Raw genomic sequence first — 139592 nt, forward strand, 5'->3', positions numbered from 1 at the left:
AGGAGCTGCTTTAGCCATACAATCTGCAACACTATTTGCATTCCTATGAATTAAAAGAATAGAGACTCTTCAATTCCAATTCATAACCTCCTGTATATGCTTTGCCAAATCATATTCCGGAATATCCTTACCAAGCAATCTTTGGTTTACCAAGAAAAGAGCTTCTAAGCAGTGTGTTTCACAAATAACCTCACGAAATCCACTCTCCCAAGCAAGAAGTAAACCTCTCCAAATTGCATACAATTCAGCAAAAAAAATACTGCACATTTCGACTTTTCCAGTGCAACCTTTCAACCAACATCCATCAGGATTGCGAATGATACAACCAAAACTAGCATAGCCAAAAGGAGCAAAACAACTAGCATCACAATTCAATTTAACAGAATGAACTAGAGGTGGAACCCAATGCAAACAAAGCGAAGGAGGAGATAAAGATTGATGCATAGCAAAAATAGTGTGAAACTCCCTTACTGAACTACGAATCAAACTCACCACTTTACTAGCACTCCAAGAATCATCTATATTAAATAAGTCATGATTCCTGCTTCTCCAAATCCACCAGATGGTCGAAAAGAAAAGAAAAACATCTCCACTCCTTGCACCTTTGTAGAGCCAATCACGTAAATCCGAGTTATCTGAATACAGGCCTAAAAGGTTCTAGACCTCCTTGGCACTAGGGCACTCCCGAAGACAATGAAGAATGGATTCAAAACCATTCTGACACCGATGACAGGTGCTAGATAAAGTTAAGACACGACCTAAACGAAACTCTACCGTAGGAATAGCATTATGAAAATTGAGCCAAATCAATAACTTGTACTTCTCAGGAATATGCAGTCGCCATACCCACAACCAATTATCATGCTCATTCCAATCAAACTTTCTTTTGGCTAGCCAACTGTACCCACTTCTAGCTGAGTAGAGTCTAGAAGATGCCATATCCCACGACCAACCCGAACTCTCTCCAGCATTCAAATCCGGATTATAAGCATTCAAACGCTGTTTGACATCTTCTGAAATGATAGAGAAAATATCATGGAGATTTCATTGACCATCTTTCCAAACGTCTCTAATAGTTAAATCAGAGTCAAATATATGTACAAAAGGGACATCTTGAGCAATTGGGCCCTCAATACTCCAATTGTCAAACCAAAAAGATTGATCAAGTGACCCAACACACCAAGAGAAGGCATCTTTAAGAGCACCAAAAGCCTTGGAGATATTCTTCCAAACATGAGAAGCGTTGCAAGGGACAGGGCCAGCAACACAAGACTTATCCTGACAATAAAAAAGTTGCCAAACTAATTTACCAAGTAAAGATATATTAACACACGCATGATCTCTAACACTCAGGCCACCAAATTTCTTTGGAGTGATCACGGTCCTCCAATTAACAAGAGAAAGACCTCTACCATCAACTTAACCCTTCTAAAGGAACTCTCTCATCATAGAAGACAATTTATCGCAAACCCAATTTAGAAAAAAAGATACCTGCATATGATAGACAGGAATGGATGCTGCAACAGAATTGATCAAGCAAAGTCTCCCTGCTTTATTTAGAAGCCTTCCTTTCCAGTTAGCTAATCTTTTCCTCACTTTTTCAATCACCGAATAAAAAAAAGCCCTATTGGTACGAAAATGATTAAGGTTAACTCCAAGATATCTTCCTAAATCTAAAGCAAAATGTATTGAAGAAACACTAGTAAAAATATGTAACTTATGTTCTAGTAGTAATATATAAACACGATGCTAAATTGGCTTATTTAAACCAAAAATATATTATTGCGTTAAATTTATTCTTGACGAGTTTTTATTAATAATGGTTGGCTTATGTATCTTTTACAAAATAGAATGAAGTTTAAGTGCGAAATTTTTGTAAGTTCATGAAGTAGTTGCATGATCTACTTTAGGTTTTAGATATATTACCATGTATTATATGATAAATAAGATAATAGTATATGATTTATTGTTATTTGAGTCTATATATATATATATATATATATATCAAAAATATTTGATAATTAAAGAAAATCAGCCAAAAACAGCCATAATTTACTTTATTTAGCATTCATTAATTATTGCGACAATTAATGAAGGTTAAATAAATCAAGTTCTGACCGTTTTTTATTTAGTATTCTAGATCTTTAGTAATAAATTTGTAATTTTAAACATGGAGCTTTTTATAGTGCCTAAATTTTAGACATAAAATTTAAAAATAAAAGAATGAATTCTATCTTTTTTATTTTTATTTTTAGGCAAATTTAAGAACAAAATTATAGACACCAAAAAATTCTTCTTCAAATATATTGAACAGAAATGAAATATTTCTTACATGAGTTAGGGTATAGGAAGGAATTTTCTACCTAGATCAACATTTTTTCCAATTTTGATAAGATCAAATGAAATTTAATTAGGACAAATCAAACCATGACACTTGATAAAAATAAAATAAATACTAAGTAATAAAAAAAGTAGTCTAACTGTAATAACATTTAATTTAGCCACAATAACAATGAATCCTACAAATAAACATTATTGGAAAATTAAATATAATGATGAACTCCTAAAATGTTCTCAAAGAAATGCATGAGGGTAGTTTGGGAATAGGACTCTTAAATTAGTTGCCCTTTATAAGAGGGTGATTGAAGCACATGATGATGGGGCATAGCGTTTTAATTTATTGCAAGTTGTTGAGTTGAGTTGAAGTGTGGTCTACTCTACTTTCTAGCTACTATCCCCATCTCTTTTCCTTTCTCATCTCTCTTCACTGAACAAAGAAAACACCCTCTTAACTTCATTCATTCTCAAAGGTACTATTTCTTCTTTGCTTTTTCCTCCCTCAACATACCACTTTTGGCTAAAAAACGATAATCTTTAATTCAATTCAGTAATCATCTTCCTTCTTGTACTATATTACTCTAATTATAATAATTATATTATATGTTTTTACTTATATCTTATTTTACTTGAGTTTTTATTTATAATAATTTTATTTTATTAATTTCCTCTTTCATAATTTTTCATCAATAACTACTATTCTTCTTCTTCTTCTTCTTCACTTTTTCTACTCCCAAACTAATTTGGATTACATTCTCATAATTAACTACTATAAATAAAAATGGAAAAAGAAATAAAGGAGAAAAAAGAAAAAGAAAACGAAAAAACAATACCCATTTTCTATGTATTTAATTATATGTTAATATGTATATACATACAATATTTTATCAATGAATTCTCCCCATTGATATATATAAAGTATAGAATTAATTAGTTTTGGGTGTTTATAATTAACTCATTTATTTTGTTAATTATTAATAATAATTGGTCTAGTTTTGGTTTATTATTTAATTTATTATTATTGTTATAGAGTGCTATATATGGAGAAACCAAATTCAACAACCCTAGCAAGAACAAAATCAGACCAATTAATAGAATCTATGGCGGCGGCTTTAAAATCGCCGCAATCAAGTGACCACTCATCCGGAATGCCAGATAGTGGTGGTGGTGGTGGTGGCAGTGGTACGCTATCAAGGAAGTCGAGCCGGCGGATGATGGTGGCGGCTTCCCCGGGGCGCGGGGGAGGAAAGAACACACACATAAGGAAATCAAGGAGTGCTCAAATAAGCCAAATGAAGTTTGAATTGGATGATTTGAGCAGTGGTGCTGCACTTAGTAGAGCTTCAAGTGCAAGCTTAGGTTTCTCATTCTCTTTCACTGGATTCACTATGCCACCTGATGAAATTGCTGATTCTAAACCCTTCAGTGATGATGATATTCGTAAGTTTCCATCTTCTAATTATTTGTTAATTATTTGTTGAATTCACTTTTTGTTATGTTAGCCACATGTTATTAGGGTTTTTCATATTTAGAATAAATAAAGGTTTAATCTAAACCCTCACATGAGAAATTAATTATGTATTATTAAAAATAAAAATTTACATATAGTTATTTTCGTATAAAATTTATAATAAAAAAGTATTAAATTATAATTCAGTTAAATCTATTAAATTATTTAATAATATTTAATTATTAATTTGTTATAAAGATAATTATATGTGAATCATTATTTATTTTAAAATATAAAAAATTAAATTAAATTATTTCTAATTTCAAGGGAAAAAATAAACTTTTATTCTATTGAAACAAAGACTAAGAGATGAAAAGACTGATACTGAGAGACAGAGACTAAGAGACAGAGATTGAAATAAATGTTAGTATTTTGTTTGGTGTAAAGTAGGAGATAGAAATTAAAACAAGAATAAAATTCTAATTTAATTTGTATAAAGGGTAAAATTAGAATTAATTAATTGAAATAAAGGTATTTTAGATATAAAATATTATTAAAGTTTTCGTCTCCATCTCTAAAAATTTTAGTCCCCTATGTTCTCTCTTATTGAAAGTACTGAAATACTGAAATTTTAGAGATAGAAATAGAAATTTTAGTATCAATTTCTGAACTAACAAACATAATATTAATCTCAGTCTCTCAATCTCTATCTCAATACCTCAAAATAAATGATAGCTTATATCAATCAAATATTTGATGGGAATATTAAATATTAAATATCTATCTCCAATTGAGAATTAGCGAATATATTTATTATTGGTATAAAGGAAAGAAGTAATGCTACTTTTTAAGTTGAGACATAAAAAAATGAATATGAGAATGATACAAAACATTATATATAGCATAGTATGGGTAGGGTCAAGACTTTGTATTTATTTATTTATTTTGTCTCTCTCTTATATCTGAATAGTAATATATGGTCATAACAATAATAACTATATCGTCAATTCATTTTCTTTTATGGTATCCATATATATTATATTTTAATTATTCCCACCTCTTTTTCCTTAATAGAAATAAGAGAAATACACTTTCAATAATATAATTATTACACACAACTGATTTTGCCTCATTAAGCATAGACCTTTGCGAGTTAAAAGTTTTCACACTTTCTCTAAAATCATTTAATATTGAACAAAAAGATGATAAAAAAATATCAATAATCGTCGTGCCTTTATGGTAACCACACACATACATATGATGGTGAATTGGTGATGAGTATTATTATGTCTTTGCTCTATTATCTTCTTTATCTGTCAGATTTTGATAGATATATTATTTGAGAAATATTTGTCGTATTTAATTATTTATTTTGTAAAAAAGAACAATTTTATACATTGACTCAGTTATTATATGCTACGTACTAAATAATATTTATTGTAATTTAAACCATATTTCATAAAAAGGGAAAATTCATATGCAGTCGAACGTAAAGTTGATAACTAAGAATCATTAGATGATTTAACTGATTTAACTAAATTTTTATTTAACGATTCTCAACTATCAACTTCACGTATGTTTGCGTCTATTGTAACTTATTTGTTTGTTCCTGTTTGACTACTCCGCTATACTGTGTTGAGCTCTTTGTTTTTCAAAAAAAAAAAAAATTATCAACTTTACGTAAAGTTGACTGTATTGAGTTTTCCACCTTCATAAAAACATAAATATATTTAATATTTTTTATAATATTTTTTAGGGTAAATTAACCTTTCTTGTAAGACTAGAATATATTAAGTACACATAATATTTTTTATTTATAAAATAAACATTAATCTCTTTAAAATTTAGGTTATATATACAATAATAGCATTCGATGTTATATTCTTTATATTTTGTAAAACGCACTATAACACAAACTGTAAGAAACTGTCATAATTTTTTACCTTTTTTCCTCTATGAAACTAATAAAGACATATCAATAATTAAAAAATAAAAATATTATTCTATATATACTAATAATAAACTACTAAATCAACTACTATATATTTATATATTCATATATATTTTTAATTAAATAATCAATTATCCGAATAATTAAATATATATATATACATATTAATTAGAATAATTAAAACTATAATAAATGAAAATTAAATTTATTTAAAATAGTATAATAATTTTTTTATAAAATATTAAATACATGATTAATTAGTAGTTGATTTTTAGTGCATAGACAGGCATAATTATTAAAAAATATATTATGTAATAATATTGTTTAACCTAAAAAAAACAAGCACATACCTTATCCACATCTAGTAGGATGAAAATGACAAACATGTGGACGTTAGAAAATAGCTTTTGGAACAATATATAGTACACATATATATATAGATGGGACTGAAGAAGATTAAAATACAAATGGTCCTTCATTTTCATAATGCAGCTAGCACTCAAGTACAAATATACAGTGCCTCTTTGGTACGTTGCCGTGACTCTCATAAATTTTGATGCCTAGTGCCCACCGCCAACAATGAAAATTATGGACTCAGTAACTTCTTAATTAATGATTCAGTGTAATCTAAAACTTCCTTTGAATAAATATCCAGATTAATTAACTATGACTTTAATATAATTTAGAGTAATATCTCAAATCAAATTAAAAAATTTTTTAATCGTACACTTTAATTTTTGACAAATTTTAATTACTAAATTAGTTTTCATATTTTTATTTCATTAAATTGATATGAGAATTTTAAAAAAATTCAAAGGTTGTTTATTTTGTTTTTATTAAATAAGAAATTGTTTAATTTTCTTAACTAAAATTTGACTTAAAAATTAATGTCTACTAAAATAAAAAATATGGAACTGATTTAGTGATTAAAATTTATTAAGGATTAAATTATTCGACTGAAAATTCTTTGATTTGGGATATTACTCTATAATTTAAAGAATCCTTTGTTTTTATCTATTTTTAAAAAATTTTTAAAGAAATATCGAGTTATACTTTGCAGTTTGCTCCCAAATATATTTAATTAGATCTACCAATTTATTTATAGTAAAAACTCAAATATTAGATATTTATGTAATTGGGATGCAAGAAATTGCCACAGCACAAGATATTATTATTGTTAACAATATAAATGATTTTACATTATCAATATACTTTGAGACTATTAATTAATATATAAATCAAAATTAAACTCTTCTTTAAATAAACAACTCAATTCAAAGTGTTGTGTAAAATGTGAATATCATAGTTGATATAAACAGCACATAGCTAGGGTTACCACTTAGCAAGAAAACAACAAATAAAGTGACTCACTCATATATTGGTTCACTTCACATAATAATTATACTTCGTCTTTTTCTTCTTAGTATTATGATACTAATATTTATATTTTATACATCACTTTTTTTCAAACACTAACAATATAGGATATAAACAGTAAATGTTATTATATACATTACCCATCTAATAACTTTCGAGAGTTTTAAGTACAAAAACTTGGATATTTAACAATCAATATAATTATATAATAATGACACATATTTAAAAAAACAAAAACTAAAGTCGCACATCAAATCTTTAAAGGCACACATCAAAATTATCATCCTTTTTTATAAAAAAATTTAAGATAATTCTAATAATAAAAAATATAAATTTATTTGACATTTATATTTATAATTTTGTGGAATTAACCTAATTTTTTAATAGATATCAAATTAGTTTATATATTTTGTGGTTAAAATTATAAGCATTCGAGTCTTTTTATTTCAAAACTTAAAAAAAACTTATTTAATTATTTTTCCGTGCCATAAAATCATCCTTTCTAAAAATTTAAATTGATAAAAAAAATAATATAAATAATTATATCTCTAATACTCTCTTAGAGTTCGAGCTGATCTCTTTAATTAATTAAGAACAAGCAAGTGGCAGTTCTACTTGGAATAGAATTGCTACTGTTAAGGGGGCATGAACACCTTGGTTGAATGATATTGAAAGACATTTAGCTTCTAACTACCTCAAAATTATGGGGCCATACACTTACAACTACAACTCTACAACAAGTGGATCTGTCCCTATCTTTCTTCCTCCCTTTTTGTTGGAGAGCTCAATTTTCATTTTGGCCTCTTCCAATTTTGGTCCCCAAATTAAATTTCCCACTAGACTTTTTCTATTTGGAATTAATTAATTAGCTAGGTTACTGTTTAGACAGCTAAAAAAAAAATATAACTTTCTCAAACAATTCCTCACATGTTTTGTGTGAATCTAATAATTATTTTACACAAAATATGTGTACCCAGATTTATCTAAAAATATAAAAAAATTTCGGACTAATAATTTTTAATATTTTTTGTCATCATTTAGCTAGTACAAATATTAAATTATTTTTAATAAATAAATTTTATTAATTTATATATGTAAATTTTAAAAAAATATAAATACAAATTGTATTGATTCATATGTAAAATTCTGATAAATATATATAAAAGTTATATGTTTCTGCATCTAAAATATATGTAAATATGGATACAAATTATTACTAGACTAAATACATACTGACCAAAAATAATAATATTTATTGGTCATATAATATTATTCTAAAAATATTATGCGGTCATATAAGTTATGTGACATTATTTGAAAAAAGATTTTTTGTTTGAGTTGTTTAAATAGTTTTTTCTTAATTAATTAGCTTCAATTATTTATAAATGCTGTTTTTACCTTTATATATATCAAACTCTGACACAAAGCATCTTAACATGACTACTGTTTTCGTTCAAACCTAGTATCTTTTATCAACAAATTTATTTTATTATTTTGTACTACTGTCTTGAAGAATGTCTAAATTAAATTCAATAAGTTAAAGAATGATGTTTATATGCTTAATTGTTCTTATTTTGTTGCCTAAGTCATCAATTTTTGAAAGATAAAGTTGTTAGACAAACATATATAATTGTGAAAGAATTTTAAATGTACTAGGTATATTGGTGTTTTAATAATTTTAATCATTGATTTTTAATTATAAAAAATATATATTAATTAAAATTAATATTAAGATTATTAGAATATTAGTGTTGTTTCACTTTTTTATATAGTATATCATTTTTTATTTATAATACTGAAAGGTAATAAATTACAAAAGGTAAATTTTGAGTGAAAACTTCATAATTGAAATTTAGATTAATAATACTTTTTTAATTTTTTATTTCATTAATCACTATAAAATAATAATTAAATCACATAATTTTTTTCTTAAAAGCTAATTAAATATCCTTACTACTAATTAATTATTGATGGCTTTTGTCTTGGTCAATGCTGAATTCTGACAACTATGGTCCACCATATGACTTCACTTCACCCACTTGACTTTTAGTGACTAATAATAAATATGACACTATCATTTATCTCATCATACCATGCAGCTGTCAAATGATTTAAGAAGCATCCATGCATAGTTTATTTCTTCAGAAATCATTGTGGATATTATTGCATCTTTTTTGCTTTCTAGCTAGCATGACAACCCTATTATTATTATACCCACACACATATTTTCAGAACCATATACTCACAAGAACATGCATTATTATTTTTATTTCTATAGTACACAAACTATTACACTAAGAGCTTCTTCTTCTTCTTCTTCTTCTTTCTTTTTTTTTTCTTATTAAAAAAAAAAAGAATTTTCTACCTTGGATCATATCATGAAGAAAAGTTCAACTATGTGTGTTGCAGCTGAAGATATTGAAGCTGGAACTAAGACAATAAAGTTTCAAACTGAGCCTACTATTCCCATCTATCTTAAGGTAATTAATTATATAATATAATATAATCTAATCTATACATGCATGTCATCATCTCAAAAAAGGTGAGAGAGTGATTTTTTTAGAGAAAAGATTAATTGAAAAAGTTTTACCTTGATTCTATTATAAAATTATAAAGAATAGACAACAGTTTGAAAAATAATGTAACATTCTTCTAATTAACATTTGAGAAATTTTTTCTTTTTAAAATCTTCAATAGAGTGTGATATTGTTGATGCATGTGGTCCTGTGTATTTGTTCTTCAATCTTGTATATGAAGTTTAATTTCATTTCATGTGATGCATCAATGTACAAGACTACCCTTTAATTTATTTCTTCCCACTTAGCCACAGATTTTATGATGAGATTTTGTATTTCAAAATAAGAGTTTATTCTTTGTAATATTTTCTTTATCCTTTTGAAAAATCTCACTTTTGTATTATTTACATGCATGGTACTCAATGCAATAACCGAAAAATAAAAAATGTAAAAATTCATGGTATTTGTTCAATACAATGTGAGTACAACATTAATTCACTAATTTAGAAAGGTTAACTATATATGAACAAATTAAGTATTTTATTTGTCAAACAAATAAATTAAATATCATTATTCATGATACATCTCTTCTTCTGTTTTTTTTTTTTTTTGTTTTTTTTCACATGTTTCTCTCTCTATTAATCCATTAGTTATATCTTAAATGACATAATCTTCTCATACTCACTTAAGAGTTTGTAAATTCAAATATTCCTATCTTTGATAAAAAAAAGAAACATGACGTATATATGAGGAGCTGGAACCAATGTTGAAATAAATTAAAGCTGATTAATTTAATTTGAATATGTATATTAAATGACTAATTATGATATGTATTGTTTTGTGGGGAAGAAAAACAAAAGTTCTTATATATAATTATATATGGGATCTTGAAGCTAAGTCACAACTTTATGGTTTCATAAAATGAAACAAAGTTTTAAAATTAATCTCCAATTTAAAAACAGCAATATATAACATGATCATATTCTACTTATTATAAAGTTATTATTATGAAGAAATTAACATTTATTACACAATTTTAAACTCATTCAATAATCATACCAAACATTTAAACAATACCATATTACGTGTACAAAAAAAAGCCACTAAATCAGTCATTTGTATAAAATATACATTAAAAGCCGGCGAAACATTACATGTAATTGTTAACTCTTGTTTGATAATGTGAATGTATATGTTTGTATGTATGGTGCAGTTCAAAGATGTGAGCTACAAGGTAGTAATGAAAGGCATGACAACAAGTCATGAAAAGGATATATTGAATGGGATAAGTGGATGTGTGAATCCAGGTGAAGTCTTGGCTTTGATGGGTCCCTCAGGGAGTGGAAAAACCACTCTTTTGAATCTATTAGGTGCTAGAATATGCCACTCCACTATCTCTGGTTCCATCACTTACAATGATCAATCATATTCCAAGTTCTTGAAGAGCAGGATAGGATTTGTGACACAAGATGATGTTCTGTTTCCTCACTTAACTGTCAAAGAAACATTGACATATGCAGCCAGGCTTAGACTTCCAAAGACATACACAAAGGAGCAAAAGGAAAAAAGAGCTCTTGATGTTATCTATGAGCTTGGTTTGGAGAGGTAAATGCTTCAATCCTTGACATTCAAACATTTAAAGTAGGGTAAATGATTAGAATTTAGTTTTGATGCGTGTAAAGTAGTTTTACAGGTGCATTCAATTATGTAGCGCCACATCAGTATAAATAATTACCTTTCATATTGACTACATGAATGGTGATCCAAAAAAACGGATGTGATCGTACGTTACAATGTCAGTGTATCAAAATTAAACTCAAATTATTATGATATTTTTATGAGTTTTACACGGTCATCTAATCACATCTGTTCTTTTAGATGATCATCTACTAGTCAACATAAAATATAGTTATTTTTGGTCAACATAAAACTACTTTACACCAACCGTCCATCAAAATATTTTTGCTGATACTAACACTTCTCTTTATGTTGTAAAATGTGTGTAACATCAATTAACTAATGGGGTAATTACTATAATTTACCCTTCAAATTATTAGGAGTAGAATTCATAGGTGTCATTGTATGATTATAGAAGCAAAATTTTCATATTACATTTATGAATGAAATCAAAACAGGTGCCAAGACACAATGATTGGAGGTTCCTTTGTTCGTGGAGTATCAGGTGGAGAAAGGAAGAGAGTTTGTATTGGAAATGAGATCATAATCAACCCTTCTCTTCTTTTTCTTGATGAACCAACTTCTGGTTTGGATTCAACAACAGCATTGAGAATAGTTCAGATGCTTCAAGACATAGCAGAGGTACTTGCTTTTCTCATTCTTCCTTCAATAATATTGATCAACAAAACAGTTAGATTTATTTTACATCACATAGCCTTTGATCATGAACATGTTTGATTAATATGGCAGGCTGGTAAAACAGTAGTGACAACAATTCACCAACCATCAAGTAGACTCTTTCACAAGTTTGACAAGTTGATCCTTCTTGGCAAAGGGAGCTTGCTTTACTTTGGAAAAGCATCTGAAGCAATGAATTACTTCCAATCTATAGGGTGTTCGCCTCTTATTTCGATGAATCCGGCCGAGTTCTTGCTAGACCTTGCCAATGGAAACATAAATGATGTTTCTCTTCCATCAGAGTTGGAGGACAGAGTTCAAATGGGAACTGTAGAATCTGAAAGACATAGTGGCAAGCCATCTCCAGCAGTAGTACATGAGGTACTAACTTTTTTCTTGGTAACAATTTTCCATGTATGCACAAATCTCTATTCTATGATAAAAATTTAAACACAGACATTGAAATCATTGAACTAATGACTAAATTTTTGAACCAATTAGACATTGACAACATTTTTTGGAGTTAGTCTCTAGTTTTCTTAACAAGATTATGAACAAAATTTGACAGTATTTGGTGGAGGCATATGAGTCTCGTGTCGCGGAAACAGAGAAGAAAAAGATAATGGCTCCTTCCCCTCTTGATGAAGAAGTTAAGTCCAAAGTTCGTAGTTCTAAGAGGGAATGGGGAGCAAGTTGGTATGAGCAATTCTCTATATTGTTCTGGAGAGGAATCAAAGAAAGGAAGCATGATTATTTCAGTTGGTTGAGAATCACACAAGTTCTGTCCACTGCAATCATATTGGGATTACTTTGGTGGCAATCAGATACTAAGAACATAAAAGATCTGCAAGATCAGGTAAAATTTTTTTCCTGCAAGAACAAAATTCCTAGTCTTTGAAAAAAGTTATAGCAATAACTAAACCTTGTCGAACTAGATGGATTCGGCTATATAGATCAAACAATGCCAATTGTCATAGTGTTAAGTTACTATCAAATGACATCATAGTACTATGTTACTAAATGTGTGCCTATGCACTAACCTACAAGTATTACTTAGATATTGTTTTCTTTCTCAAGCTTTGACTGACATTTTCGCTATCGAATTTCAGGCTGGACTGCTCTTCTTTATAGCTGTCTTCTGGGGATTCTTCCCTGTTTTCACTGCAATATTCACATTTCCTCAAGAGAGAGCAATGCTGAGTAAGGAGCGAGCGGCCGATATGTACAGACTAAGTGCATATTTCTTGGCCAGAACCACAAGTGACCTTCCACTAGACTTGATATTACCAGTACTATTTCTCCTTGTTGTTTACTTCATGGCTAGTTTGAGACTCAGTGCTACTCCCTTTGTCCTCACCATCCTCACTGTTTTCCTCTGCATCGTGGCGGCTCAGGTATGTATCTGCATTAGAAAAGGAAAAACTTTATTTTTATCACTAACATTTTTTACAGTGATTTCAATTTAGCCCTAAAAGCTTTTCTTAGCAGTTCTGTTTATGTGCTTAACATAGAAACCAATATTAGCCTTCATTTCTAAATATAGTTTGTTATGAATTTAGGGACTTGGACTTGCTATTGGAGCAACACTCATGGATTTGAAAAGGGCAACAACTTTGGCTTCAGTAACTGTCATGACTTTCATGCTGGCTGGAGGGTTCTTTGTGCAGGTAAACATATATATAATTGTTTTTCGAGAAAAGAACAAATAGGTCCTGACCTTTTGTCCCGCAGACATTTTTATCCTTGACCATTGAAAAATACTTTTAAGTCCCTGACCTTCACAAAATTTGGATGGATCAGTCCCTCCGTCCAAATGCCTCCGTCAGGGACTGATCCGTTCAAATGCCTCCATCAGGGATTGATCCGTCCAAGTTTTATGAAGGTCAAGGACTTAAAAGTATTTTTCAATGGTCAGGGACAAAAATGTCCGCGGTGTAAAAGGTCAGGGACCTATTTGTCATTTTCTCTTGTTTTTCTCTTTGAATGTAAGCTTTTCATTATTGCCTTACACTTTTGTGGTGTCACGTTAACAAGTTGATCATACGGATTTACTTCAATCAAAACATTTGGTTTTAGCCTCTGCTGTTAGTTTGTCTTTGTTAAAATCAAAACATTTGATTTATGTCTGCTACATTAGTAATTAACAAAGACAGACTAATGGTATAGTCTAAAACCAAACGTTTTGGATTTTTTTAGACTCAAAATTCTAATTTCTATGTATAAATTGAGCAATCTACTAGCAGAAGAAGCTAACACTTGATACTAAATTTTGGCAGAGAGTTCCCATATTCATTTCTTGGATCCGGTACATGTCTTTCAATTACCACACCTACAAACTGCTGCTAAAGGTGCAATATGAACACCTAACTCCAGTTGTAAATGGGATCAAAATTGACAGTGGTTTGACAGAGGTTGCTGCTCTGATAGCCATGGTTTTCGGCTACCGGTTCTTGGCTTATCTTTCCTTGCGGCGGATGAAGCTTCAATCCGGAGCATGAGATCATTGATCCAAGCATAACAAGAAGTAGCCTGGATTGGAAGAAAGTGCTTCCATTTTGCATGAAGAGTGATATTGGATGAATGCTCAAATTGTAAAGAGGACTACATTGATGTGTTACTGTCCAAAGTTGTATATATTGATTCTAATTTAGCATGTTCACAACACCACAAATGCATGCTATATTTTATCATAGGCACATCAATGTCTGTAGAATTCAGGTTTTTTTTTTTTTTTTTGGAAACTGTTTTAAGTCTGAAAATGTTAAATAGACTGAAGCTTGTGACTAATGTAGTGAAATTAGAGGAGTGTTAACTGTTTGTTGCTACACTTAGTCAAAGTTTCAAACCAAAAGCATAGCTATAATTTGGTCATAAGTTTAGGTCCTTCCACAATAAATTTGGATAGAATTTATGTACATGAACTATTTTTGTAGAATTTAACTTGGTAGGTTAACTAATTGAGTCTTTTCTCTTTCTTTCTTCGTTCCTTTTTCTTTGATGGGTGAAAAACAAGAAACAAATTATATAAAACTCATTGATATCATCTCCCTAATATTTAGTTGACTTTCATTACATAATCAAGTCACATCATGTTCACTTATATGTACAATGAAGCATCATGGTGGTGCCTTGAGGACCAAACTATCCCATAATTATTTACTACTAGTGTTCCAGTGCATAAAAGAGAACAGAGAACATGGCAAAATATGCTGCAATTAAACCACCATAAGAAGTGATTGCTCATTCTTGTTAACCATATACAAGAACAACTTAAGTTGAAAATATACAACATTTTTCCATCTTATGTTTTTTTCCAGCAAAGTAACCCCTCAACCAAGGACTCTCCGGCATAGCCATCAAGGCCTTGGTCAAGGGTCAGCCTCTATTCCCCTTCGGCATTGCCATCAAGGAATAGGACTGTGGACAAAAACATCTATTATTGAATATTCTGTTCATCAAGTACAAATAAGTTAGCCCTTTCCATCTTACACTTAATGACACATTACTTACTGACACATGTATTATTCAAAGGAAAGCATAGAGCACAAATTATACACCAGAATCAGTGAGTGAAGAACATTTGTAATTCAAACTCAGACCAAACGGAAATCTTGATGACCATGAAATCAGGTTTCTTTTTGGCATGCTAACCACTTCCTTGGAAGCAGTTGCAGTAAGACTCCCATTCTCCAGTCTCCAGGAGAGTTTCCATTTGGCATTCTCAATGACCTTGAACTTCCCATTATACCGTACACTTCCCCATGGTAAATTTTATCATCTTATCAACAGAACAAGAGAAAAAGCTGCAGTATCGTAATATCAGCATTCAGCAGAAAAAATTGGAAAAAATATAGCAGAAAGAAGTGAGGCAATGCGGGTGCTTACTTGTTGGCTCGATGGATATGCTGTATGAGAATGTATAAAGCATTAACTGTGTTGGTAAGGAATGAAATAAGACATTAATAAGAATGAAGAGTAAGAATACTGTAATGCAGAAGAAGAATGAAAAACTAGTGAGGCACTTTATATGCAGAGTATTAATCTTAGTGCAAAAAACAAATGTATTTGGGGAAAAACAGAATATGTTGTGTGAGAGAGAAGCAGTTACCTGTGAAGTTGTTGGATTACCAAATCCATCTGCTATCAACTTGAATGGCGCGGATGTGGGAGATTTTGGGCCAAAGCTGTGGATCCTTCTTCTGACATCGATTGCCCAGCAAAGGGCTTTTATAGATGCTGAGTTGTTTTAGAGAGGCAGGCAGCTTTTCACCCTCCATATTCTCCAACTTGGGACATTCATTAATAGATAATTGATGGAGGGAGGTGAGGTGGGCAAGTCCCTTGCATTCCAACGTCTCCACACTTTTAATGCCTTCCAGTGTGAGAGACTGAAGGGAGGCAGGCAACCAACCTTCCTTTGGGAGGGACTTCACACTCTCGCCGTATTCACCATGAATGGAAAGACGAATAAGCCCTTGAAATTGTGAATTCATGAATGCTGCACTGCTCACTAGTTTCTCGCAGTAGCTGATTCCAAGATATCTGAGGCTACGGTGTGGAACCCCGGGAGCACACAAATCGATCTCTGGGCAACCCACTAATGAGAGACGCTCTAGCTGAGGTGCTGCCATCCATATCGTCGACACGGATTTCATACTCCCACAATGCTTGATCCATAAATATCGGAGAGAAACAAGGGAGCGTGACACCACAATTGACTCCATCTTTTCACATTTCTCGATTTCAACACGCACGAGATTCGGAAAGGCATCCAACAACGAGAAGGATGTAAGTGAATCACAGCTGTTCTGTATTGATAGTTTCTGCAGCGAGTGATGTTGCCCATCCATTTCGAATTCTAATTCTCCACAACTCTCGATCGTCAACTCTTGTAGTGATAGAGGAATAGCACTCACTGGAAACCATATGTGGGAGGAACAATCTGAGATGGATAAAGAAGTGAGGCAAGTCAGTTGCGTGTTGGTAATGGCCTCCACCACGGACCCCACTAGATGCTTTCCTGAAATTGAAAGACTGGTAATCGCAGGTGCCCTTGGAACACAACAACTCAGCTCATCGCACTTGTCAATCTGAAGTGATTGCAAAGATGGTAGATGAATGGGCAAATCTCCTCTCAACATCGGACACTCACTTATGGTGAGATGCCAAAGTCGAGGAAATGCATTCAACACCATTGAACGCCACTCCTTCCAGCAAGGCATTGACTTAAACAAAAGAGTTTCAAGCTTTTGAAATGGTGGTGTCTTCACACAAGATTCATCGTTCTGGTAAAAGTAAAACTCAGCACCCACAATCCCCACACTTTCAAATTTTGAAATTTCAAGGTGCTTCAAAGAGGGCAATTGTCCAAGTGAAGGAAGCATACAACAATTCCTGCAACCATCCAGCATTATTTTGGTGATGTTGCGGTAGGAAGAATGTCCCAACCAATCTGGAAAGGTTGTACCCCTGTAACCAGAGATATATAACCCTTTCAAATTAGTGTGAGGTCGTAACTTGTCAAGTATATCTCTTTCCATCTGGGAATCAACTGTATTCTCCTCTTCATTCGATGACCAAATTAACGTTATAGAATCAATGCCATCCTTATCGGACATTCTTGCCTCCAAAGCTTCACTGCTGTTCACCACATTCTCCAATTTGCCAATGGAAATTGATCCGTGTAGATCTGCTAGTGCTCCCCATTCTGTGATCTTGTTCTCTTCATGTTTCCCAACAACATAGTCGCTTAAAAACTGCAAATTTTTCAACTTGCTCATGCCTTTTGGCATCTCATGCAACTGAGTCCCTCTAATATCAAGATGGCGCAAATTTACAAGACCTTTCATGCCAACAGGTAGCATTTTCAGATTATAGCAGGAATACAACTTCAAGGTCTGCAAATTATAGAGGTTACCCAATGACTCCGGCAATGTCACAATGTTGGTCTTGGACAGATCCAAGTAACGCAAATGAATCAACTCACCTATTGAATCAGGTACTGACTCAAGAGGAAAGCCGTGGAACGACAACGCTCTCAGGTACTTCAACTGTGACAACAAGATACAAGGTGCGTTTTCCATGTTAAATGGGATCCATAACTCCAAATTGATTTCAAGAAATGTCCTTATATGTTTTATTCCGTCACAAACTCCCAACAGTTTTGAGATTGGATAATTGCCTTTAGCATTGTGGGACAAATGACGAGTTTTAATATCAATCTCAACTGTATTCTCAATCTCTTCTGCTCTAAAATAGAAATCTCCAGCAAACATCATTGCCAAATCATGCACGAGATCATGCATCACAAATTTATTTTTCCAGGTAATACTATGAGGTTGCAAAAATGATCTCGCAATTAATTCATCAAAATATTTATCACCAACTTCTTCTGGAGTCTTTTTCCCAACTGGTTGTAAAAAATTCTGAGCCATCCATAACAAGATCAATTCATCTTTATCAAATTCATAATCCTTTGGATACAACGAACAATAAACAAAACAATCTTTCAGACATGAAGGAAGATAGTAGTAACTGATTCTTAATGCTGGAATGAGTTCGCTCTCATCTTCGGACAATTCCCAAATCTCACTCTTCAATATACGATTCCAATGCTCGACATCAGAATTTCCATGCAATAAGCCTCCTAGTGCTTGAGCTGCCAAGGGCAAGCCATGACACTTCTTTACAATATCTCTGCCGAGCTTTTCCAAAGTTTGATTCTCCATAGAGTAAGTGGAAAGACATGCATGTTTTGAAAATATTAACCAACAATCTTCATCCGACAATAAACTTAGTTCATAAGATGAAATAGTCTGTGCCGCAGAAGCCACCTTTGTACTTCTAGTAGTTATGAGAATTTTGCTCCCCTTAACCCCATTCTGAAAAGGTTTTAGAAGCCTATTCCAACTACCATAATTCTCATTCCATGCATCGTCCAAAACCACAAAGAATTTCCCTTCGGATAATCTCTTCTTTAACTCATGCTGAAGTAAATTCAAATCATTCAAGTTACAAGGACTCTTTGTTATTGCCTCAATTATAGTCTTGGTGACCTTAATAACATCAAACTCTTCGGACACACAAACCCAACCTCGAAAATTAAAGTAGTTCTCCACTTTATCGTCATCGTAAATCAATTGGGCCAAAGTAGTCTTTCCAATTCCGCCCATACCCACAATGGAAATCACAGGTATATCACCATCACCAGTGTCATCATCATTCAACAACATTTTCACTATGGCCTCCTTGTCTTTTTCCCTACCATATATATTAGAACTTCCAACGAGAGATGTTGTGATCCTCCATGACATGTCCTCCTTAGGAATTTTTGTGAGACCAAGAGTGTCTTTTTGCTTCACAATAGACTCTATCCTATCAATGATTTCCTCCATCCTGTTTGCTATCTCCCTATCTTGCGAATTGAGAAAACGAGAGAAGAAGGTACCTGAATCCTTCTGAGTGGCAGCTTTGGTGAAGACATCATCCAGCAAGTCATCAGCAACATACATAGCAGCTTTGAGACTATCCAGCCAGTCCTTGACAGCTCTCTCCTTGATCTGCTTCTGCTCAGCATCAATGAGAAAGGCTTGAACAGCATAAAGATTGGTCTTCAACCTTTCAAGCAGCTTCTGGGTAAGCTTCTTCCCTTTGATCCAGTTGGCAACTTCAGGTGAGGACATCCTGTTAAAAATAACACTAAAAGTGGAAGACAGAACAGCTCCACCAACAAGTGCTGCAGCCATGTTTCTCAAGATCAAGTGATAAGATGAGAAAAAAACTGAGAAAGGCAAAAGGAAACAGATTTAGTTTGCAATAAACTCGGTCAATGTCAACAAGAGTAAGGAAACATTTGCAGGTAGTTAGTGAAGTATATTGTGGTATGCTGATATGAACCTAAAGATCATTGGTCTTCAAGGCAAGTGGTTATAAAATAATACATAGAAATTTCCCTCTTGTTGGACAAAGGATGTTGCCGATTATTATTTTTTAATATAAGAGCTTGACTTCACCTACTCCAAAGACACAATGTTCCAAGTCCACTACTAAACAGTGCAATGCAAGTTTAATTGCTTGAATTTTATACTAAACTTGATGTTAGATAAAAGAGATATATCTGTGTTAGTAACAAGTTGAGACAGTTAATAGTGTGTTGCAATTTATGTTATTTAATACCAGTAAATTAGCAGCAAAATTTATATGCATTTTTTTATCATTAGGAAAACTTTCACTCTTCAATCTTCATTCTTTCAATTTCCTTAGTTTCTCATATTCTTTAGTTCTACTTCTTGCTAATTTATCTCAAAATTGCTTGTTATTATTAAATTTAACCCTTTCTTTAATAGTAGATAACAAACACCGATGACAAGAAGGTCAAGCTAGGACAAAAGGTACGAAACAATGCAAGTACTGTTAAGTATGTCAGACAAAGTAAAAGAGTATTCAAATATAGTGCTTACTCATGTTGTGTCTCATGAACAAAAAATGTTGACATTCATGCCTAACAAAATAAAAAAGAATGACTATAAAGTATAAATAATGAGCAATGACTTGGTGCACTGGCAAACTATACTATGAAATAGAGGATGAAATCTAGTGCATGACGCATTTTTCACAGAGCTACTTATTTTCCTAATGATTCTTTCTCTGTTTCAGATAAAATAAAACAATTCATGGAATTTTAGTTATCTTATTAAACATAAGAACTTGACTTCACCTACTCCTATAAAAAATGGTCCATATCCAATAGGATGCTCCTGCAGGAAGTTTTTCTTCACATTTCCTTCGGTCTTTTTTATGCTCAGTTTAAAGATTTCGAAAATAAGTGTTAACCACCAATAGTTATTCCCATTTTATTCATCTGTGCACTAAACTTGATCCTAGAGACATATATCTGCTTGTTAGTGATGAGTTGAGACAATTAGTAGTGAGTTACTCTTCTATCTTGCATGTTGCATACTGATCTTGCAAAATTAAGGAATTTAAAGATGAAACTTAGGTGCTTTTTGATATTTTCAAAATACTCTTGACATCATACACTTGATTTTTATTTTTAATCTTACAATGAAATTTACACACTCCATTCTGTTAACTCTTCTTTAGTTTCCAACACCTTAATCTTCATCAAGAAAATAAGATATTTTCAAATCATTTTTTAAAATTTTAAAGTATTTTTTTAATGTTAGACAAATTAAAATATATTATAATTATAACCCAAAAAAGTTGACAATTTTTCCCAAGGCACATTCAGTTGATCAAGTACAATCATTGTAACGAAAAATCAGCATTCTTAATTAAGTGATTGCTCATTCTAGTTAACCAAAAACATTACTTCTTTATTCTGATAGAAATAAGCAATATATAGTGTTTAGTCATCATATTTTACAAGGACAAGTATGACATCATGTTTCCATCTTACACTTAATCACACCTAACCACTTCTATGGAAGAATTTGCCATTCTCAAGGACCTTGAAACTCAAAAGAACTTCCAACTATTGCACCAATATTGAATTGAGTTTCTCATATGAGCTGTATCCTTCAAGGGAAGATTTTATCATCTTATTAACAGAACAAGAGAAAAAACAGTCAGTATAGTAATTAAACATCAATGTACATGGTGTCAGGAGCAAAAGTTGGCAAAAGATACGAGAAAGACTTCCTTGCACACAGCAGCAGAAAGTCCTTCAACTACCATGTTTTGGCAAGAAGAAATTAACACTTGACCCTAAATTTTTAGCAGAGTTCCCATGTTCATTTCTTGGATCCAGTACATGTCTTTCAACAACCACACCTACAAACTGTTGTAAGTGGGATCAAATTGACAGTGGCTTTAGAGATATAGCTGCTCTTATAGCCATGGTTTTGGCTATCGTCTCTTGGCGTTTCTTTCGTGGCGGCACATGAAGCTTTAATCCTCCAGAGCATCAGATCATTGATCCAAGCATAGTAAGCAGCAGCCTGGATTGGAAGAAAGTACTTAGATTTTGCATGAATAGTGATATTGGATGAATGCTCAAATTATAAAGACAATTGCATTGATGTGTTACCGTCCAAACTTGTATATATTGATTGTAATTTAGCATGTTCAAAACACCAAAATGCATGCTAGATTTTATCATAGGCACTTCAATGTCTTTTTTAGAACTCAGAGGTTGCTTTTCTTTTTTTTTTTTTTTGGGAATCTGTTTTAAAAGTCTCTGAAAATGTTTAATTGAATGATGGAATTAGAGGGGTGTTAAACTGTTTGTAGCTGCACTTAGTCAAAATTTCAAACCAAAAGCATAGCTATAATTTGGTGTCACAGTTTTCGTCAAAATTTCATAATTTCCATCCATGTCTATTGGCTGGTTTCCATGTCAAGATAATTTATACCTCCAGACAATAATCTCATGTGAAGTGCTTGACAAATATCAACTTATTAATGCCATTGAAAAAGGAATGTAATACAAGTTGACCAAGTTATTAATGTGGAAAAAGAATAACTTGAAATGGTGAAAGACTGGCAAAGAATAAACAATGACTCAAGAGAGGAAAATGTTTAAGTTTCTTGGTGCACTCAGTAAGAAGCTTTTGTGCTTCTTCATGCATGATGCATATTTCACATGGCTTTTATATAACTTGAAGTATGTACTTCTCATCATGACTCAAATTCTCGCCCTTGAGTCTCTCGGATCCTGTGCCATGGTTTTCTACACTAAATATTCATCAAGTGAAGTATAATATATATGATTCTTCATCCTAGTTAAACATAAACTGTAACTTCCTAATCTTGATAGAAATAATCAATAAATAGTGCTTAATCTTGCATGTTGTGTATCAAGATCAACAAGATAGTAAGTATAACAAAGTCATCATTCCATCTTACACTTAAAGTAAGAAAGCCATTGGATAGGGTATTATGACCAACTTAATCTTAGTTAACTGTGTATTATGCCTCGTCCAAGTGTTCTATACCAACCAAGCAAGCTAAGCAGCATGGTATCCATAACTGGTGACTTCTTCTCCAACCCTGCTTGAGAAACACATTCAAGATGTAGGAAAATCCAAGCAAAAGAAAGGCCAAATTCCAATCATGTATTTCCATTTTCTACTTTTATTTCCACTGTTTTTGATTTTCTAAAATTTCGTGGGAAAATAATAGAAAAAAAAAAAATTGTTTAGAATATGTGAAAATGTTTCATATTATCTTAATCATATATAAAAATAAGGCATAATAGCTTTTACTATTTTTTTTATAAGAGAGACAATATCTTATCTTTAAATTTTCTTACATTTCATGAGTTTAACTTCATTGTAAAAGGAGATTGTTCTGGTTTTATTTCTTTGTATTACACATTCCATATCAATTTACACAAGTGCATACTACTGTTAGCCTTTGTTTTCTCCTTTTTCTTCTTTCTTGCCAAAAAAGAAAATGCATAATTATTCCTGATTCTGTTATCTCTTTCTCATGTTGTGTACTAAAAGTCTAAAATGAACATGAGCAAAGATGCAACTATAAATTTGATAGGAGGTAATTAGAGAAGCATAATAGAAATAAGGCTAGTTGGCTAAGACTTTGTTGTTGTTTTCTTACAGTGATTGAAGAAGTTACAGTATAAGTGTTATGCAATATGAGGGAAAATGACATAACTCATACCTCCGTAAAATCAATGGATGATCTAAGACCTGGAAACAGTATAATTTCTTCTCTAATCTGCATATGATTTGATCTGCTACAAACTGCTTCATTGCCTCATTCTTCTCTTCCAATTCCATGAATAAAAAAAGAAACACTTATATAGTACATATTGTGAGATTTTAAGGATCCTAATTTGCAAGAGAATAAAATGAGGCCATTAAAGAAGATTAGGTGGTTTACAAATTATAGAAGCACATGAGAAAAAGTTTTCAACTGTGTTATTAGTGGTACTCACTAACCCACTATTCCATACCTTCCATGCGAATTGGCAGAAAAGAAGGAGCTTTAACATAAACATTAAGCATTTAAGCAAGAGAGAATACAAAATCAAATAGCACAGCAAGAAATGAAGACCAATAGAGCCAGAGTTTAAAACATGCAATCAGCCACTATAGTTGATAGCACATAGTAGTGTCTTAATTTTTTACATTTTGATCACAATTTTCTTTGAAACAGTATGTATTAACTGTATGCATAAAATTTCCAAAGGTGCCTCAGTTAACCTAAATCATCCTTCCATAACTTCAGAATAGTTATGTGAACGGGAAAAATATCAGGTCAAAATTAGCACACTTACAAAAATATTTAATGACATACTGTTAAGTAGAATTAATTTAAATATTCATGAAATTAGTAGGACCAAAAGAAAACTGTGCTCTAGAAGTTTGACTTGAATTGTATTTCTTTCTTTATTGTCAGTGGAAATTAATAGCACTGATTAGTACAACTGATATACCCTTTGCAATATAATGTAGTGTTAATAGAAACAATTACAGATTAATACAATCTACAAAAAGTTGCCAACAAAAAATTCACAAAATATCACTTACTAAAAATTTCCTATAAAAGAAAAATGATATACCTTTTTGACATATTCAAATACTTATAGAGCACTTAACAAAATCTCTTGTATCTAAATGTATAAAACCATTGACATGATACCCTTAATATTTTATCTTCAATAAGATTCTCCTGCTTCATTCTCTTAACTCTTCCTTTTGCTTTTATGTCGTAGTTTTCAGCACCTGTACCTTCATCATGTAAACAAGATCTTTTCTAACCATTCTTTTTAAATTTAGAAACTAAATGGTTTTTTTATGTTAGAATAAGAGAACTTATTATAATCATAACCCAGAAAAGATTTGCAAGTTTTCTCCACACATTCAGTTTTTTTTTTTTTTTTTGGTGTCTCACCACACATTCAGTTCATCAAGTATAATAATTTTAAGGGAAAGTAGGCAATCTTACTTATTTCCAGCGCATAAAAGAAAACAAAGAACAGTGCCAAATAAACCGCAATTAAGCCACTGGAAGAAGTAATTCTTCATTCTTGACTTCTTGTTAACCATAAACATCTTTCCATCTTACACCTTTTATTCTTTTTTGAAAAATAACCCCCCAACTGGACTTTCCGGCATAGCCATCAAGTCCCTGGTTAAGGACCAGCCTCTATCCCCCTTCGGCATTGCCATCAGAGAATAGGACTGGGGCCAAAAACATCTACTATTTATTGAATACTCTCTACTTCAAGTACAACTAAGTTAGCCCTTTCCATGTTACAACTAATCACACAATACTTACTAACATAAGAACTATGAAGTACTTAAAGGAAAGGAAAGCATACACCACAAACAGTGAGTGAACAATATTTGTAATTCAAACTCAGATCAAATGGAGATCTCAGTGACCATGATATCAAGTTTCTTTACTGATTCCTAGCCACTTCTTTCGAAGCAGTCGCAGCGCGACTTCCATTCTCCTCGAGAGTGTCCGTTTGGCATTCTCAAGGATCTTGAACCTCATAAAGAACTTCAAATTGTTGCACCAATTGTGATGCCTATCTCAGAGCACTCCCTTCTTTGCTTATCAGCAGCCTCAATCTCAGTTCTGCCTTTGGATAAGCGAATCTTGAACTGTTTCCCATATGAGCTGTATCCTTCAAGGATATACTGTACACTTCCCCCACGGTAGCTTATCAACAGAACAAAAGAAAAAGCAGTCAGTGTTGTAATAAACTTCAATGTATAAGTTGTCAGCAGCAAAAGTTGGGGAAAAAAAAAAGAAATACATGAAAGAAGTAATGCAATGCAGGTGTTTAATAGTTCATAACACCACCGAAAATACCACCCTTACATCTGGCACGCAAGAAGTACTTTCTAGCTCCAAACAAAAACTACATGAGAATAGAAACCGTGCATGTAAGGAATGGTGCAATGAATTAACAGCACTAACAGCAATGAGGAGTTAGATTATACCTGAACTTTATCTACATATCAGAGAAACAAAAGCACCATTCATTTTTCAACCATGAACTATGGCAAATTTTGTTTAGATAAATCAATCATCTTGCGTGAACTTTCTTTTGGTAAAAAGGCTCAAAGAAATAGCACACTTCAACGAAATATAAAAGAATTTAGAGCCAATCATATAAGATTCTAGTTTTTTCAATTACCACTAACATCATTCTCTTATTGAGGAATGCATCAACAATAAAACGAAAGAAAAGAGAACAAACATTAAATCAAAATAATATACAATACTTTGCTGCATAGTTGATGGTATGCAACATATGAAGCACTGTAAGATACAGCATTCTTTCTGAGTATTCAAACGGAATATTAAATCAAGGTTGGAAGAAGAACCTAATTTCATCATGTCCCAACTCCCATGCCTAAGGGTCTGAAGCAAGTATCAAAGCATGTAAGAGTACTGCAATGAGTGAATAGTCTTGATGCATCAAAAGCAAAAATTTAACTGCAGACTTTTATCTTGTTGGCTCCATGGATAAGCTGTATGAGAGTGTACAAAATGTTAGCTGTGTTGGTAAGGAATGATACAAGACATTAACAAGAATGTAGAGTAAGAATGTTGTAAAGCAGATGAAGAATGAAAAACTAGTGAGTCACTTTATATGCATAGAGAGAGAAACAGTTACCTGTTGAAGTTGTTAGATTACGAAATCCACCTGTCAGCAACTTGAATGGCGGGGATGTGGGAGATTTTGGGCCAAAGCTGTGGGTCCTTCATCTCGCACCGTTTACCCAGTAAAGGGCTACCACTGATGCTGAGTTGTTTTAGAGAGGCAGGCAGCTTTTCACCCTCCATATTCTCCAACTTGGGACAATGATAAATAGATAATTCATGGAGGGAGGTGAGGTGGGCAAGTCCCTTGCATTCCAACGTCTCCACACTAAAAATGAAAAAAAGTTTAAGAGACTCAAGGGAGGCAGGCAACCAACCTTCCTTTGGGAAAGATTTCACACTCACACTCTCGTCGTATCCGCCATGAATGGAAAGATCAGTAAGCCCATGAAATTGCGAATTCATGAATGCTGAGCTCACTAGTTTCTCGCAGTAGCTGATGAAAAGAGATCTGAGGCAACGGTGTGGAAGCCCTGGAGCAGACAAATCGATCTCTGGGCAACGCAGTAATGAAAGACGCTCTAGCTGAGGTGCTGCCATCCATATCGTCGACACGAATTTCATACTCCCACAATTGTTGATAGTTAGAAAACGCAGAGATGAAAGAGAACTTGTCACCACAATTGACTCCATCTTTTCACATTTCTCGATTTCAACAGTCACGAGATTTGGAAAGGAATCCAACAACGAGAAGGATGCAACTGAATCACAGCTCTCACATATCAATAGTTTCTGCAGTGACTTGTGTTGGCCATCCATTTGGAATTCTAATTCTCTGCAATCCAATATCGTCAAGTCTTGTAGTGATGGGGGAATAGCACTCACTGGAAACCATATGTGGGAGGAACAACCTGAGATGGATAAAGAAGTGAGGCAAGTCAGTTGCGTGTTGGTAATGGCCTCCACCACGGACCCCACCAGATGCTTTCCTGAAATTGAAAGACTGGTAATCGCAGGAGCCCTTGGAACACAACAACTCAGCTCATCGCACTCCTCAATCTTAAGTGATTGCAGAGATGGAAGGTTATTTGGCAAATCTCCTCTCAACACGGGACACTTCCTTATGGAAAGCTCCCTAAGTCGAGGAAATGCATTGTACCCCAGTGAACGCCACTCCTTCCAGCTAGGCATTGAATAAAAGGAAAGAGTTTCAAGCATTGGGAATGGTGGTGTCTCCAAACAAGATTCACCATTCTGGTTAAAGTATAACTCAGCACCCACAATCTCAACACTTACAAAGCCTATAATTGTTAGGTGCTTCAAAGAGGGCAATTGTCCAAGTGAAGGAAGCATACAGCAACTCAAACAACCAAACAGTGTTATTGTGGTGATGTTGTGGTAGGAAGAATGTCCCACCCAATCTGGAAATCTTGTACCCCTGTAACGCTCGATTTCTAGTTGTTTCAAATTACAATGAGGTTGTAACTCGTCCAGTATATCTCTTTCTATTTGGGAATCAACTATATTCTCATCTTCATCTAGCGACCAACTCAACTTCAAATACCTAATGCCATCCTTATCAAACATTCTTGCCATCGAAGCTTCACTGCTGTTCACCACATTCTCCAACTTGGAAATGGAAATAGATTGGTGTAGATTTGCAAGTGCTCCCAATTCTGTGATCTTGTTCTCTCTACGCTTCCCAACAACATAGTCGCTTAAAAACTGCAAATTTTTCAACTTGCTCATTCCTTTTGGCATCTCATGCAAATCAGTTTCTCTAATATCAAGATGCCGCAAATTCACAAGCTTTTTCATGCCAACAGGTAACATTTCCAGATTTCTACAGCAATACAACTTCAAGGTCTGCAAGTTGTACAGGTTACCTAATGACTCCGGCAATGTCACAATGTCGGTCTCGGACAGATCCAAGTAACGCAAATGAATCAACTCCCCTATTGAATCAGGCACTGACTCAAGAGGAAAGTTATTGAACGACAAGGCTCTCAGGTACTTCAACTGTGACAACATGATGCAAGGTGCGTTTTCCATGTTGAATGGTATCAGCGAGTACAGATTGATTTCAAGAAATGTCCTTGTATGTTTTATTCTGTCACAAACTCCCAACAGTTTTGAGATTGGAAAATTGCCGTTAGCATTATGGGACAAATGACGAGTTTTAATATCAACCTCACATGCATTCTGAAGCTCTTCCGCTCTAAAATAGAATTCTCCAGCAAACATCATTGCCAAATCATGTACGAGATCATGCATCACAAATTTATTTTTCTCAGTACTATGAGGTTGCAAAAATGATCTCGCAACTAATTCATCGAAATATTCATCACCAACTTCTTCTAAAGTGTTTCTCCCTACTGGTTGTAAAAAATTCTGAGCCATCCATAACAAGATGAGCTCATCTTTATCAAATTCATAATCTTTTGGATACAACGAACAATAAACAAAACAATCTTTTAGACATGAAGGAAGATAGTAATAACTGATTCTTAAAGCCGGAATAACTTTTATCTTGTCATTGGAGAATTTCCAAATCTCACTCTTCAATATATGATTCCAATACTCAACATCAGAATTTCCACGCAATAAGCCTCCAAGGGCTTGAGCTGCCAAGGGCAATCCATCACACTTCTTTACAATATCTTTGCCGACTTTTCTCAGAGTTGGATTTTCCATAGAGTCAGTGGAAAGGCGTGCATGTTTTGAAAATACTAGCCAACAATCTTCATCCGACAATAAACTTAAATCATGAGGTGAAACCGTTTGCACCACAGAAGCCACTTTTTTACTTCTAGTGGTTATGAGAATTTTACTCCCCTTAACCCCATTTTGAAAAGTTTTTAGAAGCCTATTCCAGTCTTCATAATCCTCATTCCATGCGTCATCAAAGACAACAAAGAATTTCAGCGTTGACAATTTTTCTTTTAATTCATGTTGAAGTAAATTCAAATCATTCAAGTTACAAGGACTCTTTGTTATTGCCTCAATTATAGTCTTGGTGACATCAAACTCTTCGGACACACAAACCCAACCTCGAAAATCAAAATTCCCCTTCATTTTATCGTCATTGTAAATCAATTGGGCCAAAGTAGTCTTTCCTATTCCGCCCATGCCCACAATGGGAATCACTGATATATCACCATCACCAGTGTCATCATCATCCAACAACAACTTCACTATGGCCTCCTTGTCTGCTTCCCTGCCATATATATTAGAACTTCCAACGAGAGATGTTGTGATCCTCCAAGACATGTTCTCCTTAGGAATCTCTCTAAGACCAAGAGTGTCTTTTTGCTTCACAATAGACTCTATCCTCTCAATTATTTCTTCAATCCTGTTTGCTATCTTCCTATCTTGCAATTTGAGATAACGAGAGAAGAAAGTACCTGGATGCTTCTTAGTGGCAGCTTTGGTGAAGACTTCATCCAGCAAGTCATCAGCAACATACATAGCATCTTTGAGACTATCGAGCCAGGCCTTGACAGCTCTCTCCTTGATCTGCTTCTGCTCAGCATCATTGAGAAAGGCTTGAACAGCATAAAGATTGGTCTTCAACCTTTCAAGAAGATTCTGGGTAAGCTTCTTCCCTTTGATCCAGTTGGCAAATTCAGGTGACGACATCCTGTCAAAAACAACATTAAAAATGGAAGACAGAACAGCTCCACCTACAAGTGCTGCAGCCATGTTTCTCAAGATCAAGTGATATCAGAGGAAAATGAGGAAGGGAAAAAGAAATGGATGTAGTTTGCAGTAAACTCAGTTAATCTCAAAAAGAGTAATGAAATAGATGCAGCAGGTGAAGTATATTATGCTCTGCTGATATAAACTTAAAGATGATTGGTCTTCAAGGCAAGTGGTACTAAAATTATTCATGGAAATTCCCACTTGTTGGACAAAGGATGCCACTGATGATTATTTTAATATAAGAGCTTGACTTCACCTACTTCGAAGAAACAATTTTTTTTTATTCTAAGGGTTTTTCCTTGAGATGCTTTCTTCCTCAAAAGCTGTTAGATGCTTTCTAAGAGGATCTTTTAATATTATGCTCTGCAATAGGATGATGGATTCCATCTGATCTGTCCATTTTTTTTTGAATGCTCCCTACAACGGCTCTTTAAGTGCAAAATGTTTATGTTCATCAATATCAATATCCACTTCTACATTTATTTACTTCTCACATACCATTCACAGTTCTATATACCAAAAACAACTGTTATATACATAATGTTCTGTCTTACATGTGTGATTTTCCTTTTGGTATAAAAAATAATAAACAATGAAGTAAAAAAATATTTATCTTTTATACCATTAAAAAATAGTACAATGCAATTTTTTTTTAAAAAAAATCACTATTCTCATTTACTAGACAAAATATAGTGTTAATTCATGTCACATGCATATGCTCCCTTTTTAATTATAGTTTCAACATAAATCTGTGTTTTAAATAAGACATTCCATTTCTATTTTGTTAATTATATGTATAAAGATAAAACACATAAACAATTTATTTACAATGTTGCACTCTTTCTGCACAGAATTTTGTTGTTGCCTGCCTTGGTTTAGAGTAGCTTATTCTGTGCCTAAACCAAGGATGTTCAAAATATACTGAAAGCTGATTAATCTTTGTTAAGTTGGATTAATCCACTATAGAAAATTTCCAACATATTTTATTTTTTATTTTTCTTTTTTGGGATTAATTGAAAATAACAAGAAGTGAACTACTTTTACAAATCTCTTCATATAACATTGATCATTTACAGTTTACCCTTCACAGCAAATCCCTCCATCCCCAATATAATACAACAACAAATATACACTTTTTTATTGTCTTGTTCTTCAGTGAAGCAATCCTATAATGAAAATTGAGCTGAGACAAAAGTTATCAGAATCTGAGATGTTAACTATATTATGCGTCATTCAAGTATTCTTAACCAACCAAGCAACCTAAGAAGCATGGTATCCATAACTGGTGACCTTTTTCTCCAACTAACCCTGCTTGAAAAACAGATTCAAGATGCAGGCAGGAAAATCCAAGCAAAACAAGAACAAAACTCCAATAGTCTGTTTTCTAGCTGTTTCCATTTTCTACTTTTATTTTCGGTGTTCTGTGTTTCTAGGATTCATTGGGGGAAAAATAGAAGATTAAAATGAAAAACAAAGTCTTTAGAATATATGAAAATGTTTTATATTATCCTAATTGTATCTGAAAATAAGACAGTGTCTTATATGATCTCTTAGGAGTAGTTTACATTTTCTTATATCTCATTTTATTTTTTTGTATGACAACAATTCATATCAATTTACACAACTTCATGTTACTGTCAGCCTGTGTTCTCTCAAACACATAATCTCTAAAACGCTAAACTATATATCTTGATTCCATTATCTACTCTAAAAGTCTTTGAGAAAAGATGTAAACTATAGAAATATTTATGCATTATTACGAGAGTGTTTTCTCCATACAAACAGATAAGTCAAACATTAATACATAATAGCACCCATGCTTCTGTATGCAACTAAGGCTAACTAGTGGTGAAAATTTCTTCTAACTACTTTTACCAACCAATAATGATGCCATTTATTCATCTCCCACTCTTTTTTTTTTTTTTCTTTTTTTAAAACAGCAAACACAAGTTTAATTGCTTGAAGTTTATACTAAACTTGATGTTAGAAAAAAGAGATATATCATAATGGTTTGCTGCAATTTATGTTATTTGATACCAGTAGACAGCAAAATTTATATGCATTTTTTTATCATTAGAAAAACTTTCACTCTTCACTCTTCATGCTTTCAATTTCCTCAGTCTTCAGATTATTTGGTTGCTAACTTGCTAATTTATCACAAAAGTTACTTATTATTAAATTTAACCCTTTTTTTATTAGTAGAGAATGAACACCATGACGAGAAGGCTAAGCTAGGACAAAAGCTATGGAACTATAAACAAGTGTAGATTGCTATTGTTATCTTTTCTCTCCAAAAAAGCTGACTTCACACTTAACAAAGTAAAAGAAAGAATGACTTCAACACCTTAATCTTCGTCAAGTAAATAAGATATTTTCATACCATTTATTAAACTAGTGATCAAGTATAATCATTTTAAGCCAAAAAATAAGCACAATCTTTACTACTTCCTACTAGTGATCAAAGTGCATAAAAGAGAACAGAGAGAACATGGTTGTATACAACACCGAATATGCCGCAATTAATAAATAGAATCTAAACTACTTTTAGAAATCATAAAACATTACTTGCCTTATTTTGAGAGAAATAAGGAATAAATAGTATCTAGTAAGTAGTGATGGTTGTATCACAAGAACATCTCAAGTATGACAACATCTTTCCATCTTACACTTAATCACACATTACTCACTGACATTCTGACATACGAACTTCTAAAAGGAAAGGAAAGCATAGAGCACAAATAGTGAGTGAAGAACATTTGTAATTCAAACTCAGAACAAATGGGGATCTCAGTGACCAACTGATCATGATATCAGGTTCCTTTCCTGCTTCCTGATCACTTCTTTGGAAGTAGTCCCAGTACAAACTCCCATTCTCAAGGACCTTGAACCACATAAAGAACTCCCAATTACGACGCTCATAATTCTATTAATGAGCAATGCCTTCGTTGCTTATGGCAGCCTCAGTCTACAGTTCTGCTTTTGGATAAGCAATATTAAATTGAGTTTCCCATATGAGCTGTAGCCTTCAAGGCTATACCATACACTTCCCCATGGTAGATTTTATCATATTATCAACAGAATAAGAGGAAAAGTTTTCAGTGTTGTATAATAAGACTTGAGTGTACAAGAAAGAAATGATGAAATGCGGGTGCTTACTAGTTCAATGATTGCACATCCTTGCACACAGCGAAAGCAATTCCTTGACTACAGAAGTTCTCTTTGTCTGCACAGGAAAACCATATGAGAATGTAAACCATGCATGTAAGGAATGATATGACACATTGACAGCACTAACAGCAGTAAGGAGTTAGATTTATACCTTTACTTTGATCCACTATGAAAGTTCCCTTTGTCGACACTGGATAACTTCTGCTCTAGAATCAGCTTTACAAATTCGAGTTACTCTAAAATGCGATGTACATTTTGATATCTTGTCTTCCGATCTACTTGTAGCTATTAAATTAGGGTTACAATTTATAGTGCCCTATTTTACTCATTATATTAAAAACTATATCATAAAATCTTAGCAGAGTTCCCATATTTATTTCTTGGATTTGGTACATGTCTTTCAACTACCTCACCTACTAACTGCTGCTATCAAAATTGACGGTGGTTTGACAGAGGTAGCTGCTCTGATAGCCATGGTTTTCGGCTACCATTTCTTGGCGTATCTTTCGATGTGGCACATGAAGCTTCAATCCGGAGCAAGATATCATTGATCCAAGCATAACAAGCAGTAGCCTGGATTGAAAGAAAGTGCTTCCATTTTTCGTGAAGAGTGATATTGGATGAATGCTCAAATTATAAAGAAGACTACATTGATGTTTTACTGTCCAAACTTGTATATAAGGACACAGTAATTATGTTGATCGAAGTCCGAATGAGCATGATTAAAGTTTGGGTAATCACATTCACTTAATTCACATTTGGGTCGTAACTCGTAAGTCATAATAAGTAGACTTTGTTTTTTTTTTTTTAATCGTAGAATAAACAGGTTTGTATCATATAATGAATCCAACAAATGATGCCATCTCATTAGTTTTAAATAGAAGACAATAGATAGTAACCAACCGCTTTTTATTTTTAACATGGAGGAGAGTGTGAAGTGATTATGTGTTATGAAAAATAAGAGTACTTTTTTTATATGTGGTATCAGAAGGACTGAAATCGGACCGAGGAATTTAGCACAAGAAACTCGATCCGATTAGAAGGTATCTATAAAAAAACATTTTTTAATAAAACTCAGAAGGTCTGTTTTGATTTAAAAAAAAAATCTAAAAACGAAGGGTCTGTTTTCATTTTAAGAAAAAATTGAAAAAATCAAAATTATAAACAGAGGGTCCGTTTTCAGTTTAAGAAAAAAAATAAAAAATGTAAACGGAGGGTCCGATTTGATTTTAAGGGAAAAAAAATAATCGGACGGTCCGATTTATGGTCAACGAATTTTTTAACAAAGAATTCGGACGGTCCGATTTCTCGCTGCCATTGTTCAAAAAAGCCTGTCTCACACCTGTATACATCATAACCAAGCACAACTCACACACTCCTGCAATATCAAAAAAAATGAGTCGTAACCAACCAACCATTATTTCATAATTATTCAATTGAAACATAAAGTACAGATCAAATGGCATAGTCTCCTTATACTCAATTAAAAGGTTGCGGGTTCGAGTCTCCTATCTTTAGTAAAAAAAAAATGCAGTAAATACGTGTAAATTAAAAGTGTCATAATCTATACTAATATATAAAGCCAATACCAGAGTTTAGTGTCCAATTTTTATAGACATCATTTACCTTCAAATAATTTATTTTACAAATCAAATTTATGGACAAAATAGTAATAATACATTTTTGTTTCTTAATTAAAAAAAGTCATTAACTCACAAAAGAGTTAATAACTGCGACAATCGTAAGGAAATTAAATAACTGCTCCACTTACAAATATTTCTGGCTGTTGTCGATTTTTTTCTGCGTCTTGCTATATTTTGGTTCTGACATACATTTATTAAGAAAGGGAGAATTCAACAAATTAATAATTACGTGCAAATGATCGCCATATGATTTGACAAGGGAGTTGATACAATTCATACGCCAACTCCATTGTTAAACACAGGTATCTATATTCTACCTTTTAAAAAATACAAAAATCGACACGATAATGGTCCAAATAATAGGTATAAGTGGTTGGTATTTTATATTCATGTTTTATTTTATTTTTGAGTACTAATTTTTAATTTTTAAAAGAAAATTCAAAGACAACATCCTCAATGATATCCGCTTTCTCCTTCTTTCAACATCCTCAATTGCATCGCTTCCATCGTCATCCATCCGCTGTAGTTGTAAATTTAATTTGGCTTCACGCATAACTTTCACTTACATTTTTCTTTTTCTTCAATTTACTTATTTAATTTATATTTTTAGTCATTCTTCTATTCTTTTAATTCATTTCTAATATTTTAGGTAAAAAATAGTTTTGTCTTTTTTTCTTATCAATTTGATGTAAAAAATTGTTTTTTTTTATCTTACTAATTTGATGTAAAAAGAAAATATTTTTTTTATTTAATATGTGTTCTTATTTTTGTTTACATGTCTTTATTTATGGAACGAAGAAATTTCATAAATATTTTGTTAATTTTTTAGATTGCTTTGCAATAATATTTTTTTAATTTTTTAAATTATTGATTACGTAGAATATTATATTTGAAATTTGAGTACATAAATATTTTTTTAAAATAAAATAAATTATTAATTTTGTCTACCACAATATCATTTATCTTACATATTGGACTATACCAATGTATAATGAACTATACAAATGTATAATGGAAATGTTCGGTAGATCGGTTATCTGACGGTTCGGGTTGTGATCCGGGATGATGGTAAGGGCTCGTCAAGTCGTGGACTGCTGGTCGAGGGGTGCGAGGTCCCGATATCCCGTGTTCTTCGGGGAGAGGGGGGATGCCACCTGCAAAGACACTCCGACGCTCTTGTCAGTAAATGTGCAGGTGTAAAGGGTAGTGTGATATGTGACGTACCTTGGGGGAAGAGCAAGTCTTCCCCTTATATACCTGTCAGAGGTGGGCCCGATGAGAGCAGGCCCATGTTTCCAGGGACGTTGTCCTACAGCTGCACATGAGCTGTCTTGGACGCGTGTCCGGGTCGGTTGCGGGGCGTATATCCGGGCCGGGTGGCCTTCGGGTCAGGCGGACCCGCAGGGATTCTGGGCTAGGCCATAACAGTGCCCCCGACGCGCCAGGAATGGTCGTGAGGGACATTGGTGGCGCGTGATTTCTTCGTTCGTGGGTTGTCTTTGGGTCGGCTGACCGTGGGAGGGACGTGCCCCCTGCGCGTGTGTCTCTTGGTTGCTGGGGCGACCGTTTTATCGCTTCGTTCTTCGCGCTGAGTATTAAATGCTCATAATGGGTTACGAAAAATTCTGCGCGCAAAGACTGTTTTACCCCTGGCCTTTTCGCGTTTTATGCAGCGGTTTTTAAACAGTTTCTTATTTCCTTGGCTCCCACTTTTGCTATTCCTCATTTTCTTCTCTCCCTGATATCCAAACCTTCTTGTTCGAGCGTCTCTGTGCTTCTTCCTTCACTTCCAGGTTCCTGCAATTAATTCAGGTATTTCCAGAATCCTTCTCTTTTCTGTTTCATTCTCGCATGCTTGTTGTATGTATTTGCTTTGCCATTTTTGCTGTTATGTGGTCTTTCAATGCTAGTTAGGGATGCTAGGTAGATGTGTTGGGGGAGGGGTACCATTCTTGGGCAGGTTTCTAGGTGATTTGTGCGATTGGTATAGTTCTTAGCCGTATTTGGTCATGATTGAGTAGAAAGGGTATAGTTTCTTGGGTTTTCCCCAGACTCCCGACCTCGTAGACTAACGGAATGGTACCCCGCTGTAGGTATGCCTCGTGTCGTCTCCCGGACTTTCCCTTCCGCGGCGAGCTATGATCCGTACGCTTGGGTAACCTCGGATGTAAAGGACTCGCCAAACCAGATGGATCTGGCGGAGTTGACGGAGTTCCGACAAGCCGGATACTTGTGCAGGGGGACAGACGAAGAGGCTAATTATGAGACCTCCGTGCCTGCCCCCCACGAGCGGCTGTACGAGATCAATCTTCACTCTCCCCGGATCGTCGATTGGATTTGGTTTTACAAAGCCATGTTTACCCAGGTCGGGGTTCGCCTTCCATTTTCCGAATTCCAGATGTCGCTCTTGAATTGGATATCTGTGTCACCGTCATAGCTCCATCCGAACAGCTGGGCTTCTATCCGCTGTTTCGAGATGGTTTGCGAGTATCTCGAGCTGCCGGTGTCGGTAGATGTCTTCCTTTTCTTCTTCAACCTTACTAACCCTTCCAAACAAGGGAAAGCAAGGAAAGGGTTCCTCTCTTTTCGGTCTGCCCAGGGTAGGAGAATATTTGGTCTGTTCGAGGACTCCTACCTTGGGTTTAAAGATAAATTCTTCAAAGTCCGTCCCGTTAAAGGTCGCCACCCCTTTTGGTTGTCCTTGGAGGGGGAACGCCTCATCCCCACTTATCGGAGTTTTGGGACAGGGTCGAATCCTTTTATTAAGGCAACATATAAGAGGATGTCCTCAGTAGATAAGAAAATAGCCGACGTGCTATTTGCCATTTTTGAAAAGAACCCCGTGAATCCTCATCTCCTCATGGGTGAACGGGAGGCCGCCAGGAGCTATATTCGTGAGTCGTCTTGTCTTGTGTTTTTTGTGTTGTTTATTACTGTTTACTTTACGTGTTCTAACGGCTGATGCGTTTGTTTGTTTGCTGCAGTGGAGAGTGACGGGTCTTGAGAACCTGATGAAGACCTTCTTCAAAGAAAGCGATGAAGAGAAGGTCGAGGAGAAAGATACCGGGAACTCGGGTGGCCCTTCTGGGGAGAAGGGGGACCAGACTGTGCCCCCTCCCCAGGATACCGACGTGTCGGGCAAGAACCCAGAAGGGGTGCAAGCTTCTCCCCCTCCCGAAGTCATCGTTGGCGGGCACTCGCCTTCTGTCAATCAGGAAGATGACGATGTGGAGCTCATCCACACCCCTAAGAGACGGAGGGCGTCTGCGAGCCCGGAGGGGGCTCTCACCATCATGGAGAGAAACTTCGATGCCACAACCTTTATTGACTCGCAGCTGATTCCTGGGACGGAGGAGCATTTTCATGGAACCGACCTAGCCGGGCAGGCGAGATGGATGTACCGGACTTTGCTCCGGGGGGCTGTGATAGCTCGAAAGGCTGAGTTTGAGTTGTCGAGAATGCAGGCTCTCCGGAGGAAGCTCGAGTCCTCTGCCAAGGCAAACAATGACTTTAAGATGCAGGTTGAGCTGTTCCAGAGCCAGTTGTCCGAGATGGGGGAGAGGCTCAAGGTGTCCGAGGAAAAGGCGACATCCGCCGAGGAGAAATTGAAGGCTTCCGACGAGACGGTGGCCCGTTTAGCTGAGCGGGAGATGACATTGGAGAGCCAGCTGAACGCCGCTCAGGGTCGGGTAGCAGTCTTGGAGAGAGAGCGTGACCAGGCCGTGTCGTCGGCTAAAGCCGCTAAAGTCGAGGTCGAGGAGCTCCGGAAGAAGCTGAAAGCGACCAAAGAGCAAGGGAAGAATGCGATCTCTATGACTGAAGATGCTTTGAAAGCCCAAGTGAAGATCGTGGCTCCTGACTTCGACACATCGGCTATTGGAGTCTTCAAAATGATCCAAGACAGCAAGATTGTCGACATGCCTAGGAAGTGATTTCCTATAACTTGAACATTTTGATGTAGATTTGTTGAACATTTGTCGCATGTTTTGTAATTTGATACTTCGTAACAGTTACGTTTAGTTGGTTGTTTGGTGGTGCGGTATTTTATAACAACACTTACTAACCGGCAAGTGCACCGGGTCATACCAACTAATACCTTACGTGAGTAAGGGTCGATTCCACGAGGATTGATGGATTAAGCAACAATAGCGTTTGATAGGCTTAGTTAGACAAACAAAAATTGATGTTGAGATGCAGCATAAAAGAGATTAAACAATATAAAAAATATTGAAGAAGGGCAAGTAATTAAGATGGGAATAATATATGGAGAAGATAGTTAAGGTTTCAGAGTTATCTATTTTTCCGGATTAACTTTTCTTACTAACTATTTTAATCATGTAGGATTTAATTTATGGCAAACTATATGTGACTAGACTCTAATTCCTTAGACCTTCCTAGTCTCCTCTAAAATTTATCAACAGCCAATTCCTTGGTCAATTAACTCCAATTAGAGGGTGATAATCAAATTCCAGTTTATATGCCACAAAAACTCTAATTACCCAAAAATAAAAGGATTATATGTCACGTATCCCGTTAAATCCAAATAATTAAAATTTAGGAGAAAATGTTTTCAAGCTGTTGTTCAAGTAAAGAGTTTTTCCAAATTTTACAGGAACTCAAATAGAAAGAGGGTCATACTTCCGTTCCACCCAAATTCATAAAATAAAAAGCGAAAACAATTCTTAAATTATAAATCCATACATAAATTAAAATAGAAAAGGTAATAAAATCAATCCATAGACAGAGCTCCTAACCTTAACAATGGAGGATTAGTTGCTCATTATTGAGAGGAAAAATAAAGATTGTAAATTGGGATGGAATGGGATCCTTCCCAGGACCTCTCTACAAAGGAAGGAAAATTTCTCCCTTTTTATAACTAATCCTAATAAATTTAAAATCTAATATCTAAAACTAAAAATTAAAATAATATCTTTTCCTAGAATTAAAATTTGAATTTAAATTTGAATTAATTTAAATAATCAAATCTTCAATGGATGGATGGGGACCACTTGAATTGTCCATTATGCAGATCGCTCATGTGACGCGTCCGCGTTGTCCACGCGTTCGCGTCATTTGTGCAGATTCCAGTCCACGCGATCGCGTCATTGCGATTTTCTCCATTCCACGCGGTCGCGTGAGCCATGCGTCCGCGTCGGTATTCGCTGGTCATCTCCTTGGCTTCTTCTCTTTCTCTGCAGAAACTCCATCAAATTCCGCCAAATGCTACCTAAAATAAACAGTATTGTACAAAACTCAAAATAGCATTCATAATGGCTAAAATATAATTAATTCTTAATTAAATTCAATAATTTAGATGCAAATTCACTAGGAAAAGATAGACAAGATGCTCACACATCACAACACCAAACTTAAACTGTTGCTTGTCCTCAAGCAACCAAAACTAATATAAGCTTAGGATGTGAATTTGCATGAGAATGAGAGTTCGATTAAGCCCATGTCTTCTCTTATAGTGGGGTTTACAACTGCAATCCTGAACAATTTTGGCATCTCACTTTATCCTTTGAAGTTCAGAATGATTGGCATCCATAGGAACTTCAGAATTCAGATAGTATTATTGATTCTCCTAGTTCAGTATGTTGATTCTTGAACACAGCTTTTTTTATGAGTCTTGGCTGTGACCCTAAGCATTTTATTTTCCAGTATTACCATCGGATACATAAATGCCACAGACACATAACTGGGTGAACCTTTTCAGATTGTGACTCAGCTTTGCTATAGTCCCCAGTTAGAGGTGCCCAGAGTTCTTAAGCACACTCTTTTTGCTTTGGATCACGACTTTAACCGCTCAGTCTCAAGCTTTTCACTTGACACCTTCACGCCACAAGCACATGGTTAGGGACAGCTTGATTTAGCCGCTTAGGCCAGGATTTTATTCCTTAGGGCCCTCCTATCCATTGGTGCTCAAAGTTTTAGATCCTTTTTACCCTTTGCCTTTTTGTTTAAAGGGTTATTGACTTTTTCTGCTTGCTTTTTCTTTTTTTTTCTTTTTTTTTATTATTAAATATTTTTTTCGCAAGCTTTGTGTTTTTCACTGCTTTTTCTTGCTTCAAGAATCAATTTTATGATTTTTCAGAAACTCAATAACATTTCTCTTTGTCATCATTCTTTCAAGAGCCAACAATTTTAACATTCATAAACTTCACTATCAAAAAATATGCACTGTTCATGTCATGTATTCAGAATCACAGAAAATACCACCACATTTAAGTAAATAAGACTATTATTCAAGGTTGCGAGAACCGGACCGGTCAATGAACCGGTAAGGCAACTGGTTCACTGGTTCAATGGTCCGACCGGGGTTCAACCGGAGTTCAACCGGTTTAATTAAATATTAAATAAAATTATTAAAAATTAATATATGTAATGCTTGATCACTATCTAGTTGTTCTATCTTCAAAAATAAAAATTTCTAATTAGTAACAACTACAATTTACAAACACAAATTTACACAAATTAAATACATTTACAGTCAATGACTAAATATTGATTGTTGAAAAGAAAAGTGAACCTGAACAAAATCACTAAATGAAGTCAATCAAAATACAATGGTTCTCACAATGGTTCTCAACAAGCAACTAGAGAGGGCTAATTCCATAATTTCTAGCCTTGAAGATGCCCACAGAATTATGTTGTAGTTGTTGATCATTTTGTGGCTGTTCCATCTAAATTCAAAATGACAGCAATCTAGAATCCAGAAAAATATATCAATCCATATAACTCATACGACATTCATTCAACATAATTAACAGAGTAGAATTGAATTTAAATTTTAAACCCCAAAATTCAACAGAGCAGTATTCAACAGAGCAGAAATAAACAAAACTCAATATAGCCAAATCCAACATAGCAGAATTGAATTTATATACCGAAATTCAAAATAAACAAAATTGAAAAACAAAACAAGAATAATTAACAAAATAAAAAAATTAATTGAAAAACAGAACAAGAACCGATGAAGCTGTCTGAGATTCTTGTCCAGCATTATGTTGTTGTTGTTGATCATTTTCTGACTGTTCCATCTAAATTCAGAATGCCAGCAACCCAGAATCCAGACCAATATATCAATTCATAGTTCAAAGTTCATACAATTTATAATTTTATATGCATTCAATAGAGCAGAATCGACAAAATAAAAAAACTAAACAGAGCAGACTTGAAAAGATTCAAAAAAAAATAAAAATTGAAGAACAGAGCATAACATAATTTTCAATTTCAACATGCATCAATTTTATTCTCAAATCCAACATACAAGTATACAACAAATTCATTCCACATTTGATTAATCATATAAAAAAAAATAAAAGAACAGAAGCCAGAAAAAAAAAATTGAAACAGTATACACTGAACAGACGCCAGAAACCCGATCTTACCTTAAGAGAAGAACGAAGAAAAGCCAGAAAACAACACAGCACGAAGCCACGAACAGAAGCCACAAACCCAGAAGCCCTAAACCCAGAAATCCAGAAACCCAGAAGCGGAGAAACCTAGAAGCCAGAAACGGAGAAACCCAGAAACCCAGGTGCGCGAGCGTGGGCGACGGTGCGCGACGGTGCGCGAACGTCGGCGACGGTGCCCGAAGGTGGCCGAACGTCGGGTGTTCTTCACGGCGTCCTCTAATCCGTTGTATGCAGAAGCTGCTTCAATGTTGGAGAGTGGAGAATAGATTGGGAGTGGAGCTGATGGTTGGGAGTGGCGGTGGAGGGTTCTTCAATCTTCAGTTCTTCACTCTTCAGCCTTCACTTCTTCGAAGATTTTGGAGAAGGAGAATAGAGATTAGGGATTTTGGCTTTGGGTTTTCAATTTTGGGAGTGGCAGCCTCAGCAAGTCACGCGTTCTTCATCCCCTTTTTCTTTTTTTTTTTTTTATAAAAGAAACGACGCCGTTTGACTAGTAGGGGAAAAAACCGGCACATATAAAAACTGGCCCGGTTTGCCCGGTTCATCGGTTAACCACCGGTTTAGCCGGTTTTTTCGCAGCGCGGTTTTGTTCATGGACCGGATCGGCTATATGATCGGTTTTCGGTTAATCGGGTTGAACCGGCCGGTCCGGTCCGGTTTTCAGAACATTGCTATTATTCAATATAGACCCACTTTCTCATGCAATATATCACTCCTATATTTTTTTTTAAGCTCAGTGAGTAATACATGAGACATCTTTTCAGAATTAAAGCAATAGGAAAACTAAACTAGTCCTAGGATTCTAACTAATAAAGGATCATGCAACAGACAAAGCAAAATAACAGAAAACCGAAACATAACATAGAAAAAAAGGGGAGGAATAAAAAATTAAAGGATCTCAACCACCTTAATTATCCTAGCGGTCGCTTTATTCTTCAGGTTGTGCTCCTTCGCGAAGATGATTCGCCTCCCTTTTGTATTAGAAAACCTATAAGCGCAGCGTCAACACTAAACTTAAAGGTTTGCTTGTCCTCAAGCAAAGAAGAACTGAAAATAGAAGAGACAAATATTAAAATAAAAAAAATAAAAGGATAAGAGAAAAAGAGAGAATTAGGATTGGGAGAGAGAAGGAAACTGGGCGGCGCAAGCGACGCGGCCGCGTGGGGCACGCGGTCGCGTGAATTGCGCGTTCTTCATAATGACGCGTTAGCGTCAGGCACGCGTCCGCGTGACCAAGTTTGTGATTTTAGCACACTTCTTGCCCCAAGCCAGCACAACTTTCTGCCCAGATACCTTCTACGTCGATTTTTCGGGTCACGCGGTCGCGTCGGTGACGCGCCCGCGTGGATAGTGAAAATCCCGAACGACGCGAACGCGTGGGGGACGCGTCCGCGTGGGCTTGTTTGTGCTAGAGGCATAATTCTTGCGCCACTCCCGCGTAACTCTCTGTTCAAATTTATTTTTCACGCACACATGATTGACGCGTTCGCGTCAATGACGCGATCGCGTCGTGTGCCTCTCTTCTTCTTCTTTTTTTTTTTTTAGCCTGAGGTGTTTGGTTCCTGTGATAAAATAGCTGCATGATTTGAAAATTAGTAAGAACTTAATAAAAATCAACTATGTAAAAACTACTACTACGAAAAACAGCTAAGAATGAAAAAGAACGATCATACCACGGTGGGTTATCTCCCACCAAGCACTTTTAGTTAAAGTCCTTAAGTTGGACATGTTGTGAGCTTCTTGTCATGGTGGCTTGTTCTTGTACTGATCCAGGAATCTCCACCAATGTTTGTAATTCCAATGGCTACCGGGATCCCAAACTAGGCGCATAACGCCTTTGAGCAAGTTGAAGCAAGTGACAAGGTCCCATGAGTGTTGATTGTGAGAATGAATTCCAGGGTCCCAAACCTTGCTTTTACACTCGTCTTCTTATGTATCACCATTGTTCTCACCAGGTGGCAAGCAATCTAAATTCTCACAGAGACATCCAAACAACCTTCTAGACCCATTCAAATTAGCTCTACACCAATTCTTGCACTTCAATTCGGAGCATGCAACCATATTGAACCTTGCTTGACAACTCTTACCACTAACCATCTTCCTCTTGCTCTTAATACCACAGAGAGCTCTAAGTTGACCATCCGTCTCCAGTAGCCCATATTCAAGTGGGAAAGTAAGGATTAAAGGTAGAAATTGTATCCACTTGAATGTTGTATTGGATGGTGATGGCTTTGGGAGAGGTCTTGCAAGCTCCACTCCCTTGTGTTATTCTTTGAATTCTTCTACCTCTTTGCAAGCTTTCTCAATTTCAACCTCTTCCTCTTGGTAGCTTTCTTCTAATTCAATCTCTTTTTCATTACTTACCAAGGGCATTGGAGGTTGTACATCTTCCTCTTCTTCTAATTGCTTGCTTATTTGGCCCATTTGCACCTCCAAGTTTCTAATGGAGGCTCTGGTTTCCTGCATAAAACTCATCATCATCTCCCAATTAGGATCTTCTTGGGATTTAGAGTTTGCCTCTTGAAGAAGATTTTGGGTGTTGATAGCTGGGACTTGCATGCCACCCATCTGTTGAGTAAGTAGATTTAATTGCTGAGTCATAAGCTTGTTCAGGGTAAGAATAGCATTCAGAGTTTCTACTTCCATAACACCCTCCTTTTGAGAAGCCTCAATATCTGATGGTGGCTCTTGATATGGGTAGAAAGATGATGGTTCTTGGTAGTTGGAAAAACTTGGAGCACTGAAGTTTCTTTGGTTTTGGCTTTGCCAACCAAAATTTTGATAGTTCCTCCATCCACCATAGTATGAATCACTACTTGGATGAAGTAGTAACCCATGTGATCTCTTTCCATTATTTTTTCTTAGCACAAAACACCAAAAAGATTAAACGCACCATGTGGTAAACAGGAAAGCACAGAAGAAAGAACAGAATTCAAAGAATTAAAATAAAACTACTAGGAAACACCAAACTTAATTTTAAAAAATAATTTTTTTTAATAAAATAAATCAATTTTTTTTTATTTTATTTTTTCGAAAATTAAAATTTAAAAAAAAATTTTATATTTTTATTATTATTATTATTATTATTTTTTAAAATAAGTAATAAAAGAGAAAAAAAAAATTTAAAACGAAACAGGGGAAGGGGGACAAGGGGTTAAACGAAAAAGAAAAAAATAAATAACGTAAAGGAAAAGAAAAAAAATTGACGTAAAGTAAAAATAAAAAATTATCGTAAAAATTTTTTTTTTCTTTCGAAAATTTAAAGCAAATTTTTTTTTTATAAAATTAAAAATATTTTTTTTTTGAAAATATTTAAAACAAAATTTTTAAATAAAATTAAAACTAAAATGCCTAATTTAAGCAATCAAACAACTAATAGTTGTTAATCACAATCAATCCCCGGCAACGGTGCCAAAAACTTGGTGCGGTATTTTATAACCACACTTACTAACCGGCAAGTACACTGGGTCGTACCAAGTAATACCTTACGTGAGTAAGGGTCGATCCCACGAAGATGATGGATTAAGCAACAATAGCGTTTGATAGGCTTAGTTAGACAAACAAAAATTGATGTTGAGATGTAGCATAAAAGAGATTAAACAATATAAAAAATATTGAAGAAGGGCAAGTAATTAAGATGAGAACAATATATGGAGAAGATAGTTAAGGTTTCAGAGTTATCTATTTTTCCGGATTAACTTTTCTTACTAACTATTTTAATCATGTAGGATTTAATTTATGGCAAACTATATGTGACTAGACCCTAATTCCTTAGACCTTCCTAGTCTCCTCTAAAATTTATCAGCAGCCAATTCCTTGGTCAATTAACTCCAATTAGAGGGTGATAATCAAATTCCAGTTTATATGCCACAAAAACTCTAATTACCCAAAAATAAAAGGATTATATGTCACGTATCCCGTTAAATCCAAATAATTAAAATTTAGGAGAAAATGTTTTCAAGCTGTTGTTCAAGTAAAGAGCTTTTCCAAGTTTTACAGGAACTCAAATAGAAAGAGGGTCATACTTCCGTTCCACCCAAATTCATAAAATAAAAAGCGAAAACAATTCTTAAATTATAAATCCATACATAAATTAAAATAGAAAAAGCAATAAAATCAATCCATAGACAGAGCTCCTAACCTTAACAATGGAGGATTAGTTGCTCATTATTGAGAGAGAAAATAAAGATTGTAAATTGGGATGGAATGGGATCCTTCCCAGGACCTCTCTACAAAGGAAGGAAAGTTTCTCCCTTTTTATAACTAATCCTAATAAATTTAAAATCTAATATCTAAAACTAAAAATTAAAATAATATTTTTTCCTAGAATTAAAATTTGAATTTAAATTTGAATTAATTTAAATAATCAAATCTTCAATGGATGGATGGGGACCACTTGAATTGTCCATTATGCAGATCGCTCATGTGACGCGTCCGCGTCGTCCACGCGTTCGCGTCATTTGTGCAGATTCCAATCCACGCGATCGCGTCAGGCACGCGATCGCGTCATTGCGATTTTCTCCATTCCGCGCGGTCACGTGAACCATGCGTCCGCGTCGGTATTCGCTGGTCATCTCCTTGGCTTCTTCTCTTTCTCTGCAGAAACTCCATCAAATTCCGCCAAATGCTACCTAAAATAAACAGTATTGTACAAAACTCAAAATAGCATCCATAGTGGCTAAAATATAATTAATTCTTAATTAAATTCAATAATTTAGATGCAAATTCACTAGGAAAAGATAGACAAGATGCTCACGCATCATTTGGCCGAGTGGCCGTTACTATCTTTCGCCTGGCTCATCGTGTTATTTTTGTTACCGCCTTTTCGGGGTGGGCTCATTGCTTGTGCCCGTTTTGTCGTTTTTACGTTGGTAACGATTTGGACCGATTTGGTCGTGTTGTCGCCGTGTTAATTATGGCTATGGTCCATCTGGCTCCCGGGGTGATCAGTCCCGTGCCGCCGTTTTAGGACGCAATCGTGTAAAACGCGTATTGGGAAGTAATAGATACGTAGGAGAATATTTTGACAAGTGGGAATTAATCGTCAGCTAGACAAGCTTGTTAATATGGCAAGTATTTGATAAGAGTAAATAGCTAAAAATTGACTAAAAAGATTAACATGTGGACAGAGCGAGCATACATGAGTTCGTTAGGCCTCCTGGTCGGCTTGCTCGAGTCAGGAGTAGAACCTTCTCAAGTTACCTGCATTCCATGTTCTAGGAATTTCTTTGCCGTCAAGTCTCTCAATCTTGTAGGCACCCTTACCAAGCACTTCTCTAATTCTGTAAGGACCTTCCCAATTTGCCGCCAGCTTTCCTTCTCCAGGGGTCGGTAGACCGACGTCGTTGCATCGCAGAACGAGGTCTCTTTCCCTAAAATCCCTCCTGAGGACTTTAGCGTTGTAGCACAGGGCTATTCTTTGTTTCAACGCTGTTTCTGACAAATGGGTCATCTCCCTCGTCTCCTCTACGAGGTCCTTTTCTACCGTTTCGTCCACACCTACGAGCAGTAACCAAGCACAACTCACACACTCCTGCAATATCAAAAAAAATGAGTTGTAACCAACCAACCATTCTTTCATAATTATTCAATTGAAACATAAAGTACAGATTAAATGCAATAAATATCTGTGAATTAAAAGTGTCATAATAATAATAATCATAAAAATTTTCATCAGTTACCAATATTCAAATCTTATACTATTTTATCTAATTATACATATTTTATAAACTCTTACGTTATTACTATTGTAAATTTGTATTTTATTCTATTTACCAAATAATCAAACACAAAACTACTAATAAAAAATAGATAAAAAAAATTACATATAACCTTTTCATATAATTATGCCAAAAATATATGATTTGCAAATTCTAGGAAAAAAAAAAACAAATAAAACACTGACACACTCAATCCCTCTGTTTCCATAAATAAAATAGATAATACTAAAAAAATTCTTATTCAAAAAATAAATATTGCTTATTTAAATAAAATTCCTTTTTTTTAAAAAAAACATTATAAAAACTACCATGAATACTAATTTTTTCAGACAAAGATCACATATCAATCAAGAAACTACAAAAAAATATATATATAAAAAAAATTCAAGAAATATCTTCAAATGAAAAACTTATATACAAAGGTTAATAAAAATGATTGTACAAAACTCAAACAAGTTAATATTTTAGAAAGATTCATCTCTATAAAAACATATGAGAAGAAGAACAAACAAACAACTTCAATAGGAAGAAAAAACAAAAAAGTAAAACAAACCTCATATAAGAAGACTAATAAATCTGTCAACTACAAATAATATAAAAATAAAAACAATAAATGAATATGTAACTTTGTACAATTTTAGTATCAAATACCTGTAATTTTTTTTAAAATACATAATATTTTACTTCATATTTCCTTCTACTTGAATAATTATATTGAACTATATAGAAATACCAGAATTAATATTTTGTACAATATTTTCAAGTTTAAGATTAATTTATATATATTATTTAATCAATTTATAAATTATATAACACTTTTAAATCTATACTGTATACTAATGTTGTTGTTTTAGTCTAGTATAAAAGAATTTAGAGACAATCATATAAGATTCTAAGACTTCTAAATTACCACCAGCCTCTATCCCCCTTCGGCATTGCCATTAGGGAATAGAACTGGGGCCAAAAACATGTACTATTTATTGAATACTCTCTTCTTCAAGTACAACTAAGTTATCCCTTTCCATGTTACAACTAATCACACATTACTTACTAACATAAGAACTATGAAGTACTTAAAGGAAAGGAAAGCATACACCACAAACAGTGAGTGAACAATATTTGTAATTCAAACTCAGATCAAATGGAGATCTCAGTGATCATGATATCAAGTTTCTTTACTGATTCCTAGCCACTTCTTTAGAAGGAGTCGCAGCGCGACTTCTATTCTCCTTGAGAGTGTCCATTTGGCATTCTCAAGGATCTTGAACCTCATAAAGAACTTCAAATTGTTGCACCAATTGTGATGCCTATCTCAGAGCACTCCCTTCTTTGCTTATCAGCAGCCTCAATCTCAGTTCTGCCTCTGGATAAGCGAATATTAGAAATTGTTTCCCATATGAGCTATAACCTTCAAGGGTATACTGTACACTTGCCCCACGTTAGATTTCATCACCTTATCAACAGAACAAAAGAAAAAGCAGTCAGTGTTGTAATAAACTTCAATGTATAAGTTGTCAGCAGCAAAAGTTGGGAAAAAAAAAAAAAAGAAGATACATTAAAGAAGTAATGCAATGCTGGTGTTTACTAGTTCATAACAACACCAAAAATACCACCCTTACATCTGGCACACAAGAAGTACTCTCTAGCTCCAAACGAAAACTATATGAGAATAGAAACCGTGCATGTATGGAATGGTGCTATGCATGAACAGCACTAACAGCAATCAGGAGTTAGATTATCCCTGCACTTTATCTACATGTCACAGAAACAAAAGCACAATTCATTTTACAACCATAAACTATGGTAAATTTTGTTTAGATAAATCAATTATCTTGCATGAACTTTCTTTTGGTAAAAAAGGCTCAAAGAAATAGCACACTTCAACTAACGTCATTCTCTTATTGAGGAATGCATCAACAATAAAACGAAAGAAAAGAGAACAAATATTAAATCAAAATAATATACGATACTTTGCTGCATAGTTGATGGTATGCAACATATGAAGCACTGTAAGATACAGCATTCTTTCTGAGTATTCAAAAGGAATATTAAATCAAGGTTGGAAGAAGAACCTAATTTCATCATGTCCCAAGGGTCTGAAGCAAGTATCAAAGCATGTAAGAGTACAGCAATGAGTGAATACTCTTGATGAACAATGTGGAGTAAGAACGTTGTAAAGCAGATGAAGAATGAAAAGCTAGTGAGTCACTTTATATGCAGAGTATAAATGTTAGTGCAGAAAACAAATGTATTTGGGGAAATACAGAATAACGTTGTGAGAGAGAGAGAGAAACAGTTACCTGTTGAAGTTGTTGGATTACCAAATCCATGTGTGATCAACTTGAATGGCGGGGATGTGGGAGATTTTGGGCCAAAGCTGTGGATCCTTCTCCTGACATCGTTTGCCCAGCAAAGGGCTTCCAAAGATGATGAGTTGTATTAGAGAGGCAGGCAGCTTTTCACCCTCCATATTCTCCAACTTGGGACATTCATAAATAGATAATTCATGGAGGGAGGTGAGGTGGGCAAGTCCGTTGCATTCCAACGTCTCCACATTTTTAATGTCACTCAGTGTGAGAGACTCAAGGGAGGCAGGCAACCAACCTTCCTTTGGGAGACACTTCACACTCTCACATTCACCTTCAATCCAAAGATGAATAAGCCCTTGAAATTGTGAATTCATGAATGCTGCAGTGCTCACTAGTTTCTCGCAGTAGCTGATTCCAAGATATCTGAGGCTACGGTGTGGAACCCCTGGAGCACACAAATTGATCTCTGGGCAACCCACTAATTCGAGACGCTCTAGCTGAGGTGCTGCCATCCATATCGTCAACACGGATTTCATACTCCCACAATGCTTGATCCATAAATAACGGAGACATGAAAGAGAGCGTGACACCACAATAGACTCCATGTTTCCACAGTACTTGATGTCAACACGCACGAGATTCGGAAAGGAATCCAACAAGGAGAAGGACGCAAGTGAATCACAGCTGCTACGTATGTATAGTTCCTGAAGTGAGTGGTGTTGGCCATCCATTTCGAATTCTAATTTTCTGCAATCCCGTATCCTCAACTCTTGTAGTGATGGGGGAATAGCACTCACTGGAAACCATATGTGGGAGGAACAATCTGAGATGCGTAAAGAAGTGAGGCAACTCAGTTGCGTGTTGGTAATGGCCTCCACCACGGACCCCACCAGATGCTTTCCTGAAATTGAAAGACTGGTAATCGCAGGAGCCCTTGGAACACAACAACTCAGCTCATCGCAACCCATAATCTGAAGTGATTGCAAAGATGGAAGTTGATTTGGCAAATCTCCTCTCAACATGGGACACTCCATTATGGTAAGCTCCCTAAGTCCAGGAAATGCATTGAACTCCATTGAACGCCACTCCTTCCAGCAAGGCAGTGATGAAAACAAAAGACTTTCAAGCTTTGGAAATGGAGTCTCCAAACAAGATTCATCGTTCTGGTAAAAGTAAAACTCAGCACCCACAATTTCCACACTTTCAAAATTTAAAATTGTAAGGTGCTTCAAAGAGGGCAATTGTCCAAGTGAAGGAAGCATACAACAATTCCTGCAGCCATCCAGCCATACATATGTGATGTTGCGGTAGGAAGAACTTCCCAACCAATCTGAAAATGTTGTACCCCTGTAACCCCGGATTTCTAGTTCTTTCAAATTAGTGTGAGGTTGTAACTTGTCGAGTATATCTCTTTCTGTTTGGGAATCAACTATATTCTCATCTTCATCTGGCAACCAACTCAACTTCAGAGAACAAATGCCATCCTTATCAAACATTCTTGCCATCCAAGCTTCACTGCTGTTCACCACATTCTCCAACTTGTCAATGGAAATAGATTGCTGTAGATCTGTAAGTGCTCCCAATTCTGTGATCTTGTTCTCTTCACGCTTCCCAACAACATAATTGCTTAAAAACTGCAAATTTTTCAACTGGCTCATGCCTTTCGGCATCACGTGCACACGAGTTTCTCTAATATCAAGATGGCGCAAATTGACAAGGTCTTTCATGCAAACAGGTAGCATTTTCAGATTTCTACACCAATACAACTTCAAGGTCTGCAAGTTATACAGGTTACCCAATGACTCCGGCAATGTAACAATGTAGGTCTCGGACAGATCCAAGTAACGCAAATGAATCAACTCACCTATTGAATCAGGCACTGACACAAGAGGAAAGTTTTTCAACGACAAAGCCCTCATGTACTTCAACTGTGACAACAAAATACAAGCTGCATTTTCCATATTGAATGGAATCCACTCGTTCAAATTGATTTCAATAAATGTCCTCGTATGTTTTACTCTATCACAAACTCCCAAAAGATTTGACAATGGATAATTGCCTTTGGCGTTATGTGACAAATGACGAGCTTTAGTATCAACCTCAATTGCATTCCGAAGATCTTCAGCTCTGAAATAGAATTCTCCAGCACATGTCATTGCTAAATCATGAACAAGATCATGCATCACAAAATTCTTTTCACGGGTTCTGTGAGGTTGCAAAAATGATCTCGCAATTAATTCATCAAAGCATTCACCGCCAACTTCTTCCATGGTCTTTTTACCTACTGGTTGCAAAAAATTCTCAGCCATCCATAACAATATCAATTCATCCTTGCTAAATTCATAGTTCTTGGGATACAAGGAACAATAAATAAAGCACTCCTTCAAATATGAAGGAAGAAAATAATAACTTATCCTTAACGCTGGAACAACATTTATTCTGTCATTGGAGAGTTCCCAGATTTCACTCTTCAGTAAATGATTCCAATATCTGATATCAGAATTTCCACGCAATATGCCTCCAAGGGCTTGAGCTGCCAAGGGCAATCCATCACACTTCTTTACGATATCTCTGCCGATTTTTTCCAGGGTTGGATTCTCCACAGACACTATTGACAGACGTGCATGCTTTGAAAACACCAACCAACAATCTTCATCGGACAGTGATCGTAGCTCATGAGGTGAAACAGTCTGCACTAAAGAAGCCACATTTTTGTTTCTCGTAGTTATAAGAATTTTACTTCCCTTAACCCCTTTCTGAAAAGGTTTTAGAAGCTTATTCCAATCATCATAAATTTCATTCCAGACATCGTCCAAGACAATGAAGAACTTTTGCCTCGACAACTTTTCCTTTAAATCAAGCTGAAGTAAATTCAAATCTGTCAAGTTACAAGATTTCGAAGTTATTGCCTCGATTATAGTCTTAGTAACCTTGACAACATCAAACTCTTCTGACACGCAAACCCAACCTTGAAAATCAAAATTGTCCTTCACTTTGTCATCGTGGTAAAGCAATTGGGCCAAAGTAGTCTTTCCTATTCCGCCCATGCCCACAATGGGAATGACAGATAAATCACCATCAGCAGCATCATCATCATCCAACAACAGTTTCAGTATGGCCTCCTTGTCTTCTTTCCTGCCACATATCTCCGATGGTTCAAGGAGAGATGTGGATGGACTTCTCCATGACATGTCCAACTTGGCACTCTTCTCCAGACAAAGTGAATCTTTGCGTTCTACAACAGAGTCCAGTCTTCGAACTATTTTCTCCATATCACCAGTATCTTCAATATATGAATCAACAAGTCGAGACCAAGAGGAAGAGTTACCTGGATCACTTGGAGTAGCAGCGACAGCGGCTTTAGTGGAGAGTTCATCGAGCAAGTCATCAGCCATATAAAGAGCATCTTGAAGATCAACAAGCCACTTCTTGACTTCCTTGTCAGTGAACTGTTTGTACTCAGCATCATCAAGCACAGATCTAACAACACAAAGACAGTTTCGCAACCTTTTAAGCAACTCTAAGGCAGAGTAGTTTCCATAGAGGACAGAGTCATCTTCAAGTATTGAAGACAGGTTGCCCAAAACAGTATTAACAAAGGGAGAGAGGTAAGCTCCACCATAAAGTTTTTCAGCCATGGTTGAATCTCCAGTGAAGCAGATTAGATGAGATCAAAAGTCAGAAGAAAGAAAGAAAGGTAATGGATGAGGAAAGGGTTCACAATTTGCAGTATAGTTTCTGGGTTTTCTCAAACAGAAGCTAAGTGAAGTGTTTCGTTTGTGTGGTGAGTGAAATTGACTTGATGAGGTTTATGGTCTTCGGAGAAAATCACATGGGGTAGGTACTAAATGATGTTTCCTTTTCAATAATTTACTGATTTCAGAGGACAATTATTATCCGTAGCTGAGAATTTTTTATTCTCACTAATCTTATTTTGACATATTATTTCTTTCCACCAATTTTGTTTATTTGATTGTTATAAAAAAAAGACACAAAAAAAAAAAAATAAATAAAATGCAATTCATCAGCCATCAGAAAAGACTCTAGTCATTGGAGGGAGTTGCATGTCCCTTTTGGCAGTTGGACACTTTTGTAATTCAATTACACCTTAGCTTATAAGAGCATGTTTAACGCAACAATTAAATGATTAATGGACTAAATTTCCTTTCCATTGTGATCTTTATCTCTTCCTTTTCCTTTGGTAATCCATGAACAAGAAAGAAAACGAATATTTGGATATATAGGACAAAGCACTTAGGTCCCATCTTCCTTTTCCATTATTCATTTTGTATCTCAATAATTGACCTGCATTACCTTAAATAAAAGGAAAAATATATATATGATCCTAAAACACATTTGATATTATTTCAAAAACATTCATGATCATATATATCAATGTTGTGTATGTGACTGCAATTGGACTTCATATTATATGTTTCATTCACTCTGTCCAAGAATTTTCAAAACAAGTAACGGAATTTTTTAACAACTTCACCCTCCAATAATTGTGGCCATTTATTCATCTCAAACTTAAAAAATAAATAAATAGTGCAATGCAACTTTGATTGCTTGAAGTTTATACTTTATACTAAACTAAGTTGAGACAGTTAAATTGTTCGTCGAAATTGATGTTATTTGATCCTATTAATGCATTAAAAAGTTAATCATATTGTCTCATCAGGTAGTCTCTTTCTTTCAACAACTTGTGTTATTTTCAATAGTATTATCCGCATAAATTTGATTATTACACTGAAATCTGATTGATCTTAGTTAAGTTGGGTTGATCCACTATAGAGGCAAGCTCTTCCAACATTATGTTTTCCTTTTTCTTCTTAGCATTGAACTACCTTGACAAAGCATTTCATATAACCTTTATGAAGAAGACTTTATCAATCATACATTGATCATTTACATTTTACACTTCATGGCAAATCCTTCCATCCCCAAGATAATACAACAACAAATATACACTTTTCTATTGTCTTGTTCTTCAGTGAAGCAATCCTATAATGAAAATTGAGCTGATGCAGAAGTTATGAGAATCTAAGATGTTAACTATATTATGCCTCATGCAAGTGTTCTTAACCAACCAAGCAACCTAAGCAGCATGGTATCCATAACTGATGACTTCTTCTCCAACCCTGATTGAAAAACAGATTCAAGGTGAAGGTACGAAAATCCAAGCAAAAGAAAGCCACATGCCAATGGTCTATTTCCATTTTCTATTTTTATTTCTAGTGTTTTATGCTTTTCTAAAATTTCATGGGAAAACAAATAGAAAAAAAAAAACAAAATTTAAAAAAGAAAGCTGTTTAGATAAAATGAAAATGTTTCATATTATCCCTTTTTCTAATATATATATATAACAAAGACACAGTATCTTATCTTCACATTTTCTTACATTTCAAGAGTTTAACTTCAATGTAAAAGTAGACTGCATATTACTGTTAGCCTTTGTTCCCTAATTTTTCTTCTTTCACACCAAAAAACACATAATATCGAAATCAGTAAATTATATCCTGATTCTGTTATCTCTTTCTCACCATGTGTACTAAAAGTCTAAAATTAACATGAGCAAAGATGCAACTATAAATTTGATTGGTAGTAATTAGAAAAGCATAATAGAAAATGTGAAACTCATTGAGTCATTGTATATTCAATTTCAAAGGGAAGTTCTAGCTTACCAATATCTGCAGCAACTCGATGAGCACACATGACTCCAGAGAAAGCAACTGCAATAACACCTTGTCCAGGGAAGCAGCTATCACCCACACAGTAAAGACCATTTACGCCCTGAAGGTTTAATTAACATATCACTTACTTTAATCACTCAGTTCTACGAGTATAATGGATTGTTCTAGAATCGAACCTATTACTAACTTTCGGAAGTAAAAACTTACCGTGGTATTGAATGGCATTCCCAGTAATCCCTTTGGAGTTTTGCGAGGCATTGGTCCGTAAGTTCCATCAACACGAGCTAGGTACCGCCAGTGTGTCTTTGGTGTCCCTACCTACAATGGGGCCTTACAATTTCAAAAAGAACATACACATAATAATATTACATAACTTAGAATCAAATACTAAAAAAGAAATGTTATATGCATTGTTAAGAGAGTGTTTTCTCCATATAAACAGATAATTCAAACATTAATACATAATAGCACCCATGCTTCTTTATGCAACCAACACCACCAATGGGGTAGTTAATCCCCTCAAAGTGCCTATCGCATAGAACCTAGAGGCCAAAAAAAAAAAAAAAATTCAAACACCAAAGCAAGAAATGAAAACATGCAGTCAGCCACTATACTTGATAGCAGATAGCTGAGTGTTAATTTTGTATTTAAATTTTTTGTTTTGTCCACAACTTTCTTTGAAATACACTTTGGAGACTATGATAAGAACATTGCTTAAACTGCAAGTAGCAGCAAGATAGGTCAACAGATTTACCATGCTTGCATTGATCATTAGGGTCTGCAAAGCATTGACTGTGCTCACTAAAAAACACTGCAATGACAGAGTTTTTATGAAGTAAAATTACTGATCACGGCCAACAGAGTTGAAAAATAATGCAGTGATTAAACTTCAGATTAAGTAAGTTGTTTCATCTACCTCAACATCTATGTAAGACAACAACTGTGGATCTTTAATGTACTTCCTAGCTATGTCCCCAGCATTCTGAGGCAAATAATAAGCTGCCATATTATAATACATCAGAGAAGTCGACACTAGACCGTACCAAAATATTAATGGAATGCTCAAAATTTGGAGGGAGCTCAAAAGGTGAGATGATTAAGGAAAACTTTTATCAGAAGTAGTACAATAATATCTAGCATGACACACTCACTATTTAAAATATATAGTCTACCAGCATAAACACAAAAAATACACCAAACATAATCTCCACAATAACACCCTTTGCTTTGTTCAAGACATAATGCTCAAACGTTTTGAATTTTTATAGAAAATGGTATAGTCGAAAATCAAACGTTTTGAATTTTTTTAGACTCAAAATTCTAATTTCTATGTATAAATTGAGCAATCTACTAGCAGAAGAAGCTAACACTTGATACTAAATTTTGGCAGAGTTCCCATATTCATTTCTTGGATCCGGTACATGTCTTTCAATTACCACACCTACAAACTGCTGCTAAAGGTGCAATATGAACACCTAACTCCAGTTGTAAACGGGATCAAAATTGACAGTGGTTTGACAGAGGTTGCTGCTCTGATAGCCATGGTTTTCGGCTACCGGTTCTTGGCTTATCTTTCCTTGCGGCGGATGAAGCTTCAATCCGGAGCATGAGATCATTGATCCAAGCATAACAAGAAGTAGCCTGGATTGGAAGAAAGTGCTTCCATTTTGCATGAAGAGTGATATTGGATGAATGCTCAAATTGTAAAGAGGACTACATTGATGTGTTACTGTCCAAAGTTGTATATATTGATTCTAATTTACCATGTTCACAACACCACAAATGCATGCTATATTTTATCATAGGCACATCAATGTCTGTAGAATTCAGGTTTTTTTTTTTTTTTTTTTGGAAACTGTTTTAAGTCTGAAAATGTTAAATAGACTGAAGCTTGTGACTAATGTAGTGAAATTAGAGGAGTGTTAACTGTTTGTTGCTACACTTAGTCAAAGTTTCAAACCAAAAGCATAGCTATAATTTGGTCATAAGTTTAGGTCCTTTCCCAATAAATTTGGATAGAATTTATGTACATGAACTATTTTTGTAGAATTTAACTTGGTAGGTTAACTAATTGAGTCTTTTCTCTTTCTTTCTTCGTTCCTTTTTCTTTGATGGGTGAAAAACAAGAAACAAATTATTTAAAACTCATTGATATCATCTCCCTAATATTTAGTTGACTTTCATTACATAATCAAGTCACATCATGTTCACTTATATGTACAATGAAGCATCATGGTGGTGCCTTGAGGACCAAACTATCCCATAGTTATTTCTTACTAGTGTTCCAGTGCATAAAAGAGAACAGAGAACATGGCAAAATATGCTGCAATTAAACCACCATAAGAAGTGATTGCGCATTCTTGTTAACCATATACAAGAACAACTTAAGTTGAAAATATACAACATTTTTCCATCTTATGTTTTTTCCAGCAAAGTAACCCCTCAACCAAGGACTCTCCGGCATAGCCATCAAGGCCTTGGTCAAGGCCCAGCCTCTATTCCCTTTCGGCATTGCCATCAAGGAATAGGACTGTGAACAAAAACATCTATAACTGAATATTCTGTTCATCAAGTACAACTAAGTTAGCCCTTTCCATCTTACACTTAATCACACATTACTTACTGACACGTGTATTAGTCAAAGGAAAGCATAGAGCACAAATTATACACCAGAATCAGTGAGTGAAGAACATTTGTAATTCAAACTCAGATAAAATTGAAATCTCGGTGACCATGAAATCAGGTTTCTTTAAGGCATGCTAACCACTTCCTTGGAAGCAGTTGCAGTAAGACTCCCATTCTCCAGTCTCCAGGAGAGTTTCCATTTGGCATTCTCAATGACCTTGAACTTCCCATTATACCGTATACTTCGCCATGGTAAATTTTATCATCTTATCAATAGAACAAGAGAAAAAGCTGCAGTATCGTAATATCAGCATTCAGCAGAAAAAAATTGGAAAAAATATAGGAGAAAGAAGTGAGGCAATGTGGGTGCTTACTTGTTGGCTCGATGGATATGCTGTATGAGAATGTATAAAGCATCAACTGTGTTGGTAAGGAATGATATAAGACATTAATAAGAATGAAGAGTAAGAATACTGTAATGCAGAAGAAGAATGAAAAACTAGTGAGCCACTTTATATGCAGAGTATTAATCTTAGTGCAAAAAACAAATGTATTTGGGGAAAAACAGAATAATGTTGTGTGAGAGAGAAGCAGTTACCTGTTGAAGTTGTTGGATTACCAAATCCATCTGCTATCAACTTGAATGGCGGGGATGTGGGAGATTTTGGGCCAAAGCTGTGGATCCTTCATCTGACATCGATAGCCCAGCAAAGGGCTTTGAATGATGGTGAGTTTTATTAGAGAGGCAGGCAGCTTTTCTCCCTCGATATTCTCCAGCTTCGGACAGTACTCAATAGATAATTGTTGGAGGGAGGTGAGGTGGGCAAGTCCCTTGCATTCCAACGTCTCCACACTTTTCATGCCATACAGTCTGAGAGACTCAAGGGAGGCAGGCAACCAACCTTCTTTTGGGAGGCAATTCATACTCTCGTCGTATCCACCAAGAATGGTAAGATGAGTAAGCCCATGAAATTGCGAATTCATGAATGCTGCACTGCTCACTAGCTTCTCGCTATAGCTGATCTCAAGAGATCTCAGGCTATGGTGTGGATCGCCTGTTGCTGACAACTCGATCTCTGGGCATTCCAGTAATGTGAGATGCTCTAGCTGAGGTGCTGCCATCCATAGCGTCGACACGGACTTCAAACTCCTACACTCGCAGATATTTAAATAACGGAGAGATGAAAGAGAGCGTGACACCACAATACACTCCATCTTTTCAGACTTTCCGATAAAAACACTCACGAGATTTGGAAAGGCATCCAACAACGAGAAGGATGTAATTGAATCACAGCTGTTATGTATTGATAGTTCCTGCAGCGAGTGATGTTGCCCATCCATTTCGAATTCTAATTCTCTGCATTCCTGAATCGTCAAGCGTTGTAGTGATGGGGGAATAGCACTCACTGGAAACCATATGTGGGAGGAACAATTTGAGATCCATAAAGAAGTGAGGCAAGTCAGTTGCGTGTTGGTAATGGCCTCCACCACGGACCCCACTAGATTCTTTCCTGAAATTGAAAGACTGGTAATCGCAGGAGCCCTTGGAACACAACAACTCAGCTCATCGCACTTGTCAATCTGAAGTGATTGCAAAGATGATAGATGAATGGGCAAATCTCCTCTCAACGACGGACACTTCCTTATCGTAAGCTCCCTAAGTCGAGGAAATGCATTCAACACCATTGAACGCCACTCCTTCCAGCAAGGCATTGACTTAAACAAAAGAGTTTCAAGCTTTTGAAATGGTGGTGTCTTCACACAAGATTCATCGTTCTGGAAAAAGTAAAACTCAGCACCCACAATCCCCACACTTTCAAATTTTGAAATTTCAAGGTGCTTCAAAGAGGGCAATTGTCCAAGTGAAGGAAGCATACAACAATTCCTGCAACCATCCAGCATTATTTTGGTGATGTTGCGGTAGGAAGAATGTCCCAACCAATCTGGAAAGGTTGTACCCCTGTAACCATAGATATATAACTCTTTCAAATTAGTGTGAGGTCGTAACTTGTCAAGTATATCTCTTTCCATCTGGGAATCAACTGTATCAATATCAATGCTAAGTATCATCAATATCATTATCCACTTTTACATTTATTTACTTCTCACCTACCATTCACAGTTTTATATACCAAAAACAAATGTTATATGCATAATGTTGTATCTTATATGTATGATTTTCCTTCTGGTATAAAAAATAATCAATAAACAATGAAGTAAAAAAATATTTATCTTTTATACCATTAAAAAATAGTACAATACAATTTTTCCTTTTTTTTAAAAAAAAAGAACTTCTCTATTCTCATTTTACTAGACAAATATAGTGTTAATTCATGTCACATGCATATGCTCCCTTTTTAATTATAGTTTCAACATAAATCTGTTTTTTAAATAAGACGTTCCATTTCTATTTTGTTAATTATATGTATAAAGATAAAACACAAAAACAATTTATTTACAATGTTGCACTCTTTCTGCACAGAATTTTGTTGTTGCCTGCCTTAGTTTAGATTAGCTTATTGTGTGTCAAAACCAACAATCTTCAAAATATACTGAAAGCTGATTAATCTTTGTTAAGTTGGATTAATCCACTATAGAGAATTTCCAACATATTTTATTTTTTATTTTCTTTTTTGGGATTAATTTAAAATAACAAGAACTGAACTACTTTTACAAATCTCTTCATATAACATTGATCATTTACAGTTTACACTTCACAGCAAATCCCTCCATCCCCAATATAATACAACAACAAATATATACTTTTTTATTGTCTTGTTCTTCAGTGAAGCAATCCTATAATGAAAATTGAGCTGATACAAAAGTTATCAGAATCTGAGATGTTAACTATATTATGCCTCATGCAAGTATTCTTAACCAACCAAGCAACCTAAGAAGCATGGTATCCATAACTGGTGACCTTTTACTCCAACAAACCCTGCTTGAAAAACAGATTCAAGATGGAGGCAGGAAAATCCAAGCAAAACAAGAACAAAACTCCAATAGTCTGTTTTCTTGCTGTTTCCATTTTCTACTTTTATTTTCAGTGTTCTGCATTTCTAGGATTCTGTGGGGAAAAAAATAGAAGATTAAAATAAAAAACAAAGTCTTTAGAATATACGAAAATGTTTTATATTATCCTAATTGTACCTGAAAATAAGCCAGTATCTTATATGATCTCTTAGGAGTAGTTTAGATTTTCTTATATTCCATGAGTTTATACTTGTGTATGACAACAATTCATATCAATTTACACAACTTCATATTACTATCAGCCTGTGTTCTCTCAAACACAATCTCAAAAACGCTAAACTATATATCTTGATTCCATTATCTACTTTAGTATTGTGTACTAAAAGTCTTTGAGAAAAGGTGCAGGCTACATAAGAGAGTGTTTTCTCCATATAAACAGATAAGTCAAACATTAATACATAATAGCACCCATGCTTCTGTCTGCAATTACTTTTACCCACCAATAATGATGCCATTTATTCATCTGCAATTTTCTTTTACCCACCAATTTGTTGCGCAAGTTTAATTGCTTGAAGTTTATACTAATCTTGATGTTAGAGAAAAGAGATATATCTGTATACAGCACCGAATATGCCGCAATTAATAAATAGAATCTAAACCACTTTTAGAAACCAAAAAACATTACTTGCCTTATTTTGAGAGAAATAAGCAATAAATAGTGTCTAGCGATGGTTGTGTCACAAGAACATCTTGAGTATGACAACATCTTTCCATCTTACACTTAATCACACATTACTTACTGACATTCTGACATATGAACTTCTAAAAGAAAAGGAAAGCATAGAGCACAAATAGTGAGTGAAGAACATTTGTAATTCAAACTCAGAACAAATGAGGATCTCAGTGACCAACTGATCATTATATCAGGTTCCTATATTGAGTTTCCTATATGAGCTGTATCCTTCAAGGCTATACCATACACTTGCCCCATGGTAGATTCATCATCTTATCAACAGAACAAGAGAAAAAAAAGCTTTCAGTGTTGTATAAGACTTCAGTGTACAAGTTGTCAGCAGCAAAAGTTACTTGGAAAAAGATACAAGAAATAAATGATGCAATGCGGGTGCAATAACAGAAGTTCTCTTTGTCTGCATAGGAAAACTACATGAGAATGTAAACCATGGATGTAAGGAATGATATGACACACTGACAGCACTAACAGCAGTAAGGAGTTAGAATATACCCCTTTACTTTGATCCACTATGAAAGTTCCCTTTGTCGATACGGGATCAGTTCAGCTGTAGAATCAGCTTTACAAATTCGAGTTACTCTACATAACTGTAAGGATACTCAGATGAAGTTGAAGAGTATTATAAAGGCTACAAGGATTAGACAATTTTTTTCTCAGGCATTAATTGACATTTTCACTATCGGATTTCAGGCCAGACTACTCTTCTTTATAGCTGTCTTCTGGGGATTCTTCCTTGTTTTCACTGCAATATTCTGTTGAGTTTGAATTGATTTCGGGTACATTAATATTGGGTTAAAAGTCCAAGTGTGGTTTAATGTGTACGTTAGTATTATAGGTCCAATACTTCATTTATCAGCCCACATCATGAAGAATCAGAAAAACACCTCCCTAAGCTCTTGGCAAAGATGAATGGCTGTCTGGGGAATCTGATTCTACCATGACATTCATAAAGCCTTATTAAAGAAACAGTTGGGAGGCCATAGAAAATGGCAAAATGCCCCAAAGTTCCGCAAGCACTAAAGGCTATATAGAAGTCGCAAAAATGGCAAAAATAAATACATTTGCAATCTCACAATCACCAAGGAACACCAATTTATAGGAATAAAAAATCTACCACTTTTTTCCCAGTGAGATTGATATTCAAAAGCCTTCGAGACAGTAATATATACTGCCTAGCTAGCAGCTTGTCTCCATACAGTAGCATTGTAGAAATTTGTAAATATATTGAAAGGAAAAGTATAGGTAGACAATTATTAAACTACTTAGCTCATGACAATAATAAAGAAGTCTCGTGACCTACAAATTCAGCCCAACAGAATACATAAATTCAATTACAATTTTAGTTTTTATTATCTTATCTTGTCTTATATTTATCTTATTTTTATTTTCTTTTATCTTTCATAAGACAATGCTTTATATATACTTAGTTTTACCTTCATAGTTTACAATTCAATCAATCAACAATCAATAAAATTTCTTCATCTTTTCTTTTTTTTTTTTTTTAAGGATTTATAAAATTTTCTTAAGATTCATAGAATATCAAAGAATCAATAACAACCAGACAAAAACAAACCTAAACCAATAATAAACAGTAAACCAAAGAAATAAAAAAGATAAGAATATTTATAGAATCCTAAACTTTGAGAATCTGGCGCATCAATAACAACCAGACAAAAACAAACCTAAACCAATAATAAACAGTAAACCAAAGAAATAGAAAAGATAAGAATATTTATGGAATCCTAAACTTGAGAATCTGGCGCAGCAATCTTGTTCTTTTGAGCAGAGGACTTGACGAATTTGTTCCAATAAGGATGATTCTCCCACACAAGAGAAATTTCTTCAATGGGAACACCCTTTGTCTCTGGCAAGAACTTGTAGATAAAGATACTCATAACAATCACAAAGAATGCAAAGAAGATGAAGAGCCCGAACTTCATATGGCACAACATTGAAGTGAAAACTTGGGCAATGGCAAAGGTGAAGATCATATTAACCGAAACGTTGACGCTCTGAGCTGCCGATCGAACTTCAAGCGGGAATATTTCACTGGGTACCAACCATCCTAGTGGACCCCACGACCATGCGAATCCCGCCACGTAGACACATATGAATACCACAACAGTTAGGGCAAACCACTTGGGAAGAACTCCAGGGTTTCCATCTGTTCCAAATTTGCTACCTATTGCAGCTGCGATCACAAGCTGACATATAAACATTTGAGCACCACCTTCGAGAAAAAGCTTTCGTCTGCCAACCTTGTCAACGGTAAAGATGGAAACAAGGGTGGCAAGGGCGTTACAACCTCCGGTAATCATGGCAGACATAAGGGAAGCAGTTCCACCAAAGCCAATAGTTTTGAACAAAACAGGAGCATAGAATGTGATGACATTCATGCCAGTGAGTTGTTGGAAGAAGGGAATGGCTATGGCCATGGTGAGGTGAGGCCTGTACTCACTTTTGAGCAAAGAAGACCAAGGATGCTTGACCTGTTTGGAGGCTTCACTGGCAGCAACAAGATCCTTAAACTCCTCGTCAACATCATTGGTTCCACGAATCTTGATTAGTTCCTCCTTGGCCTTCTCAGCTTGTCCACGCTCGATCAACGAGTTTGGTGAGTCAGGAAGAAACATTGCACCGATGATGATCATTATTGCAGGGACTCCTGCCAAACCTAAGCTATAGCGCCACCCTTCTCCGTTCTCCATCTTGGCAAAAAGGTAGTTCAGAATATTGGCAACAAAAATGCCAATGGTGATTGCCAATTGAAACAACATGTTAAGTGCTCCTCTGTATTTGTATGGAGCAACCTCGGACACGTAGATCGGCACAGACTGATTGGCGCATCCGATTCCAAAACCTAGCAACATGCGGCCAACAATAAGCATCCAAACTTGCTGGGCGAAGCCGTTCAAAGCTGCACCGGCGAGAAAGAGAACACCGCCGGAGATCATGGTGAGGCGCCTACCGAAGGCTCGAGTTACCTTGGATGCAAAGATTGAGGCCACAAGAGCAGCCAAATAGAGAGAGGAAGTGAAGAGTGTGAGCACTTGGCTATCAAATTTACAATATTGGTTATCAGTGGGCTTAATGTTGTGTTCCTTTGCGTACACATCAGGGAAGAATTTCTTTAGAAAAGGATCCATGGAGGTGACTCCACCTGAAATGCCTAAGTCATATCCAAAGATAAGACCTCCAAATGCAGCGGTGACACATGTTATGAAGACTCTGAAAGTGAGTTTTCCGGGATAGTTCTTTTCGGAAGACCCCTTCTCTATGAAACCACCCGCCATTATTGTATTAGCTAACACAAGCGATCATTCAAAACGGAAAATAAAGAAAAAGGAAAGAAAAGATGAAGAAATTTTATTGATCGTTGATTGATTGAATTGAATTGTAAACTATATAAAAGTAAAATTAAGAATATATAGAGCATTGTCCTATGAAAGATAAAAGCAAATAAAGATAAGATAAGAACAACTAAAGATAAGATAAAGATAAGATAAGATAATAAAGACTAAAATTATAATTGAATTTATGTATTCTGTTGGGTTGAATTTGTGGGGCACGAGACTTTTTTTTATATTTATAGTTAAGATTAAGATTATAATGAACGTTTCTTTTTTATAACTTTTTTTTTGGTATAATTGTCTAATTCAATTGTTTATAGAGCTAGCTTTGTTGTTGAAAAATATCGCATATGTCTGTAATGATGATAGAAAATTCACATGACAAAAGGGTGATTCTCTGATCTCTGTTTCGCTATCAATGTTAAGAATAATTTTAATGCAATAATATTATAATTATTTATTCAAATTTATTCCGTTAAATAACTATAACTATGTAAATAAAAATACAGAGGCAAAACAGGATACATACTTACCTGATTCTCTTCTTCCCTACTCTGTTCTGTTCTGGATTCAGAGGCAAAACACAAAAAATCTCATGCATAATCTGCTTTAAGGAAAACATCTAAAAGAATTTCTTTTCTGAAATCAACTTGATTCAACCCCCTTCTCAAGTTCTAGCATTACCGTCACATTCTCATTTCTCAAGAGCTAGCTATACTGAGTACGGAGCGAGCGGCCGATATGTACGGACTAAGTGCATATTTCTTGGCCAGAATCATAAGTGACCTTGCACTAGACTTGATATTACCAGTACTATTTCTCCTTGTTGTTTACTTCTTGGCTGGTTTGAGACTCAATGCTACCCCTTTTTCCTCTGCATTGTGGCGGCTCAGGTATGTATCTGCATTAGAAAAGGAAAAACTTTATTTTTGTCACTATTTTTTACAGTGATTTCGATTTGGTCCTAAAAGCTTTTCTTAGTAGTTCTGTTTATGTGCTTAACATAGAAACCAATATTAGCCTTCATTTCTAAATATGGTTTGTCATGAATTTAGGGACTTGGACTTGCTATTGGAGCAACACTTATGGACATGAAAAGGGCAACAGCTTTGGCTTCAGTAACTGTCATGACTTTCATGCTGGCTGGAGGGTTCTTTGTGCAGGTAAACATATATATCCTTGTTTTTCTCTTTGAACGTGAGCCCTTAATTATTGCCTTGCACTTTGTGGTGTCAAGTTAACAAATTGATCATATGGATTTACTTAAATCAAAACATTTGGTTTTAGTCTCTGCCGTTAGTTTGTCTTTGTTAAAAGCTTTAGTTGGATTTATGTCTGCTATGGTAGTAATTAACAAAAACAGACTAGTGGTATAGTCCAAAACAAAATATTTCGAATTTTTTTAGACCAAAAATTCTATGTATAAATTGAGCAATCTACAAGCAGAAGAAACTAACACTTGATCCTCAATTTTAGCAGAGTTCCCATATTCATTTCTTGGATTTGGTACATGTCTTTCAACTACCACACCTACAAACTGCTGCTGAAGGTGCAATATGAACAACTAACTCCAGTTGTAAATGGGATCAAAATTGACAGTGGTTTGACAGAAGTAGCTGCTCTAATAGCCATGGTTTTCGGCTACCGGTTCTTGGCTTATCTTTCCTTGCGGCGGATGAAGCTTCAATCTGGAGCATGAAATCATTGTTCCAGGCATAACAAGAAGTATCCTGGACAGGAAGAAAGTGCTTCCATTTTGCATGAAGAGTGATATTGGATGAATGCTCAAATTATAAAGAAGACTACATTGATGGGTTACTGTCCAAAATTGTATATTGATTATAAATTAGCATGTACAAAACACCAAATTGCATGCTAGATTTTATAATAGGCACATCAATGTCTTTGTAGTATTCAGACTTTTGTTTTTTGGAAACTGTTTTAAGTCTCTGAAAATGTGTAATTGACTGAAACTTGTGACTAATCTAGTGGAGTTAGGAGTGTTAACTGTTTGTTGCTACACTTAGTCAAAGTTTCAAACCAAAATCATAGCTATGATTTGGTCAGAAGTTTAGGTCCTTTCACAATAAATTTTGATAGAATTTATGTACATGAATTATTTTTGTAATTACTAATTGAGTCTTTTCTCTTTCTTTCTTGCTCCTTTTACATTGATGGATAAAAAGAAGAAACTAATTATATAAAACTCATTGCTATTATCTCTCTGATGTTTAATTGACTGATTTTTTTTAAAATAAAGAATAATATCACTATTTTTCAGTTATACCTTGCAAAAGCAAGCATTTGGTGAGATAATAGATTTACAATATATAGTATATCGTATTAGGTTGTCAATACAATTATGCATCAAATGTCAAGTTTGTTGACTTTGATTATATAATCAGGCCTCATCTATTTACTTATATGTACAATTAAGCCTCATGGTGGTGCCTTGTGGACCAAACTATGACATACTTATTTCCTACTAGTGTTCCAGTGCATAAAAGAGAACAGAGACCATGGCTAAATATGCTGCAATTAAACCACCATAAGAAGTGATTATTCATTCTTGTTAACCATTTACATTACTTGCTTCATTTTGATAGAAATACACAATAAATAGAGTTTACTCATGCTGTGTTACAAGAACAACTTAAGTTGAAAATATACATCTTCCCATCTTTTACATTTTTCCCCCCAGCAAAGTAACCCCTCAACCAAGGTCTCTCCGACATGGCCATCAAGGCCTTGGTGAAGGACCAGCCTCTATCCCTCTTCGGCTTTGCCATCAAAGAATAAGACTGGGGCCTAAAACATCTATTTGAAATTTGAATACTATGTCCAGTATAACTAAGTTAGCCCTTTCCATCTTACACTTAATCACGCATTACTTATTGACATATGAAGTACTCAAACGAAAGGATAGAAAACAAATTATACACCACAATCAGTGAGTGAAGAACATTTGTAATTCAAACTCGGATCAAATGGAGATCTCAGTGACCATAATATCAGGTTTCTTAACCACTTCTTTGACTCCTATTCTCCAGGAGAATTTCCATTTGGCATTCTCAAGGACCTTGAACTTCATAAAGAACTTCCCATTATATCTGATGATGCGCTTCTTTGCTTGTCATCATCTTATTAACAGAACAATAGAAAAAGCTGTCAGTATCATAATATCAGCATTCTATTGGAAAAATATACAAGAAAGAAGTGAGGCAATGCGGGTGCTTACGTGTTCATGACACCACCAAAAATGCCACCCTTGCGTATTTCAATGACTGTACATGATTGCATGAATCAAAAGCAAAAGCAAGTCCTTGACCACAGAAGTTATCTCCTTGGCTCTACAGGAAAGCTATATGAGAATGTAAACCATGCATGTAAGGAATGGAATGACACAGTAAGAGCAATAACAGCAGTGATGAGTTAGAATATACCTTTACTTTGAATCTTTGATCCAGTAAGAAAGTTCTTTTTGTGGAGACTGGACGAGCTTAGCTGTAAATTCATGTAAATTTTGTTTTAAATAAATCAATGATCTTGCGTGAACTTTCCTTGGGTGGAAAATCATCATTAGAGGCTGAAAAAAATAGCTTACTTCAACCAATATAAAAGATTTAAAGCCTTTGCAATTACTACTAGTGTCATTTTCTTTTTGAAGAATCCGTCAACAATAAAACAAAAGAAAAGAGAACAAAATATTAAATTAAAATAATATATGATACTTCGCTGCATAGTTCATGGCATGCAACATATGAAGCACTGGAAGATACCTCCGACCACATTGTAGCTGAATATTCAAAAGGAATTTCCGAATCAAGCTTGGAAGAAGCACCCAATGTCATCATCTCCCAACTCCATGCAATGATTGAATAGTCTTGATGCATCAAAAGCAAAACTTTAACTGCAGACCTTTATCTTGTTGGGTCCATGGATAAGCTGTATGAGAATGCATAAAACGTTAGCTGTGTTGGTGATGAATGATACAAGACATTAATAAGAATGAAGAGTATGAATATTGTAACGCAGACGAAGAATGGAAAACTAGTGAATCACTTTATATACAGCGTATAAATCTTAGTGCAAAAAGCAAATGTATTTGGGCAATAGAGAACAACGTGGTGAGAGAGATAAACAGTTACCTGTTGAAGTTGGATTACCAAATCCATCTGTAATCAACTTGAATGGCAGGGATGTGGGAAACTTTGGGCCAAAGCTGTGGGTCCTTCATCTCGCACTGTTTAGCCAACAAAGGACTTTCATTTATGAAGAGTTGTATTAGAGAGACAGGCAGCTTTTCTCCGTCAATGTTCTCCAACTTGGGACATTCAGCAATAGTCAATTTTTGGAGGGAGGTGAGGTGTGCAAGTCCCTTGCATTCCAACGTCTCCACACTTTTCATGCTTAGCAGTGTGAGAGACTCAAGGGAGGCAGGCAACCAACCTTCCTTTGTGAGGCACTTCACACTCTCACATTCACCCCAAATACAAAGACTAGTAAGCCCGTGAAATTGAGAATTCACGAATAATGCACTACTCACTAGTTTCTCGCTGTAGCTGAACTCAAGAGATCTGAGGCTACGGTTTGGATCCCCTGTTGCTGACAACTCGATCTCTGGGCATTCCCGTAGTGTGAGATGCTCTAGCTGAGGTGCTGCCATCCATAGCGTTGACACGGACTTCAAACTCCTACACTCAATGATATTTAAATCACGGAGAGATGAAAGAGAGCGTGACACCACAATACACTCCATCTTTTCACACTTGCTGATATAAACACGCACGAGATTTGGAAAGGCATCCAACAACGAGAAGGATGTAAGTGAATCACAGCTGCTCTCTATTGATAGTATCTGCAGCGAGTGATGTTGCCCATCCATTTCAAATTCTAATTCTCTGCAATCCTGAATCGTCAGCTTTTGTAGTGATGCGGGAATAGCACTCACAGGAAACCATATGTGGGAGGAATAACCTGAGATGCGCAAAGACGTCAGGCAACTCAGTTGCATGTGCGTTATGGCCTCTACCCCCGACTCCACTAGATGCTTTCCTGAAATTGAAAGATTCGTAATCGAAGGAGCCCTTGGAACACAACAACTCAGCTGCTTGCAATTAAAAATCTGAAGTGATTGCAAAGATGGTAGTTGACTGGGCAAATCTCCTCTCAACATCGGACACCTAATTATGGTAAGCTCCCTAAGTCTCGGGAATGCATTGAACTCCAATGAACGCCACTCCTTCCAGCAAGGCATTGAATAAAACGAAAGAGTTTCAAGCATTGGGAATGGTGGTGTCTCCAAACAAGATTCACCATTCTGGTTAAAGTATAACTCAGCACCCACACTTTCTAGACTTTCAAAATCTGAAATTGATAGGTGCTTCAACGAGGGCATTTGTCCAAGTGAAGGAAGCATACAACAATTCCGACAACCACCCAAAGAGAAATCACCCAGTGTTATTTCGGTGATGCTGTAATAGGAAGAATGTCCCACCCAATCTGGAAATGTTGTACCCCTGTAACCATAGATATATAACTCTTTCAAATTAGTGTGAGGTCGTAACTTGTCAAGTATATCTCTTTCTATTTGAGAATCAGCTGTGTTCTCATCTTTATCTGATGACCACCTCAAGATCAAAGAGCTAATGCCATCCTTATCAGACATTCTTGCCATCGAAGCTTCACTGCTGTTCACCACATTCTCCAATTTGGCAATGGAAATTGATAGCTGTAGATTTGCAAGTGCTCCCAATTCTGTGATCTTGTTCTCTTCACGCTTCCCCACAACATAGTCGCTTAAAAACTGCAAATTTTTCAACTTGCTCATGCTCTTCGGCATCTCATGCAAAGGAGTATCTCTAACATCAAGATGGCGCAAATTTATAAGGTCTTTCATGCCAACAGGTAGCATTTTCAGATTACTACAGGAATACAACTTCAAGGTCTGCAAATTGTATAGGTTACCCAATGACTCTGGCAATGCCACAATGTCCGTCCAAGAGAGATCCAAGTAACGCAGATGAATCAACTCACCTATTGAATCAGGTACTAACTCAAGAGGAAAGCTATTGAACGACAAGGCTCTCAGGTACTTTAAATGTGACAACAAGATACAAGGTGCGTTTTCCATGTTAAATGGGATCCATGACTTCAAATTGAATTCAAGAAATGTCCTTGTATGTTTTATTCTGTCACAAACTCCCAACAGTTTTGAGATTGGATAATTGCCTTTAGCATTGTGGGACAAATGACGAGTTTTAGTATCAACCTCAACTGCATTCTCAAGCTCTTCCGCTCTAAAATAGAATTCTCCAGCAAACATCATTGCCAAATCATGCACAAGATCATGCATCACAAATTTATTTTCCCAAGTACTATGAGGTTGCAAAAATGATCTCGCAATTAATTCATCAAAATATTTATCACCAACTTCTTCTGGAGTCTTTTTCCCAACTGGTTGTAAAAAATTCTGAGCCATCCATAACAAGATCAATTCATCTTTATCAAATTCATAATCCTTCGGATACAACGAACAATAAACAAAACAATCTTTCAGACATGAAGGAAGATAGTAGTAACTAATTCTTAATGCTGGAATGAGTTCGCTCTCATCTTCGGACAATTCCCATATCTCACTCTTCAATATACGATTCCAATGCTCGACATCAGAATTTCCATGCAATAAGCCTCCTAGTGCTTGAGCTGCCAAGGGCAAGCCACGACACTTCTTTACAATATCTCTGCCGATCTTTTCCAAAATTGGATTCTCCATAGAGTAAGTGGAAAGACGTGCATGTTTTGAGAATATTAACCAGCAATCTTCATCCGACAATAAACTTAGTTCACGAGACGAAATAGTCTGTGCCGCAGAAGCCACCTTTGTACTTCTAGTAGTTATGAGAATTTTGCTCCCCTTAACCCCATTCTGAAAAGGTTTTAGAAGCCTATTCCAACTACCATAATTTCCTTCCCATGCATCGTCCAAAACAACAAAGAATTTCCCTTTGGATAAACTCTTTTTTAACTCATGTTGAAGTAAATTCAAATCATTCAACTTACAAGGACTCTCCGTTATTGCCTCAACTATAGTCTTGGTGACCTTAATAACATCAAATTCTTCAGACACACAAACCCAACATCGAAAGACGAAATTCTCCTTCACTTTATCGTCATTGTAAATCAATTGGGCCAAAGTAGTCTTTCCTATTCCTCCCATGCCCACAATGGAAATCACAGATATATCACCATCACCAGTGTCATCAATATCCAACAACAACTTCACTATGGCCTCCTTGTCTTCTTCCCTGCCATATATGTTGGATCTTTCAACTAGAGATGTTGTGATCCTCCATGACATGTTCTCCTTAGGAATCTCTCTAAGACCAAGAGTGTCTTTTTGCTTCACAATAGACTCTATCCTATCAATTATTTCCTCCGTCCTGTTTGCTATCTCCCTATCTTGCAAATTGAGAAAACGAGAGAAGAAGGTACCTGGATCCTTCTGAGTGGCAGCTTTGGTGAAGACTTCATCCAGCAAGTCATCAGCAACATACATAGCATCTTTGAGACTATCGAGCCAGTCCTTGACAGCTCTCTCCTTGATCTGCTTCTGCTCAGCATCATTAAGAAAGGCTTGAACAGCATAAAGATTGGTCTTCAACCTTTCAAGCAGATTCTGGGTAAGCTTCTTCCCTTTGATCCAGTTGGCAAATTCAGGTGAGGACATCCTGTCAAAAACAACATTAAAAATGGAAGACAGAACAGCTCCACCTACAAGTGTTGCAGCCATGTTTCTCAAGATCAAGTGATAAGATCTGAGGAAACTGAGAAAGGCAAAAGGAAATGGATGTAATTTGCTGTAAACTCGGTTAATCTCAAAAGGAGTAAGGAAACTGTTGCAGGTAGGCAGTGAATTGACTTGAAATGTTTATAGTTATTGGTCTTCGGGACAAGTTCAGATGATGCTTCTTGCTTTCATGAAATGTATGGTCCACTGCATCTAATAGCCAATAGGGTGATATTTGCTTCAATTATTAAGTAGATAATTTTGTTTGTGGCCTTGTCTGTTCTGTTTTGGTTTTATTCACTCTGGCCAAGACTTTTCGAAACAAGTAATGGAATTTTTTAACAACTTCACCCACCAATAATTGTGGCCATCTATTCATCTCACACTTCAAAAATAAATAAATAAATAGTGCAATGCAACTTTGATTGCTTGAAGTTTATACTTTATACTAAACTAAGTTGAGGCAGTTAAATAGTTTGTCGAAATTTATGTTATTTGATCCTATTAATGCATCAAAATGTTAATCATATTGTCCCATCAGGTGGTCTCTTTCTTTCAACAGCTTGTGTTATTTTCAATAATATTATCCACATAAATTTAATTATTACACTGAAATCTGATTGACCTTGATTAAGTTGGGTTAATCCACTATAGAGGTAAGCTCTTCCAACATTAGTGTCTCGAATTTTTTTAGACCAAAAATTCTAATTTCTATGTATAAATTGAGCAAGCTACTAGCAGAAGAAACTAACACTTGATCCTGAATTTCGGCAGAGTTCCCATATTCATTTCTTGGATTCGGTACATGTCTTTCAACTACCACACCTAGAAACTGCTGCTAAGGGTGCAATATGAACACCTAACTCCTGTTGTAAATGGGATAAAAATTGACAGTGGTTTGACAGAGGTAGCTGCTCTGATTGCCATGGTTTTTGGCTACCGTTTCTTGGTGTATCTTTCGTTGCGGCGCATGAAGCTTCAATCCGGAGCATGAGATCATTGATCCAAGCATAACAAGCAGTAGTCTGGATTGAAAGAAAGTGCTTCCATTTTTCGTGAACATTGGATGAATGCTCAAATTATAAAGAGGACTACGTCGATGTGTTACTGTCCAAACTTAAACTTGTATACAAGGACACAGTAATATGTTGATTGAGGCAATAAATTTTTAGTGTACCTACAATAGGGTAAAATTGAAATTATAATCAGTTAATAATTAATTTAATTAATTCTTAATCATTTTTAATTTTAAATTTTAAAAAAATAAGGATTTGGTTACGGAAAAGTTACGTATTTTTCCATTTTTACACGTGCGAAGAATGTTCTACAGTTTCTTTCTCTCCGGCAGTCTCTTTCAATCTCTCCGCAGTCCACACTGAAGCCGCAAAGATCACCACCATACGCCGCCCAGTTTTCCGGGAACGTCCGACGAAGACACCCTTTTTGCGCACGTTGCATCTGTCATGCAGCCTACCAACGCGGCGGTCGTGGGAATGGTGTCACGTGTACGATGATTTGAAATTTGGTGGGTTGCCTCCGGTGGATGTGGTGTATCAGATTGAAGATATTAAGAAGGCCAGTGCTTCGTTTCATGGTGTTGTGTATATTTTCGGCCAACTTGACTTTTTTGTTATTTTGTTTGATTCAATTTAAATATATACAATGAACAAGTTTCTAATGCAATGATAGATGAGGGTGGGATAGCAGCCGGTTTTGGGAGACGAGAGTATTTGGGTAAATTTCTTTGGTAAATTAAGGTTGAGATGATTAATTTTTTGAAATAATTGTTTGAGTTTTTTTTTTTTGTATTGGGCCAAATTCAAAATTCATTGTACTTCAAGATTTTTCATTATCTTCCTAGCAGAGTTCATTTAATTAATCACATTCGAGTCATAAATCATAATAAGTAGACTTTGCTTCTCCTGTTTTTGGTGGTAGAATATAGATATTTGTATCATAAAAAAATCGATATCTATTTCTTATATAATAAATTTAAGGGTAAAGTATGTTTGTCTTTGTTAAAAGCTTTAGTTGGATTTAAGTCTGCTATGTTAGTAATTAACAAAAACAAACTAATGGTATAGTCCAAAACCAAATGTTTCGAATTTTTTTAGACCAAAAATTCTAATTTCTATCTATAAATTGATCAAACTACTAGCAGAAGAAACTAACACTTGATCCTAAATTTTAGCAGAGTTCCCATATTCATTTCTTGGATTTGGTACGTGTCTTTCAACTACCTCACCTACTAACTGCTGCTATCAAAATTGACGGTGGTTTGACAGAGGTAGCTGCTCTGATAGCCATGGTTTTCGGCTACCATTTCTTGGCATATCTTTCGATGTGGCACATGAAGCTTCAATCCGGAGCATGATATCATTGATCCAAGCATAACAAGCAGTAGCCTAGATTGAAAGAAAGTGCTTCCATTTTTCGTGAAGAGTGATATTGGATGAATGCTCAAATTATAAAGAAGACTACATTGATGTGTTACTGTCCAAACTTGTATAAGGACACAGTAATTATGTTGATCGGAGTCCGAATGAGCATGATTAAAGTTTGGTTAATCACATTCGCTTAATTCACATTTGAGTCTTATAATGCCATGTCAGTAGTTTTAAATAGATGATAATAGATAGTAACCAACCAACCATTCTTTCATAATTATTCAATTGAAACATAAAATACAGATTAAATGCAGTAAATATGTGTGCATTAAAAGTGTCATAATAATAATAATCATAAAAGTTTTCATCAGTTATCAATAATTTTATCTAATTATACATATTTTATAAACTCTTACATTATTACTATTATTTGGCTTAATTATATCTTCAAGTCTCTTATAGTTATTTCAATATGCTATTCATTATTGCTTTGTAAATTTGTATTTTATTCTATCTACCAAATAATCAAACACAAAACTATTAATAAAAAATAGGTAAAAAAAAATTACATATAACCTTTTCCTATAATTATGCCAAAAAATATGATTTGCAAATTCTAGAAAAAAATTCTTATTCAAAAAATAAATATTGTTTATTTAAATAAAGTTCCTATTTTTTTTAAAAAATAGTAATTTTTTCAGACGAATATCACATATCAATCAAGAAACTACAAAAGAAAAAATATAAAAAAATCCAAGAAATATCTTAAAATGAAAAACTTATATACAAAGGTGAAATAAAAATGATAGTACAAAACTCAAACAAGTTAATATTTTAGAAAGATCCATCTCTATAAAAACATACAAGAGGAAGAACAAACAAACAACTTCAATAGGAAGAATACTGCAATGAGTGAATAGTCTTGATGCATCAAAAGCAAAACTTTAGGTGCAGACTTTATCTTCTTGGCTCCATGGATAAGCTGTATGAGAATGTACAAAATGTTAGCTGTGTTGGTAAGGAATGATATAAGACAATAACAAGAACGTAGAGTAAGAACGTTGTAAAGAAGATGAAGAATAAAAAACTAGTGAGTCACTTTATATGCAGAGTATAAATGTTAGTGCAGAAAACAAATGTATTTGGGGAAATACAGAATAACGTTGTGTGTGTGTGTGTGTGTGTGAGAGAGAGAGAGAGAGAGAGAGAGAGAGAGAGAGTTACCTGTTGAAGTTGTTGGATTACCAAATCCATCTGTCATCAACTTGAATGGTGGGGATGTGGGAGATTTTGGGCCAAAGCTGTGGGTCCTTCATCTCGCACCGTTTACCCAGCAAAGGGCTATCACTGATGCAGAGTTGTTTTAGAGAGGTAGGCAGCTTTTCACCCTCCATATTCTCCAACTTGGGACAACGAAAAATACATAATTCATGGAGGGAGGTGAGGTGGGCAAGTCCCTTGCATTCCAACGTCTCCACACTTTGAATGCGATCCAGTGTGAGAGACTGAAGGGAGGCAGGCAACCAACCTTCCTTTGGGAGGGACTTCACACTCTCACATTCACCCGCAATACGAAGACTAGTTAGCCCGTGAAATTGGGAATTCATGAATGCTGCAGTGCTCACTAGTTTCTCGCAGTAGCTGATTCCAAGAAATCTGAGGCTACGGTGTGGAACCCCTGGAGCAAACAAATCGACCCTGGGGCAACCCACTAGTGAGAGACACTCTAGCTGAGGTGCTGCAATCCATATCGTCGACACGGATTTCATACTCCCACAATGCTTGATCCATAGATATCGGAGAGACGAGAGAGAGCGTGACACCACAATACACTCCATCTTTTCACATTTCTTGATTTGAACATGCACGAGATTTGGAAAGGAATCCAACAACGAGAAGGATGCAACTGAATCACAACTGCTACGTATGCGTAGTTCCTTAAGTGAGTGGTGTTGGCCATCCATTTGGAATTCTAATTCTCTACAACCCTGAATCATCAAGTCTCGTAGTGATGGAGGGATAGCACTCACAGGAAACCATATGTGGGAGGAACAATCTGAGATGCGTAAAGAAGTGAGGCAAGTCAGTTGCGTGTTCGTAATGGCCTCCACCACGGACCCCACTGGATGCTTTCCTGAAATTGAAAGAGTGGAAATCGCAGGAGCCTCAATCTCAAGTGATTCCAAAGAAGGTAGGTGATTCGGCAAATCTCCTCTCAACATCGGACACTTCCATATGGTAAGCTCCCTAAGTCGAGGAAATGCATTCAACTCCATTGAACGCCACTCCTTCCAGCAAGGCATTGATGAAAACCAAAGAGTTTCAAGCTTTGGAAATGGAGTCTCCAAACAAAATTCATCGTTCTGGTAAAAGTAAAACTCAGCACCCACAATTTCCACACTTTCAAAATTTAAAATTGTTAGGTGCTTCAAAGAGGGCAATTGTCCAAGTGAAGGAAGCATACAACAATTCCTGCAACCATACAGTGTTATTGTGGTGATGTTGCAGTAGGAAGAATGTCCCAACCAATCTGGAAAGGTTGTACCCCTATAACCCCGGATTTCTAGTTCTTTCAAATTACAATGAGGTTTTAACTTGTCGAGTATATCTCTTTCTATTTGGGAATCAACTTCATTCTCATCTTCATCTGGCGACCAACTCAACTCCAAAGACCTAATGCCATCCTTGTTAGACATTCTTGCCATCGAAGCTTCACTGCTGTTCACCACATTCTCCAATTTGGCAATGGAAATTGATTGCTGTAGATTTGCAAGTGCTCCCAATTCTGTGATATTGTTTTCTTCACGCTTCCCAACAACATAGTCGCTTAAAAACTGCAAATTTTTCAACTTGCTCATACCTTTCGGCATCTCTTGCAACCGATCAGTCCCTCTAATATCAAGATGCCGCAAATTTACAAGGTCTTCCATGCCAACAGGTAGCATTGTCAGTTGCATACAGAAACGCAACTTCAAGGTCTGCAAGTTGTACAGGTTACCCAATGACTCCGGCAATGTCACAATGTCGGTCCAAGAGAGATCCAAGTAACGCAAATGAATCAACTCACCTATTGAACCAGGGACTGACTCAAGAGGAAAGCGTTTCAACGACAAAGCTCTAAGGTACTTCAACCGTGACAACAAGATATAAGGTGTGTTTTCCATGTTAAATGGGATCCATGGCCACAAATTGATTGCAAGAAATGTCCTTGTATGTTTTATTCTGTCACAAACCCCCAACAGTTTTGAGATTGGATAATTGCCTTTAGCATTATGGGACAAATGACGCGTTTTAATATCAACCTCAACTGCATTCTGAAGCTCTTCCGCTCTAAAATAGAATTCTCCCGCAAACATCATTGCCAAATCATGCACAAGATCATGCATCACAAAATTATTTTCCTCAGTACTATGAGGTTGCAATAATGATCTCGCAACTAATTCATCGAAATATTCATCACCAACTTCTTCTGGGGTCTTTTTCCCAACTGGTTGTAAAAAATTCTGAGCCATCCATAACAAGATGAGCTCATCTTTATCAAATTTATAATCCTTCGGATACAATGAGCAATAAACAAAGCACTCCTTCAGACATGAAGGAAGATAGTAATAACTGATTCTTAATGCTGGAATGAGTTCGCTTTTGTCTTCAGAAAATTCCCAAATCTCGCTCTTCAATATACGATTCCAATCCTCGACATCAGAATTTCCGCGCAACAAGCCTCCTAGTGCTTGAGCTGCCAAGGGCAAGCCATGACACTTCTTTACAATATCTCTGCCAAGCTTTTCCAAAGTTGGATTCTCCATAGAGTAAGTGGAAAGACGTGCATGTTTTGAAAATATTAACCAGCAATCTTCATCTGACAATAAGCTTAGTTCATAAGACGAAATAGTCTGTGCCGCAGAAGCCACCTTTGTACTTCTAGTAGTTATGAGAATTTTGCTCCCCTTAACCCCATTCTGAAAAGGTTTTAGAAGCCTATTCCAGCTACCATAGTTTTCATTCCATGCATCGTCCAAAACCACAAAGAACTTTCGTTTGGATAATCTTTCCTTTAACTCATGTTGAAGTAAATTCAAATCATTCAAGTTACAAGAACTTGAAGTTATTGCCTCAATTATAGTCTTGGTGACCTTAATAACATCAAACTCTTCGGACACACAAACCCAACCCTGAACATCAAAGTTCTTCTGCACTTTATTGTCATTGTAAACCAATTGGGCCAAAGTAGTCTTTCCTATTCCGCCCATGCCCACAATGGGAATCACAGATATATCATCATCCAACAACAATTTCACTATGGCCTCCTTGTCTTTTTCCCTTCCATATATATTAGATCTTTCAACTAGAGATGTTGTGATCCTCCATGACATGTTCTCCTTAGGAATCTCTCTAAGACCAAGAGTGTCTTTTTGCTTCACAATAGACTCTATCCTCTCAATTATTTCTTCCATCCTGTTTGCTATCTCCCTATCTTGCAAATTGAAAAAACGAGAGAAGGTACCTGGATCCTTCTGAGTGGCAGCTTTGGTGAAGACTTCATCAAGCAAGTCATCAGCAACATACATAGCATCTTTGAGACTATCGAGCCAGTCCTTGACAGCTCTCTCCTTGATCTGCTTCTGCTCAGCATCACTGAGAAAGGCTTGAACAGCATAAAGAGTAGTCTTCAACCTTTCAAGCAGTTTCTGGGTAAGCTTCTTCCCTTTGATCCAATTGGCAACTTCAGGTGAGGACATCCTGTCAAAAACAACATTAAAAATGGAAGACAGAACAGCTCCACCCACAAGTGCTGCAGCCATGATCTCAAGTTCAAGTGATAAGACGAGGAAAAAAAAAAAAGAAACTGAGAAAGGCAAAAGGAAATGGGTTTAGTTTGCAATAAACTCGGTCAATGTCAACAAGAGTAAGGAAACATTTGCAGGTCGTTAGTGAAGTATATTGTGGTATGCTGATATTAACCTAAAGATCATTGATCTTCAAGGCAAGTGGTTATAAAATAATTCATAGAAATTTCCCTCTTGTTGGACAAAGATATTGCCGATGATTATTTTTTAATATAAGAGCTTGACTTCACCTACTCCGAAGACACAATGTTCCAAGTCCACTACTATATCTTAATCTAATCTAATTTTATTCTGAGAGGGTGTTTCCTTCTCATTTCTTTCTATTTTTCAGTACTCTATCCAAGAAAAACGAGCAGTGGAAACTTTTGAACAACTTTACTCACCAATAAGTGTGCCCATTTATCTATCTTGGACCTTTATTTAAACAGTGCAATGCAAGTTTAATTGCTTAAGTTTATACTAAACTTGATGTTAGATAAAAGAGATATATCTGTGTCAGTAACAAGTTGAGACAGTTAATAGTGTGTTGCAATTTATGTTATTTGATACCAGTAAATTGGCAGCAAATTTATATGCATTTTTTTTTATCATTAGGAAATCTTTCACTCTTCAATCTTCATTCTTTCAACTTCCTTAGTTTCTCATAATTCTTTAGTTCTACTTCTTGCTAATTTATCTCAAAATTGCCTCTTATTATTAAATTTAACCCTTTTTTTAATAGTAGAGAAAAAACACCAATGACATGAAGGTCAAGCTAGGACAAAAGATATGAAACAATGCAAGTACTGTTAAGTATGTCAGACAAAGTAAAAAAGAGTATTCAAATATAGTGCTTACTCATGTTGTGTCTCATGAACAAAAAATGTTGACATTCATGCCTAACAAAATAAAAAGGAATGACTATAAAGTATAAATAATAAAGTGACTTGGAAGAGGAAAATGTACAAGTGCCTTGGTGAACTGGCAAACTATAATATGAAATAGAGGATGAAATCTAGGGTATGATGCATTTTTCAGAGCTACTTATTTTCTTAATGATTCTTTGTCTGTTTTCGATAAAATAAAACAATTCAACGAATTTTTATTATTGGAAAGAAGAATATATGAGGTAGGCTGATATCTTATTAAACATAAAAACTTGACTTCACCTACTCCCATAAAAAATGGTCCATATCCAATAGGATGCTTCTGCAGGAAGTTTTTCTTCACATTTCCTTCGGTTTTTTTTATGCTCAGTTTAAAGATTTCGAAAATAAGTGTTGGAAACTTCCATCAATGTTAACCACCAATAGTTGTTCCCATTTTATTCATCTGTGCACTAAACTTGATCTTAGAGATATCTCTGCTTGTTAGTTACTCTTCTATCTTGCATGTTGCATACTGATGTTGCAAAATTAAAGAGTTAAAACTGAAACTTAGATGTTTTTTAGTATTTTTAAAACTTGTCATGATAAACTTGATTTTGATTTTAAATCATACAATGAAATTTACACTCCATTCTGTTAACTCTTCTTTAGTTTCCAACACCTTAATCTTCATCAAGAAAATAAGATATTTACTCACACCATTTGTCACGGTCCAAAATGAACCATGACTGGCGCTGAAGAAAATAGTCCCCTAACAAGCCTAACAGATTCGAATATAAGATAAATAAGGCTACAAATATTTTTTTGATAAATTTACACTTTCTAGAATGAATAATTACATATTTTTAATAAAAAATAAAATAAGTAAATATGGATGGATCCTGCCTGTGACATATGGAGCAGATGACGTCTAATAAGTAATAACTCAACAAAGAATAGATACCCATTGCAGATCATTACTCTTGAATAGAAAGGCTCACATAATCAAATATTTATTCCTGAAAAATATTTTTAAAAATACAGGATGAGTTTTGCAACTCAGTGACTAGACAATACATTTAAAATCGACATGAGAACATATAAACATTATCATAAAAATAATTTTATTTAGAAAATAATAATTTATATAAATAAGTGAATCGATAAGGGAGTTCTCATACAGAAATCAAATCAAATAGTCTACACTTGGGCGGCTCCACCTCTAAGGGTAGCCTTTTCCTCTCGTGTGTTCGTACGGAATAATAGATCCAACATGTGGCCTACACGTTAGGCTAGCAACGGCCCTGAGGTATGCATCTAGGTTAACGTCATAACTGCCATTAACTACGGTTTTCTAATACAAACCTCCCAAACCAATTCAAAACATATAATTTCGAATATAACAAATTCTTCGGTCTTTCAAACATGAGGTATCAAATAAAATAAAATAAATAAAATAATACTTTCTCATCCAAATCATAGTCAATCATATTTTCTCTATCTTAACGGATTTTAAATATATTTCACAATTTCAAAATAAGCGAGTACCAACAAATACTTCAATGTTTCAAAAATACATATTCGAGTAAAATCAAATGTCTTAAAGTAATATAAAACTTCTTCAAGCGTACATATAATCTCATAAAAACATATAGTCTCATGTGCATATTAAAATGAGCTTAACAATGATAAATATTTAGTTCTAATAAATCGATTATTAAAACTAATTTAAAATCCTTTGATAGTAATCTTTGTAAGTATAACTAAATTCAACGCACCATATATCAAAATAATTATGGATGTAAAACCAAACAATTATAATTATAAATGTAAAGTCTACTCACAAACGGAGAGACGAAACTCAGAGCACCAAACTAAAGGGTACGAAAGTGCGCAAATTTTGGACTGGGCAGCGGCAGCTCTGATAGGCAAGCAAAACACTGAACAGGAGCACAACAGAACAGAAGCGACAACAGCTAAAGGCAGAGCAACGACAACAACATCAACAACTGTGGTAAAACAGTAGCAAAGACAAAACAGAACAAGCAACCATTAACCAGGCTAGAATGGTGGTAAAACAGAACTGAAAGAGGTGCGAAACGCTTCCTACCGACATTTTCAAAGGGCAAGGGTAGTGGCGGAAGGCTCCAGTGGAGGAAGAATGGAGGATAGAGCATGGACGAGCTTTCTTCCGGCGGCGACACAGCAGCTCAGCGACGAGCTCCTTCAGTGACGACAGCAACCACCGCGACATCCCCAACAGTGACGGCAGCTGCACTACTCTCTCTCTCTCTGGCCATCACGTCCTCTCTCTTCCCCTCTTCTCTTCTTCCTTTCTCCATCACTCCCCCTCTCCTTCCTCTTCCTCTCTTTTTGTTTTGTCTTCTGTCCGTGGGGTTGGGGCCTTGGGGTGTATGGGATAGAATGAGTGTTAGTTTAGGGGTGAGCACGGGTCGGTTTGGTTTTATGGTAAAATTAGAACCGAATCGATCAAAATATAATTGGTTCGGTTTGATTTGGATTTGTATTTTTTTTATATGTACCCGAACCAAACCAAACCGATTAAGAATGGATTAGTTCGGTTTTGGTAATTGGGTACCCGGTGACTTTGAAATTCATAAAAAAAATCAAATTTTTATCTTAAAATTAAACAAGTACAATAAACATATAACATCAATAGAAATAATCCAAACATGTTAAATACTAAATACATTAAAAACTAAACTCATTAAAATCCAAACATATTAATAATGAATAATTATTGTCTAATAGAAAAGCTATATATATTTTTTATTTTTTTATTTAATTAATATATGATCGGGTTCGTGGGTTGGTTCGGGTTCTGCACCCATAAAACCGATACCCGAACCAATCACTAACAAAAGTCATCGGTTTGGTTTGGATTGGACCCAATTACTCGTTGGTTTCAGAACCAATTTAATTAGTTCGATTCGGGTTCGGACGGGTAATCGGGTACCCGCTACTCGTGCTCACCCCTATGTTAGGGGGTTTAATTTGGGAATTAAGGTTAGGGTTTGGTAAAAGAAATATGGGTAGTGTAGAAATTTTGATAAAATTGGAGGGTTGGATAGAAATAAAAGAAATAAAATGTAAAATGTTTTAAAAAAAATCAGGACGTTACACCATTCTGTTAACTTCGTCACTAAAGGTGCATTATGAACACCTAACTCCAGTTGTAAATGGGATCGAAATTGACAGTGGTATGACAGAGGTAGCTGCTTTCATAGCCATGTTTTCGGCTACCGTTTCTTGGTGTATCTTTCGTTGTGGTTCATGAAGCTTCAATCCAGAGCATGAGATCATTGATCCAAGCAAAACAAGCGCTGGATTGGAAGAAAGCGCTTAGATTTTGCATGAAGGGTGATATTGGATGAATGCTCAAATTATAAAGAGGACTACATTGATATGTTACTGTCCAAACTTGTATATATTGATTCTGATTTAGCATGTTCACAACACCAAAATGCATGCTAGATTTTATCATAGGCACATCAATGTCTTTGAAAATGTTTATTTGTGACTGAAAGTTGTGACTAATCTAGAGGAATTAGTCAAAGTTTCAAACCGAAATTATAAGAATAGTTTGGGAAGAAGTTTAGGTCCTTCCACAATAAATTCGGATAAAAATGAATTATTTTTCTACAATTTAACTTGGAAGGTTTACTAAGTAACCCCTCAACCAAGGACTCTCCGGCATAGCCATCAAGGCCTTGGTCACGGACTAGCCGCTATCCCCCTTGGCATTGCCATCAAGGAATAGGACTGGGGACAAAAACATCTATGATTGAATATTCTGTTCATCAAGTGCAACTAAGGTAGCCCTTTCCATCTTACACTTAATCACACATTACTTACTGACATATGAAGTACTCAAACGAAAGGATAGACCACAAATTATACACCACAATCAGAAAGTGAAGAAACATTCATAATTCAAACTCAGATCAAATGGGGATCTCAGTGACCATGATATCAGGTTTCTTAATGGCAGTCGCAATGACCTTGAACTTCATGAAGAACTTCCCATTATATCTGATCACGCCTGCCATTGCTCATCAGCAGCCTCCATCTATCAGTTCTGCCTTCGGATGAGCAATGTTGAATTGAGTTCCCCATATGAGCTGCGTCCTTCAAGGGATGCCGTATAATTACCCCATGGTAGATTTCATCATCTTATCAACAGAACAAGAGAAAAAGCCGTCCATATTGTAATATCAGAATTCAGCGGCAAAAATTGAACAAATATACAAGAAAGAAGTGAGGCAATGCGGGTGCTTACATGTTCATGACACCACCGAAAATGCCACCCTTGCATATTTCAATGACCACTGAAGTTATCTCTTTGGCTCCACAGGAAAACTATATGAGAATGCAAACCACGCATGTAAGGAATGATATGACACATTAAGAGCAATAACAGCAGTGATGAGTTAGAATATACCTTTACTTTGATCCTTTAAGAAAGTTCCCTTGGTGGAGACTGGATGAGTTTTGCTGTAGATTCATCTTTACAAAATTCAAGTTACTATAGATGAATGTAATGATAGTTGGATGAAGCCCATCAACGAGAGATGTTGTGATCCTCCATGACATGTTCTCCTTAGGAATCTCTCTAAGACCAAGAGTCTCTTTTTGCTTCACAATGGACTCTATCCTCTCCTGTTTGCTATCTCCCTATCTTGCAAATTGAGAAAACGAGAGAAGAAGGTACCTGGATCCTTCTGAGTGGCAGCTCTGGTGAAGACTTCATCCAGCAAGTCATCGGCGACATACATAGCATCTTTGAGACTATCGAGCCAGTCCTTGACAGCTCTCTCCTTGATCTGCTTCTGCTCAGCATCGATGAGAAAGGCTTGAACAGCATAAAGAGTAGTCTTCAACCTCTCAAGCAGCTTCTGGGTAAGCTTCTTCCCTTTGATCCAGTTGCAACTTCAGGTGAGGACATCCTGTCAAAAACAACATTAAAGATGGAAGACAGAACAGCTCCACCCACAAGTGCTGCAGCCATGTTTCTCAAGATCAAGTGATAAGATCAGAGGAAAATGAGAAAGGTAAAAGGAAATGGATGTAGTTTGCAGTAAACTCGGTTAATCTCAAAAAGAGTAAGGAAATAGATGCAGCAAGTGAAGTATATTGTCCACTGATAATATTTTTTGTAGCAAAAGTAAATTGACTTGAAAAGGTTATCGGTCTTCTAGACATATTCACATAATGCTTCTTGCTTTCTTCCTCAAAACCAGTGACATGTTTGAGTGCTTTCATAAAGTGCATGGTCCACTATATACAATAGCCAATAGAGTGATATTTCCTTCAATTTTTAAGTAGATATTTTCGCTTGTGGCTTTCTTTGTTCTGTTATGGTTTTATTTCACTGTAGCCGACTAACTGCACATATTGAATCACTGTAAAAGTTTATTAAGACTTTAAGAGGCTGTTTACTAGAATTTTTCCCATATTTTTCAGCACTATGTCCAAGCATTTCCAAAACAAGTAACAAAAGTTTTTAACAACTTCACCCACCAATAATTATGACCAACTTAATCTTAGTTAACTGTATTATGCCTCGTGCAAGTGTTCTATACCAACCAAGCAACCTAAGCAGCATGGTATCTATAACTGGTGACTTCTTCTCGAACCCTGCTTGAGAAACACATTCAAGATGCAGGAAAATCCAATCAAATGAAAAGCCAAATTTCAATCGTGTATTTCCAATTTCTACTTTTATTTCCACTGTTTTTTGTTTTTTTTAAATTTCATGGGAAAACAATAGAAAAAAAAAATTCTTTAGAATATGTGAAAAAGTTTCAGATTATCCTAATCATATATAAAAATAAGGCACAATAGCTTTTACTCTTTTTTTTATAAGAGAGACAATATTTTATCTACATTTTCTTACATTTCATGAGAAACTTCATTGTAAAAGGAGATTGTTCTGGTTTTATATCCTTATATTACACATTTCATATCAATTCACACAAGTGCATATTACTGTTAGCCTTTGTTTTCTCCTTTTTCTTCTTTCTTGCCAAAAAAAATGCATAATTATTCCTGATTCTGTTATCTCTTTCTCATGTTGTGTACTAAAAGTCTAAAATTAACACGAGCAAAGATGCAACTATAAATTTGATTGGAGGTAATTAGAAAAGCACAATAGAAATAAGGCTAGTTGGCGAAGATTTTGTTGTTGTTGTTTTCTTACGGTGATTGAACAAGTTACAGTATAAGTGTTTTGCAATATGAGGGAAAATGACATAGCTCATACCTCCATAAAATCAATGGATGATCTAAGACCTGGAAACAGTATAATTTCTTCTCTAATCTGCATATGATTTGATCTGTTACAAACTGCTTCTTTGCCTCATTCTTCTCTTCCAATTCCATGAATAAAAAAAGAAACACTTGTATAGTACATATTGTGAGATTTTAAGGATCCTAATTTGCAAAAGAATAAAATGAGGCCATTAAAGAAGATTAGGTGGTTTACAAATTATAGAAGCACATGAGAAAAAGTTTTCAACTGTGTTATTAGTGGTACTCACTAACCCACTTTTCCATACCTTCCATGCGAATTGGCAGAAAAGAAGGAGCTTTAACATAAACATTATGCATTTAAGCAAGAGAGAATACAAAATCAAATATCAAAGCAAGAAATGAAGACCAATAGAGTCCGAGTTTAAAACATGCAATCAGTCACTATACTTGATAGCACATAGTAGTGTCTTAATTTTTTACATTTTGATCACAATTTTCTTTGAAACAGTATGTATTAACTGTATCCATAAAATTTCCAAAGGTGCCTCAGTTAATCTGAATCATCCTTCCATAACTTCAGAATAGTTATGTGAATGGGAAAAATATCAGGTCAAAATTAGCACAAAGTATCATTTACTAAATATTTCCTATAAAAGAAAAATGATATACCTTTTTGACATATTCAAATACTTGTAGAGCACTTACAAAATCTCTTATATCTAAATGTATAAAACCATTGACATGATACCCTTAATATTTTATCTTCAATAAGATTTTCCCACTTCATTCTCTTAACTCTTCCTTTTGTTTTTATGTCGTAGTTTTCAGCACCCGTAACTTCATCATGTAAATAAGATCTTTTCTAACCATTCTTTTTAAATTTAGAAACTAAATGGTTTTTTTATGTTAGAATAAGAGAATTTATTATAATCATAACCCAAAAAAGATTTGCAGGTTTTCGCCACACATTCGGTTTTTTTTCTCTTTTTGGTGTCTCACCACACATTCAGTTGATCAAGTATAATAATTTTAAGGAAAAGTAGGCAATCTTACTTATTTCCAGTGCATAAAAGAAAACAAAGAACATGGCCAAATAAACCACAATTAAGCCACTGGAAGAAGTAATTCTTCATTCTTGACTTCTTGTTAACCATAAACATCTTTCCATCTTACACCTTTTATTCTTTTTTTTAAAAATAACCCCCCAACCAAGGACTCTCCGGCATAGCCATCAAGTGCCTGGTTAGGGACCAGCCTCTATCCCCCTTCGGCATTGCCATCAGGGAATAGGACTGGGGCCAAAAATATCTACTATTTATTGAATACTCTCTTCTTCAATTACAACTAAGTTATCCCTTTCCATGTTACAACTAATCACGCATTACTTACTAACATAAGAACTATGAAGTACTTAAAGGAAAGGAAAGCATACACCACAAACAGTGAGTGAACAATGTTTGTAATTCAAACTCAGATCAAATGGAGATCTAAGTTTCTTTACTGATTCCTAGCCACTTCTTTAGAAGGAGTAGCAGCGCGACTTCTATTCTCCTTGAGAGTGTCGTGTCCGTTTGGCATTCTCAAGGATCTTGAACCTCATAAAGAACTTCAAATTGTTGCACCAATTGCGATGCCTATATCAGAGCACTCCCTTCTTTGGCTATCAGCAGCCTCAATCTCAGTTCTGCCTTTGGATAAGTGAATATTGAACTGTTTCCCATATGAGCTGTGTCCTTCAAGGGTATACTGTACACTTCCCCCACGGTAGATTTCATCATCTTATCAACAGAACAAAAGAAAAAGCAGTCAATGTTATAATAAACTTCAATGTATAAGTTGTCAGCAGCAAAAGTTGGGGAAAAAAAAAGAAATACATGAAAGAAGTAATGCAATTCAGGTGTTTAATAGTTCATAACACCACTGAAAATACCACCCTTACATCTGGCACACAAGAAGTACTCTCTAGCTCCAAACAAAAACTACATGAGAATAGAAACCGTGCATGTAAGGAATGGTGCAATGAATTAACAGCACTAACAGCAATGAGGAGTTAGATTATATCTGCACTTTATCTACATATCAGAGAAACAAAAGCACAATTCATTTTTCAACCATAAACTATGGTAAATTTTGTTTAGATAAATCAACTATCTTGCATGAACTTTCTTTTGGTAAAAAAGGCTCAAAGAAATAGCACACTTCAACGAAATATAAAAGAATTTAGAGCCAATCATATAAGATTCTAAGTTTTTTCAATTACCACTAACGTCATTCTCTTATTGAGGAATCCACCAACAATAAAACGAAAGAAAAGAGAACAAATATTAAATCAAAATAATATACGATACTTTGCTGCATAGTTGATGGTATGCAACATATGAAGCACTGTAAGATACAGCATTCTTTCTGAGTATTCAAAAGGAATATTAAATCAAGGTTGGAAGAAGAACCTAATTTCAACATGTCCCAACTCCCATGCCAAAGGGTCTGAAGCAAGTATCAAAGCATGTAAGAGTACTGCAATGAATGAATACTCTTGATGAACAATGTGGAGTAAGAACGTTGTAAAGCAGATGAAGAATGAAAAGCTAGTGAGTCACTTTATATGCAGAGTATAAATGTTAGTGCAGAAAACAAATGTATTTGGGGAAATACAGAATAACGTTGTGAGAGAGAGAAACAGTTACCTGTTGAAGTTGGTTTACCAAATCCATGTGTTATCAACTTGAATGGCGGGGATGTGGGAGATTTTGGGCCAAAGCTGTGGGTCCTTCATCTCGCACCGTTTACCCAGCAAAGGGGTATGACTGATGCGGAGTTGTTTTAAAGAGGCAGGCAGCTTTTCACCCTCCATATTCTCCAACTTGGGACAACCATAAATAGATAATTCATGGAGGGAGGTGAGGTGGGCAAGTCCGTTGCATTCCAACGTCTCCACACTTTTAATGCCTTCCAGTGTGAGAGACTGAAGGGAGGCAGGCAACCAACCTTCCTTTGGGAGACACTTCACACTCTCACATTCACCTTCAATCCAAAGATCAATAAGCCCTTGAAATTGTGAATTCATGAATACTGCAGTGCTCACTAGTTTCTCGCAGTAGCTGATGAAAAGATATCTGAGGCTACGGTGTGGAACCCCTGGAGCACACAAATCGATCTCTGGGCAACCCACTAATGAGAGACGCTCTAGCTGAGGTGCTGCCATCCATATCGTCGACACGGATTTCAAACTCCCACAATGCTTGATCCATAAATAACGGAGACCTGAAAGAGAGCGTGACACCACAATAGACTCCATGTTTCCACAGTACTTGATGTCAACACGCACGAGATTCGGAAAGGAATCCAACAAGGAGAAGGACGCAAGTGAATCACAGCTGCTACGTATGTATAGTTCCTGAAGTGAGTGGTGTTGGCCATCCATTTCGAATTCTAATTTTCTGCAATCGAATATCGTCAAGTCTTGTAGTGATGGGGGAATAGCACTCACAGGAAACCATATGTGGGAGGAACAACCTGAGATGGATAAAGAAGTGAGGCAAGTCAGTTGCGTGTTGGTAATGGCCTCCACCACGGACCCCACCTGATGCTTTCCTGAAATTGAAAGACTGGTAATCGCAGGTGCCCTTGGAACACAACAACTCAGCTCATCGCACTCCTCAATCTTAAGTGATTGCAGAGATGGAAGGTTATTTGGCAAATCTCCTCTCAACACGGGACACTTCCTTATGTAAAGCTCCCTAAGTCGAGGAAATGCATTGAACTCCATTGAACGCCACTCCTTCCAGCAAGGCATTGATGAAAACGAAAGACTTTCAAGCTTTGAAAATGGAGTCTCCAAACAAGATTCATCGTTCTGGTAAAAGTAAAACTCAGCACCCACAATTTCCACACTTTCAAAATTTAAAATTGTAAGGTGCTTCAAAGAGGGCAATTGTCCAAGTGAAGGAAGCATACAACAATTCCTGCAACCATCCAGCCATACATATGTGATGTTGCGGTAGGAAGAACTTCCCAACCAATCTGAAAATGTTGTACCCCTGTAACCCCGGATTTCTAGTTCTTTCAAATTAGTGTGAGGTTGTAACTTGTCGAGTATATCTCTTTCTGTTTGGGAATCAACTATATTCTCATCTTCATCTGGCAACCAACTCAACTTCAGAGAACAAATGCCATCCTTATCAAACATTCTTGCCATCCAAGCTTCACTGCTGTTCACCACATTCTCCAAACCGGCAATGGAAATAGATTGCTGTAGATCTGCAAGTGCTCCCAATTCTGTCATCTTGTTCTCTTCACGCTTCCCAACAACATAATTGCTTAAAAACTGCAAATTTTTCAACTGGCTCATGCCTTTCGGCATCACGTGCACACGAGTTTCTCTAATATCAAGATGGCGCAAATTGACAAGGTCTTTCATGCAAACAGGTAGCATTTTCAGATTTCTACACCAACACAACTTCAAGGTCTGCAAGTTATACAGGTTACCCAATGACTCTGGCAATGTAACAATGTAGGTCTCGGACAGATCCAAGTAACGCAAATGAATCAACTCGCCTATTGAATCAGGTACTGACTCAAGAGGAAAGCCTTTGAACGACAAGGCTCTCAGGTACTTCAAATGTGACAACAAGATGCAAGGTGCGTTTTCCATGTTGAATGCAATCCACTCGTTCAAGTTGATTTCAAGAAATGTCCTTGTATGTTTTATTCTGTCACAAACTCCCAAAAGTTTTGAGATTGGATAATTGCCTTTAGCATTATGGGATAAATGACGAGTTTTAATACCAACCTCACTTGCATTCTGAAGCTCTTCCGCTCTAAAATAGAATTCTCCCGCAAACATCATTGCCAAATCATGTACGAGATCATGCATCACAAATTTATTTTTCTCAATACTATGAGGTTGCAAAAACGATCGCGCAACTAATTCATCGAAATATTCATCACCAACTTCTTCTAAAGTGTTTCTCCCAGTTGGTTGTAAAAAATTCTGAGCCATCCACAACAACATGAGCTTATCTTTATCAAATTCATAATCCTTCGGATACAACGAGCAATAAACAAAGCACTCTTTCAGACATGAAGGAAGATAGTAATAACTGATTCTTAAAGCCGGAACAACTTTTATCTTGTCATTGGAGAATTTCCATACCTCACTCTTCAATATATGATTCCAATACTCGACATCAGAATTTCCACGCAATAGGCCTCCGAGGGCTTGAGCTGCCAAGGGCAATCCATCACACTTCTTTACAATATCTTTACCAACTTTTTTCAGAGTTGGATTTTCTATGGAGTCAGTGGAAAGGCGTGCATGTTTTGAAAACACTGACCAACAATCTTCTTCAGACAATAAACTTAGTTCATGAGGTGAAACAGTTTGCACCACAGAAGCCACATTTTTACTTCTAGTGGTTATGAGAATTTTACTCCCCTTAACCCCATTCTGAAAAGGTTTTAGAAGCCTATTCCAATCTTCATAATCCTCATTCCATGCGTCATCCAAGACAACAAAGAATTTCCGCGTTGACAATTTTTCTTTTAATTCCTGTTGAAGTAAATTCAAATCATTCAAGTTACAAGGACTCTTTGTTATTGCCTCAATTATAGTCTTGGTGACCTTAGTGACATCAAACTCTTCGGACACACAAACCCAACCTCGAAAATCAAAATTCCCTTTCATTTTATCGTCATTGTAAAGCAATTGGGCCAAAGTAGTCTTTCCTATTCCGCCCATGCCCACAATGGGAATGACAGATAAATCACCATCAGCAGCATCATCATCATCCAACAACAGTTTCAGTATGGCCTCCTTGTCTTCTTTCCTGCCACATATCTCCGATGGTTCAACAAGACATGTGGATGGAATTCTCCATGACATGTCCACTTTGGCACTCTCCTTCAGACGAAGATAATTTTTGCCTGCTACAACAGACTCTAGTCTTCGAACTATTTTTTCCAAGTCACCACTATCTTCAATATATGAATCAACCAGACGAGACCAGGAGGAAGAGTTACCTGGTTCCCTTTGAGTGGCATCAATGGCGGCTTTAGTTGAGAGTTCGTCGAGCAAGTCATCAGCGAAATAGAGAGCATCTTGGAGATCAAGAAGCCACTTCTTGACTCTCTTGTCAGTGAACTGCTTCAGCTCAGCATCATCAAGAACAGGTCCAACATCATACAGACAATTCTGCAACCTTCCAAGCAACTCCAGGGAAGAGTCGTTTCCATAGAGGACAGAGTCATCTTCAAGTATTGAAGACATGTTGTCCAAAACAGTATTAACCAAGGGAGAGAGGTAAGGTCCACCATAAAGTTTTTCAGCCATGGTTAAATCTCAAGTGAAGCAGATCAGATGGGATCAGAAGTCAGAACAAAGAAAGAAAGGTGATGGGTGAGGAAAGGGTTCGCAATTTGCAATGTAGTCTCTGGGTTTTCTCAAGCAGAAGCGTTTGGTTTGTGTGGAGAGTGAAATTGACTTGATGAGGTTTATGGTCTTCGGACAAAATCACATGGGGTAGGTACTAAATGATGTTTCCTTTTCAATAATTTACTGATTTCAGAGGACAATTATTTATTCTCACTAATCTTATTTCGACATATTATTTCTTTCCACGAATTTTATTTATTTGATTGTTATAAAAAAAAAGACAAAAAAATAAATTGCAATTCATCAGCCATCAGAAAAGACTCTAGTCATTGGAGGGAGTTGCATGTCCCTTTTGGCAGTTGGACACTTTTGTAATTCAATTACACCTTAGCTTATAAGAGCATGTTTAGCGCAACAATTAAATGATTAATGGACTAAATTTCCTTTCCATTGTGATCTACTGATCTTTATCTCTTCCTTTGTCTAATTTACTTTACAGCGGCACATGATCTTTTCACTTTCATTTTTCCTTTGGTAATCCATGAACAAGAAAGAAAACGAATATTTTCCTTTTCCATTATTGATTTTGTATCTCAATAATTGACCTGCATTACCTTAAATAAAAGGAAAAATATATATATGATCCTAAAACACATTTGATATTATTTCAAAAACATTCATGATCATATATATCAATGTTGTGTTATGTATGTGACTGCAATTGGACTACATATTATATGTCTCATTCACTCTGTCCAAGAATTTTCAAAACAAGTAATGGAATTTTTTAACAACTTCACCCTCCAATAATTGTGGCCATTTATTCATCTCAAACTTAAAAAATAAATAAATAGTGCAATTCAACTTTGATTGCTTGAAGTTTATACTTTATACTAAACTAAGTTGAGACAGTTAAATTGTTCGTCGAAATTGATGTTATTTGATCCTATTAATGCATTAAAAGGTTAATCATATTGTCTCATCAGGTGGTCTCTTTCTTTCAACTTGTGTTATTTCAATAATATTATCCGCATAAATTTGATTATTACACTGAAATCTGATTGATCTTAGTTAAGTTGGGTTAATCCACTATAGAGGCAAGCTCTTCCAACATTAGGTTTTCCTTTTTCTTCTTAGAATTGAACTACCTTGACAAAGCACTTCATATAACCTTTATGAAGAAGACTTTATCAATCATACATTGATCATTTACATTTTACACTTCACAGCAAATCCCTCCATCCCCAATATAATACAACAACAAATATACACTTTTTTATTGTCTTGTTCTTCAGTGAAGCAATCCTATAATGAAAATTGAGCTGATGCAGAAGTTATGAGAATCTAAGATGTTAACTATATTATGCCTCATGCAAGTGTTCTTAACCAACCAAGCAACCTAAGCAGCATGGTATCCATAACTGGTGACTTCTTCTCCAACCCTGCTTGAAAAACAGATTCAAGATGAAGGTATGAAAGTCCAAGCAAAAGAAAAGCCACATTTCAATGGTCTATTTCCATTTTCTATTTTTACTTCTAGTGTTTTATGCTTTTCTAAAATTTCATGGGAAAACAAATAGAAAAAAAAAAGGAAATTTAAAAAAGAAAACTGTTTAGAATATATGAAAATGTTTCATATTATCCCTTTTTTTTATATATATAACAAAGACAGTATCTTATCTTCACATTTTCTTACATTTCAAGAGTTTAACTTCAATGTAAAAGTAGACTGCATATTACTGTTTGCCTTTGTTCCCTAATTTTTCTTCTTTCACACCAAAAAACACATAATATCGAAATCAGTAAATTATATCCTGATTCTGTTATCTCTTTCTCACTATGTGTACTAAAAGTCTAAAATTAACATGAGCAAAGATGCAACTATAAATGTTATTGGTAGTAATTAGAAAAGCATAATAGAAAATGTGAAACTCATTGAGTCATTGTATATTCAATTTCAAAGGGAAGTTCTAGCTTACCAATATCTGCAGCAACTCGATGAGCACACATGACTCCAGAGAAAGCAACTGCAATAACACCTTGTCCAGGGAAGCAGCTATCACCCACACAGTAAAGACCATTTACGCCCTGAAGGTTTAATTAACATATCACTTACTTTAATCACTCAGTTCTACGAGTATAATGGATTGTTCTAGAATCGAACCTATTACTAACTTTCGGAAGTAAAAACTTACCGTGGTATTGAATGGCATTCCCAGTAATCCCTTTGGAGTTTTGCGAGGCATTGGTCCGTAAGTTCCATCAACACGAGCTAGGTACCGCCGGTGTGTCTTTGGTGTCCCTACCTACAATGGGGCCTTACAATCTCAAAAAGAACATACACATAATAATATTACATAACTCAGAATCAAATACTAAAAAAGAAATGTTATATGCATTGTTAAGAGAGTGTTTTCTCCATATAAACAGATAATTCAAACATTTATACATAATAGCACCCCTGCTTATGTTTGCAACTAGCTTCAGTTTCCAAAACTTTTCACTCCCTTAATGATAGTGTTGTTACCCTCACATGCATAGAAATAAGGCTATTGAGATAATGCTTTCTTGTTTTTTATTGTTTACTTACAATGTATGAAGTTGCAGCACAACTATTATGCAATTCAAAGGTCAAATATATCAACTCATACCTCCATAAAATCAATGGATGATTTAAGACCTGGAAACAATTTCTTCTCTAATCTGCATATGATTTCATCTGCTACAAACTGCTTCTTTGCCTCATATTCTTCTCTTCCAATTTCCTAAATACAAAATAACACTGATATAGTATGTGTTTTGAGATTTTGAGGATGCACTAATTAGCAAGAGAATAAAATGGGGGCATAAAAGACAATTAGGATGTTTCCAAATTATAAGAAGCACATAAGAAAAGGTTTTCAGCTTTGTCTATAAGTGGTACTCTAACCACTATTGCATACCTCCCAGTCCTCCATCGAAGAAACTGTGAATATATGAAGGATGTGACGACCTTCTGGAGCCAGTGATGAATCGAGAACAGTTGGTATACTTAAAAACAAACTTCCATAAGACGTCTCCAATTTGGTCCAGTCGTCCTAGAGAAGTGGCAGAAACATTAATGAAACACAAAGTTGATAATTCATTCAAAGGTTCCAAGAAAATATCAAGTTGAGGAAACTTCTAATCACCTCAAGCACAAAATGGTGGCAATCTGTATCAGGTGGTAAAACCTCGGCTTTAACTCCCATGTGAATTGACAGAAAAGAAGGAGCTTTAACATAAACATTCTGGAAGTTCTCTTCCTCTTTCGGAATCACTTCTCCCTTTAATAACTTTCCTACAGTGTGTAACATTATGCATGTAAGGGTAAGCATTAATGAAAGGGGAGCAAGAGAGAATACAAAATCATTCAAAATTTAATGAAAATTATCTTATTAAGATAATTCTGAGACCAACCAAATGTGTCCCATCTCGTAGCATTGGATATTATGGTTTTGGCAAAGAATTCTCTTCCATCTGAAAGCCTCACTCCTACCTGCAAATAAAGGAGTATAATTCTTGTTAAACAAAATACATATTGTTAACCTTTGTCATCATTTTCATTATGCCAATGTCTTACAGCTTTGCCATTCTCATCAAGTATGATATTAGTGACATTTGCCTTGTATAGTATCTCACTGCCCTTATCGACTAGACCTTTCGCCAGGGACTTTGCAATGCCACCAACACCACCAATGGGGTAGTTAATCCCCTCAAAGTGCCTATCGCATAGAACCTGAAGGCCAAAAAAAATTCAAACACCAAAGCAAGAAATGAAAACATGCAGTCAGCCACTATACTTGATAGCAGATAGCAGAGTGTCAATTTTGTATTTAAATTTTTTGTTTTGTCCACAACTTTCTTTGAAATACACTTTGGAAATTATGATAAGAACATTGCTTAAACTGCAAGTAGGCAGCAAGATAGGTCAACAGATTTACCATGCTTGCATTGATCATTGGGGTCTGCAAAGCATTGACTGTGCTCACTAAAAAACACTGCAATGACAGAGTTTTTATGAAGTAAAATTACTGATCACGGCCAACAGAGTTGAAAAATAATGCAGTGATTAAACTTCAGATTAAGTAAGTTGTTTCATCTACCTCAACATCTATGTAAGACAACAACTGTGGATCTTTAATGTACTTCCTAGCTATGTCCCCGGCATTCTGAGGCAAATAATAAGCTGCCATATTATAATACATCAGAGAAGTCGACACTAGACCGTACCAAAATATTAACGGAATGCTCAAAATTTGGAGGGAGCTCAAAAGGTGCAGATGATTAATGAAAACTTTTATCAGAAGTAGTACAATAATATCTAGCATGACACACTCACTATTTAAAATATATAGTCTACCAGCACAAACACAAAAAATACACCAAACATAATCTCCACAATAACACCCTTTGCTTTGTTCAAGACATAATTCTCAAATTGGGTGAAATCTTCAATATCAAATCTCTATCATAATTAACTAAGGGAAAATGTAAAAAACGAATCATATGTTAAATTATCTTTGGAACTGATGTTGTATATTTTAGAGTTTGTAGCCTCTCATGTTGGAATAAATAAAGAAAATGAAAAGTACCTAGGGTCAAGCATTCAACTGGTTTCTGAAAAAACTGTCCAAAAAGATAGAGTGGCTCCTCCAGCGACTTCAACTCTAACGAATTCAGCGCATTGAAAATCTAGCAAACACAATACGATATAAGCTCTTAAAGGATGAATTACAAGTGTAGGCAAAAATGCCTTAGGGGGTGCTGCAGTCACCTCAATTAAGACAAACCTTCCAGCATTCACCAAAGAATTTGAGGATACCCTCCTTTTCGTGGGGAAAGTAACTCGTCAATTCTTGAATGAACTTTTCATATTCTTTGTGCACGCGAACAGAAAGATTATTTGGCAGATGAAAATGGACCATTGTCGGATCAGGTATCACCTGCATCTTGCAACCAACTGCTTCCAATGCTTGTGTAATCAAATTGAGATTACCCTACACAAGTTTAAGTTCAGTGTTCATGATACTTGAAATTGCACCATTCAACATAAACAATACTTTACAGTTCAGGCATTAAGCCATTAAGCTAAGGTATCATTTCATTCATTAAATTAGCTAAGCAACATTCTAAGCCTAATTGATCAGAACCCAGGGTTAACATGAAGCCTAATTTTTTTACTACCATTCTCATGTTTTAATTTAATAGTTGTTAAACATTTTTCAAATTTCGTTATATACAATATCAATCACAATATAACAATAAAACATTCACTACACACATAAACAGATGAACAGATAAATAAAAAACTGACCTTATCACTAAAACCAAACATGACAGATGAACCAACATCAAAAGTATACCCATCTCTCTGATAAAAACCAGAGCTTCCACCAGGAATCACATACTTCTCCAAAACCAAAACTCTTGCACCTTTTACTGCTAGCTGAGTCCCTGCAACTAACCCTCCAATCCCAGACCCTATAACAATTGCATCAAACCTTTCACCACTTTCCTCTCTTCTCCTCCCACTTCCCTCGCTTTCCACCACTGGTTCTGATGACACCACAGCCAACACCCTTTTCCCTCTTGGAGCTTTTGCTCTCAAACCGCCATACCCAGATGGAAATTCACTTGCTTTGCAAACCCCAGAAGCTAAAGATTCAAACTTTGGATGAAAGTTTGGATTTTGAACGGTGGGGCGCAAAGGTGTATGATGAGAGATGTAGCTGGAAAAGACATGTTTTTGGGGAGCTGAAAGGAAAGGAAAATTGAGCATGGTTCAGTAGTGGAAGATGGGAAATGGAAAGTGTGTTAGAGTAGTGTGCTGTGTACATATATATTCATATATCATATGACATATGTACTAGTGGGTATGATCGGTGAGTGATAAGGGCAAATTAATGGCAAGTTTTGCTGGTGAGCCGAATAGTGTGGATTCCACTAACTGATGAAACTGATTCCTTGTGGGAACAAAGACAAAAATGTTGTAAATCCATTGATAACATCCATAAAACATTGCTTGAATGATATAATATGATAGGGATAAAATAAGAAAAACAAAGTAGATTGCTTATTTTGTCATTTTTATAAGGTGGATAATGGGCACCATGTGCCATGTTCAAATAGCGATTTCCTTAGAAGTTTAATAATTTAATAAACTCTAGATTAATTTTCAGAATTTAAAAGAATAAGTTTAATTAGTTTCCGAAAATGTGAATTGAAACTTCTAAAACTAACTTTGATTATTGCTATTTGTGCAACAACATGCAGCTAATATTGTAATTTGTGACTTCAAATATTATCAGAATAATTTGTGTGGTTGCAATTGTAATTCTAAAAAACTGGTTTTCAAACAGTGCTAGCTAATTTTCAAAAAGTTTGACCAACTTATAAGATTAGAAATTATACTCTTCAAATCTCTATACTATACCATATAATGAGACAGATTATTTGTACTTATTTTATCTCATGAATTGACATTACATTTAATTATGACAGCTACATAAGCTGCATCAGTATCCTCATCAGCAACAAAGTAAACACTTTAATAGTTGAATCTCTGGTAAGCTTATTGAGTTGCATTACTTTGATGAAAAGCATGCTTTGTTCATGCATTCTGTAACACACTTATTACACACTTCAACTGTGGAATATTATAATCCAACTCTAACACCTGTAGTGAGTTTTGGTTATTATTTGTGAGACACATAGGATGAAACAAGTAATTAGTACTGTTTTCTAATTATTAACTCATCCATAGTGCATAAGCCAAGCTTTAATTTCAGGTTTAGATTCACATTTTTTGGCTCCCTTATATAGAAAATCACAAAAGGAAATTGATTAATTGATTGCTAACATGTTATAATATTCCTGAAGAATATGCTGTCTATACTATTTTCTTAAACTTACTTTGAATTATTTATGCTTTTTGGTTGGTTTGTGTTTGTGTGTTTGAGATGCTATTACCCAATCCAATGTGTTTGGCAAATGGGAATGCATGTGGAACCATGACCCTTCATTTCATTATCTTTGTGCCTACCTCATGTGTGAGTGAGATGCTTTTATCTTCAGATCTCTTTATATAGAATAAGCTGCTATCACTTTCTTTATGTCCAAGTAATACAAAATCACTAAATCATTAAATACAACAAAATAGACATCAAATTTTGCATATCAAATAATTAGGCTGAGTTTGGTTTGTTTTGTTTTATATTTTTATTTTTGTGACTTTTTAAAATTTTGTAAAAACAAAAGTAAACATATAAAATAAAATCAGAAAATATGGACTTTTTTTTGTTTTTACTATTTTTTTTCCTTAAAAAAAGCACTTTTATATTTTTGTTTTGTATTTTTTATTTTATGAAATACTTGCATATGAAATAAGCATTCTTTATCAATCAGTAAAATGATATTTACTAATATTAGTATTTTCAAATATTTAAATAGAATTGTTTCTAACAAAAAAAATCATTTGTTTTGCAAAAAATAATTTTTATACTTCATTGTAAACTTTGAAATGTTATTTATCAATGATCACATAATTCAATAATTAGCAAAGATTGTCAATTTAGTAAGATATATTATATTATATTCAAATTTTAGATATTTCTGAAAAAGGAAAAATAAAAAAATAAAAAAAAATTGGACCCAAATGCAGAGAGAAAAAGCGGCAAATAAATTGGATCCAATTGTTCCCATTTTCATGTTCATCTGTCACTCCTCTTTCTTCTTCTTCTTCTTCCTCTTCTTCTTCTTTAACACTTCAAATTCAGACACAGAGACCACTCGTTTCACAAGCTCCATCTATTATCATACTCAAAGGTACAAATTCCCCCGATTTTCCGTTTTTCTTTATCTTTTTTTCAATTTTCGTTTTTTGAGGGGGGGAAATGAGTGTTTTAGTTGATTAATTTGGAATTATAGGTAAAGTTCCAAATTTTAAGCTTAATCGAGATGGATTCTCTTTATTTATTTGATCGTCTCTCTGAATTTCAATGTTTAATCACCTAAAATATTTGAGTTAGGGAGAGCTTATATACGTAGTTATATACTTGCTTATTAGTTAATCTAATCATTCTTAGGTCTTTGATTGATTTCCACATTTCTGTTTTGTAATCAATGCACTGAATCAAAATGTGAATCACATAACGGTTTTTTTTTTTTTTTTTGGTTTTGCAGAAGAATATCATGGATCGCCTAAAATCTTCTGCGCGGCTCATGATTGTTTCGGATCTTGATCACACAATGGTGTGTTTTCTAGTTATCTACTTGCTGATTTTTCTCATTAAGAATCCTTTTGTATGTGTGAGGGTGTGTGTGAATTGAATTGTTTATGGTATATTTGTTTTGCAGGTTGATCACCATGACCCTGAGAACACTTCCATTTTAAGGTTCAATGCGCTTTGGGAAGCGCATTACCGCCATGATTCCCTGCTAGTTTTCTCGACCGGAAGGTCTCCCACGCTATACAAACAGTTGAGGAAGGAGAAGCCCATGATAACTCCAGATATAACCATAATGTCTGTAGGGACCGAGATAACGTATGGTAAATCGATGGTGCCGGATGATGGTTGGGTTCAGTTTTTGAATCAGAAATGGGACAAGGACATAGTCATAGAGGAAACAAGCAAGTTTCCTGAACTTAGTCGTCAGGTAAATGATTAAAAGGTGATACGGTTCAGGCGTCCGCATATGATGGTTTATTTGATTCTGTGGTAACTATTTTTGAGTTAACATCTTAGAATGATATGATTCTTATCTGGAATAATTGGTAGTGCAGGCAGAAACGGAACAAAGGCCGCACAAAGTTAGCTTTTATGTCAAGAAAGAGAAGGCTGAACAAGTGACAGAGGCCCTTAATAAGGTTCTCAAAGGGCGTGGGGTAAGCCATAGGCCATAACTCCTTTATGTTAATTGCTGCCTTCTTCAGTGCTGTGGAAGCTTGTTCATTGTCAAATGATTTTGTATGTACTTTGTGTGTACAATTCAGAATTTCCTTTTACATCTTTACTCATTTAATATTGTATATGTTTCCATAATGTTACCTCATTTTTTACCAGTTGGATGTTAAAATAATATATAGTGGAGGAATCGATTTGGATATACTACCACAAGGTGCTGGCAAAGGTCAAGCTCTTGCTTATCTGCTCAAAAAATTTGAGAGCGAAGGAAAACGACCTGTTAATACTCTTGTTTGTGGTGACTCTGGAAATGATGCTGAGCTGTTCAGCATTCCAGGAGTCCATGGCGTCATGGTTGGTGTTCCATCCATTTTATCGTCATGCTTTACCTTATTAATCAAGATTGATACTGTTTTCTTAGTGCATCTGTTTCTGTTCATTGTATAGGTAAGCAATGCCCAAGAAGAATTGTTGCAGTGGTATGCTGCAAATGCTAAAAATAACCCCAAGATTCTTCATGCCTCAGAGCGATGTGCAGCCGGGATTATACAAGCTATAGGTCATTTCAAGTTAGGCACAAACATTTCGCCTAGAGATGTTTCAGATCTTACAAAAGACATTGAAAATGCGCATCCAGCACACGAAGTAGTGAACTTCAACTTGTTACTGGAAAAGTGGAGGCGTGCAGAAGTTGAGGACACTGAGCTGTTTCTTGCTGGACTAAAGGCTGTTGCTGTATGTTTGACATCCTTTACTTTTGCAGACTTATCATGTGTTTTGTTTGTGTTAAAACTTAAAAGATTCCTGATTATTTTGAGAAATTTTTTTCTAAATTTTTCTTTTGGAGAACTTTCCTTCTCTTGTAATATTTTCAACAATTTCAACTACTTGAAATGGACATTAATCTATGAGTGCCTTTTTATTTCATGGATGCATCTGAAAATCACTTATCTCACCTTTTTAAGTTTCTAAGTTGTTCTTTCCTTTAATATGCAGCATCCAACCGGTATTTTTATCCATCCTTCTGGTACTGAGCATCATATCAAGGACCATCTAAATATTTTGAGGAAGGTGTACGGTGACAGCCAAGGAAAACCATTGAAGATTTGGGTGGATGATGTGTCAGCTTCACAGATTGGTTCGGATACATGGCTATTGAAGTTTGACAAGTGGGAACTATATGGTATAAGTTTCCCTTAATTTTCCATTGTATTTTTTTTTCTTTTTCTCCATTTCCCTCCCCTTTACATCTCTCAAAATAACCAAGTGTTTATTATTATCCCTATCCTTAAATTTAGAATGTGTTTACTTAATAACTTATTTGCTAGGAGTTGTAGTTGGCATCCATAATCCGATTAGAAAACTGTGTTGTACATTTTACTTCTACCTAATATTTGTCAACATTGTAGGTGAAGAACGGCAAGGTTGTGTTGTCACTGCCATTATGAGTACAAAGGTGTGTGGTAAACTTGTGATTGTATTAATAGCATGTTTGGTTTTGCATTTGGAAAGCTTTGCCTGAAAGCGGGTTCGGGGTTTCCTTCAAACACGGAATCAGATGTATGCTATAATCTTGTAATACGTTCTCTAATGTTTGCTGAGAAGAATGTATTTTGCATTTCAGGAGTCCAATTGGTTCACTTGGGTGCATATCCATCAGACTTTTTTGGAACAATCAGGGAAGCAAGAATGGATGTTTTAAACAGTTCCTATGACTCGTTGAAGTTGCCGAGCGCCTTGTAATTCCGTTCGAAATAAAATGTGATGTACAAAACCAATTTCTGCATATGAATTCTTCAAAGATCACCTCTGATGTGAAGGTGTCTTATACTGACATTTCATATGTATTTCAATTTCACTGTAAAATCTCCTGCTTGCAGAGCCTTCTTGAGAAATCACACTCTTTAACATCTAAACTTGAGTATTATTCATTTCTATGCTATGTCACGTTTGGTTTTTATCTTTTCTTCTCTACTTGGTGAAATTAATCATTTGCACAATATATGAAAGGTAAACAATTTTTCATGTAAAGTGTTTTGTAAATTTTGCAATCAAACTCAAGTTTGGGAAATGAGCAAAGTTCATAACAGAACAGTATGCAAAGTAGAAGTAAAATTAGACCAATCAAAAACCACATTTACACCAGTATAAACTCTCATATTCATACATAAAAATATACTCTGTCACTCTTGTGAAGCTAAATCATCAATTTGGCTGATAAATCCAATTAATCAGCCTTCTAAATTCTTTCGGTATTGGCATCAAGATTTAAGCAAGCAATGGATAAGACATAGAAAACACAGCACATGAATATTTTTTTGGTTGTTTACTTCTCAAGCTCTTTCCATATTAAGCAATTCTGCAGAAATTCTTGTTCTCATCTAAAAATCTCTTAAGAAAACTGACTATATCTTGTGTTTTAATATAAATATATAGATGTAGATAATTGATCTTTAAGTCTTAATAAAAGATAACAGATGCAGTAGAACTATGCCTGCTGACTAACCTATTATCATGTGTGAATATTAACAAAAAGAGTGAAAAAGGGCCCAACCGGATTCGAACCGGTGACCTCTTGATCTGCAGTCAAATGCTCTACCACTGAGCTATGGACCCATGGATGTTTGTTTGTTTATATTTAAGTTTTATTATTGTTAATTCTTTCTAAGATTCATGTTTTTTTTTTATCAAAGATAGAAGACTCGAACCTATAACCTCTTAATTGAGTGTGGGGAGACTATGCCATTTGAATTATAACTCATTGACTTCTAACATTCATGTTCCCAAGTAATAATAATTATAAATTATTTGACAGATAAAACTTTAACAACTTGTATTTAAGCACATTCAAAAAAATATATATATATACACTAACTTTATTTTACCAACTTTCATTTTTTTAACATATGCGCTGATACTGTATTTTATCAAAGTTACCATTGTTAAATGAGAAATGAACCTTATTCATTTTCAAGTAATATTAGAAAATTGTCAATTAGTAATAGCTCAAATGACATAGTCTCCCTATACTTAATTAAGAGGTTACGGGTTCGAGTCTCATATCTTTGGTAAAAAAAAAAAAGTAATATTAGAAAATGTAACAAAAATGTTATATAATAAAAATATTATAAATGGTAAAATATTTACCACTTATCTATGAGCTCCATTGATAAGTGAATAAGTGATAACTAATATGACTGTCGAAAAATAAAATTGTAATAATAATTAAAAAAAAAAACAAAAAACAAAAAGAACATGATATATGTATGTACGCTAAGCTTTCCACGTGTAGATAGATACAAGGCGACACGTGTCCGTGTTGGGTTCAGTATTTGGAAGCTCACATAGTTTGGGAAATTGAAACAGAGAAACAGAGCCTTATCCACTTTCTCACACATTTATTGGATCTCAAATCAATTCTTAACTCTCTTCTCACGTCTCCTACTCTTCTCTTGTGTTCATGTTCTCCTCTCTCTCTGTTTCTTCTTTTCAGCCATCAAATAACATAAGGAGAAAATAAAACCATGGGAGTTAGGATCGTGTACGGGCTGTTGTTCTTGTCGGTATCGTGCGCCTGCATCATGTTTCTTGATCTCATGCTTCGCCCTGTCTTTATATTTGCCTCTTGATTCATTAATCATTTATATTCTTCTTATCATGGGTTAGTTTTTTTTTTTTTCTTTTTCTTTTTTCATGTTAATTGAATACTAGGGGGTGTGTGTCTGATAGATACAGAATATAATGAAATTATGTACCTATTACAAATTTGTAATTTTGTAATACCATATATGGAACAAAATTGTGTGATGTGTTGAAGAACTGAACTTGTTTTCTGCTTATGATCCAGCATTGTTTCTAGTTCTAGATCCAAAGGGGAAAAAAATGGGATTTAGATCATGTTATGGTAATTTGGATTTAGAGGATTAAAAACTTGAAAACGCCGTCTGTGGGGATCGAACCCACGACCACGTGGTTAAAAGCCACGCGCTCTACCGCTGAGCTAAGACGGCTTTGATGTTTAATGATTTCTGGTTTTTAAATTTTGAAGAGTGATTATCTCCGCTGTAATAATTTCCATTAGAATTCTCTTTCTTTTATATAAATTATGCATAGATAATAGGTAACTTTTGAGTTAAATTTATATCTAATTGATTAACCATGTAAGGAGTTTGCAACAAAATAGTATGAAGATAGGTACATCTTTCTGTCTCATCACTTATATAATTAAGTGTAATCATGGTATACTGTATCTATAAAACGAGGACAAGAAACTAACATAAAATTTCAAATTCAAAAGAGACAGGTAAAAGATTAGTTGCTAAGAGATTGGTTAATACTTGATAAGGTAAACCAATTATATAAATTTAACAATTTTATATCGATAATTTATATTAAGGTTAGACTATTATTGAATTATATGTTAATAAATACTTAAATAGTATATCCTACGACCACTGATAGGGTATACAACAAAAGATGAGGTATTCGAATACAATAAAAGATGAGATATATAGATATATTAATTTTAATTTTTTATTTGACACATGTACACATACATACACATAAGTTATAAAGATATATATTATTTATTAGAACTAAAAAAATAATAGAGAACCCAAAATTAGAAACAATAAAAGAAGTGGGGTCTCCCAAATAACACCAACACATGTGCCAAAACAAAAAGAAATAAAGAGAAAGAGTAACGAAAGAGTAAAGTAATGTAGTGAAGCATTCAAATACAATAAACCAAAAATTCAAGCAAGTCTTGCTTTCAGGATCTCGTTTGTTAGTTTGTGGGAGTCTTGAGCCAATTGATTTGCATAATTCATTTTTTTGTCAAAGATGTATCAGTTTTTTGTCTTTTAGTAATTCCAAGAGAACACTAACAGAAATATGTTTAGTCAGCATTCATCAAGATTTTCAGTTTTACGCATGGAAGTTTTCTGCCACCAATAGGAGAAAGATTCTGAACGATCGCTCCACACATTTTTATTAATCAATGTTGATCTCCAAATTGTTGCAGAGAGGAGACATTGAAAGAGACAATGACATATAATTTCTTCTTAGATTAGGTAGCAAGAGTAAGTGCTAGGAGTGCCTGAAAATTTACTATGCAATAAATTCATCATCGGAAATTTTTCATGTAAATATTTCCACAAAATAATCTTTATTCTGTGAGGTAACTTTATTTTTCATAGACTTTCTCAATTTTTGTGGTTTTAGAAAGATTGGGAGTATTAAAAAAGTGGTGGATGATAAAAAGAATAGGCAATTTTATAACCTGAATTTATCTCATATGTTCCTAATTTGGACCAAATCCAATTAATTTTATCTTCCCCTTCTGCTGGTGTTATTGACATGATTCTCGAGCTAATGGCCGCAGTGAAGGTAGACTCTATTAGTGTTTGGTTTTATTTTCGTTCAAGAGTCATTAGATCGCTGACATAGAACAGACTCTATTGAGTATGGGTCAGTTGCTGCTAGAAGCCTGATAAGGGAACAGTGAACGACATCGGAGGAGGCAGCCAAGAATCTTAGGTAATTATGACTGACGATCCAGAGCTTATTCTTCATGACAAGCTTTTTTCAATTACTTTTCGGGCCTCCAAAATGCTGTATCACCCTCAAGAAAGTACATTACCTAACTCAGCTCTCAATATATCACTATATCTAAAGTATTTGCCCTTTAGTAATCTGGAAATAGTTGAATTAGGATATTTAGTAATTCGTCATCACTGTTTTTCGAATAAAGCTAGATTCTGTGTCCATAAATCTTTTATTCCGAACCCACTTTTTTTTTGGGTTTTGTCATAGTATCCCATTTAATCTATACAATTCTCCTTTTCGAATCTCATTAATCCTACTAAAATTGAGACACTATTCTGTGAATCTCATCATTGAATAAAGTATTTGAAAGTCTAAAACAAGACAACTGAGTTAAACATCAAATTTAACTTGTTTTCATATTATAAAGTTGGATATAATAAATATTAGAGATATAATCATTAATTTATTTTTTCTTGTCAGTTTAAACTTTTGAGATAAGTAATTTTATGATATAATATCATAATTTTATATTAGAAAGATTTTGACTTCAATTCTTAATGAATCTCAAAAATTTAAAAAAATAATATATATATATATATATAATGCCAATACATGAAATTTGGTGTCCAATTTTCTATTTCTTATTTTAATTACCCTCCTAACATAATTCAAAAATATTTTACAGTTACTTATTTCTTTTTTTTTTCAAAGGCAATGAAATTTCATTAAAGAAATAGAATGAGGTGTCCACATTACAATGACTGAAATAAGCAAAAGGGAATCTCCCAAAAGGTCATCTGAAGAGACCAAATTTAACATCAAAAGAAAAAAGTGAAACATTGGTAAGAGCAACTAAGGGAGAGAGTGATGAGGAAGGTCTCTCATTTCTCTGACTAGCTTCGTCGCCGAGGCTATTACTTCCACTGGGTTGCGGCGTGTGCCCTCATAGAACCAGCTATTTCGTTCCTTCCAAATCAACCAAAGGATTACAGCAATCTGTTGCAGCAGCGAGTTCCCTCATGTTCTACCATGCCCTCGAACTAACGCCAACCACCATGAGCTGAATTCAATGGCCTCCGAGCTAGGTAAACACCAGTTGAGTTGAAAATGCTCCCAGATTTCTTGTGTTTCTCTGCATTTAACCAAGCAATGAAGCTGGATTTCCTCTGTTTCGTGACAGCAAGGGCAGATTTCACTAGTGGACGGGAATCGGTGATGGAGAAGAGAGGAGACTAGTAGACATTCATGGCATGCTTTCCAGAGGAAGATTTGGATTTTGTGGGGGGCTGAGAGCTTCCATAGGGATGTCCAAAGGTCCTTCAGACGCAAATTTGGAGGGCCAAGCTCCAAGGGCTCGTGGAAAAAGTTGTAGGCAATCTGGTATCCTGCAGCGACACTATAAGTGTTTGATCTGTGCAAAGCCCATTTAATTTTATCACTATCACCTTCAATCAGAACTGATAAAATTTTGCTACTAATGTCTTCGGTAAAAACTTGCTGAATCATATTTGTATTCCACTGGCCGTTTGAAGTAATTAGATCTTTAACCCAGAAAATTGTTGGATGCTTGATGAGCTGATTGTAGATGGACAGTGAAAGGATAGGGAGGTGAAAGCCACGGGTCTTCAAAGATTCTAATTTTTGAGCATGTGCCAACGCTCCAAGAGAGCCCCTTCTCAACCACTTTGCGCCCCTCTAGTAAGCTGTGTCACCCCCATGAAGGTGAGTTTCTAGTATCTGCTTTTAATGCATTGCAATATCGATAATACTTTTCTTTTAATATTCTAGATAGGAGTGAACTTGGTTGTGTTGTTATTCGCCAAAACTGCTTCCCCAGTAAGGCTAGATTCTGCGTCCTGAGGTCCTTGATCCCTAGTCCCCCTTCCTTCTTAGGTCTTGTCATAGTATTCTAGCTGATCCACACCATTTTTCTCTCTGTACCTCGTTGTCCCCACCAGTATTGAGAGAGCATGCTATGAATTTTTGGGATGAGTGTGTCTGGGAGCTTAAAACAGGACAGTGTATATATAGGAACTGCTTCTCCTACTGCCTTGAGTAATGTGTGTCAACCTCCTGCTGACGAGGAATGCTAGGGGGCCAGCAATTTTTGTGATTTGTAGCCATCAAATAGCTATCAAGATAGTTTTAATGGTGTGAGATTGGTGTAAGATTTCATCCGATGGCTCACTTTTCTTTGCTGGTTACATGCTGGCCAGAATTTAACAAAGAAAAATTTTTAAATAGCCAAGGAGAGCCTTATTCAATTCTCAGTAGTTCTTCTTCCATATCAAAGAAAAATTGAAAGACATTAGGTTTTATTTCAGTAACTCTGAATCCTTTTGGCTTACTCCAGATTGCTGTTAACGCATTCTCCGTGGTGCCTGTTCTGAATTGTCTATTAGCGAAAATTCTGCCTGTCAGGCTATTGGCACAGGCTTGAACCCCTTCTATGATATCTTCTTCTCCAGGAAATACCACCCCTCCACGGCGATCTTCTGCATTCTGGTTCCTCCAGTCAGTCTCTTCTCTCTTATCGCCCATACTGCAGCGTCTTAATGCAGTGCTCAGAACTGGATCAGATCCCAATTTAAATTTATTAGGTTGAAGAGCCTTAGTAGGCGCTAGAATAAACCCTAGCAGAGCATTAGAGAAGCCTTAGTAGGCGCTTATTAGTATTGAGCCTAGATTATTTGAATCTTACAGTTACTTATTTTTCTAACATATTTTACTAACAATTCTAAAAATTCACGCATAATTTTTATTCAATTCTTTACTCCCAAAATCTCTTTCTTTTATTTTTTTTATTTTTTTGTGGCCATATATAAAATGAAAAAAAGAATAATTAGAAGCCAACAAATGTTTAATAAGTGGTGATAAATAGTTTTTTTTTATAGATCTTATTATATTATGAGGTATTCATTTAAATTATATTTTGTTAATTTTATGTTAGTCTTTGTTTGTATAGTGTCTATCCAGCAGTTTAGCCTCGTTCTAATTATTCTATTAGAATTTTTTTTGTAATCATAAAAAATATATCTTTTTTATTTTTTTTTTATAATTTCATCCATTCTACTGCTTTTTTTTTTACCTCTTAATACACTTTGTTATATTTTTCTTGCTGCCATTATTTTTTTACCTTCAACATCATCGATTTCATCACATCCATCGTTACAAATTTCATTTAGTTTTACTGTAGTTACTACATTCACGTATAACTTCCACCTATATTTTTTTCTCTTTAATTTACTTACCCAATTAATATTTTCATTATTCTTTTACCTTTTTAATTTGTCCCTAATATTTCACGTACAAAGATAGTGTTCTATCTTTTTCTCTTACTAAGGAAGAACTAATTTTTTTATCTCATAGGTATTCTTTATTTTTTTTAAATATATCTGTACCTATCAATGATGAATTGGAAACGTCTAATATTTTATTAGAATCATTTTTTCTTTTTTAAATTATTTTATATGGGATAATATTATTTTTTTAATTTTAAATTATTAATTATACAGAATATTATATTTAAAATTTGAGTACATGAATATTTATTTTTAAATTAAACTAAAATAAATGAATTATATTACAAAAATATAATTTATTTTGACTTCTATAATATTATTTATTTGGCATATAGCACTGGTTATTTGATTATCGTAAAAAAGATGTAACATATAAATACTTTGTGATAATTAATTACGGTGGATGAAGAGAATGTGGAAGGAGAAGAAAAAAAGGAGAAAGAACAAAGTAATATAATAATGGTGACTAGATAATGACAGGTATGTGTACAGAGAACAATAATAAGAGAAAGAATAATGTTTGACATAGTAAGGAGATATAATAAAAATTATAAATTAATAATTTTGAAAAATAATGAAATTAAAGAAATTTTAAAAAATTAAATATAAAATTAAAAATTAAAAATAAAATATTTTTTATCAATTGAAATTATACATGAAGATAAAGAGTCCTTTGAATATAAATTTTTATCTCGACTTCAAATTAAATACTATTAAAAATAAATAATTAAACTTAATAATATCTATAAATAGTTAATTTGTAACTAATATTTCTAAATTTTTATTTTAATTTTGTTATGCATAATAACAACATAATAAATTTGTTTAATATCTTATTTAATTTAAATTTATAAATTTTATACATTCTAAAAGTTAATTTGATAATTTGGGTAAAAGTTTTAAATACTTTATGTCTCACTTTTTTTAGCGAAACTTCAACAACTCATAAAAGTTAACAGAAGTGATAGACAAGATTAAAAGTTGCAAACTTGCGATAATCATACTTGGTGATAATTAATTACGAACGGGTGAAGAGAAGATGGAAAGAGAAGGAAAAAACGAGAAAAGAGAATAAGGTAATATAATAATAATAATGGCGATGAGACAATGACATGTATGTGTATAGAGAATAATAGCAAGAGAAAGAATAGTGTTTGATATTGTAAGGGATATAATAAAAAATTAAAAATATAAATTAATAATTTTGAAAATATAATAAAATTAAAGATAATTTAAAAAATTAAATATAAAATAAAAAAGAAAAATAAAATATCTTTTAACAATTGAAATTACGCATGAAGATAGAGAGTGTTTTGAATATAAATTTTTATCTTTGGCTTCAAATTAAATACTAATTAAAAATAAATAATTAAACTTAATAACGTTTATAAATAATATTTTTAAATTTTTATTTTGATTTTGTTACACATAATTTTTAATTGAATAATCTTGAAGCGCTTATATATTTATTTTTATGGTCAATAAATCTGACAGCTTTTCAAGACTAAAGAAGTTATTGATAAGAAGATGTATGATGAATTACGAAGAATTTTTTCTAAATACACAATTTTTATACTCTCCTATTTTGTTTATTAATTATTCTTATATTTTGATATTTAAAAACGAAAAAGATAAGTATTCTGATTTATTCTATTTTTCACTATTTATAAAAAAAAATGAAGATCTCTTCGTATTTAGATTCATATTTTGGCCTATCACTTAAAAAAGATGAAGACAAATATGAATATTCATGACATTTAAGTAAAAATTATCTTTTATAAATAACTAACATGTATTTTGGTTTATATATACTCTTTTTAAATCAGAATAATGTTATTATTATTATTATTTGAATTATATTTTGGTTTATAGTAATTTTAATTTTAATAAAATATGATATAAATAAAATCACGTCAATATTAAAATAAAAATATATTTATCTAATAAATTTAAAGAATGAATAATATATTAATAAAAAAATAAAATTAATTTCTTAAAAACAATAGAAAAGCGGCTGATTTTAATTTTGCTATAATAAAGGTTAATTTATATCGTTATAGAATTAATTAAATAATGGTTAAATATGTATTTATTAACCTTTGATTGATGATTTAGATAAACCGAAATTTATATCTAGCTTTTATATAAATAGTATTTAAATATAGTTTCTTAAAACCAAGTTTTTATGAATATTTAAACATTTCCCTAACTCCATTCAAATTTATTCACTCGGATCATTTTATTGGGATAATCCTATTCTAATAATATTAGATGGGATAATTATTAAGAAATCTATTTATATAGAATACATATTAAAATATAAAATATATATTAAAAATAATTAAATAATATATATTTATACATAAATATAAAATTACTGATTTATTGTCTAATTTTTTTTTTGTGTAGATATAAGATTTGTGTTAAGAGACTTAGATATACATGTTATTAGAGGTGTTCGCGGTGTAGTTTGGTTCGGTTTTAAGGGAAAAAGTCATTCGATTCCGAACACTTAATTTATGTGCGGTACAGTTTAGATTGGATGAACTTTTTTTGGAAATCCGATCCGATCCGATTACAAGCAGTTTGGATCGGTTTGGATTTGCGGTTTTTAAATAAAAAAATTAAATACATATAATAAGTCTCGACATCAAATTTTAAATAACCAACAATGACATAACAAGTCTTAACAATATCTTAAAAAGTCAACGATAATATAACAATAGAAATAAAATTATAGGTTAGTTAAAATAAATAAATAAATAATATTTTGAACATAAAATATTTATTAAATAATAATAATACATGAATAATAAAAAATATATAACAAATTGAATATGTTATAAGTATAATTGTAAATATAATAATAAAATAATAATATTATAGCATATTGTGCGATTTGGATTGGATTGGATCGGTTATGAAAAATAGATTCGAAATCCGATCCAATCCAGCGGTTTGCAAAAAATATAATCCAATCAAATCCAAATTACTACGGTTTTAATTGATTTTCGATTTAGATTGAAATAGATGAGTGGTTTAATTTGGATCGGTTTGGATTTGAACACCTTTACATGTATTACCTACCTATCGATACTATTTTTATTTTAACTTAATCTCCATAAAATATTATTGTGGTTTTCCTTGTAGACCTATACATATATAGCATAGGTTAACAAATAGAATATTCTATATTCAATCACTTTCATAGAATGATATATCCATCTGGATTATTGAAGCAAAAATTTGGTAAATTCATTTACTCAAAAGTCAAAAGTAAAAAAATAAAAAATAAAAAAGCCAACAGATTCTTCAAGAAAACCAGCTATAAAATAAATGAATCTGTACTCCTTGCTACTATTTTAAGGATATTTAATTTGTTTCTTACTTGAGGTAAAAGAAGTTAAATTAACAATTTAAAAATCTTGTTGGATCTTAGCTTTTCATGATTAAAAATAGATTACTAAAAAGTTATTTTAAATTATATATATCACCATGAGACATATCATAGTTATCATCACCATCATCATTATACCTTCAATCCCTCACATTGTTCTTCATCACCATCATTTGGTTTTAAAGAAGAAAAAAAAATGGCTCTAACTATTATTCCCATATTTCCTTTCATTGAGTACTATGCCATATGCACATCATCATTTTTCTTAGATGAATATTATGCTTGTATATGTTAGCTATATCTATATCTACGTGTAACTAAAATTCTTCACATGATCCCAACCAAATTTAATTTTAATTTTTCAATTAGAACAAATAGAAAGAGGGAAAAAATGGAGAATAATAGTTCAATGAAAATTGGAGTCATGACTGTTTTTGCTGTTTCTGGAAGCATGGTTCTTTTGATTCATCGAGTTCATAAGCATATGCTCAAGAATTTCATGGAGAAATTTGAAGTTGAAATTTGTGGTTACACACCACATGATGAGCATAAAAGCTTGGATGGTATGTATATTATGATTTGTTAATTAATTTTAGTTTAATTATTCTGTTAGTTTTTATAATTTTATCAAATTTATAATTAGGTCTTTGTATTTTTTTTCTTTCAATTGAATTTCTACACAATTTTTAATTTTATAATTAGATTATTTCTAGTATAAAAAATATTATAGTTAATTGAATATTTTTTTACAAATTAAAAATATTTATAATTAAAAATCTAATTAAATTTTTGATAGTATATTTTTTTATTGAAATATTCGGTTAATTTTAACGTTTTTCTACGTAAAAAGGACTTAATTATAAAACTAAAAGTAACGTAGAGATTCGATTGAAAAAAAAATATAAAGACCTAATTACAAATTTAGTAAAATTATATAGATCAATAGAATAATTAAACCATTCATTTTTCATCAATAATTCTCTTATTGCCTTTTTTTTCTTTAATTAATATCTTATATAGTTGAAAAGAATAAATTAAATGATTTCTCTTATTTTAATTTATGTGTAGAATCTCCGAAGAAACATCAAATAAAGAAGAAGGTGCGGTTCGCTGAGTATGTGTTGGAATTTCCAATAGAAAAGACACAACATATTATGAAGGATGACAAGGTTTTAGTTGGAGAAAGAGTTCAAAACTGTGGGTGTGAGGAATTGAAAGATATCATGCCATACACTAATAATATGTATAGGGGAATTTTGAAACATAGGAATTGATTAATGGTTGCGGTTGTTAATATATTATTAATTCTTTTATTCTTTTACGAGTGATTTTTGTTATATTCAATAATTGTTCTTTAACTTTTTTTATATATAAAAATTTGTCATTAGTTATTTTTTTAACATATAATAAATTCCTTTTTTTTCCAATAAGTAAAAAAGTCAAGTTCAAGAGATCAGAATAAAATAAGATGAAATATATATATATATATATATATATATATATATATATATATATATATATATATAAAATAACAAGATTTATTTAAAAAAAAAATTAAGAAGATTACGCTTTCAATATCTTGAAGAACCTAGAGTCATTCTATTAAATTTTTGGGGCCTGCTACACATACAAGTAAAAAGGCCGTACAAGTTTTACAAGTTATCAGCCCAAACTTCATTAACACGCGCATTAACTCATTTTGAATGGAGCGTAACTACACGCGCCCCACTCAAACGGTTCCTCTTCGTCTTCCTCTTCCTCTTCCTCTTCCTCTTCCTCTTCCTCTTCCTCTTCCTCTTCCTCTTCCTCTTCTTCTTCTTCTTCTTCTTCTTCTTCTTCTTCTTCTTCTTCTTCTTCTTCGATTTCATGGTTTCTAAAATTCTTTTTCTTCTTCTTGCTGCACGTTCTTCTTCCTCTTACTCTTCTTCTTCTCCTTTTCTTTCGTTTATGCACGTTCTTCTTTCTCGTTTTCCTCTTTTTCTTCTTCTTCATTTACGTCTTTTCTCTCTGTTTTCTATTTTTTTTCAATTTTTCATGGTAAAATCGTTTTTGAAGAAGAAGAAGCAGCAGAAGATGAGGAGGAGAAAGAGAAAGAGTTCTGAATTATGCATAAGATGTACTTCAACGAATTTTGGTTTGGGTGAATTCTTGTAACCGTTTGGGTGTATTTTCTGTAATCCCTTGGGTGTATTTCTGTAATCATTTGGGTGTATTTGAGTGATATCTGACTGATATCTATGGGTGTATCTGACTCATATCTATGGGTGTATCTTACTGATATCTATGGGTGTATTTTTCATTTCAGAAAAAATGGCAGGCAGAAACCAAGCTGAAAAAAATGTAAGAACAAATATATGTCTTCGATCAAATCAGTTTTTCATAATAGAAATATATCTAACTCTAATTTTGCTTTGTTTACAGCAAATCAAGGACCTAAAGTGTGCAACCCATCTGTTGAGTGAGAAATTCAGAAATATGAGCGAGGAGAAGTGATGCAATAAGACTGTCCAGGCCATCCTCATTGTTATTGAGTCCATTTTGTCAGATAGATTCTAATGATATTGTCACTGATTAATGTAACTGTTATATACTCTTGTAAGAAATTGAACACATGGTGTAAATATATTTGATCCAATTATAAGTAAATTTTTTTTCCATAATTAAACTCTCTCTGGTGTATTCAAAATGTCTGATTTACAGGTACTATAATATGAAGTGGTGATCCAGATAGATTGGAACCCATATATGACGGTCTGCATAGAGATCTGCATAATACACCCAAACACAGACTATAAATACACCCGATAAAAAATTAAATTTACACCTCTACTGCAGATTTTAACCCAACACTACCTGAAAGCCACTTGTTGTCCACAAGACCAAAATTAATTAAACTCTCTCTGGTGTATTCAAAATGTCTGATTTACAGGTACTATAATATGAAGTGGTGATCCAGATAGATTGGAACCCATATATGACGGTCTGCATAGAGATCTGCATAATACACCCAAACACAGACTATAAATACACCCGATAAAAAATTAAATTTACACCTCTGCTGCAGATTTTAACCCAACACTACCTGAAAGCCACTTGTTGTCCACAAGACCAAAATTTAGCAGAAAATCATTCCAATTCCTATCAAATGAGTCTTTGCTATGAGGGTTTCATTTTTCCTCTTTGCTACATGTAATCAATTGATTCTTAATCTCGTTTTTCTTCCTATTTGTGCTCCACTTCGCCCTGATTCAGCTGACAATCTGAGGTTGAATCATCTATTATCTTCAAAACGAGTTCAAACTTTGATTTCAGAAACCAGAAAATCGAAAAGAAAACGAAGCTGGAGTTATAGAGAGAAGAACTAACGTCAATGACGAAGAACAAACCAATGAGAAAGGAGAAGAAAAGAACGATCGAAAAACCAGGGGAAGACGCGCGAGAAGAAGAACGATGAAATTTGGAAAGAAGGAAAACAAAGAAGGAAACAAATCTTTTAAATTTGGTAGTTATACAAACGCGGGATCTTTGTATAGCATGTGTAAGTGACGTAGGAGTTGCAACGCGTTTTAGTGGATTAGGCGTTAATGAACTTGTAATAGTTACAAGCCCTAATCGCTTGTATACTGAGCTTTTCCCTAAATTTTTACTCACCACATAATTATTAAGGATCTGAACTCTATCTAAAAGTTTGTTATTAGTTAATGGATTGCTGTATACAGAAAGCAGAATTCAAACCCTTTAATACTTACTTAAGCGAACTAGTCAGCTAATCACTAGATTTACTCAATTTGGTTTATTTTATTTTGTTTTCTTTTTTTTTTTTTGGTAAGTTTTTATTTTGTTTTCTTTTGGACCTCAGTTCTCCAATACTACACAGGCCTAGGCCCAACAAAAAATTATAAAAACAACCCAGAAAAATAGAGAGGCACATGATTAAGGTCAAACTTGAAAACAATCAAGACCCAAAAAAAAAAATCAATAATCAATCATACAATAATCTTGTGTTTTTCATTTGACCTATTTATCTAAATTAAAGTCAACGATCATCCTGTATTTTACTAATAGTTTAAATCACGAAAATTTCAAATTGAACTCCGAATCCATTTTCTTTTTGCTATAAATGCAAGTTGGAAAATAAATGGAGTGAGTGATGAGAGCAGACTCATAGGACAGTTGAAGCTAGAGGAAAAAAAAGGATGAACACAAATTAAACAAGAACATAGTCAACACTATATTAGATAGAATCTCAATTTAATTTTTAAAATTTTAAAATTTTATAATATTATAATTTTAAATAAATTAATCAATTTTATAAAATTATAATAAATATAACAATTTTATGATTTAAATATTGTTATAATTTTATGTTTTACGTATTTAATTTATTTTTTTAATTTTAGGTAAAATTTTAATTTTTTGGTCAACTCTTCTTATCTAATACAAATTATAATGCTATTTTATTTAGTGCCCAATTATGCTTCCTATGTGCTCGTCATTGATATATAGAAATCTAGAAGCAATAACTGTTAAGCCTAATTAATATCTCCTAATCAATGGTTTATTTTGTCCTTCCAAACACTATCAACTAATCATCTATCTACATATACATTAAACTTTAAATTTGATTGGTTAACAATATAAATCAATATTTTATACACTTTTAAGAAGTATTAGAAAAATTATGGCCTAGAATAAATTCTATATATATAACATCTGGTAGTAAAAGTTTGCTGAAATTTTTTTTTTATGAGACAATTTTTTTCATAAAAAAGAATGTATAAAATATCTCATTAATTATTTAGCATAACTTCCAAATTTTAATAAATTAAAATAACCTTTTATGAAATATTATTCTCTCCTTCAAAATATATATATATATATATATATATTTTGTTCGTACCCTGACCCAACGCTAAGACCCAAGTGTAAACAAAAGGCCCAATCCAAAAGATTGAGCCTACACTGACCTTCATCCTACGAAGTCGGTTCTTGCTACGACTTGCTCTAAAGAAGTCGAGAACGACGATTAGCTGGCAGATAAATACTCATTCAAATGGGTAACTGCCCCTAAAATCTCTCAACCCACTTCCAGGAGCCATATCCCAACTTCTCTAAGATAAAGGGACGGTTATCCACCTTAAAAGGGGGAACTATTTCAACGGTGGTTATTGGTTCACCACTATAAGTACACTGACACTCCTCAGGTATCTCTAAGTCCCAATACTCTCTAGACCTGCTCACACCCTTGCTGACTTAGGCATCGGAGTGTCTTTGCAGGTACCACCCCCATTCGTTCATACTCACAAGTCGGACGGAGGCCCCCAAAGCGCAAACCCGCTCGAAGGCTTCCTTCCTCAGACGATTGGGATAACCCAGCGAGTCCAGCCCAATAATCTCCGGTTACCCAACGTAACATTGGCGCCGTTGCCGGGGACCCGAGAGATCAACCAGTGATGGCGGACGAATCACCAGAAGATGGCCACACGGCGTCTGATTCCGAACAGGAAAACCTGGATATCGGAAACAACGACGCGAACCCAACTCCCCACCAGGAAGCCAGCGATCAACACCGGGAAGGCACCTCCAGGCTTAAAAATCCAAAGGTGAATTCCTCGGATGGACGGGAGTCAGGAAAGGAAGGACCACCCCACGCAACCAAGCTAATGGGGTTGGTCCACGGCCACCAAGGCCGTTTGGAACAATTGGAACAGGAGTTAGAATGACAATGAGAGGCGGAGCGAAATCTCATGGAAGAGATAGAGCGACAAAAAGAGTTAGAAGAAAAACTCTTAAAACTAGAATCCTCCCTTAGAAGTCGAAACTCCCGTAGCGACCGAGAAGAGTCGCCCCTGGGAGGAGAAGATCTGTTCAGTGAGGACATCATGAGGGCAAAAGTTCCAAGAAACTTCAAAACCCCTGATATGAACCTCTATGACGGAACCACAGATCCGAAGCATCATTTAAGCAATTTCAAAAGTCGGATGTATCTGGCTGATGCTTCTGATGCGACTCGCTGCAAAGCTTTTCCGACCACCTTATCAAAAGCAGCGATGAAGTGGTTCGACAGCCTCCCACCAAGATCGATCACCAGCTTTGAGGACCTCTCAAGAAAGTTCTTGATGAGGTTCTCCATCTAGAAGGATAAAATAAAACACGCACCGAGCCTCCTGAGAATAAAGCAGGAGGTCGGAGAACCTTTGCGGGACTATATGGAAAGGTTCAATAAAGCGTGTTTGGAAATTCAAGATTTGCCCACCGATGCAGTCATCATGGGGTTAGTAAATGGACTCAGAGAAGGTCCCTTCTCACAATCCATATCAAAAAGGCACACCACCTCCCTGAGCGATGTACAAGAAAGAGCAGAGAAGTACATCAACATGGAGGAGAATGCCAGAACACGAGAGACGAGTTGGTGGTCCGGGCACGCCCCCTCGACAAAAGAGAAAGCGAGAGGATGGCGACAGAAGAGACCCACCGCCACAAACCCCCGAGAGACACATACATATGATCTCGTGAGGATTTGCGGGTGGGGGACTCACCAAGTCCTCTCGCAAGAGACACCTCAAGCGAGTCTACCAGGTCGGGAATGAATCACCCGACCTTCCCACAATCTCATTCACAAAGGATGATGAACAAGGAGTAATCCCTGGGCATGATGACCCAATGGTGATAACCATGATCCTAGCCAATGCCCACCTCCACAGAACCCTAGTAGACCAAGGGAGTTCGGCAGACATCCTTTTCAAGCCCGCATTCGATAAATTAGGGTTGGATGAAAAGGAGTTAAGAGCCTACCCTGATACTTTATATGGATTAAGCGACACTTCGATAAAGCCACTGGGATTTCTACCCCTCCACATGACCTTCGGGAAGGGGAAAAATCCAAAACTCTGAGCATAGACTTCATAGTCATCGATGTGGGGTCAGCATATAATGCCTTGATTGGCAGAGCTACCCTAAATCGACTCGGAGTGGTGGTGTCTACCCCTCATCTTTGCATGAAATTCTCGACATTTGTGGGGATAGCAACGATACGGGGAGACCAGAAGTTGGCAAGAAAATGCTACAATGAAAGCCTGAACCTGAGAGGAAAAGGCAAAGAAGTCCACACCATAGAGCTCGGTGGCACAAGAACTAAAGAAGAGCTGCGCCCGCAACCAGGAGGAAAAACTGAAGAAATACAGGTCGGCGAAGAGGAAGGGAAAAATACCAACATAGGAGCTAACCTAGAAGAAAACTTAAAACAAAGGTTGACAAAGCTCCTAAGAGAAAATTCCGACCTCTTCGCCTGGAAAGCTTCCGACATGCCAGGGACAGACCCCGAGCTCATGTCCCACCGGCTCTCGGTCCACCCGGGGTCTCGACCTGTACAGCAGCGAAGGCGTAAGCTCGGCCCAGAACGAGCTCAAGCGATAGAAGAGCAGGTACAAGCACTCCTGGAAGCCGGCTTTATTAGAGAAGTTAAATACCCAACATGGCTAGCAAATGTAGTGTTAGTTAAGAAACAAAACGGCAATTGGAGGATGTGCGTCGACTATATCGACCTGAATAAGGCATGTCCCAAGGACCCATATCCACTCCCAAGCATTGATACCCTAGTGGACTCCAGCTCAGGGTATCAATACTTGTCGTTTATGGATGCCTACTCGGGATATAATCAAATCCCGATGTACAAGCCAGGCCAGGAAAAGACATCATTCATCACGCCTAGAGCAAATTATTGCTACGTGGTCATGCCTTTCGGATTAAAAAACGCAGGGGCCACGTACCAAAGGCTGATGAACAAAGTGTTCGCTCCCCACCTCGGGCACTTAATGGAGGTCTACATAGACGACATGCTGGTAAAAATCCGTGAAGAAGCCGACCTCTTCACGGACCTCGCACAAGTTTTCAGCACCATAAGGGCGCATGGGATGAGACTAAATCCAACAAAATGCACCTTCGCGATGGAGGCTGGAAAATTTCTAGGATTCATGCTAACCCAAAGAGGGATCGAAGTAAATCCCGACAAGTGCAAAGCCATCCTAGAAATGAAAAGCCCAACTTGCTTGAGAGAGGTCCAACAACTGAATGGCCGACTTGCAGCCCTTTCCAGATTCTTGGCAGGGTCAGCATTAAGGTCCCTTCCACTGTTCTCTCTGCTAAGAAAAAGATGCCGGTTCGGATGGACTCCAGAATGCGAAGAAGCATTCCAAGAGTTCAAAAAATTCTTGAGCCAACTTCCAATCCTCACCCGACCTCTAGTCGGGAAAGAACTTGTCCTATATTTGTCTGTAGCAGACAAAGCTGTCACATCGGCCCTAATACGAGAGAATGAGGTCAGACAGCATCTAGTGTACTTCACCAGCAAAGTTCTACAGGGCCCCGAACAAAGGTACCACAAACTAGAGAAGTTTGCTTACTCCTTGGTAATAGCCTCACGGAGGTTACGGCCCTACTTCCAAGCCCACACAATAAGAGTCCGAACGAACCAACCTATGAAGCAAATCCTCCAAAAGACGGATGTTGCAGGGAGAATGGTTCAGTGGGCGATAGAGCTCTCCGAGTTCGACTTGAAGTATGAAATTCGGACAGCGATCAAAGCCCAATGCCTCACCGAGTTCATAGCAGAGTACGTAGGAGACCAAGAGGAAATGCCAACTACATGGGAATTTTATGTAGATGGATCCTTAAACAAGACAGGAAGCGGTGCAGGCATAATACTGGTTAATGAAAGGGGAACTCAAATAGAGGTATCCCTCAAATTTGAATTCCCAGCTTTAAATAATCAGGCAGAATATGAAGCCCTGATTGCAGGATTAAGGCTAGCAGAAGAAGTCGGTGCAACAAAAGTGATGATATACAGCGACTCTCAAGTAGTAACCTCCCAGATAAACGGAGAGTATCAGGCCAAAGACCCAAACATGAAGAAATACTTGGAAAAAACTCTGGAATACCTCGGGCACTTTGCAGAAACCGAGGTTAAGCACATAACTCAGGATCTCAATAGCAGAGCAGACGCCCTCTCCAAATTAGCAAGTACTAAGCCAGGAGGGAATAATAGAAGCCTGATCCAGGAAACTCTCCAAGAGCCCTCTGTGGTGAAAGCAGAGGGCAAACAAGATGTCCTTGAGGTATCCGGGCTAAACCTCGGATGGATGAATCCCTTGGTCGAATACCTAAAATTCGACATTCTTCCCAAAGAGGAAAAAGAGGCCAAGAAAATCTGGAGGGAAGCACAATATTACACTCTGGTGAAAAATATCCTCTATAAAAGGGGAATATCAATGCCATTGCTGAAATGCGTACCGATCTCAAGGACCACTGAAGTACTAGAAGAGGTTCATAGTGGGATTTGCGGGAACCATCTTGGAGCCAGGTCGCTAGCCAGAAAAGTAATTCGAGCTGGATTCTACTGGCCGACCTTGCAGAAAGATGCCACAGAATTTGTGAAAAAATGCCGACCATGTCAAATGCATGCAAATTTCCACGTGGTTCCCCCCGAGGAGCTCATTAGTATAACTTCTCCATGGCCCTTCGCAAAATGGGGAATGGATCTGTTAGGACCTTTTTCCCAGGCTCCTGGACAAGTCAAATACTTAATTGTGGGAATAGACTATTTCACAAAGTGGATAGAAGCAGAACCATTAGCCACTATCACAACCCAAAGAAGTCGGAGGTTCCTCTACAAAAATATCATCACAAGGTATGGGATACCTTATTCCATTACTACAGAGAATGGAACCCAGTTCACCGACTCTACTTTTAGAAGCTTAGTGGCCAGTATGAAGATCAAACCTCCGTGGAACATCCACAAGCAAATGGACAAGCTGAGGCAGCTAACAAAGTCATACTGGTAGGACTAAAGAAAAGACTACAAGATGCAAAAGGGGCTTGGGCTGAGGAGCTCCCGCAAGTGTTATGGGCCTACCGGACGACACCACAATCCGCCACAGGAGAAACACCCTTCCGACTTGTCTACGGCGTAGAAGCCATGATACCAGTAGAAATCAGCGAACAAAGTCCAAGGGTGATCCTCCATGATGAGGTCGGAAATATACAGGGGTACAAAGAGGAGCTTGAATTGCTCCCCGAAGTCCGAGAGCAAGCCCAGATAAGAGAAGCAGCGTTGAAACAAAGGATGACCACCAGGTACAATAGAAAAGTCATTCGAAGGAGTTTCACCCCAGACGACTTGGTCTTGATCAGAAACGGCATTGGAGTCAACAAATCGGGGGAGGGAAAGCTCGCTGCTAATTGGAAAGGACCATGCAAAATTAGCGAGGTCTTAGAAAAAGGGTATTATAAGGTGACCGACCTAAACGGCACCGAGTTACCAAGGTCGTGGCATGCTTGTAACATGAAAAGGTACTATAGTTAAATGCGAACTCTACTCCCTGATGTACTCTTTTCCCAACTTCACGATTTTTTCCCAAAAAATCATAGGGTTTTTTCTGAAGAAGGGTTTTTAACGAGGCATCACAGTAGAGACTAAGGGAGAATGGATTATCAAAAACCCTTAGTAGCAGCAAAAATACCTTCCCAAATAAATAAAGATCTTTTACAATATCTCTTATAAATTCCTTCTCGTTTGTTTTTCTTTCTATGAAACGCACCGACTTAAGCTCGACAAAGCATGAAAATCCCATGAACCGACCTAGATGGTCGTCAGGATAAAACGACGAGGTACAAGTCAGTGTAAAGAGGTTATAAAAGTTGATCGTGAAAAACTCGAAAACATTCCGACTCATAAGTCGAAGTGAAAAGCCGAGCAGCAAAGAAAACGCATCGCAAAAATAACCTAAGTCATAGGAACTCAATAAATCAAAAAATTGAGTATGAAGAATACCAAAAAGAGATCGAAAAACCTATCAAAAAAGCTAAAGACTGTCCTAAGTCCTTAAAGTTAAAAGGCTCAAAAAGGACAGACAGCCAAGAAAAAGGTTTTCAAAAAGATCAAAGGGATTTTTCAAAAACCAAAGTCAGAAAAGCATACACACAAAAAGGTAACCTAAACCCTTATCCAAAAAAGGGTATTTCTAAATATTTTGTTTACGGCCTTAAAAGGCCAAGGAAAATGTCAACAAAGTCACCACCACGACAAAAGAGTTTAAAAAAGAGGGGACCCACAGGCCGGGCCCCCATATAGCCACAAATATTTTAAAGAGTATCACCACCAGAGCCGAAGGGAGTAGTCGGATCACCACCAGAGTCAGGGAGAGTAGTCGGAGCGCCATCAGGTCCAGGGAGAGAAGTATCCATAGGAGCCGGAGAGGAGGTTCTGTGAGCCTTCGAGGAACTCGGAGCATCCTTGGAACGAGGAGGGGACTCTATTATCCTCTGCCCTCGAGTCTTTAAATCTGAATTGGTGACATACTTGAGAGAAGGAGGAGAGACTATAGCCCCATCAATGACGAGCTTATCAGGATCCAAAGGGGAGAGATCTAGGTCGGGAGCAAGGACTCCGACCTGCTCCTTAAAAATCCTCCAAGCTTCCTCGGCCTCGTCAGCAATGGAATCTTCCAACTCGGCATAAGCATTCCGAGCATTCAGTAAATCTTTCCTCACCTCCACAAGGTCCTCAAATAAGCTTGAATAACTCTCCTGTGCCTTCAACCTTAGGCCCTCCTCCATGTTGCACTGAGCTTGCAACTTCCTTTCCCTCTCCTGAAGGCCATCCCTCTCTTCCTTCAATTTGGCAACCTCTTCCCTCAGCGACTTCTCCTGACCTTGATATAAGAGGAGCCTCCCCTCCAACTCCTCAACCCTCGAGGTTGAACCCAGAGAGCTAAGGGGAGTCTTCTCAAACATATCAAGGAACTTTGTGCAAACCCCCGCCGTCCTGATACTCTCTTGAGCCAGAATAGTGAGGTGGTTCCGAATAGAAACATCATCCATACCTATACGGGTATGAGGATAGATGTATTTCCGGACAAATTGAGGTGCATCCACCTTAGCCTCACCTTCAAAAGAAGAGCTAGACTCTAAAGTCTTGCGCTTCTTCTTCTCTAGCTCAGGGGAAGATCGGGGGGAGGGGACGGCTGAGAAGAAGCCGAGGAGGAAATAACAATAGGTCGGGAAGGGGTCCCCAAATTTTGGGAAGAAGGAGGAGGAGGAAGAGAGGAGCTAGTTACCCTGGCGCCGCTAGTCCTAGCACGAGACATCGCCTTGGCCTCCTGAACTCTCTGGAACGACTCCCTGGAATTCTTCTTCGCCATCTCTGTAAAAAATAATTGATAGCCAAAGTCAGCAAAACAAGTCGGAAGAAACGAAGTCGAAAAATATAAACAAACCAAAAGCTACCTAATCGTGTCTGGACAAAGGTCGGAGCCCCCTGAAGAAACTTTTTGGTATCCAGATAAGGGGCCCTCCCCCACACTTCTCGGAGGAACCCCACAATGGCTGCCTCCACTTTATCCAGGTCATCCAAACTATATTTCTCACAGGGGGAGGCCTCTAACCAGTACAAAGGAAAGCGAGGAGAAGAACTCTCATCCAGGAAAAAGGGGTGGTGACCCTCTACAGCTTGAACTTTGAAAAAATAATTTTTGAAGTCGTGAAAAGATTCATCAAAAAGGGTGAAGACTCTCCGACCTTGAATAGCTCGGAAAGACACCCACTGTTGCTTGTTATTTTGCCTACTAAAGGGCTTGGTCATGTGGAAAAGGAAAAAGAAAATCCTCAAAGAAGTCGGAAAGTTTAAAGCATGGCTAATGAACTGGTAAATTTTCAGAAAACCCCAGGAATTGAGGTGAAGCTGGGTAGGAGCAACACGGCAGTGACGTAGAACAGCGATCTCAAAATCAGAAAAATGGAGGAAAACGCCCAGGCGGGTGATCATACTCTCATACATATAGAAGAAATGAGGGGCTGCCTCAGAAGCCCTCCCGAAACAAACCCGGTCTTCAGGACCCGGGATAACCAACTCATACTTCAGCTCATCCTCATCAGAGGTACAAAGTCTATGATGAGTGCGGAGGTTGGTGATAAAATCGGTATCAACCATAGGCTCCTCCCCCAGAACGGTAACATCCACCCATTGAGCAAGGGTTTCTACAGAAGACATTGTTTCCTAAAGGTTGACGAAAACCTACAAAGGAAAAAGAAAATAAAAGATCAAGAACAGGGTCTCTAAGGGGACATGGAATCAAACAGAAACCTACAAACCAACTCCTTTCTCCAAAAAAGTAAAAGCATGCAAACAGAAATACTGCATAAAAGAGAAGAGGAGAAAAAACTAACCTTTACCTGAGAAAAAGGTAGAGGAAGATGAAAGCCTTCAAATGAAAAATTCCCCACGAACAGATGAGAAGGAAATTTGAAAAATTGCAGAAACGAAACAATGAAAGAGAGGGAAAGTATTTATAGACACGTTAGGGGCATAATGGTAAAAACAAAAAGCGGTCATTAATGAGTGCACCGTTACCAAGGTAATTAATCCCTACACTAACCTCTAACAGACACGACATTTGATTAGACGCGACTGTGAAAATCAAAAGTCACGTCGGTTTCGAATAATCACGTCGGTTCCCTCACAAGTCGGCTACGACCCCGAGTAGAATACTCGAACCCAAGTCTTGAAAAGAAATTGGGCTCGAGTAGGGGCACTGTTCATACCCTAACCCAACGCTAAGGCCCAGGTGTAAACGAAAGGCCCAATCCAAAGGATTGAGCCTCACCCTACACCGACCTTCATCCTACGAAGTCGGTTCTTGCTACGACTTGCTCTAAAGAAGTCGGAAACGACGATTAGCTGGCAGATAAACACTCATTCAAATGGGTAACTGCTCCTAAAATCTCTCAACCCACTTCCAGGAGCCATATTCCAACTTCCCTAAGATAAAAGGACGGTTATCCACCTTAAAAGGGGGAACTACTTCAACGGTGGTTATTGGTTCACCACTATAAGTACACTGATACCCCTCAAGTATCTCTAAATCCTAATACTCTCTAGACCTGCTCACACCCTTGCTGACTTAGGCATCGGAGTGTCTTTGCAGGTACCACCCCCATTCGTTCATACTCACAAGTTGGACGGAGGCCCTTAAAGCGCAAACCCGCTCGAAGGCTTTCTTCCTCAGACAATTGGGCTAACCCAGCGAGTCCAGCCCAATAATCTCCGGTTACCCAACGTAATATATATATATATATATCCAAAGTTGGGATTTGGGAATGCCTTTAAAAAGAAAAAAAAAAAAAAAACGTTGGGGCGGTGCCTTATCAAATATTCTACTATTTGAAGAATATTGAAAAGTTAGACACCACTGAACTTATGCACATATATGAATTACGTAACTCAAATAAGAATAATTTTCAATTGCAAAATTCATTAATCGGCACTGATACTTTAGTTCGAAAGTATTTTTACGAATCTTATACGTATATAGAGGTAGCAAAAAAGTTTCAAACAGAATTAAGCAAAAAATGTCTCAATCATATCTTATACGAATCTTATACTAATATTGAATTTCATATATTATTATTATTATTATTATTATTATTATTATTTGAGAAAAAGATTGTTGTATTTCGTTGCTATTTCAAATTTTGTAAAATTTTTAAAATAATCAAATCATATATTTCTATGAACATAGTAATGTATAAACATAAATATTTATATAATTATATAAATAATTCTACACTACTAATAATGAACTAGAAATCTAGACATAATTTATAAAACAATCTTAAAAACAACTTTTATGTAATACAATTTCTAACCATGCATATATTTCTCAATTACAACTTCAAATTTGAAGTGTATGTACTTTGTAGGATTATAAATAAATAAAAAAAGATTTATATGTACTAAAAATCAATTATTAAATTAATTTTTATGTATTTATATATTTTTTATTAAATAATCAACAATTAGAATAATTAAATTTCTATAAATAACTAATTAAATTTATTTATAATAATAATATAAAATATGAAATATATATTTTTATATGCAAGAAGTGATTAATGACTATTTTTTTATAATAAATAAATAAATAAAAGGCAGTCCTAGCTTTGAGGTATTGGATAGGAACAAATAAAAGAGAAAAGCCAAACTAAATTAAGGGACACGTAACCTTTGATCTCATCTTTAAGGGTTCCAACTTCCAAGTAGGCCCTACATGGCTACATGGAACACCACTTATTCTCAAACTTAAAACTCCATTACTTAATTTAATTATTAGTTACTTCTTATCAACCACATGCGTTTTAATTTGTGCAAATATGGAAGTTGTGCAAAGTAATGTACTCTGCGTGTAAAGTGATGATTACACAAGTTGTCGACATTGGATATCAAATATAAAAATATAAATTGAAAAACCCTCACACCCAACTGCCCAAGTTGATTTTTCTGTGTGTCACACTTAGTTGATTATTGTATTTTATTTAATTAATCATTTTGTAAAGAATCGATATTGGAATATCTTTTGTCATTTAACCACAAGGCCTAATAAAAAAAATCCAAAAATATTGATAGTAAAACTGGAAAAAAAATATTATTGAATATTAATATTGTAATACACGTTAAAATAAAACTGAAAAAATTATTGTGTAAGGTTTAAAAGAAGAATATAATTGTAATTAAATTAAACTACAAAAACAAAAAACAAAAAAACTAATGTCAAGTAGTGTGGCTAAAGTCCAAATATGTGTTCTGTAATATCCGTCACTAAAAATCCGTCACTATCTGCAATCTAGAAACTTAAATACAGAACCCTCTTAGCTGCCATTACGTGTGCTTGGTTTAAGGCCATGTCCTAATCCAAGATTACACCTAATTAATAACTTATAATTAAACAAACCCAACAAAAAAAAATTAGTTTCATACAAAATAATTAATAACTCTACTATTATTGAATAATCAAATTTCTTACATTAATACAATTAGAACTTTTTATAAACAACAAATAAGTATTTATATATGATGATTTATTTTTAGTATATATAAAAAAAAAAAAAACTCAACTAAGAAACACCATAATAGAAATTACCTTAACTGTCAAGAGATTAAAAAAAAAATAAAAAATCAATTTTTTTTCTAAAAAAGGATAATTAACTCCTTATTAGCTGCCTCATCAAGATCCTAAATACCGATCAAACTAGTGGTTATGTTTTTTTTCAATTATATATAAACACTTCTCAAATATTAATTTTTCTAAATTCATTTCCTCTTTTCCAATCCTCAAAGAGACAAACACCTTTTGTCTCCCTCTACAATTAAATAATTCTCCTCCTCTCTCGCTCCATAGCCATGGATGAAGCTTAGGTCAATGATCGATCTCTAACATAGAGAGAGATCGATTTCAATTTTCTTCAACCAAATTTATAATATTTTTCACACCCCATTATTTTTATTTTTCCAATTCAGCAAAAAGTTTCAATCTTTGTTGTTGGGTGTGTCAAAATTCGATCAAATCATATAAAGGGTTGAAGAAGGCATTGAAAGAAGAAAAAAAAAAGTACCAAAATCCAAAACCCCATCATTTCCTTTTTCCAAAGAAGCTTCTCTCTCCTTGTTTTCCGTTACATAACGGTTATACAAGGTAGTTAAAGTTAGTTACAAGTTAGTTACAATCATATTTATCTTTTGTTATGTCCAATATGATTGTTCTCCGGCAAACATCCTTTAATAATCATCGGCACCGGCGACAGCAGCAGCAGCTCATCCATGGCGGCCATCAAGGCGGTTCCAAGAAGTCCGCCGGGACAAAGATCGGAGAGGTGATCGGCGGTGCAACCGCCGTGTGTTGTTGTTTTCCCATTGGTTTGGCCAACGTTGTGTTCCTTGCTATTTACAAGGTCCCGGCTGGTCTCTGTAGACAGGCGCTGCAGAAAAGAAAGCAGCGCCGTCGACTGAGACAAGCCAGGAAAGAAGGGTTATACCCTCCAAATCGTTGTTATAGCTACGCCTTAGACGAGGAATTTGGAGGTAAATTTTTCGGCCGCGGCGCCGGCGAAGAGGATGTAGCTAAGAAATTGAAAGATGAGAAGTTGGAAGAGGAAATGATAGACAAAGAGGTTATGGAGCTTGAGAAGGAGATGTGGGAAACATTTTATGGCACTGGGTTTTGGAGAAGTTGTTCTAAAAGAGATAATTCATCATCACAAGGTTTTATTAGCATTGTTTCTGGTCCTAATGCTCAAGTTCATGATGCTAAATATTGTACAGAATTTATCTAGTGGTGAGATTTATATATATCAATTTTCTCTAGCTAATTTATATTTATTATTTTCTGATCTTTATTCTATAATAAAAAATTATCTTAAAATAGCAATTTTTTTTGTCTTCTTAATATTACCATCATCTTAACGAGTAAAAACAGTAATAAACGAAATATATATATATATAAAGAGAGCAATTTTGAGATTATGACTAGCATAATTTTTGTAGATACATTAATTCTTTTGATAAACTCAGGTTGAGCACTCTATTAAAGTATAAACCTTAATTTAGAATGAAAAATTTATAATCCAAAATTCAAATTAAACATGATTGTTGTCTTCAAGTAGATATGATTTTTCTAAAGCAAGGCTGCATGGAGAATTTAAATTTGTGTATAGTTTGGTTTATTATTTTAATTTTTCAATTAATATACTATATATATATAAGTGTGGTTTCTAAACATTGATCATGGTGATTTTGTTGTTTTGGGTTCTCCTTTGTTATTCACTATGTGTTAATCATTGATGTACTCTGTAGTGTAAGATCCTAATGCAATAATTATATATACTTCTCAGATAAGCAGTTAAATTTAAGGGTCATCAAGTAATTTTTTTTTTCTATTAAACTTTGTGTCTTCTTAATTGACAATCGAATAATAGAGGGAACTTTATCACATTAAGAAAGCGTTTTAGACCATTAATGCTAAATTTCTTGTTATATGTCAACGATTATGTTAAGTGTACATTAAAATTAGTTATTAAAATTAGTTATCAGTATAAAATACACGTTAGAATATAAATATATATTAAAAATAAATAAAATTATATATATATTTATACACAAATAAATTAATAATTAATTTTAGTGTACGAATAATATTTTGTGATATTGTAAACAAAATACGATGAAATTAAACGAAAAAATAGATGATAAGATTCTCTTATATATATGCTGCTAATGAGTTATATCTCAAATGGTATAATCTCTCCATACTCAATTAAGAGGTTGCGGATTCGAGTCTCCTATTTTTGGTAAAAAAAAAAATCTCTTATGCTAAATGTGGATCAAGAAGATTTCATATGTTGACTTTGTTTATTACCAACTTGCATATGTAATTTTTTTTCCCCTTCTAATTAATTAAGGTATGTAAAAGCTAATATTATAAGGGAAGAGATGAAATATTAACACTATTATATTGTCCATGGCTTGTTGGATTGTCCATAATAGGAATTTTCCGTACAGATATATCTTTTCCATATTGGAATTTATGCCACTTCTTACTCTTTGCTTTTGTAAAGAGAATCATCAAGAAAATATGCAAATTCTTCTTGATTAAACATTTATACTCATTTTCATATATGCCACTTGATGGCTCCTAGCATTGATATTATTTTATTTTTCTTTTGGTTAAGAACCACAATAAAGCAAAACAAATAGTTTAATTTACGATTATGACCTCATTCTTAATCATTTTTTATATTAAGTAAGGAGCACTGTATATTTTTTTTTGGTTAATTAAGCAAATCTTAGTTTTTTATTTATTATATTTCATATCAATTGTTTAGATTTATGGTTTAAAATTTACGATAATTTATTTATTTTTTAACCTTTAAGAGCAAGTTAATTATTTTAAAAAAATAGATACAATTCTTACTTTTTTTCGAAACGCGTTAGCATTTATCTATATTATGAAATAATTTTTTTTTAAAAAAAATGGTTGTGAAGTGAAGTTAGGTTAATAGTTTTTAATATATACATTTTTTTAACCTAACAATTTATATGGAACTTAAAACATGAACAATACATTAATCATCCATATGTATATTGAAAATTTACATATTATGTGGTAAAAGACTCTAATATCATATCACAAATCATGTTTTTCAAAAATTTTCAATGATTAAATAGAAAACATAAATGTTTTTACATCTAATAATACGTGCACGCAATTAGTCAACTAATAAGTAACATTTTCCTTTTTTGATACTTTTATTTTGATCGAATAGTTAACTCATTCGTCCGCTTAAATAAATGTTGGAAGTTCAAATTTCATCTCGTATACATAATAATTTAATTTATTGGTCAGCAACAGACCCTTAAATGGAACTCCAATCTAGTTGACAATTAATATCAAGTTTAATTTGAGTTATTCTTATGATAAAAATAAGCAACCACAATTTTTTAAAGCAAAATAGTAAGATATTATCTAGTTGACAAAAGAGAAGGCAATTTTAGAGTTGTTTTAGAGTATTCAAAAAAATGGAAGTGTATGTGCTTTAAAGGATAGCAAAATAAATACAAGAAAATTCATATTATTTACACACAAAAACTTATTTATTAATTAGTCACTACTGTGTATTGAAATATATATTTGGTATCTCATAAAAAATTTTATTATACTACAATAAATAAATATTTATTTATTATAAATTTAATTTTATTATAAAAAAATTTAATTATTCTAATAACTAATTATTTAATTAAAAATATATGTAAATAAATATGTATAAATAATATAAACAATTATCCCCCTTATATATGTAAATAAATATGTATAAATATAAAAATAATTAAAATTTACTTTATTTAATATTTATTAATTATTATTAAAATTAATAAATATTAAATAAAATAAATTCTAATTAATTTTTGCTAATTTTATTTGTTACCAAATATTTTTTATTTTAGAATGCCCCTCCTCAATAGAGAGTAACACATGTGATATCAAACTCCCAACATTATTATCATATGATATCTATATCTACTTTGGTTTAAAAGATATTGGTCTTAATAATAATGTGGTGTACATAAGACACACACATGATGAAAAAGACCTTAAAAGAGATATTCTAACTTGTGAACACACCTTGTCCCTTCGTTTCTGGTTTTAGACACACAATTTTGTTTAGACATCCATCACAACCATCATCGTATCTTAGGTTTCATTCTAACAATGACATTCTTACTTTTAGTTTTTTTTTTTTTTCTTCACAAATATTGAATAATGTTACCTACATGAATAGCAATGAGTCAAACCAATTTAGATTCATCGAGCAGTCAATTTATTTAGTTATTTAAATAAATATTAAAAATTTAAATGTCATTTTTTATATATATTAATTTATTAATCAATAATAAATTCTTAAATAAAATTAAAATTTATGGTAAATTAATTTACGACTTACAAAATTTGAAGATATTTAAAAAAAAATCTTTTATCTTAAAAACATAAATTCTTCACCAAATTTAATTATAAATAGATTTTTGACCTTTGTAAACAGCAGACATGCAAATTCTTTCGTACTGGGTTTAAAGTATCACTAGAAAAATCTATGTATTTTCTGTTTACAAAAACTAATGACTTGTATTTTAATTTAATAAAAAATTTATTTGTCCTTATGATTATGTGTTATTTTCTTCTTCTTCTTCTTCTTCTCTTTTTATTTTTTTTTTATTTTTTTTTATTAAAAGAGTAGTGTGTCACTTTGGAAATGGAAACCAAAGTTACCCTTTGCTTAGTAGTAATAGCTAGGCACATGAAAGGGTCAGGTGCTTCAGTAGTTAGAACTCAGATATTTCAATTGCATCAAATTTTATTTAATTTGGTGGCATGTTGTGAGGGTAACGAATGTGACATTTCAACTTGTCTTACCAACATGTCTGCTTTTTTTTTTTTTTTAATTAAAGATAGGAGACTCGAACCCGCAACCTCTTAATTGAGTATGGAAAGACTATGTCATCTGAGTTATAACTCATTAGTCAACATGTCTGCTTATACTTCCATGCATACCTCATCATAATATATCTTCTCTTCCCCCTCTTTTCTCTCTAAATATTTCGAAAAATAATCAACTAATTCAAAAATGTCTATTTTATTTATAAGAAAGGGGGGAATAATATGTGTAATATTTTTTTTTTCCCTAGTATCATGCTAATTTGTCTTTAGCTGGTGTACCTTTTTATTATTATTATTGGTCCCCCCTCCGTGGGTAAATAATCCATCAATTTATCTTTTGACAACTCTACTATTTGTGATAAAACTTGCATTAGGTAAAAGGGTTTGTAGTTCTAATAAGACGTTTCTAGGATTAATTAATAATTAATTAATTAATTAGTTACTTAATTAGTAAATTAAGGATTTCGTATTTATTTTTGGTGGAAAAAAAAAATAGAGATAATGTTACCCTACCTTGATAGTATGTTAAAAATCAGTTGTTAAGTATTTGTATATTTGTTTTATATATTTTTTAATTGAAGTAATTAATTATTATTAAGATAATGAAATTTTAAAAAATTAACTTTTAATATTAGAATAAATTTGTTTTTCATAAATATGAAAAGATTAACTACTATTATATTTTGTACTTTTATTTTTATTTTAATTATAACTTTAAATTTAACTTATTAATTGTATTATTTATAAAATTTCTTCCAAGTTTAATTATAAATGTGAATGTAAAGGCATGCTATATTCTTATATGAATGACTAATTTTCTAATATATGTGTAGATAATTAAACTCAAATATAGTTATGATAGTGTTAGAGATATAATTATTAATGTTGTCTTTTTTTATTAATTTAAACTTTTGGAATGAATAATTTTATAATTTGGTATCAGAATTCTATGCCCAAAATATTAAGAGTTTGAATGTTAAAAATATAACCATAATTTAAATTTTTAGAATGTGTGATTTCATAATAGATAGGTTACAAATTAAAAAAGTTCATTATATATATAAAAAATTTATAATCCTTAGATACTTATTTCATATTTAAAATTTGGTTTAAGCAGATTATTGCTCACACTTCACAAAATCTTTATTACTATATATACTATAAAGTTATCATGAAAATAACACTTACTAGGAATTAATGAAGGCATAATATATACAAATGTAAAGAGAAAAGAACAAATAGGTCCCTGACTTTTTGTTCCGCAGATATTTTTGTTCCTGACCATTGAAAAATACTTTTAAGTCTCTGACCTTCACAAAACTTGGAAGGATCAGTCCCTCCGTCCAAATGCCTCCGTCAGGGACTGATTCGTCCAAATTTTGTGAAAGTCAATGACTTAAAAGTATTTTTCAATAATCAAAGATGAAAATGTCCGCAGGACAAAAGGTCAAAAATCTATTTGTCCTTTTCTCCAAATGTAAATGGCAAAAAATCAAACAACATATGGATGTAAATTCTTAACATGTGAAAGGGTCATATTCAAGGGGTAGATAGATATTTGATGGATTCATCTTCATAAATGGAATTGTGGTCCAAAAAGTAGCAATTGTCAATTCTACTAACCAAAGAGTATAGACATTCATAGTGATAACTACTGGCCCCTGTTTCAGTGAGTTTTCAAGCACAAAATCCAACCCTAATTAATGAATAAAATTAAAAGGAAAATAATAAAAATAGTGTGTATTGTGTCCAACTGTCCATACATTTTGAGGGATCATCAACAGTTTTTGTGGCAGTTTGTAAGAGTCATAACTTAATTCACTTTGTCTAACTCTATTACTATTAGACATTTGGCATACATTCAATTATGATGGTGATAGTAGTCTTCATCATTATTGCAAAGTTGTCATTTCTTATTAACAAGGAGGCAAATTTTCTAAATATCTTAGTTGATTTAGTAGTAAATTTATTTATTCGTTTAAATAAATGTTAAAAGTTTGAATCTATTATTTTATTAATAATAAATATTTTTATTGGTTCTTTTCTCTCTTCATAATTTATAATTCATTTTTTTCCTGCCTTATCATATTTCTCTTAATAATAAATCTCAGAGAAGATGAAATTATAATTTTAAAATTTAAAAATAAAATAATTATTACTTCTATTTTGTCTCTAAAAAAGAAAACATATGCTAGATAAAAAATAATAAATTAATTTTAAAATTGTGTGAATATCCAATGGATTTTGCTAAGGTTCTTATTGAAAATACAAAAGTAAAAATTTGATTGAAAAGATATAATTTTGGAACTACTTCTATTTTATATATTTATTATTAACAAGTGTTTTTATGACACTTATTAACAAAACTCATAGCCAAAATTATCCTTACATGAAGCCAGTTTATTTTAGGTCTGAGCTAAAGTCTTCTTTTTTGAGTTTTCACTTTTCAGTCATCATTATGACTTACGTGAGAGAGTAGGGCTTCTTCAGTTAGCCCAACCCAACACAATTTTGTGAGGTGATAAATGTTGGGCTTTCCTTTTGATCTATTAGGCAACATCAAATTCAATTTTCATTGTTCAAATCCATATCAAGCCCAAAATAAAAGTAGCAAAGCAAGATTAAAAAAATATGTGAAATTAACCAACTTGGGTTGGTCGAGCGGTCAACTCACTCATCCGCTTAAGTAAGTGTCGGGGGTTTGAATCATGCCTTGTGCATACAGCAACCTATTGGCCAGCAGCAGACCCTTAAATGGAGCTTAGATCTGCGACGGATTAGTCTTTGACCTATCGAGTTGCGGGATACTGTGAAAAACCAAAAAAAAAAATGTGAAACTAACCAATTTGGGTTGATTGGTGCTTGCTCACTCGCTTAAACAAGTGTCGAAAATTCGAATTTCATTTTGTGTATGCAATAACTTATTAATAAATAATAAATCGTTAAACATAATTTAGACCCGTGACGATTTAATCCTTATTCTATCAAATTAAGAGATACCATAAAACAAAAAGTGACTGACTTCTATTTGCCTTCAGAAATTTTCGTTGGAACTAATAAGCTAAACCACTTTAATCTTCTATTTTATCTACCTAATAGTATTTAATTAAGTGTCAATATAAAATATTCTTATTATAAGAGACTAGAGTTCACTTTATCCTATTGATATACTACAATTTTCAACATATATTTCAAAAACATACCTTT

General features: G+C 34.7%; 14 protein-coding genes, 2 long non-coding RNA genes, 2 other non-coding genes and 1 pseudogene across 28 annotated transcripts; 5 read left to right on the plus strand and 14 right to left on the minus strand.

Moving 5' to 3' along the window:
- Positions 1-2656: 2656 nt before the first annotated feature.
- On the plus strand, positions 2657-14961 carry LOC107626291 (ABC transporter G family member 22). The gene is made up of 10 exons (XM_016329144.3): positions 2657-2810; positions 3368-3777; positions 9525-9595; positions 10845-11236; positions 11767-11950; positions 12059-12367; positions 12555-12842; positions 13096-13380; positions 13546-13653; positions 14263-14961. The coding sequence occupies exons 2-10, from the start codon at positions 3378-3380 to the stop codon at positions 14482-14484; spliced, it is 2259 nt and encodes a 752-aa protein (XP_016184630.1). The 5' UTR covers positions 2657-2810; positions 3368-3377; the 3' UTR covers positions 14485-14961.
- A 50-nt stretch (positions 14962-15011) lies between these two features.
- On the minus strand, positions 15012-19916 carry LOC107626292 (putative disease resistance RPP13-like protein 1). 2 transcript variants are annotated; one of them, XR_015905008.1, is made up of 3 exons: positions 16095-19916; positions 15872-15917; positions 15012-15789 (listed from the first exon to the last, which is right to left on the minus strand). XR_015905008.1 is itself a non-coding variant. In XM_088504200.1 (3 exons), the coding sequence occupies exon 1, from the start codon at positions 19729-19731 to the stop codon at positions 16111-16113; it is 3621 nt and encodes a 1206-aa protein (XP_088360326.1). In that variant the 5' UTR covers positions 19732-19816; the 3' UTR covers positions 15184-15789; positions 15872-15891; positions 16095-16110. The 2 variants fall into 2 exon arrangements, 1 of the variants encoding a protein (XP_088360326.1); XM_088504200.1 differs by having other exon boundaries at positions 15184-15789; positions 15872-15891; positions 16095-19816.
- A 5051-nt stretch (positions 19917-24967) lies between these two features.
- LOC107626296 (putative disease resistance RPP13-like protein 1) lies at positions 24968-34049 on the minus strand. Of its 2 annotated transcripts, XM_021116615.2 has the most exons (5): positions 33552-34049; positions 33389-33455; positions 26604-30170; positions 26311-26457; positions 24968-25639 (listed from the first exon to the last, which is right to left on the minus strand). In XM_021116615.2, the coding sequence occupies exon 3, from the start codon at positions 30167-30169 to the stop codon at positions 26621-26623; it is 3549 nt and encodes a 1182-aa protein (XP_020972274.1). In that variant the 5' UTR covers position 30170; positions 33389-33455; positions 33552-34049; the 3' UTR covers positions 24968-25639; positions 26311-26457; positions 26604-26620. The 2 variants fall into 2 exon arrangements, with proteins under 2 accessions (XP_020972274.1, XP_020972270.1); XM_021116611.2 differs by lacking the exons at positions 33389-33455; positions 33552-34049 and having other exon boundaries at positions 26604-30381.
- A 15038-nt stretch (positions 34050-49087) lies between these two features.
- Positions 49088-54388, minus strand: LOC107628008 (putative disease resistance RPP13-like protein 1). 3 transcript variants are annotated; one of them, XR_002358191.2, is made up of 3 exons: positions 50482-54310; positions 50254-50325; positions 49088-49634 (listed from the first exon to the last, which is right to left on the minus strand). XR_002358191.2 is itself a non-coding variant. In XM_021116607.2 (2 exons), exon 1 carries the CDS (start codon positions 54126-54128, stop codon positions 50499-50501), a length of 3630 nt encoding a protein of 1209 aa, XP_020972266.2. In that variant the 5' UTR covers positions 54129-54388; the 3' UTR covers positions 49088-49634; positions 50482-50498. The 3 variants fall into 3 exon arrangements, 2 of the variants coding, with proteins under 2 accessions (XP_020972266.2, XP_020972267.2); XM_021116607.2 differs by lacking the exon at positions 50254-50325 and having other exon boundaries at positions 50482-54388; XM_021116608.2 differs by lacking the exons at positions 49088-49634; positions 50254-50325 and adding an exon at positions 49804-49933 and having other exon boundaries at positions 50482-54304.
- An 800-nt stretch (positions 54389-55188) lies between these two features.
- Positions 55189-56507, minus strand: LOC110269098 (prolycopene isomerase 1, chloroplastic-like). The gene is made up of 3 exons (XM_021116622.2): positions 56391-56507; positions 56175-56283; positions 55189-55631 (listed from the first exon to the last, which is right to left on the minus strand). Exons 1-3 carry the CDS (start codon positions 56439-56441, stop codon positions 55558-55560), a joined length of 234 nt encoding a protein of 77 aa, XP_020972281.1. The 5' UTR covers positions 56442-56507; the 3' UTR covers positions 55189-55557.
- A 159-nt stretch (positions 56508-56666) lies between these two features.
- LOC148575474 (uncharacterized) lies at positions 56667-57184 on the minus strand. The gene is made up of 3 exons (XR_015905011.1): positions 57100-57184; positions 56938-56994; positions 56667-56725 (listed from the first exon to the last, which is right to left on the minus strand). It is a non-coding gene; the product is annotated as an uncharacterized LOC148575474 (long non-coding RNA).
- Positions 57185-58494: 1310 nt separating this feature from the next.
- Positions 58495-60887, minus strand: LOC107628009 (putative disease resistance RPP13-like protein 1). Its single transcript, XM_088504205.1, has 3 exons — positions 59407-60887; positions 59183-59228; positions 58495-59099 (listed from the first exon to the last, which is right to left on the minus strand). The coding sequence occupies exon 1, from the start codon at positions 60885-60887 to the stop codon at positions 59424-59426; it is 1464 nt and encodes a 487-aa protein (XP_088360331.1). The 3' UTR covers positions 58495-59099; positions 59183-59228; positions 59407-59423.
- A 3387-nt stretch (positions 60888-64274) lies between these two features.
- Positions 64275-65825, minus strand: LOC107628010 (sugar carrier protein C pseudogene; annotated as a pseudogene).
- A 798-nt stretch (positions 65826-66623) lies between these two features.
- On the plus strand, positions 66624-67581 carry LOC148575475 (ABC transporter G family member 27-like). Its single transcript, XM_088506249.1, has 4 exons — positions 66624-66775; positions 66831-66843; positions 66938-67045; positions 67432-67581. The coding sequence occupies exons 1-4, from the start codon at positions 66624-66626 to the stop codon at positions 67579-67581; spliced, it is 423 nt and encodes a 140-aa protein (XP_088362375.1).
- An 821-nt stretch (positions 67582-68402) lies between these two features.
- LOC107626293 (putative disease resistance RPP13-like protein 1) lies at positions 68403-73815 on the minus strand. 2 transcript variants are annotated; one of them, XM_088504201.1, is made up of 5 exons: positions 70031-73815; positions 69662-69827; positions 69326-69386; positions 69121-69232; positions 68403-69022 (listed from the first exon to the last, which is right to left on the minus strand). In XM_088504201.1, the coding sequence occupies exon 1, from the start codon at positions 73672-73674 to the stop codon at positions 70045-70047; it is 3630 nt and encodes a 1209-aa protein (XP_088360327.1). In that variant the 5' UTR covers positions 73675-73815; the 3' UTR covers positions 68403-69022; positions 69121-69232; positions 69326-69386; positions 69662-69827; positions 70031-70044. The 2 variants fall into 2 exon arrangements, with proteins under 2 accessions (XP_088360327.1, XP_020972262.1); XM_021116603.2 differs by having other exon boundaries at positions 69121-69243.
- A 3004-nt stretch (positions 73816-76819) lies between these two features.
- LOC110262381 (putative disease resistance RPP13-like protein 1) lies at positions 76820-84143 on the minus strand. Of its 3 annotated transcripts, none has more exons than XM_088504203.1 (4): positions 83865-84143; positions 83595-83759; positions 77283-80798; positions 76820-77040 (listed from the first exon to the last, which is right to left on the minus strand). In XM_088504203.1, the coding sequence occupies exon 3, from the start codon at positions 80795-80797 to the stop codon at positions 77300-77302; it is 3498 nt and encodes a 1165-aa protein (XP_088360329.1). In that variant the 5' UTR covers position 80798; positions 83595-83759; positions 83865-84143; the 3' UTR covers positions 76820-77040; positions 77283-77299. The 3 variants fall into 3 exon arrangements, with proteins under 3 accessions (XP_088360329.1, XP_088360330.1, XP_088360328.1); XM_088504204.1 differs by having other exon boundaries at positions 83861-84100; XM_088504202.1 differs by lacking the exons at positions 83595-83759; positions 83865-84143 and having other exon boundaries at positions 77283-81007.
- A 1660-nt stretch (positions 84144-85803) lies between these two features.
- Positions 85804-86352, minus strand: LOC107626299 (uncharacterized). The gene is made up of 3 exons (XR_001617519.3): positions 86213-86352; positions 86051-86130; positions 85804-85943 (listed from the first exon to the last, which is right to left on the minus strand). It is a non-coding gene; the product is annotated as an uncharacterized LOC107626299 (long non-coding RNA).
- A 2784-nt stretch (positions 86353-89136) lies between these two features.
- LOC107626294 (putative disease resistance RPP13-like protein 1) lies at positions 89137-94560 on the minus strand. 3 transcript variants are annotated; one of them, XR_001617513.3, is made up of 3 exons: positions 90711-94526; positions 90474-90540; positions 89137-89801 (listed from the first exon to the last, which is right to left on the minus strand). XR_001617513.3 is itself a non-coding variant. In XM_016329148.3 (2 exons), exon 1 carries the CDS (start codon positions 94352-94354, stop codon positions 90725-90727), a length of 3630 nt encoding a protein of 1209 aa, XP_016184634.1. In that variant the 5' UTR covers positions 94355-94560; the 3' UTR covers positions 89137-89801; positions 90711-90724. The 3 variants fall into 3 exon arrangements, 1 of the variants encoding a protein (XP_016184634.1); XR_015905009.1 differs by having other exon boundaries at positions 90474-90611; positions 90711-94485; XM_016329148.3 differs by lacking the exon at positions 90474-90540 and having other exon boundaries at positions 90711-94560.
- Positions 94561-95520: 960 nt separating this feature from the next.
- CRTISO (carotenoid isomerase) lies at positions 95521-100534 on the minus strand. Of its 2 annotated transcripts, none has more exons than XM_016329151.3 (13): positions 99732-100534; positions 99208-99414; positions 99010-99109; positions 98521-98603; positions 98359-98415; positions 97998-98153; positions 97835-97913; positions 97567-97715; positions 97339-97473; positions 97048-97161; positions 96592-96702; positions 96376-96484; positions 95521-95838 (listed from the first exon to the last, which is right to left on the minus strand). In XM_016329151.3, the coding sequence occupies exons 1-13, from the start codon at positions 100194-100196 to the stop codon at positions 95765-95767; spliced, it is 1839 nt and encodes a 612-aa protein (XP_016184637.1). In that variant the 5' UTR covers positions 100197-100534; the 3' UTR covers positions 95521-95764. The 2 variants fall into 2 exon arrangements, with proteins under 2 accessions (XP_016184637.1, XP_020972280.1); XM_021116621.2 differs by having other exon boundaries at positions 99728-99923.
- A 1539-nt stretch (positions 100535-102073) lies between these two features.
- On the plus strand, positions 102074-105241 carry LOC107626301 (sucrose-phosphatase 1). Its single transcript, XM_088504195.1, has 9 exons — positions 102074-102241; positions 102599-102667; positions 102773-103072; positions 103200-103301; positions 103480-103674; positions 103768-104055; positions 104317-104503; positions 104730-104776; positions 104945-105241. The coding sequence occupies exons 2-9, from the start codon at positions 102608-102610 to the stop codon at positions 105020-105022; spliced, it is 1257 nt and encodes a 418-aa protein (XP_088360321.1). The 5' UTR covers positions 102074-102241; positions 102599-102607; the 3' UTR covers positions 105023-105241.
- A 623-nt stretch (positions 105242-105864) lies between these two features.
- On the minus strand, positions 105865-105936 carry TRNAC-GCA (transfer RNA cysteine (anticodon GCA)). The gene has a single exon. It is a non-coding gene; the product is annotated as a tRNA-Cys (tRNA).
- Positions 105937-107258: 1322 nt separating this feature from the next.
- Positions 107259-107330, minus strand: TRNAK-UUU (transfer RNA lysine (anticodon UUU)). Its single transcript has one exon. It is a non-coding gene; the product is annotated as a tRNA-Lys (tRNA).
- Positions 107331-115773: 8443 nt separating this feature from the next.
- LOC107628596 (uncharacterized) lies at positions 115774-116844 on the plus strand. The gene is made up of 2 exons (XM_016331225.3): positions 115774-116129; positions 116635-116844. The coding sequence occupies exons 1-2, from the start codon at positions 115898-115900 to the stop codon at positions 116838-116840; spliced, it is 438 nt and encodes a 145-aa protein (XP_016186711.2). The 5' UTR covers positions 115774-115897; the 3' UTR covers positions 116841-116844.
- Positions 116845-131695: 14851 nt separating this feature from the next.
- Positions 131696-132762, plus strand: LOC110269100 (uncharacterized). The gene has a single exon (XM_021116624.2). The coding sequence runs from the start codon at positions 132139-132141 to the stop codon at positions 132724-132726; it is 588 nt and encodes a 195-aa protein (XP_020972283.1). The 5' UTR covers positions 131696-132138; the 3' UTR covers positions 132727-132762.
- The last annotated feature ends 6830 nt before the right edge of the window (positions 132763-139592 follow it).

This window comes from Arachis ipaensis, chromosome B2 (assembly GCF_059453495.1).
Source record: "Arachis ipaensis isolate K30076 ecotype BB chromosome B2, ASM5945349v1, whole genome shotgun sequence".
Classification (NCBI taxonomy): domain Eukaryota; kingdom Viridiplantae; phylum Streptophyta; class Magnoliopsida; order Fabales; family Fabaceae; genus Arachis; species Arachis ipaensis.

Excerpts from the sequence above, each read along its gene's own strand:
- LOC107626291 (XM_016329144.3), top strand. The coding sequence starts at position 3,378 with ATGGAGAAACCAAATTCAACAACCCTAGCAAGAACAAAATCAGACCAA. Across the intron at positions 11,237-11,766 it reads TATGAGCTTGGTTTGGAGAG|GTGCCAAGACACAATGATTG; the intron begins GTAAATGCTTCA and ends AAATCAAAACAG. Across the intron at positions 12,843-13,095 it reads TAAAAGATCTGCAAGATCAG|GCTGGACTGCTCTTCTTTAT; the intron begins GTAAAATTTTTT and ends ATCGAATTTCAG.
- LOC107626292 (XM_088504200.1), bottom strand. The coding sequence starts at position 19,731 with ATGGCTGCAGCACTTGTTGGTGGAGCTGTTCTGTCTTCCACTTTTAGT.
- LOC107626296 (XM_021116611.2), bottom strand. The coding sequence starts at position 30,232 with ATGGCTGCAGCACTTGTAGGTGGAGCTGTTCTGTCTTCCATTTTTAAT.
- LOC107628008 (XM_021116607.2), bottom strand. The coding sequence starts at position 54,128 with ATGGCTGAAAAACTTTATGGTGGAGCTTACCTCTCTCCCTTTGTTAAT.
- LOC110269098 (XM_021116622.2), bottom strand. The coding sequence starts at position 56,441 with ATGCCTCGCAAAACTCCAAAGGGATTACTGGGAATGCCATTCAATACC. Across the intron at positions 56,284-56,390 it reads GAATGCCATTCAATACCACG|GGCGTAAATGGTCTTTACTG; the intron begins GTAAGTTTTTAC and ends TTAAACCTTCAG. Across the intron at positions 55,632-56,174 it reads TCGAGTTGCTGCAGATATTG|GGTTGGAGAAGAAGTCATCA; the intron begins GTAAGCTAGAAC and ends TTTTTCAATCAG.
- LOC107628009 (XM_088504205.1), bottom strand. The coding sequence starts at position 60,887 with ATGATATTGATGATACTTAGCATTGATATTGATACAGTTGATTCCCAG.
- LOC148575475 (XM_088506249.1), top strand. The coding sequence starts at position 66,624 with ATGTACGGACTAAGTGCATATTTCTTGGCCAGAATCATAAGTGACCTT. Across the intron at positions 67,046-67,431 it reads CTGGAGGGTTCTTTGTGCAG|GTGCAATATGAACAACTAAC; the intron begins GTAAACATATAT and ends CTGCTGCTGAAG.
- LOC107626293 (XM_088504201.1), bottom strand. The coding sequence starts at position 73,674 with ATGGCTGCAACACTTGTAGGTGGAGCTGTTCTGTCTTCCATTTTTAAT.
- LOC110262381 (XM_088504202.1), bottom strand. The coding sequence starts at position 80,860 with ATGGCTGCAGCACTTGTGGGTGGAGCTGTTCTGTCTTCCATTTTTAAT.
- LOC107626294 (XM_016329148.3), bottom strand. The coding sequence starts at position 94,354 with ATGGCTGAAAAACTTTATGGTGGACCTTACCTCTCTCCCTTGGTTAAT.
- CRTISO (XM_016329151.3), bottom strand. The coding sequence starts at position 100,196 with ATGCTCAATTTTCCTTTCCTTTCAGCTCCCCAAAAACATGTCTTTTCC. Across the intron at positions 97,474-97,566 it reads GCCACCATTTTGTGCTTGAG|GACGACTGGACCAAATTGGA; the intron begins GTGATTAGAAGT and ends CCACTTCTCTAG. Across the intron at positions 95,839-96,375 it reads TCGAGTTGCTGCAGATATTG|GGTTGGAGAAGAAGTCACCA; the intron begins GTAAGCTAGAAC and ends TTTTTCAAGCAG.
- LOC107626301 (XM_088504195.1), top strand. The coding sequence starts at position 102,608 with ATGGATCGCCTAAAATCTTCTGCGCGGCTCATGATTGTTTCGGATCTT. Across the intron at positions 103,302-103,479 it reads AGGTTCTCAAAGGGCGTGGG|TTGGATGTTAAAATAATATA; the intron begins GTAAGCCATAGG and ends ATTTTTTACCAG. Across the intron at positions 104,504-104,729 it reads TGACAAGTGGGAACTATATG|GTGAAGAACGGCAAGGTTGT; the intron begins GTATAAGTTTCC and ends TCAACATTGTAG.
- LOC107628596 (XM_016331225.3), top strand. The coding sequence starts at position 115,898 with ATGATCCCAACCAAATTTAATTTTAATTTTTCAATTAGAACAAATAGA. Across the intron at positions 116,130-116,634 it reads TGAGCATAAAAGCTTGGATG|AATCTCCGAAGAAACATCAA; the intron begins GTATGTATATTA and ends ATTTATGTGTAG.
- LOC110269100 (XM_021116624.2), top strand. The coding sequence starts at position 132,139 with ATGTCCAATATGATTGTTCTCCGGCAAACATCCTTTAATAATCATCGG.